Source organism: Schistocerca serialis, chromosome 2 (genome assembly GCF_023864345.2).
Source record: "Schistocerca serialis cubense isolate TAMUIC-IGC-003099 chromosome 2, iqSchSeri2.2, whole genome shotgun sequence".
NCBI classification, from domain to species: Eukaryota; Metazoa; Arthropoda; class Insecta; order Orthoptera; family Acrididae; genus Schistocerca; species Schistocerca serialis.
In genome coordinates this window covers 171270259-171383894 of record NC_064639.1, presented here as the reverse complement: position 1 = coordinate 171383894, position 113636 = coordinate 171270259, and the positions used below count along the sequence as shown (strand labels likewise).

The 113636-nt window shown below is 41.1% G+C and overlaps 1 protein-coding gene across 1 annotated transcript; it reads left to right on the top strand.

The window, feature by feature from the left end:
- Nucleotides 1-37003: 37003 nt before the first annotated feature.
- On the top strand, nt 37004-104941 carry LOC126455829 (cilia- and flagella-associated protein 251-like). The gene is made up of 2 exons (XM_050091590.1): nt 37004-37443; nt 104494-104941. Exons 1-2 carry the CDS (start codon nt 37004-37006, stop codon nt 104939-104941), a joined length of 888 nt encoding a protein of 295 aa, XP_049947547.1.
- Nucleotides 104942-113636: the final 8695 nt, after the last annotated feature.

The window sequence follows — 113636 nt, the reverse complement described above, 5'->3', positions numbered from 1 at the left end:
CGATAGCCAGTTATCACAGTTATGTTAGCAGAGTATCATTCTGAGGAAGAACTTTAGGAGAATTGAATCGGTGGTTGGAAGAAGGGAATAGCAACTATAGAATACAAGAAAGGAACGAAAACCAAGCCACCAAGCCCTGAAAACCAGGTCTGAATATTCCGGAAGTTGGAAGAAGGAAACAAAGACTGTATTTATTTCTGTCTTCTAACTACTGCCACGTATGGCCAAGACATGGCAGCACGGCACGGAACAAGTTCGCTCTTGCTCCATCTGCTGGATATCTTTTTAACTAGTTAGTTTGCAAACAGTGGGTTAAGTGGTTACGTGTTCGTGTAAAGATTTTACTAATCAATAATTTCTTCGTACTACAACATACTTATATAATGTCACCGATTTCCGAGAGTGATTCTGAAGTGGCTTAATCGTTCAGAAACAAGCGGAGAAATGGAGTTCGCAATGTTCACTGCTATAAACGTGAAGTACAGAAGAGGCAGCGTCTTCTTGGTCAACAATATGTGAGTACCTCCACAGGTAATACTATTCTTGCAAAATCCAACACCACAACATTTCGTTTTCTTGCAAGTTGAAATGTACAGACTACTTCCCTCCTGAAGAGAAGAAATATTTTCTAGACAATTTATATGATGGACGAAACAAAAATTAAAAAGATACATTCCTAATGGGTGTGATAATGCGACGTGATCCAAAACGCCGCCGTTCAAAGAACGAAAACCCTAAGAAACGAGACAACGTTTTCGATTTCTTCGTTCTGAACAATGCCAACAAAAGAATTCAAGTTTGTAGAAGTGCATTTTCCGTTTTATATGCCATCAAAAATAAAGGGCTTTTCCGTTTGACTACTTCAATTGTTTCTGGAAAATCTGCAATTGATATGCCCGGTAAACATATGAACCGGGGTAATATGTTACCTCCACAAATACTAGGTGCCATTGATGATCATGTAAATGAGTTCCCAATACACCATCTCATTACTGCAATAAGGAAATCAAATATCAAGTGCTGAGCTGGACATAAAATCTTTGCACCGCCTGTTTTGTGAGAAATATCCGCATTATGCATTTAGTGTCAAATACGATTTTTATCGGAAATATTATAATGAGAACCACGGATATAGATTTTGGAGGCTCCAAATTGACGTCTGTAGCACATGTGAGGATTTGGAAACGTAAGATCAAATCACCAGTTCCCAACGACACCGCAAAACGTGTCCCAGTCGCTGAAAAGATGGTCTATTTACGTCGTGCCAAGAAATTTTACTCTAAACAAAAAGAAGTGTTGCATCCATGCAATGAAAAAGAAGAATGTAGGGTGCCTCGTCTTTGACTACATGCAAAACCTTCCACTGCCGAAAATTGTGGTGAAGGGACGTTCTATCTAAGAAAGCTTTGGTTGTACGTTTTCTGTATCCATGGTGTGAAAACAGGATCAGCAAATTTCTACACATATCCAGAAGGTGTGGCTAAAGGAGGTATGTAGCCTACTTTGGCTGAAGATTCAGGTCATGGGTCCAACTGTAAAAGAACTTCACATTTTTTGCGACGCTTGCGGTGGACAAAACCGAAATATTACTGTCGTCAGGTTTCTACTTGCCTTGGTATCACTCTGCCGTTTTGCTACAATTCACCAATATTTTCCTATTCGTGGACATTCGTTCCTGCAGTGTGATAGGATCTTTGGTACCACCAAGCGCAAGATTAGGAAAATGGACAGAATATACACTCCGGACGAGTACTGTGAGTTGATACAAACATCGAGAGAATCTGGATATTCTGTGAGAAAGGTGACTTTGGAACAAATCGTGAACTATAAGAATTGGTGGCCAAAGTCCTTCAAGAAATGAGAAAAAAAGAAATCAACGGAGAGTACTGACAAACATTCAAACTTTTGTATTTCTAAACACAGACACTTTCAATATTCAACTGATATAAGAGCGCCGGCACACTCCGAGTCGTGGGCGGCGGAATTCCGGTCACAGGGCGGCGGTAAGAGGCTGCAGCTGCGACGCTCTTTCCCATAAGGTCGACTCGAGGAAGGCAGGTGCGTGGCATGGACACAGCGCCGGGACGAGCGAGGTATGCGTGGCCCTAGCCCCCTTGTCAACTCTGTAACAAGCTCCCCGCGCGCGTCTGTAAAAACGGGTTACGTGTGTCGAAGGGTTCTGTAATAGCCTCCGAATTCACTGATGGCATCGTTCAGACAAGATTTATCCTTCAAAAACCAAAGCTATTGGATGAAATATGCTTCCTACAGACTCTGCATACACAGGAAAAATGCCCATAAATGAGAAAAAAATGCAAGCCGTAGAGAAGATATACTTACAGAAAAGAAAGACTTCTACGAGAAATTAATGACCTGACCTACCACCTCAGATCCAGCTGATCATGATGATGAGTGATTTTTGAGTCCAAGTTTTTTTCTCCAAAACTTCCTGCGCCTTCTTGGGGTCAAACAATTGATGCCCTTTTCAACTATATACATTTTTCCAATAGCCTACAGTGTTATGTTTTTACAATTTTGAACAAAATTTGAAAGACATTATTGACTTACTTCTTTATTTTTAGTCACATTTTCAATCAGTTGGAAGAAGGAAACAAATCCACCAACTTTTTTTAATTTTACGAGTCAAAGTACATCATCTGGAAATTGTCCGAACACTGCAAACGGATGGAAATGTTGTTCTGTATGTGAAAAAAAACCCTCGTTCAATAAAAAATGCGTAAGTTATGCGTTTTTTTTTTTTTAATTTCCCAACAAACGTGTTTATTGAGTTATTTCCTTCTTCCAACTGCCGATTCAAATATGATGAGGGCTTTTCTGTTTTGCAATACAATACGTAAAAGTGTTCTCATTGGTGACAATGATGTAGATCCGACCATTGAAAGTCAGTTTTCTAGACTTTCTTTCTGTACCTACTGGGGGAAATTTTTATGTGCAAGTTTAATCTCTGTACCGTAGCCTTGTGTGAAAATTCACTTTCTACCACGAGCCTAGAATTTTTCGGAATGTAAAATACAATTCTCGAACAGTTCCTTTACACATACAATTTAAAAAAAAAACGCACAAAAGAATATGATTTTCTGCGTTATTTACTATAACAAAATCATTAAGGGGTATGAAAAGAACACCTCAATAATTGTCAAAATAAATGTTATGTAAATTAAATTTTTTTTACAGAATTTGCGTCTTAAATCTAGTTACAGAAACGTTACCTTCTGAGCTAAGGATTAACAACCTTGTGTGTTGCTTGTCGAAGTAACTTAAGACGAGGCCAACTTAAAGTCTCTGAGCCGATGAATGGTGGGAGTGCAGACATGTCTGTGGAGGGGGGGTGCTAATATCATATGTGCCCCTCATACGTCGATTTGGGAGCCATCTGCTGTCGCTGCAAGGGACTTGTCGGTCCAATTCGACCGAACAGCTAGGTAGCTAGGTACTGAGTGACTACCACTTGACTACCAAATGGTGTCAAGCGCTGTCATTCTATTCCCGAAAAAAGCGACAACATTATAGGGCGACAATGTCTTGCCAACGTTGCTGGCTTTGCGTACTGTAGGGGTGCAGAGTGCATGTATCAAATCATTCGTCGGAAGCCACCATCTCACATGCCGGTGTTCCACAGGGAGGTAGGGGTGCAGAGTGCATGTATCAAATCATTCGTCGGAAGCCACCATCTCACATGCCGGTGTTCCACAGGGAGGCATCTGGTCCCCCCCCTCCCCCCTCCTGCATACACTATATATAGCTGACGTACCTACGGTAACAACTGAGAACGAAACGATAGGAATATATGCAGACGACACGGCCTACTGGGTGACGGAGCTACGAACAACAACCATTCAACGCAAGACACAGTCGTACCTCCAACGACTAGAAACGTGGATGGAGAAATGGAGGATACGACCAAACCCGAAAAAAACGCAGACAGCCCTTTTCGAACAGACACCTCACCAAAAAACGCCAACAAAATAAAGACGACATCAGGCTCTCACGATGGGGCACACCCTTAGGGCTCAACGATACAGCCAGATATCTGGGGGTATAACTGGACAAACACCTAAACTGGAAGACCCACCTAACTTACCTACCGAACAAAACCAGACAAAGACAGAACCTCATCCGACAGGTAGAAGGCCGCATCCATGGCTGCAGCACAAAAACTGCAGTCCGCACCTACAAAACCTTCGTCAGACCGGTACTGGAGTATGCACCGGCCCCCCTGGGTGGAATACACGCTCAAGTAGCAAATAAGCTATAAGCACAGAGAGAAGACTCCTACGCAGTATCGGCGAAGTCCCAACCACCACCCCCAGCAACGAAGTCTACCGAACAATACAAGCTGAACCACTATAAACCAGGCTGGTCAAGCTTCGAGCGCGGCACGGCAGTCATGCGCTAAACAAGACCTGACATGGAAGACCTCATCTCCACCAACCACAAAACCCGTCGAAAACCGAAATACAAATACATTACCCCCTCCAGTACAACAGCCCTGAACACTGCAAAAACATTCCCAAACTTAGCCCCAATCCTGGAACCACCGACAGCCAACTCCACCACTCATCCCCACCTAGATGAGAGAACAGACAACTGAAACACACACACACACACACACACACACACACACACACAACACTACAAACAAGACCAAAAACCTTTCAAGGAGCTATGAAACTAATATATATATATATATATATATATATATATATATATATATATATATATATATATATATATATATATATATATATATATATATATATATAATTGTAAATATTACCCTACGTATATGTTGTACAAATATATTTCAAATTCAACCAAGAAACTCTCTAGGAGCTATTAAACTAAAATTGTAAGTAGTAAATAAGACCCTATGTATATCTCATACAAATATCACTCAAAAATTTAAACTGACCTGATGTATATCTTGTATAAATATATCTAAAAATTCAACTATTAAATTGTAGGAAATGTATTAATCAAGCAATAGTATTTTAAGAAATATCAATGTATTAAGCAAATATTTAAATCATACTATTATGTGATACAAAATCGTATTATCAATATGAAATATGCACTAAATCACATCACATAAATAAATGTAAAATAAAAATAAAATGTGAAACCCTATGGCTGAAAAGGGCATACAGCAAGCCCTCGAACAGCCCGCCATTCTCCCTCCCTCGAACAGCCCGCCCTTCTCCCTCAGAGAAGGGAATGAAAAGTGGGAAAAAAATTAAAAAAATTAAAGCCCCCATGTTAGTTTTCGGTCGGGGCAGATTCTGAGGTACCTAACTTTCGGACAGAAACGCCCAATGCATTTCTGTGCATAACTTACGTAACGCAGAATGTGGTGCAGGATTGGAAACTGACGTGGGGGGCACGACATAGAACACGTAACCAACTGCGCACATGCGACACTTAAAGGGAGTTAGAACGGAATTGTGTTTTTCACATTTTCGGATTTTTATCTCATTATAAAATTTGCAATTTTCCGAAAAAAATGATGTATATATCACTTACAAACTCACATGGGAAGTATTTTATTTTATTAAATATAATCGGCACTGGTTGAAAATGTTAAAATTTTTACATGCGTTACGTCACGATTTAATAAAATCGCAGATTTTTTTTATATAGAAGGCTGTTGACTGCTGTGTTATAAAAGTCATGTCCAGAAGAGAATGGGCACCAGGTTGAGGAAGTTGAAACAAAGTTTGAGAGACAAGAAACTTTCTGATGGTAAAACCGTAAGAGGCAGGCTGACAGACAAAATGATTGATGAACTACGGCAGTATTATGGGATGGCCATTGGAAATAATACTGAGGATTTGTTGAAAATGGAGCTGGCAGTATGTGCTACCTTCTACCACAGACTGTCAAATGATGAAAAACCAGTAAACCACCTTTGCCCTCCTGGACTTGATTCATGGTGCAATTATCACAATGCCCAGTTCACAGAGCCATAAACATTCCATCCCAGCAGCAGTCATGGGTATCATAAAAGCTATTTACAGAGATCTGGCAAACCCTGATTTTCTGAAGAAGTGTCTGCATGGTCAGATTCAAAATCCAAATGAATCATTCAGTAATCTTATATGGGCACGCTTACCAAAAAATGTTTCTGTTGGAATGAAGACACTAAACTGGGGGGGGGGGGGGGGGGGGGGCTGTGTCAGTGATGCTGTTATTTGCTTTCAACGATGGCAACATTGGTAGGGTGAAAGTGCTTCAGCATATGGGAATTAATCCTGGAGCAAACTGCATCAGAGAACTTGAACGGATGGACAAGGTTTGCATTGATAAAGCAGACTATGCTGCGCAGTTGGCCACTAAAGAGTCCAGAAAGTCCAGAGGGGAAAAAAAACTTGGAAAAAGATCAAGAGGATGATATATAGTATGGTGCAGGGTGCTTCTGAGTGACTAAAAATAAAAAATAAGCATATATTAGGTGAGTTACAGTCTTTTGAAACTTTACAAGTCGTTCCTGAAAATTTAAATTTTCTGTTGCATTTTCCCCTAAATCTCAGAAACCACTTCGAGTAGAGCATCCAAATTTTCAGGGAGTAATAACATACATATCGTGAGTCTACTGAACTAAAAGAAGTACATAATGTTATGTATAATTACAATTATTTACGATAACCTACAAAAAATACACAAAATTTTAACCATGTAATTAAAAAATTGTATTTCCGAAAGCGGTAGTTGAAATGCAATTATTGTACAAGTTGTACAACTATCCTTCAGCCGTTTTTCCCCCAACATTTGAGGCTATAATGAAACAAATTGGTTACACATGTATCATTCAAAGTATTTTCCATCGCTGGCCGCTACTTTCTCCCATCTGTCGGGCAGTGTGCGAATCCCGCGTCGAAAAAATTGTTCATCTTTTGAAGCGATCCAAGAATCAATCCAATCCGTGACTACTTCATGAGATCGGAGGCGTTTGCTCAGCCAGGCCATGTGCCATTGATCTAAACAGGTGATAGCCAGAGGGAGCAATGTCTGTAGAATACGGCGGGTCGGGTAGGACTTCCCATTCTAACGTTTCAAAGTACATTTTGACCTCTTTTGCAACGTGGGGTCGAGCGTTGTCGTGCTGCGAAATCACTTTATCGTGCCTCTCGCTATATTGCAGCCGTTTGTCTTTTAATGCTCTGCTCAAATGCATTACTTGCGTTCGATAACGAGCACCTGTGATTGTTTCACTTGGTTTTAACACCTCATAGTACACGACGCCGAGCTGGTCCCACCAAATGCAGAGCATTATCTTGGAGTCGTGAATATTCGGTTTGGCCGTCGACGTGGAAGCATGGCTGGGATATCCCCAAGATTTTTTGCGTTCAGGGTTATCGTAATGAACCCATTTTTCGTCCCCAGTCACACATAGGATGCAGAAATCCCTTCCGTGTTTGCCTCTGAAGCAACTGTTCACAAACACACAAACGCTGTTCAATGTCTCTTGGTTTCAGCTCACACAGGACCCAAGTTCCTTCTTTCTGAACCCTACCCACAGCCTTGAGACGTTTTGAAATGGCTTGCTGTGCCACTCCCACTAATCGTGCCAATTCCTCTTGAGCTTGACGAGTCTTCACTCAGCAATGTCTCCAATTCTGCATCTTCGAAAACATTCTCTCTTCCACCACTATGCCGGTCTACGGCGTTAAAATCACCGTTCTTGAAGCGTTGAAACCACTCAGGACACGTTCTTTCACTAACAGCGTCCTTACCATACGTACTTGAGAGCATTCGATTAGACTTAGCCGCTGTTTTCTTCATACTGAAATAAAACAGTAACTCCTCCCGCAAATGACGAGAGTTAGGCTCGTAAACTGACATTTTCAATCAAGAACAACTTTATGATGCAGACACAAATCGACTAATGTTTGAATGAGGTTATGTTGACCGAGGTCTAAGCTAACTGCCTGACGTCTGCGATCTGTTTCTTTCGACCGCTCCTTACCGTTGTCGCCACCTATAGGCAAACGGCGGAAGCAACGTTGTACACCTTGTAGTTCAGTAGACTCAGAACATACAGTTTAATGTCCCGCAAAAGTTTAATGTCCATGACTACAGTGGTTCCTGGAATACAGGGAAGCCAAGTCACTACATGTAACATTGTAGGGAGAGGGCGTTCCAACTCCACTTAACCAGTAGGGTTGAACACAACTCGAACTGTTCGAACAGTTTACGCCACAATTCGGGAAATCTCGCGTACTGTTCGATCTTTTCATTGGCTTGCGATCTATTGATCTTCGTTGGTACTATCGCAACGACCCGTCTTGGCCTTTTTGAAATACATTATGGATTCTAATAATAAAATAAATTGTGAAACAAGGGCTGCATATCTTCTAGGGCACAGGTTATATGTAACAACGGCAACTAATAAATAAATAAATAAATAAATAAATAAATAAATAAAAGATTGCAATCATGATTCTGTCCAAATCTCGAGTGTACGCTTCTGCCTCGATCTAGTAACGTCTGATGGTACTATCTCCAAGATGGATCTTACAACTGTCATTTCTTCTCGCGATAAAAATTAGTCACTTGAAAGGATATGTTCCGTCAGTTCAGCACTTAATTCGCGATTAACTGTCTTGATTGTTTCATCTGAATGTTGTCAATTTGTTTTCAGAATGATTAAAATATGGTAATGTTCCTTTACTATGTGAACAGGGATTGGATCGCTCATTTGCAACCTAGCTGCTAATCATTATTACCGCCTCTCATAAACAAATAAAATATTGTTCCTGGTTCGTTCAAGTAACACTTTCTGGAGGGCAACAGTTTCTTCTTTGTCTGTCGTTATTACTTAAAAAGCAGCATTGTTTATATAGCCATACACACCACTACTGTATGAGGATTAGTATTATCAATTTGATCAAACACCACAGGAGCCTGTGCATTGGTAGGATCACAATCTACATCTACATAGATACTCCGCAAGCCACCGTGCGTGGCGGAGGGTACGCTGTACCACTACTAATCATTTTCCCTTCATGTTCCACTAGCAAATACAGCAAAGGAAAAACGACTGTGTGTATGATTCCGCACGAGCCCTAATTTGTCGCGTCTTATCTTCGTGGTCCTTACGCGGAATGTATGTTGGCGGCAGTAGAATCATTTGGCAGTCAGGCTTCACATGCTGGTTCTCTAAATTTTCTCAATAGTATTTCTCTAACAGAACGTCGCCTTCCCTCCAGGGATTCCCAGTTGTGTTCCCGAAGCATCTCCGCAACACGTGTTATTCAAATCTACCGGTAACAAATCTAGCAGCCCGCCTCTGAATTGCTTTGATGTCTTCCTTCAATTCTACCTGGTACGGATCCCAAACACTTAAGCAGTACTCAAGAGTAGGTAACACCAGCGTACTACATGCGGTCTCCTTCACAGGTGAACCACTCTTTCCTAAAATTCTCCCAATAAACCCAAATCGACCATTCGCCTTCCCTATCACAATTCCCACATCCTCGTTCCACTTCATATCGCTTTTCAACGTATGCCCAGATATCTAGACGACTTGACTATGTCAAGCAGGACACTAGTAATACAGGTTTGATCTTCCTACTCATCCGCATTGACTTACATTTTTCCACATTTAGGGCTAGCTGCCATCCATCACAGCAGCTAGAATTTTTGTCTAAGTCATCTTATATCTTCCTACAGTCACTCAACTTCGACACGTTACCATACACCAGGGCATCAGCAGCGAACGATCGCACACTACTGCCCACTCTGTCAGCCAAATCATTTATGTATAAGGAGAATAGCGGTCCTATCACACTTCCCTGGGGCACTCCTGACGACACCCTTCTCTCTGATGAACGTTCGCCGTCGAGGACAACACACTGGGTTCTATTTTTTAAGAAGTCTTCGAGCCACTCACATATTTGTGAACTTATTCCATACACTCTTACCTTCGTTAACAACCTGCAATGGGGCACCGTGTCAACTGCTTTCCGGAAATCTAGAATATGGAATCTGCCTGGTGCCCTTCATCCATGGTTCTCAGTATAGCATGTGAGAAAAGGGCAAGCTGAGTTTCGCACGAGGGATGCTTTCTAAAACAATGCTGATTCGTGGACCTAAGGTTCTCAGTCTCAAGGATGTTTATTATACTCAATTGAAAATATGTTCAACGATTCTGTAGCAAACAGGATTTAGGGGTATTGGTCTGTAATTTTGCGGGTCCGTTCTTTTACTTTTCTACTATAGTGGAGTCACCTGCGCTTTTTTCCAGTCGCTTGGGACTTTGCGCTGGGGAGAGATTCACGATAAATGCAAGCTAGATACAGGCCAATGCCGCACAGTACTCTTTGTAAAATCGAACTGGGATTCCATCCAGATCTGCTGATTTAGTTACTTTCAGATCTTTCAGTTGTTTCTCTAAGCCAGGTATGCTTATTATTGGGTCGTCCATACGGGAGTGTTGTCCGATGGTCAAATGACGGTATGTTTGTACGATGCTCCTGTGTGACCGTTTTCTTGAACTTGAAATTTAAAACACTTCAGCTTTCGTTTTTCCTCAAGTTCCAAGCCAAACTGCTCAACGAAGGACTGAATGGAAGCCTTAGACCCGATTTAACATTAACTTAATTTTCTCGGTTTCTCTGCCAGATTTTTTGCTACCGTTGTGACGGTGGTAGTCATTGTATGGTTCGAGCATAGATCTTTTCACAGACGCACGAATATCCACTAACCTTCGCTTGTCGTCATTTATGCGTTCCTTTTTGAACTGAGAGTGCAACGCCTCTGCTTCCTAAGTATCCTCCGAATTTCATTATTAAACCATCGTGAGTCTTTTCCATCCTTTATCCACTTACTAGGCACGTAACTCTCCAGACCACTATTTACAATCTGCTTGCACTTTGCCCAAACTGTCCTCTACATCCATCTTACTAGAACTAAGTGATGCTAATTCACTGTCTATGTGAGCTGTTAATAACTGCTTATCTGCTCTATCCAGCAGAAACGCTCTCCTAGCCTTCTTGACTCGTTTATTAACTTTATTAACCATAGTTGCTATGATGGCATCATGATCGCTAATCCCTGTTTCTACACTGACATTGTCGATAAGGCCCGGCCTATTTGTAGCTACAAGGTCGAAGATATTTCAATTGCGTATGGGCTGTCGCGCTAGCTGCTCCAGACAATTTTGAGAAAACGTGTTCAAAAGTATTTCGCATGACTGTTTGTCTGTGCCCCCCGCAATGAATCATGAGACATCCCAGTCTATACTCGGCAGGTTAAAAGTCTATGCTCCTACCAGTATTGCATGATCTGGGTGTTTATGCACTATTGACCGTAGATTTTCTTTGAATGATTCTATAACTGTCAGGGGCAGAACCGGGTGGCCGGTAAAAACATCCAACAATTAACCTAATTTCACCTACACCTGCTATACGCGACCACATGACTTCACTATCACACTCAACTTTGACCTCAGCACAGACTACTTTTGTCAACTGCAATTAACACTTCCCCACCTACGGCCACTAATCTGTCTTTCCGATATACGCTCCATGACTCGCTAAATATCTCAGAGCTTTCCACTTCGAGTTTCAGCCAGTTCTGGGTCCCAATAATAATTTGAGCGCGAGAACAGTAAATTCGGGAACTTTATTACAAATACTTCGACAGTTTACTGATAAAATCGTGACTGTTAAAGAGTCTCTGTTCTGAACGCCTTTTAGTCTCTTGCTGAATATCGACTGGCGAGTGTTCATCAAAGCACCTCAAATTACTGCCTACTAGCCCAAAAAACGTTCATGTGCACTCCACAATTACTCTGCTAATCGAGTAGCAGCTTCCTTTGTGTAGTGCACCCCTGAACTATCAAGAGGTTCAAAAATGGCTCTGAGCACTATGGGACTTAACAGCTGTGGTCATCAGTCCCCTAGAACTTAGAACTACTTAAACCTAACTAACCTAAGGACATCACACACATCCATGCCCGAGGCAGGATTCGAACCTGCGACCGTAGCGGTCGCGCCGTTCCAGACTGAAGCGCCTAGAACCGCTCGACCACACCGGCCGGCCGGCCACACGCAAATCAACCAGTACCACTTCATCCTGAAAAGGTCACTGTGCGGTGCGCGTTTACAGTATCATTTATCACAGGGCCATTTTGTTCCCCCCGAAGAGACAGGTGCTTCTGGTCCTGTTACCTGCACCGCCACTGGTAAGCGCTATGAGTGTATTTTGCGTAACCACGTCATTCCAGGTCTGCAACAGCGTGGATGGGATCATATTTATGCAAATGGCGCACCTCCGCAGCCGCCATTTCCGTACTGCCTGGTCGTCCCGATCACCCGATCTTAAACCGTGTGACTTCTGGTTGTGGGGCTATCTGAAAGATGTTGTGTTCAGTGTTCCAATTGAAAACTGCTTTGAAGGCACGCATTGCTTGAAGGCATGCATTGCGCAACTCATTCTGAACGTGACCCCGGAAACACTTCGATCAGTTGTGGAACATGCTGTTTCTCGCTCGAACAGTCCACGGGTGTACTGCCGGTCCATGGTGTCCAATGGGCACAATATTTCGGCGATCAGACATGTCACCATCATCAGGTGCGCTGACGAACTGAGCTCCTGAGGGCGGGAGGCCGTCCCATCCCTGTCCCCCGCGAGGCGGAAAACTAACGAGCGACCAGGGCGGACGATGCAGTTACACCGACGCCACCACAGACGCCGACGCCGGCCTTTCAGAGACTTTCGGCGCGTGGCCGCGGGCGCGGACCACGGAGATAACGTCTCGCGGGAGAAGGGGATTTAGGACGGCCGCCCGCCCTCAGGAACTCAGTTCGTCAGCGCAGCTGACGATGGCGACATGTCTGATCGCCGAAATATTGTGCCCGTTGGACACTATGGACCGGCAGTACACCCGTGGACTGTTCGAGCAAGAAATACGCCGTGAGAAGTTGAAGAATCACATGCTGTTTCTCGATTTCAACTTGTAACAGAAAACGATGGACAGCATATTGAACATCTTTTGTGCCAGTCACACGGAAATTAATAATGGGATTTGATTCTGATTGATGCTTTTAATGCGTTTTTTGGCCTCAGGACAATTAAAAACCGATGTGATTGATGCTTTTTATGCGGTACTGGCAGAAGTAAAGCTATGTGGACGGGGCGTGAGTCGTGCTTGGGTAGCTCAGTTGGTAGAGCACTTGCCCGCGAAAGGCAAAGGTCTCGAGTTCGAGTCTCGGCCCGGCACACAGTTTTAATCTGCCAGGAAGTTTCATATCAGCGCACACTCCGCTGTGGAGTGAAAATTTCATTCTAGAAACATCCCCCAGGCTGTGGCCAAGCCCTGTCTCCGCAATATCCTTTCTTTCAGGAGTGCTAGTTCTGCAAGGTTCGCAGGAGAGCTTCTGTAAAGTTTGGAAGGTAGGAGACGAGGTACTGGCAGAAGTAGAGCTGTGTGGACGGGGCGTGAGTCGTGCTTGGGTAGCTCAGTTGGTAGAGCACTTGCAAAGGTCCCGAGTTCGAGTCTCGGTCCGGCACACAGTTTTAATCTGCCAGGAAGCTTCATATCAGCGCACACTCCGCTGTAGAGTGAAAATTTCGTTCTCGGGTGCATAATTTTTGGCAGTCGGGACTGCATTCGCGCAGACCCAGTCTAATTTTAAATAAAACGAAGTGCTAAAGATATCAAAGAGTTAATGCACACAAAATACAGATACCAGCCACTGTTTCACACGTATTCTACTAATAGAAAATATATCACAAGTTTCGAGTGTACTAGTTGTCTTGAGATGTCGGTTTAAATTTATGTTGTCATTTACGAAGCGCTGATCATATGATTTCTTCTGCTTCCAACTGCAGTGAAAGTTGCACAGATTGAGAAACCTTTCACCGAGCATCAAAGCCAGTACCGGAATCACGAGCAGTAATATTTAAATTAAGTGTATTACAGCATAATGACGTACTTTTTTTTTTTACTCCGATAACGGGCCTGGTTCAAATAAAATAAGTAAAAGAAATGTTAAGTGTAATACCTAACTAATCCAATACATATAGTCAAATAGATGAGTTTACCCGATACCATAGTAGTTGCAGACCAACCATTTGGATGTGCTCTGTTCAGCGTCCGTAATTCACTCCAGTATGCGGAACAAAAGCGGGTGGATTTGCAGGGGAGTGGAGAATACACATTATGCGGTGACTAGGAACTGTCACCGTCTGTATGGGCGTGACATTAGGCTTCAATAACAGATGTCAATAATTTAGTTGTCGAGCCTTTCTTCTCCTTTCACTACTGTTTCTGCGGGAGTTATATTTGCTGTCAAAAGGCTTCATTACTGCACAGACAAAAAGCTACAACAGTCACTTCGACGTTTTGAAGGCTCGCTGTAGAGCACACAAGCGGGTCGTTAAAGGCAGAGATGACGATTTCCAAAGCAAAACAGTCCTAAAGAACGCATATGCAGTGTTGCCAACTCTGCCACACGTATCTCGGCTAAACAACTTTCAAAATCTTCTAGAATTCGACCAGAAAAATATTTGTGATGAACATGCTTACTTTTTGGCATATACAATAACAAATAATTTAATAATAGCGACAAACTGCAGTGGCTGATTCCTGACTGGAAATGGAGGACAAAAAAAAAAAAATCCTATGACCATGTGCCTGGAAATATTTCGTTGGCACAGTAGAGGGAGTTGTTGAATGAAGTTCCTCTGACCATGTGCCCTGTCTGTAACCCAACAGAAGACGAGTACGCGGTTTGATGATGTCAGTTGTGGTTAAGGTTGCTTCAGTGGTAAAGAGGACACAGAATCCCATAATTAAGATGGTCTGATGCAAGAACCATTGACAAAATCCTTCCGCTATAGGGAAATCTGCTGCTGGTGATCCTTGCACTCGTCGCAGGTAACAAGGGTAGTAGTGGTTGTCATGTATGTTACACATAATCTTACACTGGCTTAAATCATGATGGTGGGGCTTATACTAGGGTTCGTCTCACTATCCTCTAGGTTTGGTCCACCAAATCTAGTGTACAAACAGTCCGCTGCGCCCTGCATGTTTGTCTGTCTGAAAGGACTTATGATCACACAAACAAATGAAATGTTCTGCGATATGATTGGTGTCTGTGAAGGTACTTGTTTTGGTACAGCCATGTTGCCTCTCGACCACTTCCATCGGCTTGGCCGTATACAAACACCGTCTTGGCTTGATTCTGACATGAATACCGGACCATTCTGCTGCTTACAGTATGCTGTGTCAATCACACTGCCTGCAATACACAAGGTACATGTCCAGACAAACTTTCATACATTAGCGCCATCTACTGTGGCAATGATGCATTTCTGGACAAATGTTCATATGACCTTTTTTCCACCGTTTCCAGTCAGGAATCCATCTCCACAGTTTGTCGGTGTTTATTAACGTTCACCCTGTGTAGATAAAGGGCGGACCATCAAAAACTTGCACCGCAAATATTACGGAAACAGGGAGTGCTATTGATGTGTGGTTTTCACAGAATGGGTTGGTAGTAAGGGGCTCGTATTGTCAGCAAATCAACAGATCGCAATAATAAAGTGTATATTTGTGCAAACTTACGCTATTTGAAATGGAAAACTGTCTGCTGATATTAGCAAACTAAAAGTAGGGTAAACTAGAATGTCAGTGGTGTTTTGTTGCAAGATTCTAACGCGAGTCGTTTACGAAATATTGTTTTTTGATAAGTTCCCACACCGAATTTGTACACACCTGTGGTAGCACAAACTAAAGAACAACACAAGTGCATATATTAGTTATGTTGATTCTGACCAGTAACGCGACAAATGACCATCACAGTGTATGTTCCAGATGACCATGGGTAGTGGCAAATACACACTTCAATACACACTTCCGGTTTAGTATGGCACAGCTGGTGCACAAGTGCTAGCATTTCAGCGGAGATGTCTGAACAGGCTGCAGTAATACGTCATTGCATGTCGTCTGGTGTAGTTGGTATGTCCTTGTCGACAGCATCTTTCAGCTTTCCCCACAGAAAAAAAGGTCTAAAGGCATCAAATCTGTGGAACGGGCCAGCCAAGGTACAGATCCTCTGCATCCAAACCAACCATTTTGATACAATTTGTGAATACATGTTGTAGTAGCTCATGCACTATGGGCTGGACAGCCATCATGTTGGCACCCCAGGTTGCTCCTAGTTTGTAGAGGAACATCTTCTAGCATCCGTGAAAGATGGTCTGTTAGGAGGTTGATACTTTTGTGTGTCCAGTGTTCTGTCTATGAAAAACAGGCCTATGAGCTGAATGTTCAATATCCTACACCACACATTTACACTCCATGGGCACCGACATTCCACGTAATGAAGCCAAAGAGGACTGTCAACAGACCAATCGCGCCTGTTTCGGTGGTTTACGTGGTAACTGCCATTTCATCACTTAACAAGATACATCACTATCACATGCTTATTGGATTTAGAATGATATCTCAGTACTAAATACTTCATCCTGAGAAAGCATAGACAAAAACATCACACTGTTGTATCTGTTGGCACCTACTTAATCTTCCTCTTTTTACCACTCTCAAGTGTCATGTGCATGGAGGTTTCTTCGACATTTTTTAACAAAATGTTCACACATTTAAGAAAACTGTCTTCTTACTCGAACTGGAAAAAAAGAGTTAAATAAATGCAATCGAAACAATTAGAGACTGTTACCAGTGTACTGTGGATAATAGGAATGGCTGTTGTAGCACTCCACACTGTATTGCAGCCAAGTGAGATTGTTTATTCAAGCAACCCACTTCGGTCTGCTGCAGTCCCAAGTCCATCAAAATCAACTCAATGGAATTTCCTGTTTGAATGTCAACATTTTAATAACAATGTGAATTACATTGATGAAATTATTTGTGTTTATGTTATTGAAATACATCAATACGAGAAATCTGCCAGACTTTTGGCTGAGAAGAATATTTTCTGGCTGCAATCTACCAGAAGCAGCCAGAAGTCAGATGAGTTGGCCACACAGTGTATATGTCAGTTGGTGTGATTTGGAATTCAGACAGAACCATCACAACAAGATGTTGGTAAAATATAAATCATTTAGTAACTGTTAGCTTTCATGAGCTCTGTACAGGCACGACACGACTGCAATATTATTTCATGAAACTATGGAAAACCCTTTATATGAAATTTCTCTCACTTCTATATGAACACTATTATAGGCATACTGTTGTGAAGTATCTTCAAATTATACAGTGATATAGTTTATGGATGGAAATGGAAGAAGTAGTAGATGAAATGGAAAATATGGGACAGAGAGAATAATTTGACAATAGTGAAACACCCAAGTGAAAACAAGGGACATGTATTAAATTACTTCTTTGAGAATTATTAAGACCTTTTGGAGAACCGATCATGACAAAACAATTCTCCATAATATGCAAGATACATGAGACAGGTGAAATACCAACAGACTTCAAGAAGAATGTGTAATTACAGTTACAAAGAAGACAGGTGCTGATAAGTGTCAATATTACTGAAGCATCAGTTTAATTAGTAATTTTTGCAAGATAATTACACGAATCATTTACAGAAAAATAAAAAAAAAATTGCCAGAATACAATGTTGTGAAAGATCAGTTTGGGTTCTGGAAAAATGTAGTAACGTGTGAGGCAATACTGACAATACAACCTATCTTAAGTGTTAGACCTATTTAAAGGTAGGTTGAAGAAATGAAAAAGTCCATTTAGTACATTAGTAGATTTATAGAAAGCTGTTGACAATATTGCCTGGAATACACGTTGGAAGTCTGAAGACTGAGGTTTGCTGATTACATTGTACCAGTATTTCCATCAGAGGCAGCAAAAGACTTGCAAGAGTAGTTGAAGAGACTGGATAACATCTTAATAAGAGGTTAAGATGAACACCAGCAAAGTAAAACAAGGGCGATGGGATGTAGTTAAATTAAATCACACGATGCTGAGGGAATTCAATTAGGAAATCAGACAGTAAAAATAGTACAAGAGTTTCGTTATTTGGGCAGCAGAACAGCTGATAATGGCCAAAGAAGAGAGGATATAAAATGCAAGTTGTAAATAAAAAAGAGTTTGTGAAAAAGATAAAATCTTTTAACATAACTTAAAATTTAAGAATGAGGATGCCTTTTCTGATGATACTTATAATAGGAGAAAGATAAGCTAACCTCATACTGGGGTGCATTGCGCCGTGTGCATACTTTCAATGGCCGAGCGTGTGGCAGTGTTATGTCAACTGCAGAGGGTACCTCAGACTTTAGTGTGTGTGTGTGTGTGTGTGTGTGTGTGTGTGTGTGAGAGTGTGTGTGTGTGTGAGAGTGTGTGAGAGAGAGAGAGAGAGAGAGAGAGAGAGAGAGAGAGAGAGAGAGAGAGGCGCACATGCAGGTGTGTGAACTGTCAGAGCCTGCCCGGGGCACCAGTCTAGCTAAGCTAGCTACGCTCAGCTCCCATTCTCTATGTATATTGCTACAGGTCTTGTGTACCTAATTGGTTCCTGCTCAATGTTACTTTAATACTGTGTTCAAGTTGTTAATGCTTTGTTGGAATAAAGCCATATTCAGTCTATTGGTCATGTTGTACTTATGCCTAATTTCAACATGGGGGAACATAGCATGTGAGGTACCATAAGACTCAATACTGGGTCATCTCTTGTTCATGTGAGGTACCATAAGACTCAATACTGGGTCATCTCTTGTTCATAACTTATGTAAGTGATCCTCCAATGACTTTAAACAGATGTTCAAAAACTAATGTTGTTGGTGACACAATGAAACAATTCATGGATGCACACTCAAGCTTACCAGACACAGCTCAGATGATAGCTGGACAGGCCTACACCTGATTTGCAGCAGATTAGCAGAAGCAGTTCAGCAGTGCAGTTGACCAACTGAAATACCTAGGTAGCTTGCAGTAAACCCGAGAAATTGAACTGCTGGCCATGTAACTTAACTGCATGGCTGAATCTCTCTGCTAAGTGCTGTGTTCTCATGTGAGCCAGTTTCGAAATCAATACTGATGAGGAGCTTCCGTTTTTTGCTGTGTTACTGGAAGCAGAAACAGTCACTGATTAGAAGTGCCGGATTCTTGCAATGCTAACAATTTGTGTAAAATAGAGACTTTTCTTTCACATTTTCATTGGGATTAAGGTAAAACTTATCAATTTAGGCAACTGGTTTAGAATGCCTGTCTCATATTTTGGTGAGTTATGTGCTGCACTGTGGCCATTTCTAACAAAGGAAAATACACAAGTGAGTATTAGTATATTAATAGAGGAAAGACTCAAGACTATTTTGAGGTTATTAAATGTAAGGTAATATCCTATTTATACACAGGAAAGTTATACATTGAAAGGCATTTTGCCATAGAAAATAATAAACTTAATCTATAAAAATAAATAAATAAATAAAAAAACCATGTGTGATCAACAATCAAACTACAAAAGAACACACAAAGAGTAATGTGGAAAGGGAACAGCTGCTGTTGTAGCTAGGTGGTGAATAGCTGAGTGTGCAAGGTTATAAGTGGCTGAACTGCTATGACCAACCATGATTAAGTGCAATGGCGCAGCTGATCACGCAGCCAAATCACTTGTTTGTAACCATGATAGGTTTCTAGTTCTCTCTTGCCAACAGAAACAATCAAAAAATCTATTTTTTCAAAGACAGTAATTTTGTTATTAGTATTGAAATCCAATGTGTTTTCCGTTTAAAGACTGGTTTAACTCATCGATTTTTTCCAAATATATCTGACAGGAAAGCTAGTTGTAACAACCAAGTCACACTGCGCAAATAGCCTTAATTAAAATGGAAAAAAAGGTCACTCATAAAAGCTTGTAATTCAGCTCATAGTTCAAATTATCTAGTTAAGGTCATACCCAAGACAACTGTCTAACCTTGGTGTGGAGCATTTTGGTTTTATGTCTGCACCTTCCCACAATTTTGAAGATAATTGGCACTGAGAAGGGCATGATTTCACATAATTTATTATTTTCACCATTTCTGCAAGAACCAATTTTAGATTTGGTTAAATCATCTTAAGCAGGAATGCTCGTTTATGCAGCATACAATGATTGTAACTAGAGTTTGGTGCTTCACTTTACAGTAGCGATACTGCTCCTGCTGTTTTACCAGTCACTGCCTTGGCCCATCTGCACAAATACTGAGACAATCATTCCAAACAATATTTTTTTTTTAAAATCTAAATCATCTTAAATATTTTTTTCCCATTAGTGTTCGTTGGCAGTGGTGTGCACATAAGCAACTCGTCTTTAAGTGAATGTTTATATGAATATTGTGCAATTATCAGCAAGACAGCCAGTCCAGCAACATCAGTTGACTTATCCATTTTCAAGACAAATTTGTTATGTTGACGCAACCAACTGGTTCTTGTTTAATACAACCTGCGAGATTGTTAATTGGACACAAAACAGTGTCATTCAAAAGCGGTGCTGTAGAAAGATGCTTTGCAGATTTTTCATCGAAAATCCATGGTACTGTGTCTGATACACATCATTTTATTAAATTCTGGTGATAGGTGTGCTCTGCCTGCTTATGATAACCGAGCAAATACAATGCACCTGTCTCTTTTTCATAGTTTTTTTGTCTTCTTCATACACACACACCAAAAAAAGTTTTGCTTCACGTCGGTTCCGAAGCCCGTACAGAAAATTGGAATAGGGAGCAACGGAAACATCACTTCCACCCTTTTTATTGCTCATGAAAACCACACACTGAATGTTGTACCACCATACAGCGAGACCTTTAGAGGTGGTGGTCCAGATTGCTGTACACATCGGTACCTCTAATACTAGTAGCACATCCTCTAGCATTGATGCGTGCCTTTGTTCGTTGTGGCATTATACCCGCAAGTTCATCAAGGCACTGTTAGTCCAGATTGTCCCACTCCTCAATGGCGATTCAGTGTAGATCCCTCAGAGTGGTTTGTGGGTCATGTCTTCCATAAACAGCCCTTTTCAATCTATCCCAGGCATGTTCAATAGGGTTCATGTCTGGAGAACATGCTGACCACTCTAGTCAAGTGATGTTGTTGTCCTGAAGGAAGTCACTCACAAGATGTGCACGATGGGAGTGCGAATTGTCATCCATGAAGACAAATGCTCACCAATATGCTGCCAATATGGATGCACTATCGGTCGAAGGCACTCACGTATAGTACAGCCCTTACGACGCCTTCCGTGACCACTAGTGGCGTATGTCAGTTCCACATAATGCCACCCCAAAACAGCAGGGAACCTCCACCTTGCTGCAATCGCTGGACAGCGTGTCTAAGACGTTCAGCCTAACCAGGTTGCCTCCAAACACGTCTCCAACGATTGTCTGGTTTAAGGCATATGCGACTATCATCATTGGAGAGAACGTGAGGCCAATCCTGAGTTATCGATTCGGCATGTTGTTGGGCCCACCAGTACTGTGCTGCTTGGTGTTGTGGTTGCAAAGATGGACCTCGCCATGGATGTTGGGAGTGAAGTTGCACATCATGCAGCCGATTGCGCACAGTTTGAGTCATAACACGACGTCCTGTGGCTGTACGAAAAGCATTATTCAACATGGCGGCGTTGCTGTCAGGGTTCCTACGAGCCATAATCCATAGGTAGCAGTCATCATCCAATGCAGTAGTAGCCCTTGGGCAGCCTGAGCGAGGTATGTGATCGACAGTTACTGTCTCTCTGTATCTCCTCCATGTCTGAACAACATCGCTTTGTTCACTCTAAGATGCCTGGACACTTTCTTTGTTGAGAGCCCTTCCTGGCACAAAGTAATAATGTGGATGTGATCGAACCACAGTATTGACCATCTAGGCATGATTGAATTATATCAACACGAGCTATGTACCTCCTTCCTGGTGGAATGATGGAAATGATCGGCTGTCGGATCCCCTCCGTTTAATTGGCGCTGCTCAAGCATGGTTGTTTACATCTTTGGGCGGGTTTAGTGACATCTCTGAACAGTCAAAGGGACTGTGTCTGTTATACATATCCACAGTCAATTTCTATCTTCAGGAGTTCTGGGAGCCGGGGTGACGCAAAACTTTTTTTGATGTGTGTAATTACTCTTCCTAACACACAAAAAATTCTTCATTCTTCTCTTTAAAGTTGGGGTGTATAATATCTAAATGTCAGCACATTTTAGCAGGTATTGTGTAACTATTCAGAATTATCTTGCTATAAAACATGCAGAGAGGTGATTCGTTAGAATCAATACATTGAAGTGTTGTCAGATTTGATATAGCTTTTCTTTTTCTACCTTTAGAGGGTCATTAGATAATTTACTGCTTGAAACCATGGAACCTGAAGTTGTTAATCACTTTATTGAATCTTACAATCTTGACTGGCAAGTCTGAGGTTCATGCCTCATCCTGCAGCCGGACCAACTTTGAACTTTGACATAAGACTTTGTTGCAACACCTTAAAGCCAATGCTCCATTCTGTCTCTTACAATCAACAGTTTGATTATACAATATGACAAACAGAGTAACGTCACCACAAGATAATGAATGTTACCATTGTAGTCAATAACAAACACAAATTGGATATACAGTGGTCCGAGAGCGGTGTACAGATTCCCCGTGATGAGATGGACTGTGTGTTGCAATTGCAAACTCGAGAAGGAACTGTGCTCTGTGCTGTGTAGCGTGGCTTCATATAGCCCTGGGCAGTGAAGCATAGGTAGCAAACTGACAAAAACCTTCGAGGTGTTTTTGTGGATGAGAGAGAGATGTAGAGAGAATAATGGAATGTTTGCAATATGTTTAGATAAGACAGTGCGCAGTGAGAGAGACAAGAGGGTGGGAGGTTGGGGGAGGGAGGGAGAAAGCAACAGCTTGGCCATTGTATGCAAGTGTAGAGCGATTATAGAGTGACCGCACACTTTCTCATACAAGATAATTTCTTTAGTGTGTAGTCTTTGATCTTAACATTATTGCAGATTTATTAAGCTTCTTGTTACCTCATTTTCAGCTAATACATACTGACAGAAAAAATAACTTTTATAAAACCATGATATTTATAAGAGTTATTTTTCTAAAGTGTGTGAAAAGACTTAACATGCATTGTACCTTAGGTTGACGTTATTTTGGTGGAGCCCTTGCAGAAGCATTGCAGAGCCTCTACTGGTATAACAAATTAAAATGGAGTCAACACATAGGTGAATTAACGAAGAAGGTCAGCTCAGAATGTTTTGACCTTACAAGTACAGCATCTCTCACTGTGATGAACTAAAAACAACAGTGTTGGCATATTTTGGATATGTTAACTCTCTGTTCTCTTGCAGAATTATCCTCTGGGCCAGTGCACCTGAATACATAAAAACTCTTTATTCAGCAGAAGGAGGCTGTAAGATTATTACCAAAGACATTTGAATTCTTACACTCACTTTCCAGTATGTTCACTTGTTAATGCTTTTTGATACCGATGGTAAAAATCAGTTTGAAATGAATGATTATTTGCACAATCACAATACACAGCATAAAAATTAATTTTCATATAGACTTTGGCTTTTTTTTAATGTATAACTTGATCCATTTCACATGCCTGAAGGTTCTGATTCCTGATAGAAACTATGGAACATCCTGACAGAATGAATGAATAAACGAACAGCTACTTTGACCAGAGCTATTGCTCCTCCTCTTACTCCATGCAACTGCTGTTTTTATCTGATGCTTCAAACACAGCATTTATGTAACTTTAGGCAGGGTGCTATCTGCTGTGTACTGGCAAAGTGACTCGTTAGTAAGAACATTAAGGATCTAATGGGAAGTGAGTTTAAGAATTCCAAGATCCTTAGAAAGACATCTTCAATACAGGCAGTTATCTACTACACATAATATCTTAATACTCACTTCTGCTGAATACATATTTAACTTGCTTACAAATGTGGAGAGGCAAACTATAAGAGCCAGTGACTATTTCGTTATAGATCCTACTATATTCTATGACTTTGATGTAAAAACAATACTTGGCATTAATGGTCAAATATTAATGATACAACATTCAGGCATCTCTGAAAGAACAGACACCATAATTAAGGCGAGATGGCCAATGATCTCTTATGGTCAACGCACACTACATTAGTAGTGTGTGGATAAGTTGAGAATCTGGGTCTAATGGGAGGTGTGCTAGAGTGTGCAGCTGCAATGACTGCTGTGTCCAGATGGCTTACTAGTAAGCAAGAGATCCAGCTTTGAATCCCGGTTCAGCACAAATTTTCAACTTTCCCCATCAATTTCAACCAATGCCTGCTCACAGCCTATGTCTATAATTCCTTTGTGTCTTAATATGTATAGTTATTCAACAAAATAGAAGTAAAAAAGTGAGGTAAATAAAAGAGTTACCAAACAATGGCCACAACAAAAATCATTACATATTGGAACAACTGGCTGCCAAATGCAATGATTAAATCCTAGTCTTGGCAGGGCACATGGTACTTAATAATGGACAATAAAATGTCGATTTATCTATGCTTTATCCACCACCAAAAGAACAAATTACAAAAAAATGTAACTGTTAAGGGAAAAATTAAAATAATGTTAGGGAGCTAAATCAATACACAGATAAAAGTTATCAAGAAAGTCAGTTCAGGATGTGTTGCACTCAGAAGTGAATCAATGTACATGTCTTTTCCCACCTTCCTGTGGGTCCTGATCCCAACTTTGATCGTGAAGAATTGCTTTGCTTCCACCTTGATACCGAAACGCGTGCCGCAATCGAGGTTTCACAATTACAAGCTCGCTCATAGCAGCTGCCATTGCCACTGACAAAGATCTCTGCCAGGCAGTTTGGTTTGTTCCTCAACAGGGATGGCCAGATAAACAGCTGGGTCAGGTTTTGGCCCCCTTCGGCACTATTTTTCCTTATGGTATCGGCTCTCTGTTTTTTGTAGTGTATGGCTGTTGCCCATGGAAGACCACTCTCGCAGAGGAGTCATTTTCGCTGTGTTATGGCGCGAGGTTCTATGCCTTTTCCAGTAGTGCCATTGGGGAGTTTCACACACTAAACTGTTAGCTGGGAGACATGATTTTTGGCCGGGGATGGCTTACAAAATTGTCTGTTTCATTGTGGCTTGTGAACAGTGTGCCTGAAAATATGCACCTCTCACGACATTACTGTCCCCCTGACCTGCTGCACGCCAGCCATGTGAATGCATGCATGTAGACTTTGTGGGTCCCTTCTTGAATTCCTATTGGCTCTTGATTGTGGATGCATTTTCTCAGTTTCTTGAGTTTGCCGACACCATCTGAGGTCGAATTTGTATGCTTTCAAAGGTTTTACCTATTGAGGGACTGTCTTGTACCTTAGTTTCCGATAATGGGCCACAGTTCGTTTCTCACACCTTTCAACTGTTTTGTTCCCATCGCAGCATTTGTCATGTAATGGATCTGCCATTCCACCATCAATCAAATGAAGAGGGAGGATGACCATGTATGTTCAAGTCCCAAATCAAAAAGTTTGTTGTGGATTCTTGGCGGATGACTTTCTCCATTTTCTGAGCACCTATCCCTTCACACCTAAGGGGGGAAGGGATTCTGGGTGATTTGCTTCACAGCTGGCAGCCACGCACACTCCTCCACCTTCTGCAGCCTGTGCCACATCTGCTGTTGTCACATTTGTCTGGACGCTTCGTGCCAGGATCACTGGTGTGAGCGTGAAGGTTTGGTTGCCAGCCCAAGTGGAAACTGGCCACCATTGTCTGGTGCCAGGGACAGCGTCTTTCTGATATCTGTACATCCGATGAGATGGTGGCATGCCTCTTTGATCAGTTGTGCCCCTGCCCATTGCTGGAAGCTACTGGTTCGCAGGTGCAGCCCCTGTAACTGCAGCCTGTCCCACTGCCCTCTATCTCAAGCCTGTCATCACCTACTATACGTGCGACCCCCCTCCCATTGGCTGCCTTCTCTGCATACAGCGCCCTTGGATTCCAGCTTCCTATTCCGGTCAGGCCACGTCCACAGACCTCTCACCATCATCACCTCACCCATCACCACTGGTGGGTCCAGTCTTGTCTACTCCACACTGCGACCTGCCTGCTGCTGATGATGCACAGGTGGTGATGGCACCCTCCTCCTCGGTTCTGTTGTCGGGCGCCACGCGGGCCCACTGGCCTAGGACGTGCCCGCGTCTCCGCATGCTCTGGTTCTATGCTCCGGTGCATGCCTGGCACATCGGCCCATTACCGCCATTGGAACCGCCTGCCACCACTTCAGATCTGATGGTTGTGCCTCTAATCAGGCTGCTGGCACCTCCTGGGTGCCCTATTTGCATGAGGGAGAGGTGTGCTGTATCTTGCTACTAGTGCATGTAAGTTTGAGTGTAGAGTGTGCTGAGCACAGTGTCGCTGCTTGTGTGTACTTACATCAACCAGGAACTGTACCAGTGTAGGCCACCTGTTGGAAATGCACACATGGCACAGTCTCCGCTGGGGGTTTGTGGGGATTGAAGGGACCAGACTACAAAGACCATCGGTCATGTCTACCTGTGACTCGTGCCCATATATGCTTGGAGCAGTACTCACTCATTCTCATTAAGCATTTTAGTTTGTACCACTCATATCATTTGTTCTGTGTATCACTATTGTTGCACCTTCTGTATGATTCTTTTGTCTTTTTACCTGTGGAGTCACAAGAGGCTTATTTACATTATTGTTTAGAGGTTTATGAATAAAACCAAATTAGTGTTACTTGAATTGATTTCATGTATTACTTGGTTACTAGTACTTATACCCAACATTGAGGTATTTGATAACAGCTTAAAGCCAAAATCATGACAGTAATACGAAACAAAGAAGTTTGTGTAGTTAACTGCTGTCTACAAAGACCTGGCAGCTGTGTTGGCAACTGTCAGCCAGCTGCATGTGGCTGCTGCAAACTTTACCAGTGGTGGAGTGGCAGCATTTACTAAATGTACAAATATTACAAAGGTAACTTTGTCTTGCTTTGACACATCTTCTAATATAATTGTTGGTTCAGCTGTGCTTGACATGTTTCTAAATTGCTCCTGAATCCAAAATGATATTCTCTCAAGTTAGTTTCTGCCAATTGTTCCATTATTACGTGATAATTTGTGTTGGCATATTGCAACCATATCTTATAAAACTAATGGTTTTTAGTACTCACTCATGTCAGCATCTCCTTTCTTTGGTATTGAGATTAATACATTGTCCTTGAAGATTGAAACTATTTTACTTGATTTACATATCCTGCATATCAGGAGGAACAGTTGTTATGGTTCATATTTTCAAGGATCTTAATATTTCTGACATAATGTTGTCCATTCCAAGTTCATTTATAGACTGTGTAGAAACAAATATAATATGGTAGTTTAGTAATAGTTTTACTCCTCCTCCTCTTTATCAAATTTCTTGATTTGTTGTACATATTTAAGGAATGTGGCGAGTGAATAAATGATTGCCGGGCCATCAGGCTTACCAGACAAATCATCATTACTCCAGCATGCATATTTGACCTGAGGCTATACCAACTGCCTGCCTTGCGAGTTAATGTTCCATGCTTTACATAATATGATTGTTTTATGGAAACATATAGCATTCATATATTCATAATGTTCCATATATCTCATCATGAAGATGAATGTTCAATGATGTGGAACAATAGCTGATGTTTTTCTCCTATAGTTGCTTAGTTAGTCTCTAGTTCAATGGGTCATTTTCACAAAAATTTGTAAGGATGTGGAACAAGTCATTTTACATTCAAATAAATAACTATAAAAGGCAGTCAAATGAAAACGAGATAGATGGGAAAAAATGTGAGTAAATTATTTATTATTTCAAAAGTAATCACCATAACTGTTAATACATTTATCTCACTATGAGAGAACATAGTCAATCCCTTCATGGAAAAATGTTTGCAGATGCCTATGGAACCGTGAATGTACTCGGGCACCAATCTATTCATTTGAATCAAATCAACAGCCACAAATGTCTTTCTTCAGGGCTCTGCAAATATGTAAATCACACTGGGTGATATTGGGACTGTATGGAGGTTGTTTCATCTATGTGGAAGAAGTTCCAATGGGAAGCCCTTACACATCCTCCATATAGTCTCGATTTCTCCCCATGCGACTTCCATAATTTTGGAGCCCGGAAGAAAGACTTTTGTGGCTGTTGATTTGCTTTGGATGAAAGGTGCACATCTTTGTACAATCATGGTTCTGTAGGCAACTTGGGACATTTGGCAGTGATCATCTTGCATGGGATAAATGTTATGGTGATTACTTTCAATATAATAAATGTTTTACTTACTTTTTTCCAGCTGTCTTGTTTTGAGTACCATAGTCACATATGACCTTTCTTTTATATACAGGTGCCGTATTAATCCCTATCTATCACATACGACTCACTACAATAAAAGAAATTATTCTATGGAATAGGAGGAGGTGTCAAGGAGAAACTTTTTCAGTTTGTTTTCAAATTTTACTTTGCTGTCTGTCAGACATTCTGTATCACTGGGCAGGGGATAAAAATTTTGGTCACAGCATTGTGCACCTGTTTTCATGCTAAAGACAGCCTTCCTGTGGAGTAATCAATGTCAGTTTTTCTTCTGGTATTGTAATTATGTACATCATTGTTACTTTTGATCTGCAGTGGATTTTTTATAACAAACTTCATGAGCGAGTAAATATACTGGGAAGCAATAGTCAAAACACCAAACACCTTAATCAGATGTCTACAAGACGATTGTGATGAGCATCACATATTATTCTTAAAGCATGTTTTTGAGCAATGAAGACTTTCTTTCTTAAAGATGAGTCACCACAGAACATTATTCCATATCACATTACTGAATGAAAATATCTAAACTTACAAATTTGTCTCTCCCCAAAATCTGCATTGATTCTATGTGCAAATGTGCCAGAACTTCGTTGTTTTAGGAGTTCAAAAATGTTTTCTCCAGTTCAAACTGTCACCAATCTGGAAAATTTAAAAGTTTGTAGGTTCCACACCATGTGTTACTTGTATCATCATTGATGTAGTATCTCTAGATATACAGAAATGAAAATGTGAATTTTTGGGATTGACAGTGAGAGCATTCACTAAAAAAAAACATTGCTTACCATTTCTTCTGTTGCTGTATATATGCTTGGATTGATTGCAGTACTAGCGTCATTTCTATAACAAACTATTTATGATTGTTGTAGACTACTAGCCATTAAAATTGCTACACCAAGAAGAAATGCAGATGATAAACGAGTGTTCATTGGACAAATATATTATAGTAGAGCTGACATGTGATCACATTTTCAACAACCACCTCTGGCTGTAATAACGGCCTTGATACGCCTGGGCATTGAGTCAAACAGAGCTTGGATGGCATGTACAGGTACAGCTGCCCATGCAGCTTCAACACGGTACCACAGTTCATCAAGAGTAGTGACTGGCATATTGTGATGAGCCAGTTGCTTGGCCACCATTGACCAGAAGTTTTCAATTGGTGAGAGACCTGGAGAATGTACTGGCCAGGGCAGCAGTCGAACATTTTCTGTTTCCAGAAAGGCTCATACAGGACCTGCAACATGCGGTCGTGCATTATCCTGCTGAAATGTAGGGTTTCGCAGGCGTCGAATGAAGGGTAGAGCCACGAGTTGTAACACATCTGAAATGTAACGTCCACTGTTCAAATTGCCGTCAATTCGAACAAGAGGTGACTGAGACGTGTAACCAATGGCACCCCATACCATCACGCTGGGTGATAAGCCAGTATGGCGATGACAAATACACACTTCCAATGTGCGTTCACCGTGATGTTGCCAAACACGGATGTGACCATCATGATGCTGTAAACAGAACCTGGATTCATCCGAAAAAATGACGTTTTACCATTCGTGCACCCAGGTTCGTCGTTGAGAACACCATCACAGGTGCTCCTGTCTGTGATGCAGCATCAAGGGTAACCGCAGCCATGGTCTCCAAGCTGATAGTCCATGCTGCTGCAAACGTCGTCGAACTGTTCATGCAGATGCTATTTGTCTTAAAGTCCCCATCTGTTGACTCGGGGATCGAGACGTGGCTGCGCGATCCGTTACAGCCATGTGGTTAAGATGCCTGTCATCTCGACTGCTAGTGATAGGAGGCCGTTGGGATCCAGCACGGCGTTCCGTATTACCCTCCTGAATCCACCGATTCCATATTCTGACCAACGCGAGCAGCAATGTCACGATACGATAAACCGCAATCGCGATAGGCTACAATCAGACCTTTATCGAAGTCGGAAATGTGATGGTACGCATTTCTCCTCCTTACACGAGGCATTACAACACATGTCACCAGGCAACACCGGTCAACTGCTGTTTGTGTATGAGAAATCGGTTGGAAACTTTCCTCATGCCAGCATGTTGTAGGTGTCACCACCAGCACCAGCCTTGTGTGAATGCTCTTTAAATATAATCACTTGCATATCACAGCATCTTCTTCCTGTCGGTTAAATTTCGCGTCTGTAGCATGTCGTCTTGGTGGTGTAGCAATTTTAATGGCCAGTAGTGTATATTAGAAGGAAGATCATTTACACACATGGTGAGTTGTGTGTGTATTTCTAGTCTATTTCCAATTAAGGCCTTTTTGGCTGAAAACTTACTTAATGACAGTATTTTTTTTATTGTGCCTCTCTGCAACTGAACATTTCCACTACATGGCAAGTAGATACCATAACTAGAATTTTCTGCATTCTTTTACTTCGATATGACATTATCTGTTAGTTGCCTGTAAAATCAGTTGCATAAAACCTCAATTTATCTACAAGATTACTGTAATTCACAGAGGTAAACGCCACAGATAAGTCACAGAAAATATCAACCGGTGTTATCTGGTTATTTGATGTTTGTAAAATACAGTGAGTGAATGTGTGACTGACATTCTCAGTAATGCAAATCTTCTGAAATTCAAAGTGAGATTTACTGAAATATTATTGTTGCTCAGGTGGGGTATTATTCAAGAAAACATCACCTCCTGAAATTTTGAAAAATTCAATAGTGAAACATGTTGGTGCCATAGTAATTGACATCTCTCCTATCACCTTTGTTATAGAGAAGTTTAACAATGGCATATTTCAATCTCTGTGAAAAAAAGTGCCTTGAGCTGGTTTTGCATTATATATTTCAGAGAAGATAGGGATTATTATATGGGAGCAAATCTTTAGTACTCTGTTTAAAACACCATCAGTTGCAGATGAGTTTTTATTTTTGAGAAAATACTTAATTTCACAGAGAGATGTCTGTGACTTCTTGCATTTGATGCAGTTATCTACAAGAGAGTAATGTCTGAAAGAAGCTGCATAAATTTTCAGTCAGATCTTGATACGATTTCAACGTGGTGGAAAGATTGGTAACTTGCTTTAAATGTTCAGAAGTGTAAAACTGTGCACTTAACAAAACGAAAAACATGGTATCCTACGACTGTAATATCAATGAGTCACAGCTGGAATCTTCCAAACTCGTACACATGCCTGAGTGTAATACTTTGTAGGGATATGAAATGAAATAATCATGTAGACTCAATCACGGTAAATCAGGTGGTACACTTTGGTTTATTGGTAGAATAGTGAGTAAATGCAATCAGTGTACAAAGGAGATTACTTACAAATCACTCAGACGACCCATTGCAGAGTATTGCTAAAGTGTGTAAGACTCATACCAAACAGGACTACATCTACATCTATATCTGTACTCTGCTGCAAACCACTGTGAGGTGCATGGCAGGGGGTACATCCTGTAGTACTTGGTATTAGGGGTTCTTCCCATTCCACTTACGTATGGAGCATGCTAAGGATGATCGAATACTTCTGTGCATGCAGCAATTATTCTAATATTATCTTGATGACCCCTATGTGAGCAATATGTAGGGGCTTGTAATACATTCCTAGAGTCATCATACAAAACAGGTTCTTGAAACTTTGTTAATAGACTTTCTTCAGATAGTTTACGTATTTCTTCAAGAGTCTTCCTATTCAGTTCCTTCAATATCTCTTGATCCTCTCCCAAGGATCAAACCTGTGATCATTCATGCTGCCCTTCTTGGTGTACTTCAGTACCTCCCATTAGTCCTATTTGGTATGAGCAAGATTCTAGAACTGGTCACGTGACAGATTTTCAAGTGTTCTCCTTTGTAGACTGATTGCACTTCCCCAGTATTCTACCAATAAACCGAAGTCCATCACCTGCTTCACCCATGAATAATACTATGTGATCATTCCATTTCATATCCCTACAAAGTGTTACACCCAGGTATTTGTATAAGTTGGCTGCTTCCAGCAGTGATTTATTAATATTGTAAACATAGTTTCCTATGTTTTTTCATTCTGTTAAGTGCACAGTTTTGCACTTCTGAACATTTAAAACAAATTGCCAGTCTTTGCACCGTTTTGAAATCTTATCAAGATCTGAATGAATGTTTATGCAGTTTCTTTCAGGCAGTACTTCACTACAGATACAGTAACTGCATAATCTGCAAAAAGTATGAAGTTACTATTGTATTAATACAGTCTGCAAGGTAATTAATATACAACGTGAACAGTGAGGGTCCCAACACATTTCCCTGGGGCACACCTGAAGTTATTTCTACACCGAATGATGGCTCTCCATCTAAGATAACATGCTGTGTTCTCCCTACAAAAAGTCCTCATACGATCGTACCTTTGAAATAAGCAGAGGTGTGGCACTGAGTCTAATGCTTTTTGAAAATAAAGAAAACTGCATCTACCTAACAGGGGATATTAAATGTATACAGAGAAGAGCAGCAAGAATGGTCACAGGTTTGTTTGACCTGTGGGAGAGTGTCAGAGATTCTGAAGAAACTGAACTAGCAGACTCTTGAAGACAGATGTAACTGTCCTGAGAAAGTCTACTTTAATATTTCAAGGAAAGGCTTTAAATGATGACTCTGGGAATATGCTAAAACATCCTATGTATTGCTCGCATAGGTATCATGAGGATAAAATTAGATAAATTAAAGCACACACAGAGGCATTTAAATCACCATTCTTGATTGACGGATTGATCGATTGGGTGGGATTATGGGACTACACGGTGAGGTCATCAGTCCCACGATTCCAAAATCAGACATGGAAGAGAGACAGTCTGCTGAAAGTGGACAGATCCAATTAGACGAGTCAAACCACAAAATGAGGAAGTTAAAACACACACAGCAGAAGGCATAAAGGGGTAACCCAAATCTAAAAACTGGGAAAACGGAGGGATAAAAAAGTGGTCTTTGTAATAGGGAGTGGTTATGGGTCCCATACTGAGAAAACATGAAGAGAGGTCCCAACCACAACCACCCTGTGCTGCTCCAGGAGTAAAGCAAAACTTTATATCTGAAAATAAAAACCACTTTAAGGAAGGAAACTGAGGACTAGTTCCACCATCCATGAATCGTCTGCTAATATTAAAATTAAGGAATCTGGAAGACTATACTTAGTACAAAGGGCCAAAAGAAGGGGAAATTCCATCAATAAATAGGATACCATCAGTCTGTCTCCACAACCACATTATGGGGGTAGTTAGTTACACGAGAGGAAACTATGAATGAGCCTCGTATGACCAATGCATAGACAGTATAAGACAGTGGACTCCTTCTGAGAGGAGCAGAAGGAAGAGCACCAAACCACAGTAGACTCATTGATCGTGCAGAGTTGATTACTGAGAGTAGTAGTGCACCAAATGTCATTCCACTTTTGGGCAAAGAGAGATTTGACCTAGATCTGAATATCCGTAGCTAGAATCATGAAAGGGAAAGGAGGGTAAGTATCTGCTTCACTAGCCAAACGGTCAGCCAGTTCATTCCCCGGGATGACCACATGACTTGGGACCCAGAGAAAGACAACTGAGCAGGCGGCATGGCAAAGGGTAGGGAGAAAGTCATGGATAGCAGAGACCCAAGGGTGACAAGAGTAGCATTGGTCGATAGGCTGCAGGCTGTTCGTTGAGTCAGTACATATTAAAACATGGTGGAGGAAGGCCTGAGTAACAAAAAGGAGGGCCCTGTAAACGGCTAGCAGCTCTGCTTTGAACACACATGTACCCGGCAATAAATGGTGTTATAAGCCAGTAGGAGATGTGAAAGCATATCCCACCCTGTCTATCGTCTTAGAACCATCTGTGTAGAAGTTGGTGGCACCCTTAAAATCTGCAAGGATGGAATATTCAAGATTCTGGAAGACCATGGGAGCTACAGAGGCCTTAGGACCCTGGAACAGGTCGGTCCTAATCTGAGGTCTAGACAACATCCAAAGGGGGGTGTGGGAGGAAATACATCGGGCGCATTTCAGTGAGTGGAGATGGAGATCCTGACAGGGGGGAGCGAGATGCATGTCAACCAGCAATCCCATCAGTGGGAGGGAGTCAGGAGGAGACATCCCTCATTTGGAAATAGGACAAGGTACACGGGATGGTCAGGGAAAAGGCGAATGGCGATTGCATAAGAAACCAGCATTTGGCTCTGTCATATTTGTAGAGGGGACTCCTGCGTCTGTGAGGAGACTGTCAATGGGACTAGTGCGAAAGGCACCAACAGCCAGACGCATCCCACAATGGTGAACAGGGTCAAGCAATTGCGAAACGGAAGGAGCTGCTGAGCCATAAACCTGACTACCATAATCTAGCCTGGGCAAGACCAGAACATGGTAAAGATGGAAAAGAGAGGTACGGTCTGCACCTCAAGATCTGTGAGCCAGGAGGCAGAGAGCATTAAGCTTCCGCATGCATTTAGTCTTTAGGTGGAGAATAAGGGGAAGCCAAAGCAGCTTTTAATCAAAAATCAGGCCAAAGAAACGAGACTGTGCTACAACAATGATGAGCTGTTGGCCTAAATAATGTTCTGGATCAGGGTGTACTGTGTTCGATGACAAACATGCATAACCCACTTTTTGGAGGGAGAAAACTGGAAGCCATGGGAGGTGGCCCACACAGAGGTTCATTGGATGGCTCCTTGGAGCCGGTGCTCAACAGTTGGTACCGAGTGGGAGCTGCACCAGATGCAAATATCGTTGATGTACAACACCAGTGTAACCAGAGGCCCAACACAGGTTACAAGCCCGTTGATGGCTATGGGGAAGAGTGTGACACTTAGCACAGAACCCTGTGGGATACTGTTCTCCTGAATCTGTGGGGCCCTGAGTGAAGTGCCAACTTGAACCTAGAAGAGCCGCTGAGATGAAAACTCGCAGATGAAAATCAGAAGGGGACCACAGAAGCCCCAGTCATGGAGGCTACCTAAAATGTGATGGTGCCAAGCCGTGTCATATGCCTTATGTAGGTCAAAGAAGACTGCAAGATCTGGAACTGAAAGAGAGCTGGCAACCTTGGGGTGCACAGATGGTGCGTCTTGTGGTAGTAGGCTTCCAGCCTGAGAGACGTGGGGAGAGGGGACCCCGGGGGGGGGGGGGGGGGAGGAGGAGGAGGAGGAGGAGGAGGAGGCTTGGGGACCCCGGGGGGGAGGGGGGGGGGTAGCCCCAGTAGTTGCTAAAGAAGGGGGCACTTCTTTGGCAGCTCTTGGAGGGGAGGACATGGGTACTGCAGGGGAGGGGGAGGGGAACAGGGCTGGGGTAGGGAGGAGGAAGGAAAGAAATAACAGAGGCAAGAGTTGAAAAAAGTGACACAGGGTGAAATCTCTCATATTTTTGGGAGCCTCAGCATAAGACAAGTGATCCAAAGACTTTTACCTTTGGATCTTTTTTTCTCTCTTGTAAGCTGGGCAATCTGGTGACTGAGGAGAGTGGCAAACATGACAAATGACGTACACAGGTGGCAGAACACAGGGGCTTCCCTAACAGAGTGGGTGTCCACAGCCACTGCCACGCGGGATTAGCCAAGCGGTCTAAGGCGCTGCAGACATGGACTGTGTGGCTGGTCCCGGCGGAGGTTCGAATCCTCCCTCGGACATGAGTGTGTGTGTTTGTCCTTAGGATAATTTAGGTTAAGTAGTGTGTAAGCTTAGGAACTGATGACCTTAGCAGTGAAGACCCATAAGATTTCACACACATTTGAACATTTTGAACACAGTCACCGCACAGAGGGTCCACTGTGCAGTGGGAAGACATATAGACATATGCATAAAACGCGTGCACTGAAAGCACCTAATGGGAGATGCAATGTATAGTTTCACGTCACATTTGAAGTACATAACCTTGACCTTCTCTGGGAGGGTATTGCCCTCAAAAGCCAGAATGGAGGAGCTGGTATCGGTGTGGTTGTCTTTATGACCCTTCTGCACACAGCGGACAAAATGAACGCCACATCGCTCCAGACTACCCTGGAGTTCTTCATCAGTTTGCAGGATGAGGTCCCTATGACAAATCACTCCATGGGCCATATTCAGAGATTGGTGAGGAGTAACAGACACTGGGACAGTACCAAGTTGATCACAAGCACAAAGAGCTGCAGATTGGATGGCAGAAGAAGCTTTGATCAACAGGGAGCCTGATCGCATTTTACTGAGAGACTTCACTTCCGAACTTGTCCTACATATTCTCCACAAAAGACAATGGCTTTGTGGTGGTGAATGTGTCCCCATCCATTCTATAACAGATGAGGTAGCAGGAAAAATGTTTCATCCCAAGACGGCGAGCCTGGCCATCCTCCCATGGTGTAGCCAAGGAAGGGAAGGCTGCCAGCTCATACGAAGCAGCATTCAACGATCCTTCACTATTCCAAGAAACGGCCATTTGAGAATGGCCAGATTTTTGCAGCTTGACATGCTTCACGCATCAAGCATCTGCCCTGATACCACCCACCCCAATCAGGTGCTCTTCCCATGGGTGCCACTCAGCATGGGCCACCTGGTACAGCAGCCATTGCTGGGAGTTCCAATGCTCCAGGAAGACAAGCAACCACTCATTGGCATTCATGGGGAGAGAACAGCTCAGGTATCAGTAGTGTGATCCCTATGTTATCAGGGGGCCCAGCCAGAGGGTATATTACAGCCCCACACATGGACTGGCTACACGTGCTGGTGACCTGAAAGGATGGAGGGAGGCTGTGGTGGAGAAGGAAGAGAGGAAGGAAGAGAGGAAGAAAGAGAGGAAGAAAGAGAGGAAGAAAGAGAGGAAGAAAGAGAGGAAGAAAGAGAGGAAGAAAGAGAGGAAGAAAGAGAGGAAGAAAGAGAGGAAGAAAGAGAGGAAGAAAGAGAGGAAGAAAGAGAGGAAGAAAGAGAGGAAGAAAGAGAGGAAGAAAGAGAGGAAGAAAGAGAGGAAGAAAGAGAGGAAGAAAGAGGCAGAGGAATCCATGCCCAAATGGCTCACATTAAAAACAGAAAATTTAGAAGTGGAGCTCAAACCTTAAGTGGAGACCTAACTGACAAAAAGGATGAAAGAGAAAAGACAGGAGAAAAAACATTGCACGCAATACAGGAAAACAATGAGAGAAGAGAAGGAAGGAAGGAGCAGTGGGGAAGGAGTGTGGATAGGTAGAGAAGGGCAAGGCGAAGGAAATGTAGCCAGAGAAAAACAATCTTTCTTCGCACCCTCCAATACAGGAAAGGAATGTGAAGAAACACTAATAATTGGTACACTGGGATGTACCAGTGGCATTCAGTGCACAGTGGTTTGCAGAATGTAGATGTAGACACATTCATATGATTGATTTTTATGAGAGTTGTTTTTTCAACATACTGCTGTGATTTTTTTCTTGAACTGTTCATCCCTATAGTTTCTACTACATTTAGGAAAGATTATTTAACATGTCTGCTACCTGTGACTGATTATTTATATCCCTTCCATTTAATTCAATAGTGATGTTTTTCAAAGAAAATATTACTTACATCTGTAAATACTGAGTCCTGTTCTCAGTACATTCTGACTTGTCATGTAGCTTTCAATTAACATGGCTACTTGCCATGTAAATAACTTGAATCTAGATATGAAGATAATTTGTAGAAAGACTAGCTAATAAGATACAATGTCCTTGATAAGAGAATCAGCTTAGTCTGCTCGCACAAATATTCAAAATAGCATTTCCTACTTAATCCATGTAGGTTAGCAGCAGTCTGCATAAGACAGACTGAGGCTTTTTCTCATTGACAAAATTCTAACCTGGCTGTTTGCTAAAAAATGTTCTCGCAATGAAAAAAATATTCTAGGCAATTCAAGTTCCAATAGATTTCTTAGTGGCTCTAACAAAATTATATTAGAAAATGACACACCAAAAGTAGCAGATGAGTTTTGGTGTTTAGGCAACAAATGGACAAAGTAGAGGCAAAGATTTCGGGTTTGAGTTCCAGTTTGGCACATAGTTTTAATCTCACAGGAAGTTTCAAATTACTAATAATTCTGCTGCAGAGTGAAATTCACTCTGGGAACTGATTTATTTTACAGAAATTTCCCTCTGTCATTGCCTTCTTTCATGTGGTAGGTAAATAAACGATAAATTCTAGGGTGACCTGAGTTAATATTCTGTTGGTTTATCTGCAGTCATCTTGCATGTAGCACTTCTTTGTTTCTATGGCTGTTATTCAATGTTCATTACTGTTTACTACACTGTAGTTCATGTTTTGATTACAGCAATAACTTTCATACTTGTCTCACAGGAGAAACTATTCTGATTTAAAATGTTACAGAACGTTTTGTTCCTTACATCTAGATTTATCCTTATTTTATTTAAGAAATATGTTGTATAAGGTGTTTTAGAGAGTCAATTTGAGGGAAAAAAGATACTTACGGGACAAAGTTATTCATATAGCTCTTTTTGGGTGTGTGCAGTATTTCTTGATTTCTGCAAAACATTTGACTCAGTATCATCTGTACATTTATAGTCAAAAGTACAATCATTTGGGGTATCAAGTGACATTTGTGATTGGATTGAGGACTTTTTGGTAGGAGGATGCAGCACTTTATCTTGGATGGAGAGTCATCATCAGACTTAAAAGATTACTTTGGGTGTGCCCCACGGAAGTTTATTGGGATCCTTGCTGTTCATGTTTATATTAATGACCTTGCAGAGCATATTAACAGTAAAATCAGGATTCTAGTATATGATGCAGTTATCTATAATGAAGTACTGTCTGAAAGAAGCTGCATAAATATTCATTCAGATTTTAAAGTGGTTTAAAGGTTGGCAACTTGCTTTAAATGGTCAGAAACGTAAAATTGTGCACGTTACAAAACCAAAAATGTAATATCCTATGACAATAATATCAATGAGTCACTGCTGGCATCGGCCAACTCGTACAAATAACTGGGTGTAACACTTTGTAGGGATATGAAATGAAATGATCCCATAGGCTAGGCTCAGTCATGGGTAAAGCAGGTGGCAGACCGGTTTATTTGTAGAATACTGGGGAAGTGTCATCAGTCTAGAAAGGAGATTGCTTAAAAATCACTCCTGCGACCAGTTCTACAATACTATTCCCATGTGTGGCGCCCGAACCAAACAGGACTAACAAGGGATATTTAATGTGTACAGGGAAGGGCAGCATCAATGACCACAAGTTTGTTTAACCCATGGGAGAGTGTCAGACATACTGAAGGCACTGAACTGAAAATCTCTTGAAGATAGATGTAAACTAACCCGAGGTATTTACCTAACCAAGTTTCAAGAACTGGTTTTAAATTATGACTGTGGGAATATACTACAATTTCCTGTGTGTCACTCACATAGGGATTGTGAGGATAAAATCAGAACAATTAACTGCATGCACAGAAGCATTCAAGCAATCATTCTTCCTGCGCCCCATATGTGAATGGAATGGGAAGAGACCCTAGTAACTGGTACAATGGGACGTATCCTCTGCCATGCACCTCACAGTGGTTTGCAGAGTATAGGTATAGATGTAAATGTAGCAAGATGCATTTAAGTGTCTAGCCCAAGTTCACATTTCCATATAATTTCAAAAGAATGGGGTGAAGTACAGGAGAGCAAAATAAATCATCCAAAAAAGGTAACATCTTGTTTACAGGAAAGGAAACATGTGCTACAGTATGTTTTATTTAGTGATGTTTTTGTTTTGATTATATGAATCTTGCCATTTGAAACTATTTTGAAGAGAAATATCTTAAAGATAAAATTTCCAGTCTGTAATTCCGCCCATCTTATTGTTGCACACCTCTTGCTAACGTCACTATGTAAGTAGGTTTTTTTAAATGCTATTAACTTATTTACCTCAAACCAGTCCTTCAGTGTTTTTGTTGCAGATTTGTTTACAGTACTGGATAGGACTGATATGGCATTACAAATACCCTACACAGTTAGTTATGTGCATGTTCCGTGGATCATAATTGCGACACAAAAACAACTACTTATCCCTCAGAACAGTACCGCACAAATGCTGAAAATGTCATTTAAAAAACTGTCATCAGCTGGTGGGTGAATGACTTTAATATTATGCATTTCAGGTCACCACCATAAGATATCAGATATTTCAAGTTGTACAGAAGAACTGAAATTATATGTTACATACATAACTGTCAGACCCCCATGCTTAATGAACAAGAAAAATAACAGGAGGCTGAAGGTCTGTAACCAACTATAATGGAAGTTAGTGTGGTACAATAACAGAGCAAACACCACTTCTTGAAGAACTCACGAACAAGAACAATATTTGCAGACTGAAACTGTCACAGTAAATTTGAGTGTGGAACTCTCCCATCACGAAGCACACCACTATCAAAGCCTGTGTGATATGTGCACAAGTTAATATCCCAACAGGATGACCAAATGTTAAGGTCCCAAATGGACACACAAAAGTTGAAGCATGGCATAGTGCCAATCAACAATAAGAGAAATAAACTGCTGGAAAAAAAAGAAAAAAGAAAAATAGTACAACTGGAAAGTTGACGTCTATTTTAATCCCATGATGGTATGAGCCACCTGGGAGATAGTAAACAGTTTCAATGCCATCTGCCTACAGACAGCAGAGTGGCATGGCTACCTGTGTGCCGTCTATGTTAACTCTTGAACAGGGAATGCTCACAGCCAAAAGGCTTAGTGTGGTGCAAATGTGTGAAGCAAGAATGCAACATGGCATGGAGATGCACTTGTGCTTCTACAGCTAACTGAGCGAGTTTAAAAGGGATCAAATTGTGGCCTTCTGAGTTGCAGGATGGTCCTTTCAGAGAATTGCCACACAAGTTGGACACACTGTGTCAGTTGTGCAATGATGCACGTGATCAGTGGTCACGTGAACATTCTCAAACCTGTAGAGCAGGTTCTGGAGGTCCACACAGCACAGACACCCGCCATGATCATCATATTATAAGGGCACCACTGGCAGATCGTACAGCTAAGATAAGACAGCTTGCGAGTCCAGATATGTCAGCATGAACTGTTGTGGACAAGTTATTAGCAGTGAGACTATGGGCACACACACCTCTAGCCTGTCTTCCGCTCACATTACAGCATCGACTTGCACTATTTGACTGGTGCCGTCACAAGATCAGTTGTAAGATGGAATGGCACACCGCGTTCTTCAGCGTCTTACAGGGTGCATTTGTTCACGACAATGGCCCCACCACAGGCATTATGGTCTGGGGTGCGATAAGCTGCAACTCTCATTCACCTTTTGTTTTTCTGGAGGGAACGCTAACCAGTGCTCGATACATGCAGAATGCTGTTAGACTGTTCTTATGCCATTCTCGCAACAGGAAGGTTATGTGCAGTTCCAACAGGAAAATACTCGGCCCCACACTGCCTGTGAAACTCAGCGTGCTCTACAATATGTGCAGCAACTTACCTGGCCACCATGATCTCCAGACTTTCCTCCAATCTTGCACTTGTGGAATATGATGGGATGAGAAGTGACTCGTCAACCAACAACTCTTACAGAACTACATGAAGAGGTCAAGCAGGCGCAGCTAGATGCATCCCACGACAGTATTCGCTATCTGTACCATCAACTGGAAGCCAGAGTCAGTGCCTGAATTGTCGCCCGTGAAGACTACACAATGAACTAATATGGATGTTTCTGCAAGGGTCGATACCTTGCACTTCAAAACTGTTTGTGCTACTTATTTGTAAATCTCATCACTTCATGTACTCCATATGCACTGTTGCAACAGTAAATCTTGACTGAACTGGAAACCTCTTAAGTGGTGTACAATTTTTTTCCAGCAGTGTATTAGAGTGTCCAGTTACTGGTCAAGGCATCGGGGGCCGTGTCTCTATGGTGTAGAGGCCAAGCTGGTAGCTGCTGGACGAGAAGGTAGACACGAATGGCGATGTCATCGTGGTGGTGGCTCCAGAGTGAGACCCTGATTGTGGGTATGCTTTCACAATCGGCACCTGGCCCACGAAGCTCACTCGGATCGAACTGGCTCATTGTGGCCTGAGCGTTGATCTGAACACTGCCTGTGCTCCACGATAATGCTGGTACTATTTCCAGTCACGTGGTCTGTGGAAGAGAAAAGCTCTGTGGGGCCAGTGACCTAAGGTAGTGCTCGGGTTGCTGCCTGGTGACAAGGCAGAGCACATCCCTTTTGTGTGTATCATCTGCAGAGAGGTTTGTTACTCACAATTTGAAACTTCTACCTTCAAGTGACAGTAATGCCAACATTTTTTGAAACTTTACAAATGATACATCCCTAAAACCCATATCAAATATGGTGTTTTCTAATATTTGGAAGAATATCTGCACAGAAATAGTTGTCATGAAGCCCAAATCGGATCTCTGTGCATTGTGCAAGAGGCATTTTACATCTGGAATGGCAATGGCTTTAGTGCCTGTAAAAACTATAATGGAAACTATTGAAAAAAACGGGATTTCATCTACAACGTGCTGCAAAAGAAAGGGAGTCTTTACAAGGGAACTATCAACCAAGACTAAAGAAAATTCTGAAGCCGGTAATAAAGCCTGAGTACACCATGGTTTCAATGTGGCCCAACAGGTTCACATGCCTGGGCCTATTTATATCCTGGTCCCATTCATAACTGGAATATTCAGGGCTATGTGTGAGACTAAACAAACAAGCACTATATACTCCCAGAAAGTCTGGGAACAACAAAAGGATCTAACATGGTCAGTAGTCTTTCTCCACATTTATTTGGTAAACTGTAATCATGGAGAAGATGCAATGTTTGTTGATGCTCACTGCTGACACTTGTGCAGGACATAACAATAACAATATTGTATCATGATATTCCATATTGAGAATCTGTAGTAAACAAGAAAACTGTTCACGCTAGTAGGCCATATGAAATGTGCGCACAACTGGGCACTTGGAATTTATAGAAAAGAATTCACTGAATGCATTGAGAAATCTACAACTACAATCTTGTCAACTGTGCTATTGTTGCTGGAAATAAAAAAGGTGGAGTTGCTGTTAATGCTTATGAGTGGTTAAATTTCTTATAGCAATGTTAACAAAGTATAATTTAAACACTTTGAATTGAACATTAGTTACCAACGTATTGTATGTTGCAAAATGACATTGACGGGATTGAATTTGTGCAATTCCATCTTTCCTGAAGACAATGGGACCCACTGACTTCTCTGATGCAGTAATTCTAGCAGGAAAAACAAGACAATGAAAAGGTTATCTTTTTTTAAACAAAAATCAGGACCTACTGTTAAGAAGAATACAAAGACATGCTATGTCTGAAGTAGAACCAGAACCTAAACCAGAATCCCCGGTCAGTGGCAATGAAGATCCTGACAAAAAACCTGAGCAACAAGATACTCCAGAACCAACAAAGAAGATGATTTTGAATTCCTTCAGACACAAGTTTTTTTAAAATCAAATCTTTCGGCTACTACAAAAAAATTGGGATCTCTGTAATTAATTTTTGGGGGTTTGTGAATTCAAAATGATTTGTGGTTCTCGATTCATTAATGCCCCCAAAAATCAAAATTTGGACTAAAAGATGGCAACATACAGTAAATATACAAATATTTTGGGGAAAACAAGAAAAAGCACCACATGGTTCGCAAATTGTTCTCAATTTGGTGCTAATTTATTTGGTTTTACTGTAATGTGCTGTAGGTCTGCTATACCAAGAACAAGTGCAATTTATGGAACATAGTACTTTACAGATACAATGAAGTACAGGTTGCGTGTAGCACTGAACACATTGACTGCACAAAAATACCAGTTATAGAATAGGCTGAGCACACGTTTGCGATCGCCTAAATAATATTGTTTCTTTGGAGGCCACCAGAGCGTGCCAGAGGGCCGATGCAGGTGGCCTCTATAAGCGGGCCTGTGAACTGTTTTTTAAATATGTCCAATGGTAACAAGGTGAAACTTTAAAACACATCAACTGATCCTTCTTTTACAGAAGTTGTGCCACAAACATCTTTCTTCCCCCATTCAATTCAGCACCTCACCATTAGTTATTCGATCTACCCTTCTAATCTTCAGCATTTTTTGTAGCACAATATTTCAAAATCTTCAATTTTCTTCCTGTCTCAGCTGCTTATAATTCATGTCTCACATCTATCTGTACAAGGCTAAATTCCATAAAAATACTTTCATATGAAAATGAAATGAAATGTTGTGTGTTTATGACCTCCCATCGGGTAGACTGATCGCCTGGTGCAATCCTTTTAATTTGAAGCCACTTTGGCGACTTGTGTAATGATGAGGATGATATGACGATGAAGACAACACAACACCCAGTCCCCAAGCAGAGAAAAATCTCTGACCCAGCCAGGAACTGAACCCAGGCCCCTCAGATGGCATTCTGCCATGCTGACCACACAGCTATGGAAACAGACACTTCCAGACAAGATTTCCTAATATTTAAATTTATACAAATCGAATTTCATTTGTATAAGTACCTACACTTTGGTTTCAGGCTGAATCTCCCATTTACATTTGATGATAAGGTATTAATCCAGAACATGCAGAGCCTCAGCAATTCTGTTTGTGTGTAAGGGAGAATTTAAAGTAGACTGGGGAAGCAGTGAGAATTTAGATTGAGGAGGGAGTGTGCCAGGGTAATCTGTGCAGTTGTGCTAACCACTGTGTCAAAGTGGCTTAGGGACAAACGCACCTGCCTAGTAAGCACGAGACATGGGTTTGTCTTGGTACAAATTTTCACTTGATGTTTCATTCTATCTATATAAAATCATTTTATATGAGACCAGTAAAGTATCTGAAACTGTGTCATTTCATTTGTGTAAGTACCTGTACCTGTGTTTCAGGCTGAATACCATATTTACATTTGATGCTGAGGTGCTATTCCAGAACATGGACAGCCTTGGCAATTCTGTTCATGTGTAAGAGTGAATTTAAAGTAGGCTGGGGTGGCACTGAAACTGCTGTACCAAGGTGGCTTAGTGGATAATGCACCTGAGTAGTAAGCTGGAGACCCAGGTTCGATTCCTGGCTTCAGTACAAATTTTCACTCCGTTTCTTGTCTATATACATAAAATTTTAATTTATATTTGACTTTTACAAATTTCACTTTCTCAGAATTGCAGTCTGCATTTTATACCATCTCTACTTCTATAATCATCAATTTCTTTGCTGAGCAAACAGCAAAACTCATCTACTACATTCAGTTCTTCATTTTCTACTCTAATTGCCTCAGCATCACCTGATTTAATCTGACTGCATTCCATTACCATTATTTTATTTTTATTGACGTTCATCTTATAATCTCTTTTTAATATAGTATCCATCATGCTCTTCAAACTCCTTCATCATGTCTGGCAGAATTATAGTGTCATAAGAAAACCCTACCACTACCTCTACAGTTTCCTTTTCATGTCCTTGTTTAACTGCAGTCTGGTTTCTGAAAACGCAATGTCTAACTCTACAAATGCTATAAGTGTAAGTTTGCCTTTCTTCAGTGTGTCGTCAAATAAAAGCCGTGGAGTCAGTAATGTCTCAGATGACCCTACATTTCTCAGGAATCCAAACTGATCTCGCCTGAGATTCCATCTGCTGGTCTTTCCAGCTTATCGCCTGGTGTTTTGCTTGCATGGAGAATGGTCTGTACAGATCTTTTTTGTATTCTTTAATCAAATTTTTACGTTGTTCACAAATTGAAACACCTTCTAAACTTTTCATGCTAATTAAGGCCATAGAAACATGGTCCTTTCTGAATGTACTTTTGACCAAAACGCTATTCTGGTAGCTAGAATCCAAGGTTTCTGTTAATCATTGTTTCTGCGTTCTTGTCGTGATATTTCCATAGAAGTTTTCTGAGGATATTGCCACAGAAATTTTGTAGCCCAACACATATTTCTTTTATTTAACCGAGACGTGAAACATCAGTTTTCATACATTTAACTCTTAAGTTTTTTTAACATAACAAAATATTTTCTGAAAAATTATCATCCCCTATTTCACCCATGTACAGATAATGAAATAACTCATAAAACTTTTCATACCCCGTATCACTCCCTTAGGTGTTGAATTTCCAAAATCACTGAACACGTATCTCTTATTTCTAACCAAGAAGTCTAATACCAATTTTCATAGGTGTAGCCTTAGAAATGATTTAGTAGTTCTTTAAGAATGATTTACTTACAAAACTTTCACCCACCGTTTTACATCTTAGTGGCTTAATTTCCAAAAATGCTGAAACAGGTATTTTTTATTTCTGACTGAGAAACCAGATACCAATTTTCATAATTCTAATTTCAAAATTGCCTTAATGATGACATATTTTCAAATAGCCATTCGTACCTTATTTCACCCCTTCAGGGATGGAATCCTTTCGTGAAAGGCACCTACAGTATAAGATCCACACCCTCCCTAATTTCAAGTTTCTGTCCTTAGCAGTTTGGGCAGGGCAATGATGAGTCAGTTAATCAGTCTGGTCCTATTTCACCCCGTTAGGGGTTGAATTTCCAAAAACAGTGTAATGCGTATTCTTTTATTTCTAATAGAGCAGCTTAAGAAATGTTTGCATAATGAAATATTTCCATAAAAAATTTCAACCCCTTTTTCACCTCGGGGAAAGAATTTCCAAAAACAGTATTTCTTTTATTTCTGACAGAGAAACCAAATTCCAAATTTCATAGGTCTAATTTCAAAATTGCCTTGATGGCGACATAATATCCCCCCCCCCCCCAATGAACCATTTATCTAGCTGTTGGTGGGAAGGCTTGCGTGCCTCATCAATACACATAGTCATACTGTTGGTGCAATCATAACAGAGGGGTATCTGTTGAGAGGCCAGACAAACGCGTGATTCCTGAAGAGGGGCAGCAGCCTTTTCAGTAGTTGCAGGGGCAGCAGTCTGGACGATTGACTGATCTAGTCTTGTAACATCTACCAGAACAGCCAATTGTGCTGGTATTGTGAACAGCTGAAAGCCAGGGGAAACTACAGCCGTAATTTTTCACAAGGGCAGGCAGCTCTACTGTATGGTTAAATGATGATGGCATCCTCTTGGGTAAAATATTCCGGAGCAAAATAGTCCTCCACTTGGATCTCTGGTGGTGACCACTAAGGAGGACGTCGTTATTAGGAGAAACAAAACTGGCATTCTACAGATTGAAGCGTGGAATGTCTGATCCCTTAATCGGGAACATAGTTTAGAAAATTTAAAAAGGGAAATCATAGGTTAAAGTTAGATATAGTGGGAATTAGTGAAGTTCGGTGGCAGGAGCAAAAGGACTTCTGGTCAGGTGAATACAGGGTTATAAATACAAAATCAAATAGGGGTAATGCAGGAGTAGGTTTAATAATGAGTAAAAAAAATAAGAACACGCATAAGCAACTACGAACAGCATAGGGAACGCATTATTGTAGCCAACGTAGGCATGAAGCCTACACCCACCACCACAGTACAAGTTTATATGCCAACTAGCTCTGCAGATGAGGAGGAAATTGAGAAAATGTATGACGAGATAAAAGAAATGATTCAGATAATTAAGGGAGGCAAAAATTTAATAGTCATGGAGGACTTTAATTCGATAGTAGCAAAAGGAAGAGAAGGAAAAGTAGTCAGTGAATATGGACTGGGGAAAGAAATGGAAGACGAAGCCACCTGGCAGAATTTTGCACAGAACATAATTTAATTAATTGGTTTAAGAATCATGAAAGAAAGTTGTGTAAGTGGAAGAGACCTGGAGACACCGGAAGGTTTCAGATTGATTATATAATGGTTAGAACAGATTTAGGAACCAGGTTTTAAATTGTAAGACTTTTCCAGTGGCAGATATGGACTCTTGACCACAATTTAGTCGTTATGAACTACAGATCAAAGGTGATGAAACTGCAAAAAGGCAGGAGTTTAAGGAAATGGGATCTCGGTAAACTGAGAGAAACAGGGCCTGTCAAGCATCTCAGATGGAGCATTAGGGAATGACTGACAAGAACAGTGGAAAGGAATGCAGTTGAAGAAGAATAGGTAGCTGTGAGAGAGGAAATAGCGAAGGTAGCAGTGGACTAAGTATGTAAAAAGATAAGAGCTAGTAGAAATTCTTCACAATAAAGGATGGCAGCCAAAAACAGTTGCAGGATAGAATTTTTTTTATTAAAATTCTTGACCAAGGTTTCGGTACATATAAATATTCCTTCATCAGAAGTAAAACTTCTAAAATTACATCATGCACTGGAGAACAATAAAACAATTATGCCAAAAGGCGTCGTCAGTAATTAAAATATCATCTCCATTTGTACAACATGTGTAATGGGCACAGGATCAAAGCGAACAGTTTAACAATGTTACTTCGCCTATGAACTGTTGAGACACGAGTGTTTTAATTACTGACGACACCTTTTGGCATAATTGTATTATTATTCTCCAGTGCATGATGTAATTTTAGAAGTTTTACTTCTGATGAAGGAATATTTATATGTACCGAAACCTTGGTCAAGAATTTTAATAAAAAAATTCTATCCTGCAACTGTTTTTGGCTGCCATCCTTTATTGTGAAGAATTTTAACAGTTGCTGCTGCAGCCATGTTTAAAATCTTGAAAGCTAGTAGAAATCCTTGGGTACCACGAAAGATACTGAATTTACTCAATGAAAGGAAAAAATAAAAATACACAACAAATGAAGCAAACAAAGGGAATACATATGTCTAAAAAATGAGACTGACACAGGAAGTGCAAAATGAATAAGCAGGAATGGAGAGGAGAAACGTAAGGACGTGGAAGCATACATCATTAGGGGTAAGATAGATCTTGCCTAGAGGAAAACTAGAGCTAGACCTTTGGAGAAAAAGAGAACCACCTGTGTGAATATCAAGGGCTCAGATGGAAAGAAGGGAAAGCAGAAAGGTGGAAGGAGTACGCAGAGGGTCTACACAAGGAAGATTACTTGAGGGCAATATTATGGAACTGGAAGAGAACGTAGAGGAAGATGAGAAGGGAGATATGACACTGCTTGAAGATTTGACAAAGCACTGAAAGACTTAAGTGAAAACAAGTCCCTGTGGGTACACACCATTCTGTTAGACTGGCTACATAGCCTTCTGAGAGCTAGCCATGACAAAACTCTTCTATCTGGTGGTCAAGATTTATGACTAAGGCAAAATACCTTCAGAGTTCAAGAAGAATGTAATAATCCCGTTTCCAAAGAAAGCAGGTTGCTGACAGGTGTGAAAATTACCGAACTATCAGTTTAATAAGTCACAGCTGCAAAATACTAACACGAATCCTTTACAGATGAATGGAATAACTGTTAGAACTCGGAGAAGATCTGTTTGGATTCCGGAGATATGTAGGAACATGCGAGGCAATACTGACCCTACGACTTTTCACAGAATATAGGTTAAGGAAGGAAAACCTACGTTTACAGTATTTGTAGACTTAGAGAAAGCTTTTGACAATGTTGATTGGAACATTCTCTTTCAAATTCTAAAGGTGGCAGGGATAAAATATAGGGAGCAAAGGTCATTTACAATTTGTACAGAAACCAGATGGCAGTTATAAGGATCGAGGAACAGGAAAGAGAAGCAATGGTTGAGAAGGGAGTGAGAGAGGGTTGTAGCCTAAGATCGAGGAACAGGAAAGAGAAGCAATGGTTGAGAAGGGAGTGAGAGAGGGTTGTAGCCTATGAGCAAGCAGTAAAGGAAAGAAAAGAAAAATTTCGAGTAGGAATTGAAGCCCAGGGAGAAGAAATAAAAACTTTCGAGGTTTTTCAATGACACTGCAATTCTGTCAGAGACAGCAAAGAACCTGGAAGAGCAGTTGAACAGAATGGACAGTGTCTTGAGAGGAGCAAATAAGATGAACATCAGCAAAAGCAAAATAAGGGTACTGGAATGATGTTGAATTAAATTATGTGATGCTGAGGGAATTAGAATAGGAAATGAGATACTTGAAGTATTAAATGAGTTTTGCTATTTGGGAAGCAAAATAACAGACGATGGTTGACGTACAGAGGATACAAAATGTAGACTGGCAATGGGAAGAAAAGCGTTTCTGTAGAAGAGAAATTTGCTAACATCGAGTACAGATTTAAGTGTGAGGAAGTCCTTTCTGAAAGTACTTGTATGGATTGTAGCCATGTATGGAAGTGAAACACAGACGATAAACAGTTTAGGCAAGAAGATAATAGAAGCTTTTGAAATGCGTTGCTACAGAAGCATGCTGAAGATTAGATGGGTAGATCACATAACTAATGAAGAGATACTGAATAGAACTGTGGAGAAGAGAAATTTGTGGTACAAATTGTTTAGAAGAAGGGATCAGTTGGTAGGACACATTCTGAGGCATCAAGGTATCTCCAATTTAGTACTGGAGACAAGTGTGGGGGGGGGGGGGGGGGGGTAAAAATCTTAGAGAGAGAGACCAGGAGATGAATAAAGTAAGCAGATTCAGAAGGATGTAGGTTGGAGTAGTTACTCAGAGATGAAGAGGCTTCAACAGGATAGAGTAGCATGGAGAACTGCATCAAACCAGTCTTTGGACTGAAGTCCACAACAACAAGAGCAACATATTTTCAAAAAGCCTTTCATCCCCTATTTCACCCCCTTAGGGGGAGAATTTTGAAAAATCCTGTCTTAGACAATCCTACAGTATAAGATCAACACTCTTTTGCAAATTTCAAGTTTCTATCCTTAGTGGTCTGTGGGGTATGATGAGGTGTCAGCGAGTCAGTCAGTTGGAACATTGCCTTTTATATATAGAGATATTTATAAATAATTTGTGTCAGTATTTTTCAACCACAACTTATTGAACGTATTCAAACTAGCCAGCACTTTCTTTATCTAGAATTGAAATAATCACTTTCTCCTTGTATTCTGAAGGTACTGGGTCTGTCAAAAGTATCTTGCAGATCAGATGTACTTTTTGTTCCAATACATCCAAAGTGAGGAGATCCTCTATGATGCAGAACATGTCAGAAAAAGAAGATAGTCAATAAATACTCACAAAGAAAAACAATTATGCTAATGTACCTTCCACAGATTCCAACTGAAATAGTCCTCATGGATGTGGAATGTGTTAAAAACACTTAAAACATATTTCCATTTAAAAGGTAATAAATAACTTGTCAGGCTTTTGTAGCCATTCATCTTCAAATAGAAAAACTGTTCCGCAATATTTATTTACAATGATCACAGTACAACAATGAATTTGTGGAGGATTCAGACTACTAATACAAGCATTAATTGTTATTATTAGCAACATATACACATCAGTTAGTTGACCTGCCTCCATGGCCGATGTCACTAATGCACACTTGAGAGGTGGTGCTCGAGCTGGGGATATATGTGTTCGAATCTTCGTGGTGGAAAAAAGTTTCACTGCCAGTATTTGGCAGGCAAGGGCAGATTTTGTGCCAGCGTCCTGGTTTAAATATCAAACATCACCACAGTGCCTCATGAAGTGAGGGCATGTGTCACTGAGCGTGAGCCATCCATCAGATGTGGACATTTAAGCTTGGCAGCTCCCTTGGTGCTATTGGTGAGTAGTAGGCTATGTGCCAGCACCGTGTTTCTTCCTCTCCCTTCTCCCAACATCATTATACAACACAAAGTTACACTACACACCCCACAAACATGTAATACATACATGTATCATTACAAACATTGTATCGGAACGTGGCGCATATATATAACCAAAACATAAACATCAGTTATTACACTATGAAATTCATCAATGGAGTGGGAGGAGTTGGCCACCAACTAACCCTTTAGCTCCTCTTAAACTGAACTTTATTACTGTAGTAGTTAAACTATTATGGCTGCAGGCAAGTTATTGAAAATGAATGTTTCTGAGTAATGGACACCTTTCTGGACCAAGTACGTGACTTTAAATCTTTGTGAGGATTATTTTTATTTCTAGTATTGATTCCATGAACTGAGATGTTTGTTTGAAGAAGAGATATTAATGAAAGATTTCATTAAGGAATAAATATATTGGGAAGCAGTCGTTAGTACCCCTGGTTCCCTAAACAGGCATACCAGATGGAACTGTTTTGGCATGGCTGGCTGTCCCAAAGACCTTAGAAGTTCTGAGGTAATGTCGTCTATGGCAGGGGCTTTGTTTCAACTTAGGACTTTTAGTGCTGTGTCCAGCTCTTCGTACACTATTACATCTCCCATTTTATCTACATCTACTTCCTCTTTTCTTTGCAGTGTATTGTCTTTTGAGTTGTTTTGCTTACAAAGACCCTCTACAAATTCTTTCCATTCCTTGGCCTTCCTTTCTTTACTTATACAGGCTTGCCATCTGAGTTCTTAATATTCATACAGCTGCTTCTCTTTTATCCATAAGTCTCTTGATTTTTCCTATTGTGGGATCTATGTTGCCCATAGTAATGCATGCTTCTACACCCTTTTATTTCTCATCTAGCCTTTCCTCACTTGCTATTTTACATTCCCTGTCAATCTCATTTTTTAAACATCTGTATTCCCTTTTGCTTGGTCCCTTTTCTACTTTTGTCAGTTTCCGTGTGTTCTCAAAGGATCTTTGGTGGACCTCGTTCTTTTGCCTATTTGTTCCTCTGCTGCCTTCACTATTAAATGTTTGAAAGCTACTCAATTGTATTGTAATGAGTAGAATCAAATGTTTCAGTTTCTATGAAGGAAAAAGATGGTTAAGGCACTTACAGCAGAAACTCTGCATCGTACCCATCTCGGGTTTAGTGGTAAGATGGCCCAGTGGACAGTTCAAAGACTGAACACAGATGACGCATCAAAACAGGATGAAAGTGTACTGAACTATGAAAAGAAAGCAAATTAGAAACAGTTCACAGTCCTAGCTTAACAACATCATGGTTAGCTGGTCGCTGTATTTGACTGCAAAGTGGGAACAGCCGGGTTCAAACCTACCTTGAGCCATTTATTTCTGTCCTGGCATAGCTTACCCCTCTCCACAACATCTCATGTTACTCCTCTCCTCTTGAGATCTTCCTTAACCTGGTCTGTCCATCTCTTTCTAGACTGCCCAACTGGTCTTCTTCCTGGTACCTCCGTCTCCAAATACTGGCGTGGAGTTTGAGTCGGGTGCATTCGCTTCATATGACTGAACCATTGCAATCTCAAAGCACTCATCCTCTCCTCTGTAGTCAATGTCACCTGCAGATCTCTCCTTACATAATCATTCCTGACTCTGTCTCATCATGACACAGACACAAATTTGACTACAGCAAACAGTGGAAGAAAAAAAAACAATGTATTGGTACCAAAGAGCTTTGAACTTGAGTTGCCTGCTTTGCAGTCCAACACCATGAACACAAAGCCACAACTTCATGGCTGTTCCACATTACTCTGTTACACTCCTTATACTTGCTTTTGCTTGTTTCACAGTTCAGTACACTTTCTTCCTGTTTTAATGCTTGTAAGTGTTCAGGTTTTGACAGGCTGTCCTCTGGGCTCTCTTACCACTAAATTTGGGGGGGATGCAATGGGGAGTTTGCCTTGTTAGGTGTCACTGTAGTGGAGCCGAGTTCAAATCATCAAGTGAGCATAGCCTGCAGATTTATTTTGTAGGTCATTTTCCTAAGTCAAATAAGTTGAATGCTGATGTGGGTTCTCCAAAAAGGACACTGCTACTACCCTTCCTTGACTCTGTCCAATACTATCCTTCGCAATCTCTTTCTGCTACTATTCTTCCCCATCTTTATACAAGTTGAGTTCGGGCTCTGGCTCTAATGATTTTGTCACCAGTGAGATATTCAACTATATTCTCCATATCTTCCCTCAAGTTGACAGCATTTATGTTATTGAGTCACAATTGTTCCCCTCTGTTGGTTTCAAAGAAATCAGTGTTCATGTTACTACTCAGCTCTGTAGACTTCTTGGCTAAGATAAAGAATATTTAGTAGAGTCTCAAGGTGAATGAGAAATGAATCATAGTTCCATCTTTGGAGAAATATATGCAGACAACAATTGCATTTAAAATAAGGAAGGAAGATTGCTATTTAATGTCCCATCGAAGAGACAGTCTTTAAAGACCAAGAATAACTTTGGAGTGGGGAATTAAATTGGCCACGCTCCTTCAAAGCAAAAATGCTGGCATTTGCCTTATATAATTTAGGGAAATCACAGAAAACCTAAATCTAAATGGTTGAATGGGGATTGGAACTGCCCCCCCCCCCCCCCCCGCCAAATGTGAGTCAAGTGCTGCCACCTCTCTTGGTAATAATTTATCTGCACCACAAATTTTGATGTATGTTCTGAAAGTCCCCTTCTGTTTTAATTAATTAATTCATACATACATACATCATGTTCTGTGCATCCCATCATGAAGGAGAGATTGCAAGATGCACAATGAGTCAAGTTATACACCAACAGACAAAACCATAGAAGCAACCACATTTGGCCAAGTCTGTAGAGTATACTAACAACAATTATGGCAAGTACTAATCTACTGAAACTGATATATGAAGAACTCTTCTGTAAACAATGCTAAGAGACAAGTTACTGTTTTGAGAAATTATATAGTAAAGTTTCAATAAAATCTCATAAACAAAACATTCCAAATACACCCTCTGAGATCTTTTAATTAAGACTATCTTAGTGCCTACTGATTCACTCACGTAGACTGTATTATCTGCACAGACTTTTTTTCCTTCCTTAATCAACTTGCAACGCTTTCTAAATTCCACACTAATTAAGGCTACAGAAGCATGATCTTTTCTGAATGCATTTCTAACAAAAAAAGATATTCTGGTAGCTGGAGTCCTATGCTTTTCTTAATCATTTCTTGTATGTACTTGTGGTCATATTTCCATAGAAACTTTCAACCCCTAACACATATTTCTTTATTTCTAACTGAATTGTGAAATAACAATTTTCATAGATTTAGCTGTAAAATTTCTTTAATGTAACGAAATATTTTCTTGAAGTTTTTCAACCCCCTAAGGGTTGAATTTCCAAAAATAATGGAAACACATACATTTTTTGTTATCTCCAACGGTGAAGGCGAAGACAATTATCATAGATTTAGCTTTGAAAATGCTTTCATAATGAATAACGATATTTTTTATTTCTAATCGAGAGGACAAATACCAAGTTCCAGAAATGTAGCTTTAAAAACACTTTAGTTGTTCTTTAATAATGATTTATTTACAAAAAAACCTTTTACCCACTATTTTACCCTCTTAATGGCTGAATCTCCACAAATTTTGAAATATTTTTTTGTTTCTGACTGAGAAACCAAATATCAATTTTTGCAGCTCTAGCTTTAAAACTGCCTTCGTAACAACATGTTTTCAAAAAGCCTTTCATCCCCAATTTCACCCCCTTAGAAGTGGCACTTCAAACAATTCCTTCTTAAATGATGCCTACAGTATGAGATCCACATACTCTCCAAATTTCAAGTTCCTGTGAATCAAATTGGTGCTATTTCACTCCCTCAGGGGTTGAATTTCCAAAAACAGCAAAACACATTTTTTTAAATTTTAGAAAGCATTCCGTAATTGGAGCAAAGCAGCGACCTTTATAAAATGCAGAAAAGCAAATAAAAACAGTCTCAATCGCATTTTCAGATTTTTATTCATTTGGAACCAGTTTCAACTCTTTCCTCAGACAATCGTCAGGGTTTTCTCTGCTGCAATACAGTAATAATGTAAAGGAATGAAAATATGGCTAAACAATATCTAAAATATAAGCTATAATAATTGAAAATTGAAATGGCTGCTGGTGACGGCAGATGGAATGAGATCTGTAGCAGTAAGGATGTCATTGCTGAAAAAGGCAGCGTAAGTCAAGATTATATACTGTAAGCTCCGCCAATCGCACACAGCATGACATCACTGACAACCAATAATGCTTAAGATACGCTACACTGATTGGTTTAATTGAATTTATAAGAAAAATAGGTACAGAAATAAATACAACAATTACATAAATAAAACTCTCTTGAATTACGCGTCTAATCTTATCATAATTAATTTAAGTAAAAGAAAGGAAATAACAGGCATTCTGTAATCACTATTGTGTGCAAACTGGCCCCTTTGGGCATTTGTATATACTCGCTGCAGCAAAGACAGCTATATTTGGTTGCTACAGCAATGGCTTGCCAGTGTCGATAGTTCACAGCAGTGAGGCCCACCACACATAGCAAGACAAAGGATGGAGCGCTGAGGAGGAAGCGAATTTCTGGTAACTTGGAAGTCAACATTCATGCTTCAGTTTTGCTCGACGGTAGTACCGAAGACTGGCTGCCATAGTATGGCCTCTAATGGCCAGAATAATCAGCTTAAGCGATTATTTGTAGGGACTGCACATTACTGCCAAAGATCATGGCTATAAACTTGTACAATACTATCTTCAATATCTCTATGTATTACTTAGTATTAATGAAATATTCCTATAATAAAACAGTATATTGGTCTTATAAATAAATCTGTGTAAAATGACATGAATGTGAAGTTCTGTAAAAATATAAAATAAAAATTGTCATCACAGTTATTGGTGATGGAAACCATGTAAATGAAAGAAGCACATTCAGTATCTGTAAATTATGTGTCAATTACACCAGTAAAATAGTAAATAACTGCTATAAAAAACAGTTCGTCAAAATCTGCAGTGTGTATAAAAATTATTAAAATGCTAATATTTCATTAGTTTTGATATATACGAAGATTTTGACAGTATATAATTTTGATTAAAGGTGCCCTATTCAGCAGTGACATGCTTACTTCTATGGATCTCGCTCCATCTGCCGCCACCAGTAGCCAGAATGGGTGTAACATCGTACTTTTTTTAATTATTTTAGCTTATATTTTTAAGACATTGTTTAGCTGTATTTTCATCCCTCTATACTGAATATGTATTGTTACTGTATTGCAGTGGGGAAAAGCCTGAACATAGCCTGAGGAAAGGGCTGAAACCAACCGCTAACAAATAAAAGTCTGAAAATGTGATCGAGATGGTTTTTATTTTATTTTTAACTTTTTTTTTTTTTTTTTAAATTTCTAACCAAGAAATCAAATACCAAGTTTCATACATGTAGCTTTAAAAATGCTTCAGTTGTTCTTTAATAATGATTTATTTAAAAAATACCTTCACTCACTATGTTACCCCCACCCCCTCAGTGGTTAAGATTATCGAAAGGTTTGAAACACATATTTTTTTATTTCTGACCACAGAACCAAATACCAATTTTCGTAGTTCTCACTTCAAAATAGCCTTAATACTGAAATATTTTCAAAAATCCTTCCATCTCCTATTTTACCCCCTTAGGAGTGGAATTTCAAACAATCCCTTCTTAAAGAATGTCTACAGAATAAGATTCACACACACTCAAAATTTCAAATTTCTGTGCTTTCAAGGGAAACTCCCCATCACCCCCCCCCCCCCCCCAACCCCTCAGATTTTGTGGTAAAATGGCTCAGTGGATAGCCTGTCAAAAACTGAACACATATCAAACATTAAAACAGGAAGAAGGTGTAATGAACTGTGAAAAAAGAAGCAAAATTGAAATAGTAAACTGTCCAGGCTCAAAATATGCAATATAGAGAGAGAATGGCAAGAACAACAGTGTCATGCTTGTGTGGTCATGGTGTTGGACAGTGAAGTGGGAGAACCATGTTCAAATCTCCCTTGTGACACCCCCCCCCCCCTTTTTCCCACAAAATTATGAACTTTCTGTCCAGTCACTGATGTGGCTGTTCTCCTTCTGTAATACTATACATTGGTTATAGAATATGAGACTTGTGGTAAGACTATATTACCGTTGTTGTTGTTGTTGTTGTTGTTGTTGTTGTTGTTGTGGTCTTCAGTCCTGAGACTGGTTTGATGCAGCTCTCCATGCTACTCTATCCTGTGCAAGCTTTTTCATCTCCCAGTACCTACTGCACCCTACATCCTTCTGAATCTGCTTAGTGTATTCATCTCTTGGTCTCCCTCTACGATTTTTACCCTCCACGCTGCCCTCCAATACTAAATTGGTGATCCCTTGATGCCTCAGAACATGTCCTACCAACCGATCCCTTCTTTTGGTCAAGTTGCGCCACAAACTTCTCTTCTCCCCAATCCTATTCAATACTTCCTCATTAGTTATGTGATCTACCCATCTAATCTTCAGCATTCTTCTGTAGCACCACATTTCGAAAGCTTCTATTCTCTTCTTGTCCAAACTAATTATCGTCCATGTTTCACTACCATACATGGCTACACTCCATACAAATACTTTCAGAAATGACTTCCTGACACTTAAATCTATACTCGATGTTAGCAAATTTCTCTTATTCAGAAACGCTTTCCTTGCCATTGCCAGTCTACATTTTATATCCTCTCTACTTCGACCATCATCAGTTATTTTGCTCCCCAAATAGCAAAACTCCTTTACTACTTTAAGTGTCTCATTTCCTAATCTAATTCCCTCAGCATCACCCGACTTAATTAGACTACATTCCATTATCCTTGTTTTGCTTTTGTTGATGTTCATCTTATACCCTCCTTTCAAGACACTGTCCATTCCATTCAACTGCTCTTCCAAGTCCTTTGCTGTCTCTGACAGAATTACAATGTCATCGGCGAACCTCAAAGTTTTTATTTCTTCTCCATGAATTTTAATACCTACTCGAATTTTTCTTTTGTTTCCTTTACTGCTTGCTCAATATACAGATTGAACAACATCGGGGAGAGGCTACAACCCTGTCTTACTCCCTTCCCAACCACTGCTTCCCTTTCATGTCCCTCGACTCTTATAACTGCCATCTGGTTTCTGTACAAATTGTAAATAGCCTTTCGCTCCCTGTATTTTACCCCTGCCACCTTTAGAATTTGAAAGAGAGTATTCCTGTCAACATTGTCAAAAGCTTTCTCTAAGTCTACAAATGTAGGTTTGCCTTTCCTTAATCTTTCTTCTAAGATAAGTCGTAAGGTCAGTATTGCCTCACGTGTTCCAGTGTTTCTACGGAATCCAAACTGATCTTCCCCAAGGTTGGCTTCTACTAGTTTTTCCATTCGTCTGTAAAGAATTCGTGTTAGTATTTTGCAGCTGTGAGCTGTGACTTATTAAACTGATAGTTCGGTAATTTTCACATCTGTCAACACCTGCTTTCTTTGGGATTGGAATTATTATATTCTTCTTGAAGGCTGAGGGTATTTCACCTGTTTCATATATCTTGCTCACCAGATGGTAGAGTTTTGTCAGGACTGGCTCTCCCAAGGCCATCAGTAGTTCCAATGGAATGTTGTCTACTCCGGGGGCCTTGTTTCGACTCAGGTCTTTCAGTGCACTGTCAAACTCTTCACGCAGTATCATATCTCCCATTTCATCTTCATCTACATCCTCTTCCGTTTCCATAATATTGTCCTCAAGTACATCGCCCTTGTATAGATCCTCTATATACTCCTTCCACCTTTCTGCTTTCCCTTCTTTGCTTAGAACTGGGTTTCCATCTGAGCTCTTGATATTCATACAAGTCGTTCTCTTATCTCCAAAGGTCTCTTTAATTTTCCTGTAGGCAGTATCTATCTTACCCCTAGTGAGATAGGCCTCTACATCCTTACATTTGTCCTCTAGCCATCCCTGCTTAGCCATTTTGCACTTCCTGTCGATCTAATTTTTGAGACACAGAATGAGATTTTCACTCTGCAGCGGAGTGTGCGCTGATATGAAACTTCCTGGCAGATTAAAACTGTGTGCCCGACCGAGACTCGAACTCGGGACCTTTGCCTTTCGCGGGCAAGTGCTCTACCAACTGAGCTACCGAAGCACGACTCACGCCCGGTACTCACAGCTTTACTTCTGCCAGTACCTCGTCTCCTACCTTCCAAACTTTACAGAAGCTCTCCTGCGAACCTTGCAGAACTAGCACTCCTGAAAGAAAGGATATTGCGGAGACATGGCTTAGCCACAGCCTGGGGGATGTTTCCAGAATGAGATTTTCACTCTGCAGCGGAGTGTGCGCTGATATGAAACTTCCTGGCAGATTAAAACTGTGTGCCCGACCGAGACTCGAACTCGGGACCTTTGCCTTTCGCGGGCAAGTGCTCTACCAACTGAGCTACCGAAGCACGACTCACGCCCGGTACTCACAGCTTTACTTCTGCCAGTACCTCGTCTCCTACCTTCCAAACTTTACAGAAGCTCTCCTGCGAACCTTGCAGAACTAGCACTCCTGAAAGAAAGGATATTGCGGAGACATGGCTTAGCCACAGCCTGGGGGATGTTTCCAGAATGAGATTTTCACTCTGCAGCGGAGTGTGCGCTGATATGAAACTTCCTGGCAGATTAAAACTGTGTGCCCGCTGCAGAGTGAAAATCTCATTCTGGAAACATCCCCCAGGCTGTGGCTAAGCCATGTCTCCGCAATATCCTTTCTTTCAGGAGTGCTAGTTCTGCAAGGTTCGCAGGAGAGCTTCTGTAAAGTTTGGAAGGTAGGAGACGAGGTAATGGCAGAAGTAAAGCTGTGAGTACCGGGCGTGAGTCGTGCTTCGGTAGCTCAGTTGGTAGAGCACTTGCCCGCGAAAGGCAAAGGTCCCGAGTTCGAGTCTCGGTCGGGCACACAGTTTTAATCTGCCAGGAAGTTTCATATCAGCGCACACTCCGCTGCAGAGTGAAAATCTCATTCTGGAAACATCCCCCAGGCTGTGGCTAAGCCATGTCTCCGCAATATCCTTTCTTTCAGGAGTGCTAGTTCTGCAAGGTTCGCAGGAGAGCTTCTGTAAAGTTTGGAAGGTAGGAGACGAGGTACTGGCAGAAGTAAAGCTGTGAGTACCGGGCGTGAGTCGTGCTTCGGTAGCTCAGTTGGTAGAGCACTTGCCCGCGAAAGGCAAAGGTCCCGAGTTCGAGTCTCGGTCGGGCACACAGTTTTAATCTGCCAGGAAGTTTCTTAATTTTTGAGACGTTTGTATTCCTTTTTGCCTGCTTCATTTACTGCATTTTTATATTTTCTCCTTTTATCAATTAAATTCAATATTTCTTCTGTTACCCAAGGATTTCTACTAGCCCTCGTCTTTTTACCTACTTGATCCTCTGCTGCCTTCGCTACTTCATCCCTCAAAGCTACCCATTCTTCTTCTACTGTATTTCTTTCCTCCTTTCCTCCATTAAGGGATCTGACATTCCACGCTCCAATCCGTAGAACGCCAGTTTTCTTTCTCCTGGTAACGACATCATCTTGAGTAGTCCCCGCCCGGAGATCCGAATTGGGGACTATTTTACCTCCGGAATATTTTACCCAAGAGGACGCCATCATCATTTAATCATACAGTAAACCTGCATGCCCTCGGGAAAAATTACGGCTGTAGTTTCTCCTTGCTTTCAGCCGGTACTATATCACCATCACAAGTAAATGTGATGCATAATAAGAGAAGGCAAGATGCCACATAGACTTCTCACAAAAATGAAAACAACAAATAAACATGTGAGAACTAGGTTACAACATAGGAATTCAAGAGACAAAACTTCCAAAATGGAACGAAGGAGTTATTTTTGTAGAACAAATGTAGGAGGTACACACATCTAGAGATCCCTTCCTTACACCTCGCTGTTGCAAACGGATGTTACACCAAATCACAGACACAAATATGAATTCAGGGAACAGACATCAATGATGGGACAGTTCATAATACTGTGGTAAAAAAGGGGTGCGGGGGCACAAGGGAGATTTTAACAGGGATCTTCCCCTTCACAGTCCAACACCGTGTCCACACAACCATGGCTGCCTGGCTGTTGAGAATCTCTCAATGTCGCACAACTTGAACTCTGACCGTTCACTGTTTCTACTTTGCTTCTTATTTCACAGTTCACATCATCATCTTCCTGCTTTCATGCTTGATCTGTGTTCAGTTTTTGATGGGCTATCCACTAGGTCATCTTACCACTAAATCGGAGGGGGTGCGATGGGGACTCTCCCTTGTTGGCAGTTTGGCCTGAGTAACAATGAGTCAGTGAATCAATCTGGTCCTGTTTCACTCCCTAGGTGTTGATTTCCCAAGAACAGTAAAATGTGTGTTCTTTAATTAGTAACAGGGGCACCAAATACCAATTTTCATAGGTTTAGCTTACAGAATGCTTTCATAATGAAATATTTTCATAAAACATTTCACCCCCTATTTCAACTTCTTAGGGATTGATTTTCCAAAACCAGTGAAATGTATGTTCTTTTATTTGTAACACGGAAGCCAAATACAAATTTTCATAGGTTTAGCTTAAAAAATGCTTGCTTTCATAATTAAATATGTCCACAAAAATTTTCATCCCGTTTCACATGCACAGGGGTTGAATTTCCAAAAACACTGAAACATATATTTTTTTTATTTCCTACCGAGAAACTAAGTTCAAATTATCATAGATGTTTTAGCTTTAATAATGCTTTCATAATGACATATTTTCGTAAAAACTTTTATCTGCTAATTCACCCCCCCCCCCCTCCCCCCCCCAGAAGTTGAATTTGCAAATACACTGAAAAACACATATAATTTTTATATTTCTAACCAAAGAATCAAACAAATTTTCATGCATGTAGCTTTAAAATATTTTAGTAGTTCCTTTATTATAATTTATTTTAAAAAAATTCACCCACTATTTCACTCCCACAGCGGTCCACTTTCGAAAAATGCTGAAATACCTATTTCTTTATTACTGATCAAGGAACCAAAGTGGCCGAGCGGTTCTAGGCGCTACAGTCTGGAGCCGCGTGACCGCTATGGTCGCAGGTTCGAATCCTGCCTCGGGCATGGATGTGTGTGATGTCCTGAGGTTAGTTAGGTTTAAGTAGTTCTAAGTTCTAGGGGACTTATGACCTCAGAAGTTAAGTCCCATAGTGCTCAGAGCCATTCGAACCATTTGAAACCAAATACCAATGTTCATAGGTCTAGCTTCAAAATTGCCTTAAGAAAAATGTATTTTCAAAAAACCTTCCATCTCTTCTTAAACTACCCTACAGTTTAAGATCACCACCTTCTCCAACTTTAAGTAGCCTTCTTCACGGTTTGGGGTCGCTGTTGATCAGTCAGTCAGCCTAGACATAGCCTTCTAAAATATACATAGATATATCCTTGTTTTCAAATACTGCTAGAATATCAACATATTTTTATTCTTAAAAATACATCACTGGGGGCTTGATATTGTTTCCTTGCAAACTGAGTACACTTAACGTGAGTTACCATTGATGTACCACTGTTTACATGCTGGAAGAGTTAACAAAACATTACAATGAAACCTCTGAAAAATTTAAGAAGTCCGAATTGTTTCACTTTACGATACTAAGATTTGGATTCCCAATTTTTTAAATAATGAAGTGCTACATCCTCAAAAAATAATCTGATTCAGCACAATATAAAATTAATTTTACTGTTATCTTACTACGGCATGTAAACAGTGTTAATGATATGCCTTAACATTTCTGCCAGGTTGCTTAAAGAATTATTCACACTTACCCGATTCATCAATTTTTGAAGTGCATTTTCCTTCAGGATGTTCATCCCAACCTACATCTTCCTCCGATTTGTACAACATGTCTCTTAAAGGCATTTTCCTGACACGAACAACATACACCTTACAACTAACTGTAGCCACTATTTGGCACTTGCCACTGTTTACATGCACATGTCCTGACAAAGAGGCCACTGAGAGAACCTGAAAATAGAAATACAACATCTATTGCTTGGTTTATCATGGAACTATCAACTAACATGAATGAAGTACATCACTTACCATGTTTCACAAGCAATAATTCTGTATCTCATCCACTATACCTTATCGTTGTTTACAGTCGAGGCCTTAAATTGTGATTACCTCCAGATTATTTCATAATGTATGTTAAGAGAAAAATAGCTGCTCTGACAAAAACCACTTTTCTTCCTCCTATACAACTCAACTGCCATTTTTAACTAATACTTCAACAAAGGAAGGACAGAAAGGAGTGGGGAATATAAGTGAAGTAAACTAGCAAGTCAACACAGTGAAAGATATTTCTGAATACAAAGCAAACAGAACTAAGCTTTTCGGTTAACTTAGCTATATGCTGGTGCCACCTCAGTTTACTAGATATCTAGATACCCAAGAACTTCACACACGGAATCTTGGAACATATTCTAAGTTCAAACATGACGAGATATCTCAAACAGGATGGCATCCTTCATGCCAATTACGATGGATTCCAAAAAACAACTTCACGTGAAGCTCAATTCGCACTTTTCACACATATACTGAAGACTTTGAATCAAAGCAGTAAAGTAGATGCAGGGTTTGTTGATTTTCAAACAGCATTTGACTCAGTGCCACACTTATGCTTATCGTCAAAGGTTCGATCATATGTGGTATCAGGCGAAATTTGTGAATGGATTGAAGACTGTTTGGTAGGTAGGATGCAGCATATTATCTTGGATGGAGAGTTATTGTCAGATGTACAAGTAATTTTAGATGTGACTCAGAGACACTTGCTGTTCATGTTGTATATTAATGACCTCATGAACAATATTAATAGTAACCTCAGACTTTGCAGATGCTGCTGTTATCTAAAGTCTGTCTGAAAGAAGCTACACAAATATTCAGTCAGATCTTGATAAGATTTTGAAGTGGTGCAAAGATTGGCAACTTGCTTCAAATGTTCAAAAATGTAAAATTGTGCACTTCACAAAACAGAAAAACGTAGTATCCTATGACCAGCACATCACAGTCGGGATTGTCAAACTCGTACAAATATCTTGGTGTAGTTGTGGGTAAAGCACATGGTAGACTTCAGTTTACCAATAAAATATTGAGAAAGTGCGATCAGTGTACAAAGGAGACTGCTTATAAATCACTTTTTTTTTTTTTTTTTTTGTGGTTTTAGGGCGCAAAACTTCTATGGTCATTAGCGCCCAGCCCGTGACTTAGGAAACAGGAAAAAACCGAAATTTAAAACCAGCAGCAATGGGAACAAAGTCATAAAATTTGAGAAACTAATAGCAGAAGAAATGCTTAAAAATCCACTACAGAAAGGGGTTGGTTGTCCCCAAAAAAAAGCTTCAAATGACTGACGTCATTTCACTGTCACTAATAAACTGGAGAACGCGGTCGGCAGAGCGCGTGTCATCTGCTAAAATCGACGATAGATCAGGCGATAGCTGTAGACGGGAGCGTAACAGATTAAAATAGGGGCATTCAATTAAAAGGTGTCTTGACCGTCCACAGCTGAGAGCAGTGGGGACAGAGTGGGGGAGGATCGCCGCTTAAAAGATGTCGATGGCTAAAAAGACAGTGCCCTATCCGGAGTCTAGCTAAAATTACCTCCTCCCGACGACGCGTTCGGAGGAAGACGTCCAAGCGCAAGGAAGGGCTTTCACTTCCCGCAATTTATTAGGGGGAAGTGTTGACCAATGCGCATGCCATAAATGAGCAACTTGGCAACATAAACCGCTCCGTAGATCGGTGAAGGGAAGCGACTGAATAGCTGGCCGAGGAAGAGAGACTGCAGCCTTGGCTGCTATATCGGCCGCCTCATTCCCACAGATACCAGCGTGTCCCGGGAGCCAGAGGAACGCCACCGAGACGCCCCCCAGGTGGAGCAAGCGCAGACAGTCCTGAATCCGGTGGACCAGAGGGTGCACAGGGTAAAGAGCTTGGAGACTGAGGAGAGAGCTGAGAGAATCTGAGCAGATTACGTACTGTATCCGCTGATGGCGGTGGATGTAGTGGACAGCCTGGAGAACAGCGTAAAGCTCCGCAGTATAAACCGAACATTGGTCGGGAAGCCGAAAGTGATTTGGGGTGTCGCCAACAATATAGGCACTCCCTACACCTAACGATGTTTTCGAGCTATCGGTGTAAATAAATTTGGCGTCCATCATTTGTGCACATAGAGCAGCAAATGCCCGACGGTAAACAAGTGTAGGGGTACCATCCTTGGGAAATTGACATAGGTCACGGAGCAAGTAGATCCGGGTACGGAGCCAAGGCGGTGCTGTACCCCAAGTTGTCAAGAAGGTTTTAGGAAAGCGGAAGGAAAGAGAATGGAGCAGTTGACGGAAGCGGACTCCCGGGGGTAGTAGGGAGGAGGAGCGGCCTGCATACCCTACATCAAAGGAGGTGTCGAAAAAAAGGTCATGGGCCGGATTAGCAGGCATGGAAGACAGATGGCTAGCATAACGACTCAGAAGGACTGCCCGCCGATTGGACAGCGGAGGTTCAGCAGTCTCAGCATAAAGGCTTTCCACAGGGCTGGTGTAAAAAGCTCCAGACACTAAACGTAATCCACGGTGGTGGATAGAGTCGAGACACCGAAGAATAGACGGCCGAGCAGAGGAGTAGACTATACTTCCATAATCAAATTTCGAGCGCACTAAGGCGCGATAGAGACGGAGAAGGACCACTCGGTCTGCTCCCCAGGAGGTACCATTCAGGACACGGAGGGTGTTAACGGAACGCAGACAGCGAGCCGAAAGATAGGAAACGTGGGAGGACCAGCACAGTTTTCTGTCAAACATAAGACCCAAGAATTTAGCGACGTCGGAAAACAGAAGGTTGACAGGACCTAGATGTAAGGAGGGCGGAAGAAACTCCTTACGTCACCAAAAATTAACACAAACGGTCTTACTGGGTGAGAAACGGAAGCCGGTTTCGATGCTCCACGAGTGGAGGCGATCGAGACATCCTTGAAGACGTCTTTCAAGAAGGCTGGTCCGTTGAGAGCTGTAGTAGATCGCAAAATCTTCCACAAAGAGGGAGCCCGAGACATCAGGAAGGAGACAATCCATATTTGGATTTATGGCGATGGCAAACAGTACGACACTCAGCACGGAGCCCTGGGGTACCCCGTTTTCTTGGGAGAAAGTACGGGAAAAAGTAGTATTCACCCGCACCCTAAATGTGCGCTCTGCCATAAATTCGCGAAGAAAATGGGGCAGCCGGCCTCGAAAGCCCCAAGAGAACAGTGTGCGGAGGATGCCTGTCCTCCAACAGGTATCGTATGCTCTCTCCAGATCAAAAAATTTTGCTACCGTTTGGCGTTTCCGGAGAAAATTGTTCATGATATAAGTGGAGAGAGCAACAAGATGGTCAACTGCAGAACGATGCTTTCGGAATCCGCATTGGGCTGGTGTTAAAAGACTGCGGGATTCCAGCCACCAAGCTAAACGGTAATTCACCATACGCTCCAAAACCTTACAGACACTACCCGTGAGAGAAATGGGGCGATAGCTAGAGGGGAGATGTTTGTCCTTTCCAGGTTTCGGAACGGGAACGGCAATAGCTTCCCGCCATCGTCTGGGAAAGGTACTGTCGGTCCAAATTCGATTATAAAGGCGAAGGAGGTAACGCAGACGATGGGTTGATATATGCAGCAACATTTGGACATGGATACCATCCAGTCCTGGGGCGGAGGAGCGAGAAGAAGGGAGGGCATGTTGGAATTCCCGCATGGAGAAAACAGTATTGTAGCTTTCGTGATTTTGAGAGGAGAAAGCAAGATGTCGCACTTCCGCTGCACATTTCTTCGGGAGAAACGCTGGCGGGTAATTTGAAGAGCTCGAAATCTCAGCAAAGTGCTGACCCAATGAGTTAGAAATTGCGACGGGGTCCACTAAGGTATCACGCGCGACAGTGAGCCCAGAGACCGGGGAGAAACTAGGCGCGCCTGAGAACCGTCGAAGCCGACTCCAAACTTCCGAGGAGGGAGTGAAGGCGTTAAATGAGCTAATAAAGAATTTCCAGCTTGCCTTCTTGCTATCGCGGATGACGCGACGGCATCGCGCACGGAGCTGCTTATATCGGATACAGTTGGCCAAAGTTGGATGGTGACGGAAAATGCGAAGGGCACGTCGCCGCTCACGTATTGCGTCACGGCATGCCTCGTTCCACCAAGGAACTGGGGGGCGCCGGGGCAATTCGGAGGTGCGTGGTATTGAACGTTCCGCAGCTGTAAGAATAACGTCGGTAATATGGGTGACCTCATCGTCGACGCTGGGAAAGCCTCATCGTCGACGCTGGGAAAGCGACGGTCATCGAATGTCGCTAGAGACGAAAAAGTGTCCAATCGGCTTGGGCAAACTTCCAGCGTCGCGAGCGCATATATGGCAGTTGAGGCTGCAATCTAAGAACACATGGAAAGTGGTCACTCGAGTGTGTATCATCAAGGGCGAACCATTCGAAGCGCCGAGCTAGCGGAACAGTACCGACCGCAAGGTCCAAATGAGATAAATTTGTCGTGGAGGCAGACAAAAATGTGGGGACCCCAGTGAGAAGCGGGTGGTGGGCATTTAAGTCCCCAACCAGCAAATAGGGGGGTGGAAGCTGACCAAGAAGATGAAGGAGATCAGCTCGTGCCATTGGTGTGGACAATGGAATGTATACCGTACAAAGAGAGAACGAGTATCCAGAAAGGGAAAGACGGACGGCGACAGCTTGGAAGGAACTGTTTAAGGGGATTGGGTGATAATGGAGAGTATCATGGAGAAGAATCATGAGTCCTCCATGGGCTGAAGTGCCTTCAACAGTGGGGAGGTCATATCGGACGGACTGAAAATGAGGGAGAACAAAGCGGTCATGGGGACGCAGCTTTGTTTCCTGAAGACAGAAGATGACCGGCGAGTAGGATCGTAAGAGGATCGACAATTCATCCCGATTGGCTCGAATGCCGCGGATATTCCAGTGGATAATGGGCATAGGGTGAACAGAAAATGGAGGAATGTGACCAAGGGTGCTGTCAACTCAACGACTGCTCAGAGCTTGCGACCGACAGCATGGAATGGTATTCAGTCGATGGCAGAAGATCCTGATCCATAGGTTGGTCAGGAGCAGCTCCTGCCACTGGCGATAGGCCGGTTGACCGGCCACCAGCAGTGCGCCTCGGCGACACAGAAGACAGCCGAGGGTGAATTCCGCCAGGTGGTGCTGTAGATGGGACATGCCTTGGCGGAGAAGGAGAGGAACTGTGTTTCTTCGTAGCCTTCTTGGAAGTATGATGTTTAGATGAAGGAGGAACCGATGGTTGTGAAGTTGCGGTACGTAAAAACTCTTCACGAGTATGCTCTTTTTTCGAAGACTTGGCGTCTGACTTTTGTGCTCGAGATTTAGCAGAACCCGACGAAGGGTGAGCCATAGATGGGCAGGCGAAAGTGGTGAGGTTGAACGGGTGATCTTTGCGCTGGCCGATCTGACGACCATGGTACTAAAGGTGAGGTCGCAAGTCTGCGTGGCCGCCTCCTTTGTTGGCCGAGGAGAAGCAAGGACAGTGATGTATTTTTCTGTCTGAGGCACGGTGGGCTGTCGACTGGCGAATAATTTTCGAGCAGCAAAGGTTGACACCTTTTCCTTCACTCTTATTTCCTGGATGAGCTTTTCGTCCTTAAAAATGGGGCAATCTCGAGAGGAAGCAGCGTGGTCACCCATACAGTGGATGCAGCGAGGGGATGGAGGTGGACAAGCACCCTCATGGGCATCCTAGCCACACGTAACACATTTGGCCGGATTGGAACAGGACTGGCTGGTGTGATTGAACCGCTGACACCGATAGCAACGCGTAGGGTTTGGGGCGTAAGGGCGAATGGAAATTATCTCATAGCCTGCTTTGATTTTCGATGGGAGTTGAACTTTGTCAAATGTCAAGAAGACAGTGCGGGTTGGAATGATGTTCGTGTCAACCCTTTTCATAACCCTACGAACAGCCGTTACGCCCTGGTCAGGCAGGTAGTGCTGAATTTCTTCGTCAGACAATCCATCGTGGGAGCGTGTATAAACGACTCCACGCGAGGAATTTAAGGTACGGTGCGGTTCCACCCGGACAGGGAAGGTGTGGAGCAGAGAAGTACGCAGCCTGGAGGGCACTGTGTGTTTCTAACAACAGGGTGCCATTCCGTTATCTGGAACAAGACTTTACAGGACTTGCAATTGCGTCGACACCTTTCTGAATAATGAAAGGGTTGACCGTGGAGAAGTCGTGACCTTCGTCAGACCGAGAAACAACCAGGAACTGTGGCAACGATGGAAGAACTGTCTGTGGCTGAGACTCAGTGAACTTACGTTTGTGAGCAGACATAGTGGAAGGTGAGGAAACCATTGCGGAAGAATCCCCCATGATTACCGGCGCCTCCGATGGTGCGCTCCTCCATTGTGGGGGCCCTCACCAAGGGCACACCCGCCTTAGGTGATTGTTCACACCTCAGGTCACACCTCCCGACAAACGGACGGGGGGACCAATCGGCACTTTCGGAAGGTATCAGCTCGGGTAATCACCCCTCCCTGGGCCTGGCCGTTACCAGGGGGTACGTACGTGTCCTACCTGTCTACCCGGGGCGGGGAATTACGCGTTACCCCGTCACCGGCTACGCATGGAAGTGCGTGGGTCGGCCTTCAGACACGCACAGGGAGGAAAAAAGAGAAAGGGAAAGGAAAGAAGAGGGGGTCTCAAACGCCGCAGCGGAGAAAAGGGCCAGGAGAAGAGTGAAGGAAAAGAGAAGGACAGAGGAAGAACGAGGACTTGCAAGTGTAGAAAGCAAGGAATTTGGAACAGTTTCGAGCGTCCGTCTCCGGACGTAGGCACAAACCATACTCCCAGAGGGGGAGAAAGGGAAGGAAAGAGCCAGAGGTGAGGGGGGGGGCGGGGATGGGGGGGGGGGGGGGGGAAGGATGCGGAAAGGGAAGGGAAGGTATGCAGCCCGGAAAGGAAGGAGGCCCACATTAGCTCGGGGTCCCGTGCTCGCTACGCACGTGTCCACAAAAGAGTTGTGGACCCCCTGGGGGGATAAATCACTTGTGTGAACCATTCTAGAATACTGCTGAACTATGTGGGAGCCATACCAAACAGGACTGCCAGAGGAAACTGAATGTATACAGAGAAGGGCAGCATGAATGGTATTTGGGAAAATGCAACAGAGATGCCTAAGAAACTGAACTGGCAGGCTCTTTAAGATAGATGTAAACTGTCCTAAGAAAGTCTACTAACGAATTTACAAGAACTGTCTTTAAATGATGATTCTATGAATATAGTATAATGCTCACATAGGAATTGTAAGGACAAAATTAGAATGGTTGAACTGTGTAAGCATTCACTTGAGCACAAACAACTGCTACAATTCCGCACTGCATTGATAATGACCAGACACAGGTTGAAATCTGATCTGTGTTGTGACTATAAATGTCATATTAAAGCAACTTAATTCTACGACTGATTGCTGCTCTATCTAACCCAAAATTACAATAATCACAGCATGCACAGAGGCATTCAAGCAATCATTCTTCCCACACTCCATACGTGAATGGAATGGGAATAAACCCTAATAACTGGTACAATGGGAGATACCCTCTGCCACGCAGTTCACAGTGTTTTGCAGAGTATAGCTATAAATATAGAAGTAGATGGAGCCTAATCTTGTGTGCGCCCACTGCTATCTACTTTGGTACCTGTAACAGTAACATGGGTTGCTACCCACCACGAAGAGGAGGTGTTGAGTTGCAGACAGACACAATGCCAAAGATTGCTAATATGTTAAGATTTTGGATAAAGTCATTCTTCAAAAATAGAAAACACACACAGTCATGCAAGCACATGGATAATGTCTTCATGTGCTAGAACTGAGTTGGGCTCCAGTGCCCAGAGTTGTGCCTGTGTAAATATGTGTTAGTTTTCTGTTCTGACAGAAAGACTCTGTCCATAAGCTTAATTTTTTAGCTGTCTCTTTTATTGTGCCATCTGCAAGTCAATGCATTCTCTATTTGGTGAGTAGCAATCTATCCTTTCCAATTGTTGTTATTCCAGCCTGGCCTGCCATTGTTTCATGCCTGTAAATCATTTTTATTTTTCTGAAATTGCACAACTTAAAAATCTTAGCAATAATCCATGGAATTTCAAGTGTAAACTGAAGAATCTCCTCATGGATCACTCCTATTTTGTTCCTGATATTCTGGAAAAAAATTAAGAAAATCCCTGTGCTATATTCTTGGCAATGCTAGTCTACACTCACTCAGTAGCTTGTCATCTACATAGGATTTCTGTAAATTTCATTTTATCTGTTATTAACTTTTATTATGTTAATTTCAAGTATTGACTTGTTCCATGACCATGGAGATCTGCTTCTCAGCTTGCTCCTACGAAACTTGATGTGTAAAATAAAAATAATGTTACTTTTTTTGCATGATTAATGATTACAGTGTAAGCTGTGAACTAGTTGTAAGCATATTCCACTGTTCTCCTGGCTGTCTCTCGTGTGGATGTCTTTGGAACTTTTATCAATGCACTTGTGTTACCAGCAAACTTTGAAGTTTTTAAAGGGTCCTGCAAAGTCATCAGTAAGTATTATTGGAATAACAACGATCTCAATGAAAAATTGTCAAGTTAAAACTTAAAACATTCTTGATTACATAAAGCATTAATTACCAAGGTGACCTGCTTCAGTCTATTTGCAGTCCATCTTCAGACCATCCTCCAATGGTGGCAGGTGGAAATGATGAAAGGAGCAAGTACCATCTGTTGAAAGACTTTTTTATGTTAAAATCATTCATGTAGACCAAGTAAGGAGCAGGCAGGCACTGAACCCAGTGTTATACAACATTTAATGCTTCCCCAACTCAGAAATTTTAATCTTATTCCTGTTGTCTTTCCCTAGGAGAGCTCTCTTTTTTATAGTTGAGATATGACTCCATCCCCGTAAGGGGGAAGACTTTTAACGCTGTACCACTTTAGTTTCCCAAGCAGTATTTTACGATCTACACAACCAAAAGCTCGAGCAGGATCACACAAAATGCTAAAAGGATTCACAGAAAATGCTAAAAGGGCAATTGTTCTTGTTTAGTTGTACTATAATTGAATTCACGAGACTCTGTATTGCATTCTCAGTAGAGAAGGCCTTATGGAACCCAAACTGTTATGTTTTAAAAAGCTTTTCCTCAGAAAGTTGGCTTAAAATTCTGCTGTAAGTTACCTTCTCAATTTTTTTTGAGAATACAAGAAGGATAGAGACATCAGTCTATAATTGGATGCCACTTGCTTATCTCCATTTTTATATATTGTTGTCACTATTGCGTACTTCAGTCTTTCAGGACATACACCTTGACTAATGAACTGATTACACAGGTAACTCAAAGGTGATGTGCCTAAGGTCGGCATAAGATTTTAGGGGTCGACAGAAGCGTCCGATCCAACGCGTCGGCTTTGACCCGTGACGTAAGGGTGTTGTCGCGTGTGACGTCATGACAGTGCGGAGTTTGGTTTGAGTGTGGCTGTCTCCAGTTCCGTTTTATCTTATTTTATTTACTTTTCTGACCTGTTCGTTCTATCTCATGAGGTTTTTTTTTTTTAATTTAAAAACACTTATTACTTATTTTAATTATCTGTTTCCTCGAATTTCTGTTTTAGTTTATTATATTTATCTTTCTGATCTGTTCGTTCTATCCCGTGAGATTTTTTTTTTTTAAAGACAAAAAACACTAATCAGCTACTGAAGCATCTTTATCTCCTATGGGTTGCAGGGTTTACGACCCCTGGGGAGGTGGGTGGGTATTCATGCATGGCTGTCTTCACTTACACGTTGTAGCTACGCAAGGCGTCTAAATTTGTTTACATTTAGTTTGCCCCCCACCCAAAACACCCCATTTCCCGCGCTTGTCCCGTTAGTGTCATTAGGCTTCTTGTGGAAAGTGTGTGTGTTTGTTTTTGTTTCCGCCATATTTGTGACGTCATGGATCAAAGCAGACGGGTGGGATCGGACGCTTCCGTATTTCCGATTTTAGTACTTTGGATGTGGAAACACAGTAGCCATAAAAGTTACCGCATTTTACTGACCTAGTAATTTTAGTGATCTCTCTAACAGATGAGTTGAAAAAACTGATAGCTGGTAGTGGAGTATGCATTGTCTATGTGAATTTATGGGCTTTGCATTTGATGGACTACTTTTTGTCTCAATTTTTTCAGCTACCATTTCTTAATGAATTTAGTAGCCAATGACTTCAGTTTCATATAACCATTCTTGCAGTTATTGTCATCTGAGAGATCCAATATCACTTGCCTTACTGAGTTCATTTGTTTAGTGCCTAAATGCTCCAAATTGCCATTGTTTTCCTCCTGAAATTTTAAATTTTTGTGTACAGCACTTGGATTTTTATCTTTTTTGATGACACACTGCTGAATTTTTAGATTAACTGGATCACCTCATACCACATCCAAACAAAATTGACCTGCTGCCTTTCAGCCCAACTTAGGCCTTGGGCTATGCTACATATCATTATGTTACCAAATCAAAGAATTCATATTCACATTCACTGTCTTCACCAACTCACAACCAATCTGTCATCTTTCAGACTAACCTATACCTCAAACTAGGCTACAGATTAGTCTGTCACCACAACATACATTCCAACAAATTATTTATTTATTTGTTATTTTCTTTTATTTTGTTATTTAGATACATGAACAGACCAAAAGTTGCACACAAATGGCATGGATATAGCACATCATATTTTACAACAATGTAATGAAAAGGATAGTTTGGCTCAGCTGCCAGAGACTGTGGTCATATGGGTGTGTGAGTTGTGTTTGCGTGATGGTGTGTACGTTGTCCGATTTTGTTAAAGGCCTTGTTGGCCAAAAGCTAATTGTGTGACAGTCATTTTTTTTTCTTTTTATGTAGATTTTTTCCCCTTATACACCTAAAGCTTAGTTATACTAACACATTTGAAATTATGTTGAAATATAATGTATTATATTCCTACCAATTCATCTGAAACATGAGGTCTTTTCTTGTGTCTAGATAAGAAACTAAAAGAAAATAATAAACAAATAACTCTAATAAATAATAAAGACATAAAAACAATTACAGTGAGCAGTCATTTTCACATGTATGACAACATACGCCACATCATTGTCTTGGGACAAAGCCAACATCCAATGCTGACAGGTTCAGATGAGCTGAAATTTTCGATACTGATGGAAGGGGATTTTGAAGTTTTTGATTAGGGGTAGCCCTTTGCATTAAATGATCCTAGTACAAGATATTTTGATCCCATCCTTTTTCTCTACTAACATTGCAAAATCACCTGCCCCATTGTGAAGAAAAACTGGATTAATACTATTGGAAGAACATTTTTTGGAAATAATTAAACTTCACATCTACAGTGTGTTCTTGGTAAAGTCCTTTACATTTTTCATCCAGTAAAGTCTCTCTAGACAGTGTAACTGGGTTATCATCTACAATTTTACGACAGTTTACTTTTCCATTCTTAGTTAAGTTACCTGACTGCTGCCGAGATCATCAATCCCATCAGATTAGGAGAGGATGGGAAAGGAACACAGGTGTGCCCTTTCAAAGGAACCATCCTATGAAAGGATGGGGATGGCATTTGCCTGAAGCAATTTATGGAAATCACGGGAAACCTAAATCAGGACAGCCGGATGCAGACTTTAACCACCATCCTCTCAAATGCGAGTCCTGTGCGCTAACCACTGCACCACCTCGCTCAGTTTTGTTATGGAACTTGTATTTACTTCATGAAACACAGTAAAATGAAGGTAGAAATAAATTATCGGTTGCTGATGCACTATTTTCTTCCACTCTTGTTGGGATGGGAATATTACTATGGGGATCAAACCAACCCTCAACATCAATAATTATGCACACCCTTGATCAGAACTATCTGACATAAAATCTATATTAAAATCTCCACACAGACTTACCTCCTAATTACTTCTGCTATGTCTTATTAGTTTCTCCTTTTACACCTTGCCTGTTGGTGGTCTATGGACTGTCAGAACTGTTATCTTATATGTAAACAATTCTATTACTGAAATACAGCACTCACATAACACCTCCTGGAAATTAGTGGTGCAAGTAACTTCTTACCAGAAACTTTAAGATGTAGATGCTAAATGTGGTATGACTGTATGAGAGGTGATCCATCAATCGTATCCTTGTGTGATCAGCTAACCATGGTGAGCAACTTCTGAAGCTCTACATTTACATTTTCAATAGAACACTTCATCTAAGGTGTGACACAGTCTTCATATTTGGTGGAGGAATCTTCTCAGGAATGTACCTAAGGCATCCTCAAGTGTTTGGTTGGAGTTACTGTCCAGACTGTTCCTGGTACTCCCAGTAACCACTAAATGATCTTTACCAAAATCTTGCCCCATTGAGCCTAAATCACAGGTTACACTGCAGAGTCCTGCATTCTGCTTACAACTAGTACTCATCAATATTCCCTCCTTAAGGAGTTCTGCACTACTTAGATATTCCCCTTCAATAATTACCTCTGAGAACAACGGCCTCACTGGTAGTTTCAACCCTACAGTAACAACTAATAATTTTACCCTGCAATTTTTTCTCTGTCTTGTTGGCGTATTCCCGAAATGCTTGTGTGTTCTCTACACTTTACTCCACATTCTTCAAAACGGCGATCCTGTTGGATCTAGACAGAAGCTGGAAGACTTGCAGCAGCTCTTGAACCTCTTGTCTGATCTGGAAGATTTGAGTCCTAGCTTTACCGTTGCTAACTGCAGTTCGCAAGTGTTCTAAGTGTGTTTCTCAAACTATTTTATGTTCTGGGCATCTACAGCTGTTGAAAAGTATGAAGACTTCGGAAATACGGAAGCGTCCGATCCCGCCCGTCTGCTTTGACCCATGACGTCACAAATATGGCGGAAACAAAAACAAACACACACACTTTCCACAAGAAGCCTAATGACACAAACGGGACAAGCGCGGGAAATCGGGTGTTTTGAGTGGGGGGGCAAACTAAATATAAACAAATTTAGACCCCTTGCGTAGCTACAACGTGTAAGTGAAGACAGCCATGCATGAATACCCACCCACCTCCCCAGGGGTCGTAACCCCTGCAACCCATAGAAGATAAAGATGCTTCAGTAGCTGACTAGTGTTTTTTGTCTTTAAAAAAAAAAAAAAAAAATCTCACGGGATAGAACGAACAGCTCGGAAAGATAAATATAATAAACTAAAACAGAAATTGGAGGAAACAGATAATTAAAATAAGTAATATGTGTTTTTAAATTTAAAAAAAATCTCACGAGATAGAACGAACAGGTCAGAAAAGTAAATAAAATAAGATAAAACAGAACTGGAGACAGCCACACTCAAACCAAACTCCGCGCCGTCATGACGTCACACATCACAACACCCTTACGTCACGGGTCAAAGCCGACGCGTGGGATCGGACGCTACTGTCGACCCAAGACTTCCGCTAACAGCTGGTAAAATTGTTGTTTATCGAAAAACACATGGTTTGGCAGCCGAAAGCCACACCATAAGGTGCAATCTACATGGTAAAGAGAAAGTACAGCGTCACCATTTTGAGAATATTAAAATTAATAAAGGAATTTCTAAAATATACTCACAATACTAAAAGGTCGTAGGCATACCCATCGCTCCCGATTTAGGGCAAATTGCTGATAGGTAAACCTGCAGTTACAAAACCATGTTTTAAAACAAGTTGTTTTTCCTGAAACACTGCCGTTGTCCCAGGGACGGAGGAGATCACGTTGCGTTCGTCACACGAATATAAAGTGAACAAACATTGCCGAAAATATAGTACCGCTTTTTGATATTTTTATTCTCTAACTTCATAAGAAGTTCATGACTGCTTTCCACAAAATACCGCTTTGAAAATAGTACTGACTATTGTTCCAACAATAATACGAAACTCACCTTTGTTGTCCTACAAACTCCAACAACTGTATTATCACTATTTGTCACTTCATTAAAGTAAACACATATATGCCAACACTTCCTCAGCTGCACGTACGGTAAAACTGAACTTCTAATCACCTAGTACCACTTGAACAGCAGCTTTTTAGTGACAAACGATATCAAAATTCAACACCTCCCACAGTTCTTCACAAAGTTTACAGCGCCAGTGTCGCCAACGCAATACGTGATCGAAACTTATTAATAGTTTTCTGTTTCAGTCGATGTTTGATTAGAACGTTCCACATATCGCCTAATGCGTCTCACGTTCCTATAATTATTAAATCCCTATTACACACGCACAAAACCTATCTATTTGCGTGTTTCATACGAGGTATGAGTAAACTTCGCGACGCAGCCTCTGTGTGTAAGTGCAATAGTTTTCCACGACAAGTCGACAAGTGCCTGTCAAAAGAAACATTGCAGATCACCAAAAGTCAAAAAGTGCCTTTAGTTGCAATTTTGTTTTGTGTTAAATTACCGTTAATTGGCGCAGTGAGACGACTCTGTCTGTTTTACCCAGTTTTGCTAGATCATTTCTCCGTTTTGCTTTGCACTCCCCCCGACCGTGAAAAAGAGAAATTGCAAATTCACGGGGACTTGTGAAGCGAATTCCGTTTTTTCCAAAAGTGTTTAACACTTTGTGAAGTACGGTGCAAGATATGTAATGGGAATTTTTCTGTTTCACGGTGGCAAACATGATACACTACGCCATTTAACATCTGACAAGAACAAAAGGACCGCTGGCCGCCGCAGGTAGCCTACATCTTATCACTGCCAACTTGATCCTGTAAAGAAAATTATGGCGTTAAATCAGCGGAACTTGCGAAAGCCTAAGGTTTGTAGGTTTTCCATACGATAAATTGCAATAAAACTTTTCAGTCTTTCTGCGAGACTATTTTAAAGAATTTCATTGTGCCGTATTCCTCATAAAACCTTGTTAGATCAAAAAGCTGTGGTACGAACTTCGACAATTAGGCGAACGGAGTATTTGTGTAGTAAATATTTAAAATTCGGTCGTCAGCATACCGGGCCAAAATCTGTGTGTAACAAGTAGTCCGTAGATCGCAGAAAAATACATACGGTACGTATTTTTGAAGAATTTTCTTGGCATTCGCCGTGTCACACACTCGGAGACCAGAATTACTACTGACAAATCGCCACTGCCACAATACAAGTGAAACTTGCATCCCAATCACGTGAAATCGATTTTTATTTTCCTTACTCAGTAAATATACACCAAGTTAACCGTGCTTTCTTTCGATCACCAAGTGTGTGCAAATTGGTCGGGTTTGCAATCAGCTGCTTACATCAACAACAGAACTCTCTCGTAATTATTTTCCTTCAGTTGAAAGCTATAATTAACTTCTTTAAAAAAAGGGAGCAGGCTGCAATCTGGAAATGAAAACCCTAGAAATGTCTGTTTACTAACACATTAATGTCTTCTTATTCTTTACGTTAGGGTCTGGTTAGAAACACGGGGCTCTTTTTGACTGTACACGAGACTTCTGCTGCTACTTAAACCAGAAGGCTCTAATCTTCTGTCTGTTAGCAAGCTTCCTCCCCTCTGTCCACTTCGGTCTGCTGGATCAAATGGTTCAAATGGTTTTGAGCTTTATGGGACTTAACTTCTGAGGTCATCAGTCCCCTAGAACTTAGAACTACTTAAACCTAACTAACCTAAGGACATCACACACCCATGCCCGAGGCAGGATTCGAACCTGCGACCGTAACGGTCGCGCGGTTCCAGACTGTAGCGCCTAGAACCGCTCGGTCACCCCGGCCGGCGTCTGCTGGTTGCTGTGCCCTTTTTGCTGATAAGGGACATTGAGAATACCCTTTTTACAGCGATCCTTCGGAATCTGGACTGGTCCTACATTGTTTCTAATTGAATTTCAAGTTGCTCCAGGTCTGATTTCACTGTTCTGATCAATTTATTCTTGGAGGCATCCCCTCTTCCTGCCGTTATGAATATCCTGATGATGAGTCTGTGGAGGTTCATGTAGATCAAATGTTTGCAAAAGATCAGCCGTCTCTTTCATCATAGACACAAATCCCCTAGCCGGCCGATGTGGCCGTGCGGTTAAAGGCGCTTCAGTCTGGAACCGCATGACCGCTACGGTCGCAGGTTCGAATCCTGCCTCGGGCATGGATGTGTGTGATGTTCTTAGGTTAGTTAGGTTTAAGTAGTTCTAAGTTCTAGGGGACTGATGACCACAGATGTTAAGTCCCATAGCGCTCAGAGCCATTTGAACGATTTGAACAAATCCCCTACTGATACTTCTTGGTACGGCTCCATCTGCCTCAACCCCGTGTTTAGTAAAGGCCTTTGAATCCATTCTCTCCTGTTGCATCAATAAACACCTGAACCAACACCATGTAACTCATCCAAATAAATTACAGAAAAAAAAGAAAACCAGAATTAAACCTGAGAAAATTTTACTGATGATTCTTCTTCTGAATCGTGATTATTCAGAAGTAGGGATGATCATAGTGATCACCTCAGGGATGAAAGATATAAATCAGATGCATTATAATTTCTACTACGAATATTCCATTTTATCGATTCGTTCGCTGCATGTGCTGGTAATCAAGTGTCGAACCGTTGTTGTAATGGCACGTGGTTGGTGCTCAACTCGACACGTCACCGAACTGATCTCCCTCCAATTTCAATTACATTAAATCGTTAATGACAAAGGTTAGCACAGTGCTCTGAAAGTGAAACATAGACAAAGTTATAAACTACAATTATTATTATTCTACTCCTTAAATGCTATTAGAAGTGTAGTCACATGCTAAGCTGATGTTAGGAAGTAGGACAGTGAAGATGAAGTGATGCCAAAAGACACGAGGCGAATCGTGTCTATCTTATTTATAAAAGATTGTAGTAATTTTCATCAATGATTGCTGTACAAATATATAGCAATATTTGTATTTGACATTGAAATAGTTACTTACGCTGCCCCCCTTAAATGGATGGTGACATTATTGGCGTCGGTATGGAAGCTCCGATTCAACAATAATCTCTTGCGGGTTTACTTTCATGTAAAATGGTAATCATCAGTAGTATTAGTTGTTGCCCTGTAATATTTAATTCAGTAGAGAGTTTACTGTCTCTTATGTTTCTTGCATTAACATGAAACGTCTAAAATAATCTCCATTCTGGTAACGAAATCCTAAAATATTTAAGTTGTCGGAGGTGGAAGCTAACTTACACGGTGTTGACATACGGCGGTAGTATGCGCCTTTTGGACTATGATTTCTGAATCACATGGAGCCCTGTTGCTGTGACTCCCTGTTCCACGACGCTGGGTAGTTTTGACAGCTCGTTGCGGGATTGTGTCTGTTCTAGAGTGAGTATTCCCCTACTTCGAGATGTGGCCAGCCAACGTAGTTTTGATAGTTCGTTGCAGAGTTGTGTTTGTTCTGTTGTGAGTGTTTCATTACTATAACCTGTGACCAGTCAACGTAGTTCTGAAAGCTCGTTGCGGAATTGTGTCTGCTCTTTTGTGAGTGTTCCGATACTATGAGTTGTGACCGGACAGCGTTGAGTAGTGTTGATAGCTCGTTGCTGAATTGTGTCCTGCTCTGTTGTGAGCGTTCCCTCCTACGAGATGTGACCAGTCAACGTAATTTTGATTGGCAAAATTTTGACCGCTCTGCTGTGAGTGCTACGTTACTTCGAATTGTGACCACGAAACGTAGTTTTGATAGCTCGTTACAGAACAGTGCCTGCCCTATTGTGGGTATTCCATTATTAAGAGTTGCAACCAGTCAACATTGTTTTCGTAGCTCGTTACGGAATTGTCTTCCTGTTGTTAGTGGTCCATTACGAGTTGTGACCAGTCAAATGGTTCAGATGGCTCTGAGCACTATGGGACTTAACTTCTGAGATCATCAGTCCCCTAGAACTTAGAACTACTTAAACCTAACTAACCTAAGGACATCACGCACATCCATGCCCGAGGCAGGATTCGAACCTGCGACCGTAGCAGCAGCGCGGTTCCGGACTGAAGCGCCTAGAACCGCTCAGTCATAGCAGCCGGCTGATTTGTGATGGTGAAGAGCGTGGGCTTACTGGAAGCACTGGCCACTGGTTTTCGGGTGATGCGAGTTATAGCCTGGAGCACGTACGACTTGAGGTTATGTAGTATGTAGATGTCGTTGCCGCAGCCTTTCGACCGCGCTGATGTTTGTAGCAGACTGCTGTGGTATACCACAAGGATACCTTCCCTATAGGTAGATGTGCTTAGTTTGTTGTCTCAAAACGTTTGATGGCAATCGTTCAGACTTTGCATAGTTTGTTGTGTTAGTAGTGTACGCTCCTGTGCAGTTGACGACACGCATGAGAAACTGAATTCTGTTCCTGTCTGAGTGTTCCCATATTAACGCATTGTTGCTAGTTGGGAGACACTTGTTTGTGGTTTTGTGAAACTATGGTGCAATCCACGCGTTATTGCTGTTAGTTTAATATTCTATTGTTGGTAATGCTTAATTGCCGCGGGAATGGCATTGGCTTCCTTGAAAGAGGAGGACACTTTCCGGCCAATCAGTCAAGCGGCGATGAGTGATGTTAGTTAGTTACCGAAAGGACAGAATACATAAGCCTGCTTCCTTTTATTATTTTATGTGGATGGTTCAACACTGTTCCGAAAGGTTGGCAATTGACTCCCGTGCGCCACGCAAGATTAAGTTGTTATGGCGTGAAACTCTCTTCGTTGTATTTGTAAGTAGGCTGTTTAGGTTTTCTTATTGGTAACGCCACGTAGCGCTCTGTATGAAAAATCACTGGCTATGCTGTGTGCAGTCTGTGTCTAGTTTGCATTGTTGTCTGCCATTGTAGTGTTGGGCAGCGGCAGCTGGATGTGAACAGCGCGTAGCGTTGCGCAGTTGGAGGTGAGCCGCCAGCAGTGGTGGATGTGGGGAGAGAGATGGCGGAGTTTTGTAATTTGTCATGAACTGCTATATATATTATGACTATTAAGGTAAATACATTGTTTGTTCTCTATTAAAATCTTTCATTTGCTAACTATGCCTATCAGTAGTTAGTGCCTTCCGTAGTTTGAATCTTTTATTTAGCTGACAGTAATGGCGCTCGCTTTATTGCAGTAGTTCGAGTAACCAAGATTTTTGTGAGGTAAGTGATTTCTGAAAGGTATAGTTTAATGTTAGTCAGGGCCATTCTTTTGTAGGGATTGTTGAAAGTCAGATTGCGTTGCGCTAAAAAATATTGTGTGTCACTTTAAGCACAGTCTTGTATAATTTTTCAAAGGGGACGTTTCATATGACGACCCTTAGCCGAGGATACCTCACTGGAATCTTCTGATTTTTTCTTGTAGTTTGTGTAATTAGTGTAGACTTTGTTTATTGCTAGCGCGTAATTGTAGAGAGAATCTCCTTTGTAGTTGCAGTCTTTCATTGTTGTTGTGGGATGCATGGAAATTTGCACCAAGTATTTCGCAGCTGCAATTAAGTAGATATTATTTTCAGTGTTATGTTAATGTGTTCTCTTATTTTTGCTCTTCAAATTGTGCTTTTCTGTGTTATCGTGTGAAATATTGTGACAATAATGGCGTGTGAAAAACGTAACACTAGGCTGCAAAGTAAACTGAGAAACAATAGTGACGACGAGCGTAGCTTGCCAGCACCGCTGTATAAAGAATTAACAGACATTCAAAGTAGTAATTTGGTAATTGTGCATAGGGAAATGGAGCGGGCGGCAAACAATGGCGTAGGCAGTGAAACAGGTAGTGAACAGGGAAGCATTATCGATCGATCGGTCGGCAACAGCTCGCCTCAGGAATACGAAATGACAGGACACAATCTTGCAAATACTGCAGATTCAGGTTTTGGGTCCTCACCGTTTTCTCAAATGAGTCAATACACATTTTCTGCTTGTCAAAATGTGAATGTTGCCGGTGCAAATGCACTGCCGAAAAGCGTAGAGGAACAGATTCCAGACACTAATGCATTGTTATTACAATTAATGCAACAAATGGGACAAAATCTTCAAAAGTTGGACACAATGGAACAGAATCTTCAAAAGTTAGACACAATGGAACAGAATATTCAAAAGTTAGACACAATGGAACAAAATCTTCGGAAGTTAGACACCACACTTGAACAAACACGTGAAGATTTAACTACTGAGTTACATAACATTGAATCGAAATGTCAAGAAGCCTGTAATGACGTAAAAACCCAAATTTGTGAGCATTTTCAACCTATTTTTTCGCGGCATGAAAATGCATTACAGAATCACGAAGCAGCCATAATAGAACTGCAAACTATTGTTCATGAAAATCATGAGACCTTGCAAGCTAAATTTGACTCAGTTGCATCTACCGATTCGGGTACGCAACTTGCAAAAACTCAGGAAAACTTAAAGGACACAGTAGATACTCTGAAACTTGGTTCAGAAAAACACACTGAGGAAATAAGTACACTATCGGAGAAAGTAGCCGAACTTTCGGATCAGTTCATTAATTTATCTACGAAGGTAGATGATAATCTGAATGACACAAAACCGATAGTCTTCACTGACACAGAAGAGTATGAACAAATTAGAAAATTCAAACAAAATCAAAATCAAATCAATACACAGTACAAAAGAGAAATCCGGGAAGTACAAGATCAGTTGATGCAGGTAATACAAGAATTACATATTTCAGAGGACACTCGCGCTCCAATATGGGAAGGGGGACGTTGAAATACGGAACAGCCACAAAATAATAACACAGCGCATTTCGGAAATTATGAAAGAAATTGGCAATGTGCACCGAATTTTGAGATTGAACCGCCGACACGACGTAACAATGACCGACATGCGACTCGCCGACATTATGATTTTGACTATAAGCTGTTCATTACTACACGTAAATTCAAAACATTTAAGAATTCTGACAACGACATTCATCCACAAGCATGGCTTCATCAATTTTCTCATTGTTTTCCTTCCAACTGGTCATTGGAGCACAGGTTAGAATTTATGTGTGGCTACTTGGAGAATGAACCAGCTGTAAGAATGCGATCGGTCATTCACGATTGTCACAGTGAAGGAGAATTTTATCATGCCTTCCTCTCAGCGTATTGGTCTCAAGCTACACAAGACCGAGTAAAACATAGCATCATAATGATGAAACGTTTCGAACAATCTGAATTTTCCAGTCTTATGAAATATTTTGAAGACATGATGCATAAGAATCAATATCTTTCAAACCCATGCAGCCCTTCAGAACTCATCCGCATTTGCTTAATCAAATTACCTGAACATTTACGACATATTATTTTGGCAGGACGTTGCAAAGACGACATTGAAGCTTTTCAGGGACTCTTACAAGAATTAGAAATTGACACAGACAGTTGCGGGATGCGAAAACAGGAAAACAATCACTACAGGTCACATCTGTCACAATTCCGTGACGACAGAAACAATAACTGGACACGACAGGTCTATTCTTACAACGCAAATCGTGACCAAAATAGACACCACCCGTACGACAACCGTTGGCAGAGTAGTAATAATTACAGGGAAAGATCACCTCTCCGCGGTAATGACTATCACAGAGACAATCAGAGAAACAAACAATTTGGGAACCAAAATAATTATTATCAAGGGAGACAGAATAACTTCAGATGCAACGGTCCAGCGCGCAGTTACGATTCAGGGAGAAATTCTCCACCACTTAACCGACAAGAAAGAAACTACAGGAACTACCGACATGACGAGAGACGATGTGATCGTAACGACAGACCTAAATTGCATCAGAACTGGCGGGATTTAAACAGGGCAGGGCCCTCTCGTCACGGTGAATTTGTAGAAGTTAGGTCTCCAAATCCCAATAACGACGCGCGCCAACAAAGAGACAATAGGCAATGACTCATACCGCTGGCAGCCACAAAACGTACTTATGAAACTGACGACGCAGCTGCCGTAGCTAGTAATTACGTAAAAATGGAAGACATTAGGGACATCTTACTCCAGGAACACGACGTAAAGCATAACAACATTGCATATCCTGTGATTCACATTACTGTAAATGACGTAAAATTTACGGCAGTACTTGACTCTGGCAGTCCCATTTCAGTAATTAGTGAAACAGCCTTTAGCAAATGCAACAAATCGAACGATTGCCCCACACTTCCGTTACGTAAGATTAAATTACAAGGTGCAATCTTTGGAAAAAGTGTAGATGTACGCCAACAAACCAATTTAGAATTCCTTTGCCAAAGGCACAGCTTCTCTATGAACTTTCTTATTGTTCCATTATTGTCGACGGAAATTATATTGGGAGTAGACTTTTTGAATGAATACAAAGCAATCTTAAACTTTCACGATGGTGAAATAAGTTTAGAGAAGGAAGGTAAGTCAATAGCTTTGAAATTTGGAGATTGGCTCTCAAACCATGACGAAGAAATTAATCGGCTTTACCTTCTGTTGGACAACAGATCGGAATTTTCTACGGAACTAGTGAAAGGTGGCTACACTGTGCCACTGCGCCAGAGATTGCGCCAAAGAGTACTATTAAGCCGCCTTCACAGTGCGTGTTAAGAGCTCATAGCAGTCAGTGTGTGTTGAGAACTCATAGAGAGTGTTTGTCGAGAGCTCGTAGCAGTGTGTGCGTGGGCAGAGCTCGTGGTTGTCGTGAAGTTGGAGCGAGATGTTGTAGTAAGGAGTGTTTGTTCAATGTTTTATCCAGTTATTTGAGGGGAGAGTTAGCAGATGTTATTGTAATGAGTGCATTTCGTCAATATATATGAAGGTAAAATCCACAATGTTCTTTTATTATTTGTGTATCTGAAATAATGCGTCACTACAGGTTCAGTCAACAAAGCATCTGGCTTGTGTTCTTGTATTAGAGTGAATTCTGGTTTTCTTGCGTAATTATAGTTTTTCTAAATTTCTTTTGTCACGTCAGCATAGTTGGTATTTAAAAATTCTTGTCTTGTTGGAAAAGAACCGTGCCAGATGTGGACGTTGAGTTACACTCCCACATACAGAACAGTTACTTTTGTGCTTATTGGTTTTGTAGATTTTATAGTTGCTGGGGACTTAATTAATTAACTGTGTTTACGAAAATTTTCTTACATTGTTTGTTGCAGTCAGATAGCGTAAATATACTAGTCAGGGCCAACCGATTACGAGATTGCGTAATCGGACATACTAAAATTAAAAAAAAATATTTTCAATCATAATATTTAATTAAGCCCCCATGCACGTGGCGACCGCTGCTTCGGATCGTCCCTTGGATTCTTCTGATTGTAAAAATAGTAGATGGTAGTATTGTTGTAGTAATTTGTAGTATAGTAATTGTAGTCTATTTTGCATGTGTAGATTTGGTAATTGGCATTCTTCTAATGGTATTTTTCAAAATTTAATTTTTATTGCCTTGTATACGCGTTTGACAATCTTGTGCAATTATTTCAATTGTTCGATTGATCGTGTTTGAGGGAGACATTGCATGTGAATGGTATTGTTGGAGATAAGGAGGCATTGTGTAATTTTCGTACAGTGACGAATCTTTCGTATATTTTGTAAATGATTACGCGGTCAATGAAACAGGCAAAAATGATGAATAGTCAGAATAACGAAATTGTTAACATGGCGAACTCGCCAACAGAGGAAAACAGTGTCATGAGTAATGTAGTGGAAAACAATTTAATAAGCAAGGAAAATAGTCCGGTAACAGTTCAAAATGTTTCTCAATCAGAAAATTCACAGATTACGAGATTAACGACAGAAGAGATAAAGCAGTTGATGGGTGCTATACTAAATTTGGAATCTGAATTAAAAACAGTGGGATCTGAATTAAAAACAATTAGAACTGAGATGCAAGCAATGACAACACGGTTATGCTCAAAAATAGGAACAATTGAAACAGAAATAGGAACAACTAAAACCGAGATGAAAGCAGTGGGATCACAGTTACGATCTGAATTAGAAACTGATAGGGGAACAATGGAAACTCAGTTAGGCTCACGAACGGGGACATATTTCAAAAACATGAAAGACGAATTAAAGAGGGAAGTTAGAGAAGAAGTACAACCGATTTTGAAGGCTCACAATAATAGCTTAATTTCAACAGAAATCAGACAAGAGGAAGAGGACCGAGAACAGGAAGAAAAAGATCGCGTGATAGTACAGAAATTTTCAGAGTTAAATTTACAACGTGCACAAGATAAGGAAGAAATAATTGAAGGAACCGAGGGATCCGTACCAAATGACTTAACGCAACAGTGTGAACACTTAACTACTAAAGGTGACAATACTGAAACCCGAGTCGCGACATTTACAGAAGACGTAAATAAACAGAAAGAACAATTAAGTGACTCATCGGAAAGAGTTGAGGAGATCTCAGATAAATTGACAAGTGTTAGTTTAGCAGAAGGGTATGAAGAAAATAATTTGTTTCATTTACGGGATGCAACAAGAGAGCGCCAGGCGCGCGAACTTGACAATAATCGACATTCAAACTGGGACAGACGCGGTAGGTCTTTGTCGCCACGAGGCGAAAACTTTGACTATAAACACTTCTTAACTGTTCGGACATTTAAGATCATTCGTAATTCTAAGGATGACATACATCCGTGTTCATGGCTAGATCAATTTACGTACGCACTTCCGCCAAAGTTGCCATTAAGTTACAAACTTGAAATTATGTGCAGCTATTAATGTCCTCAGGGGATTCACTACACTAAGTGAATATGTGCCGTAGCGAGCATAGGGCCCCGAGCTGTAGTGGTGCTATTTCTCTTTTAGTTTTCTGTACCGCTGCCTACTCTTTTACTATTCTTTGCATCTGTCAAACCAGCTCTTCGACTATCAATCTATCTAGTGAGTAAGTGAACAATAACCGGATATGACTGTTTTACCCAAAAGTGACTTTGGAAATTACCGTTTGGACTTACAGTATCTTCAGCAGCATTCATTCGTAGCTTAAATGAAATTTTACCTGTTTGTCTTCGTGACAATATTACTTCTTATGTTGACGACATTCTTATTGCTAAACATTCTTGGAGTGAGCACAACAAAATTTTGGATTCATTATTACGTATTTTTGCACGAGTTGGCATGACAGTGAACTTAGAAAAATCTGAATTTGGTCGTTCTCAGGTGAAATTTCTCGGTCACATTATTTCTACAGAAGGTATTCTTCCTGATCCAGAGAAATTAGACGCTATTCGTAATTATGCTGTACCTACTACAAAACGTGATGTTCGTAGTTTCCTTGGTGTCTGTAATTTTCTTAGACGCTTTGTTAAATTGGACGATTTGGCCACACCTCGTTTTTGCGATCTATCTGGAAAGTTCTTTTTAAACGAAAATCGGTCGACAACTCTGTTTGGTTAGTTTGTATTCCTGATGAGTGGGTTAATAAGCTGATTTGGTATACGCATCTCAGTTATGCACACTTTGGTCCCAGAAAATGCTTTCATAAATTACGAGAAAATTGTTACTTCAGTAATATGGAAAAACGTATTCGATCTGTTCTTGCCAAATGCAAATTATGTCAAATGGCTAAGCCTCCAACGATTTCTCACAGAGCACCGTTGTTTCCCATCATTCCAGCGAAATTAAAGGAGATGGCTGCAGTCGATTTGTTTGGTCCAGTGGTTCGTTCTACTAATGGTTTTGCGTACATTTTCGTAGCAGTGGAACTGACGTCAAAATATGTGTGTTTTACACCTTTACGCAAAGTAACAGCTCGTTCAGTATCCAACGCTTTTATCAAACATTTTCTTAAAGAAGTTGGTCATGTTGATAAGGTTATATCAGATAATGGATCACAGTTTCGTTCTAAAATTTGGCTTCGTACTCTACAGCGTCGTAAAATTAAACCAATTTTCATTTCACTTTTTCACCCTCAATCTAACGCTTCAGAGAGATGGATGAAGGAAATCAATAAATTGTGCCGTCTTTATTGTCATCAGAATCACAGAACTTGGGATCAGTATCTTCATATTTTTCAAAACATTCTGAATGATCTCCCTAATGATTCAACTTCTTTACCGCCTCTATTGATATTAAAAAATAAAGCACCGACAAATCGCGTATCTGAAATCGTTCCTTTTCCGCCTTCACGGAAACTGCGGCATTCTGAAGTTGTCAACCTGGCTCTGCAAAATATTGCATCTGCGGCTGCTAGAAGAGAGAAATCAGCTAAGCGTCCTGGTCGTTCAAAAATCTTGTCAGTTGGTCAGAAGGTATTAATTAAGTCTCATCGTTTGTCTCACAAAGGAAAAGGCTTGTGTCGCAAATTTCTTCTGCTTTATAACGGTCCATATAGAATTCGCAAAATTATACATGATAACACTGTTGAAGTAGAAACTCTTAAGTCTCGACGCTCTAAAGGAATACATCATATATCAAATGTTAAAATTTTTGTGGAATAACATACTTTAGAGAAACTAACAGCTACATGTAAACATGCAGAGAGTACAAGGATACCGCGCTGTGTTTTGGCGGCGGCACATACTCAAAGCAACAGTGAAGTCTGCGCGCCGCACAAGGCAGTCGTTGACCGCAAACAATGACTTCCTACGTCACGCGCCTACAGCTGATCGAGCGCTCAGTGCGAATGTACTGACAGCCGTAAACAAATACACAGTTTAATTTCTCCGACTAAATTCAGTATAAAGCTATAGTGACTTGATGAATTATGTTATTAACATTCAGTATTTTTCAGGATACGGTTGTATAAAATATTTAAGAACTTCAGGTAAATTCTGTGTGTCTCCGACGTTAAGACGACTTGCTATCGAGAAAATTTCAGAAAGAATGTAATTTCCAAGAAGAAACTAATAAACTAAAAAAGGGTAACTATTAATTGAGTTCATTTCTCAGGTAACAAATTTCCACTTAGGTACGTACTTTAGACGTAATTTGCTGCTCGCGATTACGTGATTCATACTTTGTGCTAATTTCATGTTCTATGAATTTACTTGTGAAGCGGCGTGCTTGCGTACATTTACTGATTTTGACAATTATTGATTAATGAACAGGGTTGTTATTTGTATATATTATGCATCGCTTGGCTGCACTGCTTTTTCACTGATGTCATTTTTTTAATTATGTGCCTGCTGTGCTTATTTATTTAAATTATAATTGTAACCTGATTTATTGTGCTGATGTGTTTAGGTATGTAAGTTATACTTTGTGATTTATCTGCTTGCGCATTCATGTTTACTTGTTAAGATGACATATGAACATTTATTTGCTTATGCTGATATGTTGCTAATGACCTGTTTATTACGTAAGATATATGTTTGCTGCTTTTTGTATGGATTGCATATTTACACATTTCTGTTTTGTTGTCACAACTACTCTTTAATTTGGTGTATAGAAATGCTGATATACTGTGTATAAACATAGAGTTTAGGTCACACTACTGTATTAATTATACATTGTTCGCTTGGCAGAGCCTCGTTGTAGGAATTGTGCTGCATCCACTTGTTGACATTCTGTTCTCTACTGGTATATTTAATCGCTATTGCAAGTTTTGCTTACGCTCAGTGCCTTATAGTTTTAAGATAAGAAAATTAACTGCTATAATTCGACGAACGACATTAGTACAAGAAAGTCATAGAAGTCACATGAGCTGAGGTTTTATGGAAGCTGTATAAATTTATGCTAATAGGAAGGAAGCTAACGACATGACAGACCAAAACTAGGTTTAGACCATTAACAGTTATTACACTGCATTTTTCGTGAGCAATTGAAATAGGAAGTGACACTTGAGACAAGAAATACTCCACATGTTTGCTTCTGTTTGCCATAATTCTTGAAGTGGTGTACACACTGTGAAACATTATGATTATTCACACTCCGTAATCGTACTTAATTACTGAGAGTTATTCGAACTAAGTCTGTTAGAGGTCAGGTATGCATTTCTTTTATTTAATGATGGACAAGGAACCAAAATGTATCTTATAATTTATAATGAGTAGAAAATTTGGATCAGATGGATTACACAGAGGTTGTGTGTGGGCACTGTGTCTTCGGATTGTATGGGATACTGAATTGAAGTTGCATTAGGATTTTATCTGTACTTGTTCGAGGAGACTGACTAGAGGAAAGAGTTGTGTTGGAAGTGAGATGATATTGGCAATAAGGTTTATATTTATCGACGTATTATTGAGGTATAGAGATTATATGAAGTAGATGATTATTGGAGTTTTTGTGGACAAGAGGTAAGGTAAATGATATTGATGATAAGACGTATTGAAGAGGTATTATTGAGGTATTATTGAGATTGTGTGAAGCTGATGATTATTGGAGTTTTGGTGTATAAGAGGCAAAGTAAGTGAGGAGCATATTTTTTTGTTGGTCTTATGGAACAAGGAGGATGAAGATAGCAGACTAGAACACTAAAATAGAAGGAAGATAGTCTATACACACACTTTGTTAAATAACTAAGCAGTATATACTTTTTTTTGGAGAGAGGAAGTAATTGCATATCTTGGCTCACTGACAGTTGTTCAACAACAGTACATTTTGATCTGGCTTGGCAAACATTGGTCTTGACATGATGACTATGACGTTGACTAACTACTATTGACTATTATACATTGCTGCCACTACTACTTGATACACATGATGAACATCAGATTTTGACAGAATTACATTTACACAGTTAACACTATTCAATTACACAGTAGTACTTAATGTGGATGAAAGATGAGTGAGTGTGTTTTGTGTGTTTTCCTTTCCTAATCCTACCCACCTATCTCCTAAATATTATTTTATTTGTTTGAAGTGGCTTGCACTGACACCCATAAATATTATAGGTTTACTGGTATTTGAGTATTTGTAATAGTTAATAGGACAATTATCTGACATCATTTGTGTGTTTGTTATGATTTGTATGTTACTGTAAAAGCATTTGTATGTGTATTCAAACTATTGTTCATGCCTGAACTGTCTGATTAGTGAAGATAAATATTCTGAACTGTTACCTGCACTCAACGTTGCTGGGCGCAACTGATGGACTGTTTCTACTGAAATGGTGTCGCTTGTTGGTGTTTGCACCTACTCAACATTGCTGGGTGCAACTGATGAACTGTTTCTACTGAAATGAAGTCACTTGTTGCTGTCTGCACCTACTCAATATTGCTGGGTGCCACTGATGGACTGCTTCTACTGAAAGGATGTCCCCTGTTGCTGTGTGCACCTGATCAACATTGCTGATGCCACTAATGGACTGCTTCTACTGAAATGGTGTCACTTGTTGGTGTCTGCACCTGCACTCAACATTGCTGGGTGCAACTGATGAACTGTTTCTACTGAAATGAAGTCACTTGTTGGTGTCTGCACCTGCTCTCAACATTGCTGGGTGCAACTGATGGACTGTTTCTACTGAAATGATGGTCACTTGTTGGTGTCTGCACCTGCTCTCAACATTGCTGGGTGCAACTGATGAACTGTTTTTACTGAAATGAAGTCACTTGTTGCTGTCTGCACCTACTCAACATTGCTGGGTGCCACTGTTAGAACTGTTTCTACTGAAATGATGTTACTTCTTACTGTCTGCACCTGCTCAACATTGCTGGGTGCAACTGATGGACTGCTCCTACTGAAATGATGTCACTTGTTGGTGTCTGCACCTGCTCTCAACATTGCTGGGTGCAACTGATGGACTGCTTCTACTGAAATGATGTCACTTGTTGGTGTCTGCACATGCTCAACATTGCTGGGTGCAACTGATGAACTGTTTTACTGAAATGAAGTCACTTGTTGCTGTCTGCACCTACTCAACATTGCTGGGTGCCTCTGATGGACTGCTTCTACTGAAATGGTGTCACTTGTTGGTGTCTGCACCTACTCAACGTTGCTGGGCGCAACTGATGGACTGTTTTTACTGAAATGATGTCACTTGTTGGTGTCTGCACCTGCTCTCAACATTGCTGGGTGCAACTGATTGACTGCTTCTACTGAAATGATGTTACTTATGAACTGTTTCTACTGAAATGATGTCACTTGTTGCTGTCTGCACCTGCTCAACATTGCTGGGTGCAACTGATGAACTGTTTTTACTGAAATGAAGTCACTTGTTGCTGTCTGCACCTACTCAACATTGCTGGGTGCCACTGATGAACTGCTTCTACTGAATTAATGTGACTTGTTGCTGGGTGTACCTGCTAAACTTTACTGGGTGCAACTGATGAACTGTTTTTACTGAAATGAAGTCACTTGTTGGTGTCTGCACCTACTCAACATTGCTGGGTACCTCTGATGGACTGGTTCTACTGAACTAATGTGACTTGTTGCTGGGTGTACCTGCTAAACTTTACTGGGTGCAACTGATGGACTGCTTCTACTGAAAAGATGTCACCTGTTAGTATCTTTTTTTTGTATTAACTAATCATTGAAAGCATTTTATGTGAACATTTGTATAAACTGATTTTTTGTATATTGTGTAAACTATTATGTAAAGCCACATCCATGAAAAGAAGTTGTATTGCTTACTGTATTTCATATATTAGGTTAGTGAAAGGTCAGTGCAAAGCCAAAATTTTTAACTAATTATGTGACATTTAGGTATTAATATTATCTTTTATTTTTGTCTGTATTTTTGTGGACGAATTTGGTGGTATTTTCACTACCAATGCTGGCAAAAATACCATCAAATTCTGGCCTGTGGAGGAGGGGCATATGAAAGGTGGCTACACTGTGCCACTGCGCCAGAGATTGCGCCAAAGAGTACTATTAAGCCGCCTTCACAGTGCGTGTTAAGAGCTCATAGCAGTCAGTGTGTGTTGAGAACTCATAGAGAGTGTTTGTCGAGAGCTCGTAGCAGTGTGTGCGTGGGCAGAGCTCGTGGTTGTCGTAAAGTTGGAGCGAGATGTTGTAGTAAGGAGTGTTTGTTCAATGTTTTATCCAGTTATTTGAGGGGAGAGTTAGCAGATGTTATTGTAATGAGTGCATTTCGTCAATATATATGAAGGTAAAATCCACAATGTTCTTTTATTATTTGTGTATCTGAAATAATGCGTCACTACAGGTTCAGTCAACAAAGCATCTGGCTTGTGTTCTTGTATTAGAGTGAATTCTGGTTTTCTTGCGTAATTATAGTTTTTCTAAATTTCTTTTGTCACGTCAGCATAGTTGGTATTTAAAAATTCTTGTCTTGTTGGAAAAGAACCGTGCCAGATGTGGACGTTGAGTTACACTCCCACATACAGAACAGTTACTTTTGTGCTTATTGGTTTTGTAGATTTTATAGTTGCTGGGGACTTAATTAATTAACTGTGTTTACGAAAATTTTCTTACATTGTTTGTTGCAGTCAGATAGCGTAAATATACTAGTCAGGGCCAACCGATTACGAGATTGCGTAATCGGACATACTAAAATTAAAAAAAAATATTTTCAATCATAATATTTAATTAAGCCCCCATGCACTAGACACTAACAATCACTCTGCAAGTACTGACAGGGATGATATCGACGGCATATTTGAAACTAATGAGTTAATTCAGAATAAAATTCAAACAATTGAGAATTGTAATGACACTGATAGGCAGGACCTTTTTGAGATTTTACAAGCACATTCCACAGTTTTTACTCACAAAACAGGAACAATCAAGGGATTTAAATACCAATTTCGTGTTCGTGAGCATACTAAATTTTGTGTTAGACCATACGTAATTCCGGCGCATTATAGGGACCGTGTTAGAACAGAAATACAATCTATGTTTGACGAGGGCATTATTGAGCCTGCAGTAAGCTCATACAACAATCCGTTACATGTTGTTGAGAAGAAAAATGGATCGATCAGGCTTGTCTTAGATTCGAGACAAATCAATACTATCATTATTCCTGAAACAGACAGGCCGCAAACGTTGGAAGAACTTCTTCAAAATTTTAATGGTGTAAAAGTGTTGTCTTCTATTGATCTCAGATCCAGCTTTTATCAGATCGAACTTCACCCAGAATGTAGAAAATACACAGCTTTTCTTTGTTTCGGCGTTTGTTATCAGTTTCGGAAACTTCCTTTTGGTTTGAACATTTCTTCGGCCGCATTCATTCGCTGGCTAAATTCCATATTACCTGAGTTCTTAAAACGTCACATCACCTTATATGTGGACGATTTTCTGATAGCAGAAGCCTCATGGGAACAACACAATCGCATCCTCAACAGTTTGTTACGCATTTTTGCAGAATCTGGAATTACAGTTAACTTGGAAAAATCTGAATTCGGTAGGACAAAGGTGAAGTTTTTGGGACATATTATTTCTTCTGAAGGCATTCAACCGGATCCTGAAAAGTTAGAAGCAATAAGAGCCATTCCAGTTCCATCCACAAAAAGACAAGTCCGCAGTTTTCTAGGTCTCGTAAATTTTTACCGTCGTTTTCTGAATATGCAAATTCTTGTTACACCAAAACTTTGTTCTCTCACTGGAAAAAATACTATTTGGAACTGGGACGAACAAGCACAGTTGGAATTCAATTCTTTGAAAGAAGCGTTACTTCACACGCCAATCTTAGTTCATCCAGATCTGTCACAAGATTTCTGCCTTAGCACGGATTCTTCTAAAGTCGGTCTTGGTGCCCATTTATTTCAAGAAGCCATAGAAAATGACATTACTGTTCAGAAAACCATTGCTTTTGCTAGCCGAGTGCTAACAAAATCTGAAAAAAATTATTCCGTTACTGAATTAGAAGCTTTAGCTATCGTTTGGGCATTTAACAAATTCCGCTTCTTTCTTTCTGGTAAGCACGTAAAAGTATACAGTGATCATCGTGCATTACAATTTCTTTTGTCTTCAAAATTAAATCATGACACGTTAAAACGTTGGGCATTGTTTCTGCAAGAATTCCGCTTCACAATAGTCTACATTCCCGGCAAGGAGAACATTGTTGCGGACGCACTGTCACGCGCACAGGCTGGGCTTGAGAAAAGTAACACAGAAGGCAACCTCGAGAAAAATTTCAGTATTCTTTACATTCAGAAAGTCGGCTTTGAAAACTTCATCACCACATCTTTAAAGGACATTGCTCATGAACAAGATAAAGATCCGATTTGGAAAGACATCAAGAGCAAATGGCATGAAAAGACACACACACAGATTCGGCATTATTACCTGGTTAGAAACAACATACTCTTTAAACGCTGCACTGTTGATGACAAGCTATGGGTACTTTGCATTCCAAACGACTTTGTTAATAAGCTCATTTGGTACATTCATTTCAGCTACGCACATTTTGGCCCACGAAAATGTTATCATATTCTTCGAACGACTTGTTATTTTAACAATATGGAAAAGCGAATTCGAAGAGTCTTGTCTATTTGTAAACTTTGTCAAAAGGTGAAACCATCTACTATCTCCCATCGTGCTCCGCTGTTTCCTATCATTCCTTCTAAATTAAAAGAATTTGCTGCTGTTGATCTCTTGTGACCGCTTGTCAGAACATCTAATGGATTTTCGTACGTTCTAGTCGCTGTTGAACTTACTTCAAAATTTGTTTCTTTCACACCGTTACATAAAGCCACTGGACGGTCTGTATCCAACGCCTTTGTTAAAAATTTCTTACGTGAAGTTGGACACGTTACTAAAGTCATTTCAGATAACGGACCGCAATTCAGATCTGCTGTTTGGTCACGCATGCTTCGCAACCATAAAATCAAACCCGTTTTTATTTCATTGTACTCACCACATTGTAACCCGTCTGAACGGATTATGAAAGAAATCAATAAGCTTTGCAGACTTTATTGTCACAGAAAGCATCAGCATTGGGACAGATATTTACACTTATTTCAAAACGTGCTGAATGAAATGCCTCACGATTCCACTGCTTTACCACCTACTCTTGTACTGAAGAATGAAGAACCACCGAACAGAATCAGAGAGCTTGTACCTTTCCCGAATACACGTAAACTTAGACACAAAGACATAATTGATTTGGCTCTTAAAAATATAAAATCTGCAGCAGACAAAAGGCGAAAACTACACGGTAAAGCAAATGCAAAGAAGTTGTATATTGGTCAGAAAGTTCTCATTAAAGCTCATTCATTGTCACATAAGAAGAAACACTTGAGTCAAAAATTCTTTCTAGTTTACAATGGACCTTACAGAATCCGACGTATACCACATGATAATTGCGTTGAAGTTGAAACTCTGCATACTAGGAAGAGTAAAGGATTACACCACATTTCACATGTAAAACCGTTTATTGAAAGATAATCTGCTTTTTAACTTAGTCTTTGCCATAAAATTTTTCGCTTCACATTACTAATATGCTTTGTCAGACTTAGAATCTGTTAACATACAACAATGTTTGAAGTTAAATATCCAATCAAGAACCAAGAGAACTTATTTAAACAGAAATGACGAATGCATTGTTATAGTGAACAGACGTCACAGTGTTATTGTGTGTGTACATTCTTGCTTGTTAGTTGCACGATTATGGAACGACTATAAGGCTTACATACTTGGAACATTTACCAGTACTGCTAATGAGATTTTAATGCAACATTTTGGTTTACTTGAAAATATATTCTGGATTTAAAGTACTTTCAGTGAGATACCAGATGACACAGTGGTTAGTTTATGTGACAGCTACACGATTTTATCACGACGCTACTAATGAGTGACAATTTACAATGTTGCTTTTGCAGTGCTTCTGTTTTATATCTGCACAGTTTTCTGTTTTATTCTGGAAAGTAAAACATATTTTAGTAATAACTTTTGTGGTATAGCTACAATGAGACTGCCTTTTCCGTAGCACAACAATACGTTACAGCACAGCACTTTCTTCATCATGGCAATAAGCGTAATAACTAAGATATCTATACATAAAGCATTTCACTGTTGTGCATCATGAGGTAAGTACATTGGCTTCTGCAGAACTTAGCTTTCGGAGGACGATAACTACGACACTTCCACAGAGATTCTCTTACAGCAAGACGCACATTTAGCGCTACAGGACACGTATTTGAGTGATTAATTTCGCACTTAACACATGCATTTTTTAAGATATTTGAAGTACAATGATACAAGGGTTTTCTGTGATATATTTCATTCCATTGCTGTAATCTGTAACACCTGAGGGTATAATTACTTTAATCCTCAGGGGGGTACACGCTTACTTTGTGTACCATGTGTTTGGCAAGCACAAGGAGCCCTAGCTAATATGGTATTTGCTTATACAACTTTACACATCGGTACCATATTTCTCTAACACACAAATTACACAGCTATCTGATCATTTAACTGAGAGATAAACTTTTTTTTTACTACGTCAGTGACACATGTTATGTAATTACACAGTTGTATAACTTCACATTTATGAAATTGTATTTTGTCTGTACTTTGTGAACTGTTCATATTTTTTCGGAACCATTGTGATACTATGAGAGCTTTGAGTTATTTGGTATGGGATCATGATTTTTAAAGTGCGTTTGAGGCAGATGACACTTTTGACATGAACAGAGAATTTTTTTAGGTTTTGAAATTATTGGAGGAAGCTACGACAATTTTGAGAGTTGACTGAGATGTTATGATATTATTACGACGACGATATGTATTATGCTGTTGAGGTATGTTTATGATCAATAAGATGATGATACCGTATATGAGGAGTTTGATTATGTTACGTATTTCTTATGATGAAATACCAGAGAAGTGTCGACGAATAAGGTAAGGAATAATGAGTAGTGATTAGGGACTCTGATTTGTGGAAAAGGTTGTTGGAAACCAAGAATCGTACTTTAAGAGTTATGAAATGTGTGTATATGTGTGAATGTATCACAATGCTGGCGAAAATTTTTTGGACGCTGTTATATTTATAGGATTTTGTTTCTACAGATTTGTAACCCAAATTCTTGACCTGTGAAATAATTTTATATGAGACTGTCACTGTAGCGGAAACTGGTGTCGTAAATATTTCGGTAAGAAAGTTAAGTGACCACCTGCACGGAATGCGTCGTGGGCACCGAGCTGGGCGACAGTCGCCTGAAAAAAAAAGGGCCATTAGCGTGTGCCTTTCAGAGGTACAGGTGGAGGAAAAAAAAAAGGGAGGCCATTATCCTCGCCATTGTCATTCCTTTAGAGAAAGCATCGCAAATACGACACGCTAATTACTTGGAAACATATCGTACTTTCTGATATTTACTGAAATGCCTAATGAAATGACAAGAAATAGTTTGTCTACACACCTGATTATGACTACTGTCTTTCTAGATAGATTTTTTTACTACTTATGAAATGCCACATGGCTATTGAACGATGTTCTTATGCTTTGCTTTGTACATAGTTGCTTATTTCATTTGATATCTAGTTTCTAGCTGCACTGCAGCATTGGTAAAAATAAAATTTTATACATGTATTAATATAAATATTTTCTGTCTACAGATCGAGTAAATAATAATTTTTTTCAAAAAAATGAGGGAGCACAAAAAGACATTTACCTTCACAGGAACTGCATTCATAATTATCTTTTCAAGTACTTGGTAATTTCTTTTCTAGAATAAATTGTGATGCATCACTCTAGTGTTAAGATGTGACATAGGTATTAGACATGGCCATTTTTACTGTAATATTTTTCTGCTTGAGCTTTGTCATGTTTAGATATAATTTATTACCTTTGCTTCTGCTGTTTGCCAGGCATAGAGCTACTAAATTTAACTTTGTATTACTCTGTTAAGCTAGTTTTACTACTGATTTATTTTTCTTGTTGCTGCACATTGGCTCATATTAGTTGTAATGTTGAATTGCTTGGTAAATTAGATTTACTGTAGCTTGCTTTGCAAATTTCCATTTTTTTCATTGCTGTTTGCGTTAATTGTTTTGTGCTGCTGCATTGCCTCGTCCCTTAGTTTAGCATCTGAGCTCAGTAGATTTAAGTTAGGTTAAGAGGGGGTAGACTATAACAGAATGAGTTGCGATGAATAGGAAAAAAAGCATTGAGAAGTTATATGAAAAATATTTGGGCCAAAATGAGTATTGTACACTGAGAAATAATTATTTTGAAAGAAATATGAATAAAATACAGAAAGCAGGTATAGATAGGACTTTTTGGGAATAATGACGAATGAAGGGAGATCTCCGAGAAATAAAGAAAGTTTTGTTTGCAAAATACTGCAGTAAAAGAAACCCTGTCCTTTCCTTGTGTTATCCCACTATGTGTTTGTGTTCCCTTGTGTATTTGTGGTTTTCCTGTCTTTATGTGTTTAGCTAATAAGATTTATGTTGTAGAATTTTTCAAATACTATGTTATTTATCTTGTAAAGATGCTTAGACATTATTTATTCTGTTTTGTTTTAATGCTCATATGTGAAGTTGATGTTTCGAAAGTTATTCAGCCCTTTAATATATGTACTTATGTCATAATTCCTGTAACACTGATGTATATGTTATTTCTATTCTTTTGTAAAGACCATATTACTACAAATGTTATCTGTACTATTATGTTCTTAAATGATGTATTTTGTAACTTTGTAATTGTATTTTCATATTGTAAATTTATAATTGTATAGACACCAGTTCTTCAAATTAAGTTACATTTCACTGCACACGTTTTTGTTGGTCATAGTATATGGACAATATGTGAGAAGTAGGGACTGTTAGTGTTTGCACATGTGTTAATAATTCAGCAAGGGACTGGATAACAGCATATGCTGGTTCTAAGGACAATTCCAAAAATTTCGTGAGTGGACAAGTGGTGGTTTATGGACTTGCTATATTCTCCGCAAGACTCTTCGATGGTGATTGTGCACCTGCACAGTCGCAACAGATGGCTGCTGGCCGTCTCTATATGGACTACAGTGGGTCTGCATCTTTGATGACCCACCAGTACCATTATCTCTACAAGGACTACAGTGGGTCTACATCTTTGATGATCCACCAATACCATTATTTCTACAAGGACTGCAGTGGGTCTGCACCTCTGGTGGCCCACCAATACCATACTCTCTACCTGGACTACAGTGGGCCTACTCTGTGATGACCATCCTACCAATATTCTTCAAAACGTCGAATGACTCTGCTGTGGGTTTGCTCTGTTGTGGCCCATTACCTGTCAGCATGTCAAGAGTCAGCACTGTCTTTCCGTTGGAAGGACAACGCTACTTCTTCAAGACTGCATGGAAATCCACTACTTCCATGTGCATTTTCTTTTACTGCTCAGACTTTGAGAAAAACACTGCTATGTTACTGTGATGAACGATTAGGACTGTCTTTATGGACTGTGAGAAAGTTTAGCTTTTGACCAACATTGTATCAATAAGTGTGTGCAATTGATATCTTTGTTATTGTAATTATGAAAAATTTTTTCAAATCATTATTGGCCACTGCCCAAAGCAATTTGTAAAATTTTTTTGTGGGGAGCATGGGGGCTATGTAAGTAGGCTGTTTAGCTTTTCTTATTGGTAACGCCACGTAGTGCTCTGTATGAAAAATCACTGGCTATGCTGTGTGCAGTCTGTGTCTAGTTTGCATTGTTGTCTGCCATTGTAGTGTTGGGCAGCGGCAGCTGGATGTGAACAGCGCGTAGCGTTGCACAGTTGGAGGTGAGCCGCCAGCAGTGGTGGATGTGGGGAGAGAGATGGCGGAGTTTTGTAATTTGTCATGAACTGCTATATGTATTATGACTATTAAGGTAAATACATTGTTTGTTCTCTATTAAAATCTTTCATTTGCTAACTATGCCTATCAGTAGTTAGTGCCTTCCGTAGTTTGAATCTTTTATTTAGCTGGCAGTAATGGCGCTCGCTGTATTGCAGTAGTTCGAGTAACCAAGATTTTTGTGAGGTAAGTGATTTCTGAAAGGTATAGTTTAATGTTAGTCAGGGCCATTCTTTTGTAGGGATTATTGAAAGTCAGATTGCGTTGCGCTAAAAAATATTGTGTGTCACTTTAAGCACAGTCTTGTATAATTTTTCAAAGGGGACGTTTCATATTGACTGATGACGTGACCTGTGACGGTATAGAACCAGAGCAAGTTTTCAGAACCAATATCAACCATATTATTTGTTGCTTGATCTTGTATCACTTGACAGGTTTTGAAAGCAAACGCTGTAGGCGTGCCTAGTGATATTGTTGTATTAATATGTACTGTAGTGGCTTTGTGTTTCCGTGTGAATGACAGAGGAAAACAAGGTTTGCTTACCTCAGGTGGATTCAAGGGATAGAATGATTGTTCTGTATCCAACCATAGCTTCATGAGCGTAACGCCGCTGCTGTGTGCAGTTGTTGTATGTCTTGCTAACGCATGAAAAGTGTTCACCGACTTGACCAGTGTGTCTTAATTATGGAATGTCAAGTCAGTGATTAATTAGGCTTAATTTCCTGCCTATTGGCAAGCTATCACCTTAAGCAGGGGCTAATTTGTGTTAACTGGGCTAGTGCTTAACCTGGTGATAAGTAATGCGATCTAAGTTAAGCTACTGCTAGTGCCGGTAGAAATAAGGTGTTGTTCCCACTAATTGTAAATTATAAGAACCAATTGAATTTAATGCCTTGCCTCATGTGATGTTAACATTTATTGAGACTAAGCACTTATGAGAAAGTTTGCCGTGGGCAGTAGTCTGGGCATAAGGATATCGGTGGTCACTAGACTGGCAGTTCTAGAAATTATTGCTGGCAACGTGTGATTTGGTGGTGCATGGTCTGCGCGTAACTTACTTAAAACCTTCTGTGTGGTGTGTGCCAACGCTGTGAAAAGTGACGTCTTTACACGGTGAAATACAGTGTTTTGTGTTCACTAATTGAAAGGTGTTTTTTTAATGTGTCGCCATGTGATCGTGAATTTTGAGTGGGTTTTACAGTCATTATTAAAAGAACTTCCATTCAGTATAATAATTGTAAAACTACTTAGTTATGGCTCTTACCGAAGATTTATAATATTATGTAACTTGGGAGTTCATGAGTTTGCTCAATTTATTGTTTTATGGATTCCATTTGTAAGTTTAGTAACTTTTTGGTTTTATTGATTGTACGTTTAAAAGGGGCAGACCTGATAGCTAGATGTGGTGGTTGGGGGTTGGTGATTAGTTACTCAGGTTTCTGCTACAGAGCGAGGTTCTGTCTGGAACTGCTTCTTCCTTAGGAACTCTCACAAACGAGCTGTTCCTGCCACCGATGTCGCGTCTCCATCAGTGGGAAGCTACAGTGCCTGGTGTCTGTTCTCCTTCGACAGTACATCACTGGGTCCGAAATGCAGGACTCGGAGTTCTATGGAATTGGAATTTTGGATGCATAAATTTAAAAGGAGCGAGATTATTAAAAGAAATTTGAGTCAACACCATGCAACATCGATTTAAAACCCAGCGCTACACACCCCAGATTCCTTTGTACTATGTGTGGCACAATTTCCTGGTAGCAGAGTTTGGTTTATGATAACGAGGAGTGAGGTAGGTTGTGCAGAAAGACTTAAGCATCTATCTAAAGACTGCGTGTACATGTTTTAGCGTGTTTTAGCATGTCGGGTCGTATGTGATCCTCAGCTGCTGCGATGTCATGAGCTGCATGCAGTACGAGCTGTGTGTCAGATGGTCCCATTGTGACAGAACCATTGTTAAACAACTGTAGTGGTCGAAGCAGCTGTAGGTGGTACCGATCACAGTGCTTGACTATATAGTTAAGACGGTGAGTGATAAACTAGACCCTGTCAAGCAGCTGCCGAAGAATTACAGGATTGTAGAGAGTCATTTGATGGAGAGTCCAAAACAGTAGAACAGCAACGAAGAATAAAAGCTATAGTCATGCTTTCTCAGAAGAGATGTTCAAATTTTAGTGGGTGTTGTGCAAAACAGCGACACTCGGTACGTAGTGAACTGTTGAAGGCTCAGTTAGTGGAACTTGGAGAGTGGGTGGATGGATGTGCAATGGAAGGTACTAGTGGAGGACAGGCTGTTATACAAAAGTCAGGCATGGATCAGTCGCTGTTGGGATATGCTGTAGGCGGCAGGGTGGAAGAACCAAAAGGAGGATCCCGAAATAAACAAGTAATGCGACTCCTAGATCCACTGAGGGAGCGTATAATTGATAGATATTGGGGGCGATCAAGTGAGAGTAGTAATATGTCCACTAATATCGAGAACCCGTTATAGAAATTTGTTAGAAATGACGTGTCTTTTTGTGATGACTATATAGCCAGTACCAATATTGTTAATTTTTTGTGTGTGTTGGTTGATCTATTGGATATAGGTGAGATGTTAGGAATAAGTGATCAAGAATTGTTATCAGTAATTCCTATTAAGGTTGAAGGTGGGTTCTCGAGGTTTATTAGAGAAGACACCATCTGATTGCTAGTGAGATGCTTCTGGGGCGTGCCACGCAAGAACTGATTGATTCACATTACGGTAGAGAACAAGGGTCCAACGAACCATTGGGAGAGTGTGTTCGGAGGGTCAAGCGCAGTGTTAAGGCACTGTGCCTCGAATACATGAGCAACAAATGATTGATCATGTAATTCAGGGCTTAAGTCCCATTGATGGATAGTCTTATGCCAACGACCTACTATTTTCGGCGAACTAGATAGGTTGCTTTGGCGTATTCAGAGTATGGGATATATCGACCAGAGGCGAGAAAACGGGGCCTGCAGCATCTTTGAGAAGAAGTGTGGGTTACAGCAAAACAGACCTGGGAGATCAACGGTGAGACATTTTAGGTGTAATCGGGTTGGCCACATTAGCAGTTTAAGGCTAGGGATAAGTGGCAATTACAGAACCAAGAAGGGATTGAGCAGGCACACCAAGTAGTTGGCGTTGTGTACCACACTATGGGTCAGCTAACTATTGCATGTTGTTGTATTAATCATGAGCCCATGTGCACCCCCATAGACACTGGTGTGCCGGAATTAAAAGCACTGAAAGTTGCCGCGTATAAAGACTGAATGTGGTCAGCAATTTACGGTCAATAACTCCCAAATTCGGGCCTTGGGAACGGTGGTTGTGACATTAAAGATTGCTGGTAACATGTCGAAATACCCTATTAGAGCAGTGGAAAATCTCACTTCTGAAGTGATTATTGGGTCTGACCTGATCGGTAGGATCGGTATACTTTCTAACTGGGCCAACTGTTATTTTCAATTCAGGTTTAACCGCTTCAAACATTTATAATTTTATCAGCATCAAGGTCACGTTAGCCTGATAAGGAGCTTGAATCAGGTACCAATGCCTCTACATCCGAACGAGGACGTGGGCTTGTTGTGCACTTGCTGTGTTTACTGGAACAAGACAGGAACTATATTCAGAGGTAGTGAGAAAAGTTTCAGGACGTACTGACGGAAAAGTTGAGCTTCACCTTATCGTGAAATATAGCATCGAGCTCATGGATTCCACACCCGTGAACAGGCCCCCGTATAGGTTGACTCGTCCACGGATGGGGCAATTAAAGCAGACTGTGGAAAAAATGATTGAGCAAGGGTAATGTGCCCAGCATTCTCACTGTACTCGTCCCGATATTTACAGCCAACAGACCTCAAGTCGGCGTCTTTGACTTCCGCGAACATAACAAAAATGTTGTCTTGAAATCTGTTCCTATGCCTGATTTATACTCATATTTTGACTGGTTTAAAGAAACCGATATATTTATGACGTTAGATCTGAATCAAGTGTGCTATCAGATCCTGTTAGATGAAGCATCCAAACCACTGACTGCATTCAGCACCGATTGGAATCTATTTGAATTTGGTAGGGTGTTATTTGGTCTGTCTACCGGCAACGCGGTGTTGTCCCAACTTTTCGATAAGATCTTGAAAGGGGGCTGTCGTATTTGCCATGACGATTTTCAGGAAGTTTTGGCAATAAATGTGAATGAAGTTGCAAATTTGATAAACATACTTAACCTCTGTAATATCAATGTAATCATATTCTTTGTAAGACCGTGTTTGAGACCAGAGATTGTTTTCTCGCAATCTAATTGTCTGATGTACTGGCTAGCCCGGATTTCGCACTGTGTCACGTGAGTTCCACATATTTCCATTCAAAATAAACTTTCACATAGTTCTGTTGCCCTGCACTGAGATTTACATATTTCGATATCAAAAATAAGTTTTACACATTTCTCAGATATCAACATGACACTTACAAACACGAGTTTAAATATATATGAAATTTTCAGTCTTTGGTGGGATTAAGTTCGAGCTTGTATATCATTACCTCGATGATGTTATTGTTAGCACAGATATGGATGAACGTGTCAGGCATTTAGAGGAAGTCTCCATTAGGCTGCAAAAGGTAGGGATTACAGTTACCCGAGGAAAAGTTAAATTTGCGTGTGTTTATATGTAGTTTCTTGGTCTTATGGCGTCCGCGCAGGGCGTGATTGTTGACCCCATAGGGCCATCAACTTATCCACCTCGACCGCCTTCAAACAAGTAGCCCGTTTCGTCGGCATGTGTATTTTTTTTTTTTTCGTAAGTTCATAGCAACGTTTACCCAGAAGGCAGTCCCGCTCAACCAACTAAGGAGAGAATGGACGAACAGTCACGAAGCCTCTTTTATCAGTTTGCAGGAAGATTTCTTATCGGTGTCTGTCCTGGCTCTTCTGGATTTCGAAAAACGGTTTATGTTCAGACGAATGCGTCCCAGTCCGGAGTCGGGACGGCTATCTTACAATAGCACGCAGGGGGCCAAAATCCGATATTTTTTGCACTGCGAGCTTCGAACCAGCTAGAGCAGAAATACTCGGTTTACAAGTCAGAGGCATTAACAGTGCTATCTGCGCTAGAGAAATTCAGTGCACACATGGAGCATACCACTTTCGATCTAGAGACGTCGGTTAACCAAGCGCTGAAGTGGGTGTTGGAATGACCACGAGGAACATGGAGGATAGCCAGATGGGCAACTCGCATACTGACATTTCAGTTTCAGGTTACACATATCAAAGGGATTGACAATACCGTGGCCGAAGCCCTTAGCTGGAAGTTCGCAGAACAGGAGGAAAGTGATCCTGAGTCCGTGTCGGTACCTGAATATCAACAGACTAACCAAGTTAACATCATATTGTCGTAGTTCCGAAACTTTTTGAACAAATGTCAGAGAGAGGAAATGTCAGAGAGAGGATGTTTAAATCCAGGAGATCAAAGAGAAACTTAACCAAGCAGACACATGCTATCCGTTTTGTACTGTATTGTTTGAATAGACAAGATGGTGGTCCCCAAAAGTGTGGTTTATCTCGTGTTGGTGGGAATTTGGGAGTTTATAAAAACTAGAACCGGCGAGGTGGCCCAGTGGTTAGCACAATGCTCTCGCATTCGGGAGGACATCGGTTCAAACCCGCGTCCGGCAAACCTGATTCAGGTTTTTCGTAATTTCCCTAAATCACTTCAGGCAAATGCCGGGATGGTTCCTTTGAAAGGGCCCGTCCTATTTTCTTCCACATCCTCCCCCTACCAGATGGGACCGATGACCTCGCTGTTTGCCGACCGGAGTGGCCGTGCGGTTCTAGGCGCTAAGTCTGGAGCCGAGCGACCGCTACGGTCGCAGGTTCGAATCCTGCCTCGGTAATGGATGTGTGTGATGTCCTTAGGTTAGTTAGGTTTAATTAGTTCTAAGGTCTAGGCGACTGATGACCTCATAAGTTAAGTCGCATAGTGCTCAGAGCTATTTGAGCCATTTTGAACCTCGTTGTTTGGTCCTCTTCCCCAAGTCAACCAACCAACCAAAAAAACAAGAGGAAAGGTTAGGGAGCACTACGTCTGTCCGGGAATGGATACTGACATCAAGGAATTCGTGAGGAATGTGCTGTAAATAAACCTACCCAACATACCAAAGTTAGGTCATCTGTCTTTCAGACTGGTTGAGAAGCCGATGGATGGGATGTATGTTGAATTCAAAGGCCCTTTTTCTCATTTGAAGCCGGAAACCAGTATATTTTCGTCGTCGTTGATGCTTTTGTTTTAGACTGACATGGTTCTTCCGCAAGAGGGCAGCCACGGCTCAGGCAGCCGTGAGTTCCTTAAAGCAAATATTCGGAATGGTCTGAGCCAGGTTGTGGAGTCCGACAACGCGACTACTTTCACCTCCAGATTATTTAAGAAAATTGGCTTGGAATTGGGTTAGTCATCATAGAACTACTCCTTACTACCCCAACCCATAGTATGCCGAGAGGATGAAATGTAATTTGCGCACGGCGTTGATTTACATCCTCTGTTGCCTACCACCACCACAGTCAAACGAAATGGGATGAGACATTGAGTTGGTATCCTTCTGACACAGCTATGCGTATGCTTGTAACACTGCTATGCATGAAAGTCACTAGAGAATTCCTGTGAGCTTGACGTTTGCTTTTGCACCCAACTCTGCCCTAAGTAATATATGGGAAATTGATCACCTTTTGTCACAACTCGTAGTAACGGATCATTCAAAATAGAGAATACTCATTTCTGCACCGACCTATCAAAAACTACACTGGGTAGTCACAAGTCGTAGTAACTGAGCATTTACAACAGAGCGGGCAGAATTCCGCACCTATCTATGAAAACTACGTTGGCTAGTCACTAATAGTAACGGAACACTAGCAACAGAGCAGACAATTCCGCACGTTGCTATCAAAACTTCGTTGGCTAATTACAAGTAGTAACGGAACACTCAGAACAGAGCAGACACAATTCCCGAACGAGCTATCGAAACTACCCAACGTTGGTGAACAGTCAGAATCACAGCAACATGTGACCGTGTGACTCAGTAATCAAAGTCCACAACGCACACGCTACCGCTGTATGTCAACACAGTGGAAGTTGGCTTCTAGATCCGTCAGCTTTTATTTTAGGACTTCGTCATCAGAATAGAAACTGTCATCCCAGACTGGTGTTCAAGGTGGCGCAACAGAGGATGTAGATCGATTGAATTTTAGAATACTCGAATGTTATTTCCGTATTGCAATTTGTTATCGCTCTACGTTGTTTGTTCGACTAAAAACAAATTAAAGAAATATATGACTTCTTTTCTGAACCACTGAAGGTTCCGCACACACATTGAGTAAGATGGACATTGCAAATAGTAATGAAATCTGTCCAAGGCCGATTGGCACCACATCGAAGTGCTGATTGCGTCTTCCATGGTGGAAACGCTGAAAGATACAACTCATGATACAATGAATAATGAAATGAAACAGGTGGACCGGGGGATTTATCACAAGTAAATCATTTGAGTAACTCGAAATAAGTTACACCATTGGCCATTCAAATTGCTACACCAAGAAGAAATGCAGATGATAAACGGGTATTCATTGGACAAATATATTACACTAGAACTGACATGTGATTACATTTTCACACAATTTGGGTGCATAGATCCTGAGAAATCAGTACCCAGAACAATCACCTATGGCCGTAATAACGGCCTTGATACGCCTGGGCGTTTAATCAAACAGACATTGGATGGCGTATACAGGTACAGCTGCCCATGCAGCTTCAACACGATACCACAGTTCATCAAGAGTAGTGACTGGCGTATTGTGACGAGCCAGTTGCTCGGCCACCATTGACCAGACGTTTTCATTTGGTGAGAGACCTGGAGAATGTGCTGGCCAGGGCAGCAGTCGAACATTTTCCGTGTCCACAAAGGCCCGCACAGGACCTGCAACATGTGGTCGTGCATTATCCTGCTGAAATGGCATTAAAGAGCACCGGAGGAAGGCACTTCTACACAGAGTACGCGATAGAGCTTGCCCCCCTTCTAACAGCCGTGTACCGCAAGTCTCTAGAGGAACGGAAGGTTCCAAATGATTGGAAAAGAGCACAGGTAGTTCCAGTTTTCAAGAAGGGTCGTCGAGTAGATGTGCAAAGCTATAGGCCTATATCTCTGACATCGATCTGTTGTAGAATTTTAGAACATGTTTTTTGCTCGCGTCTCATGTCATTTCTGGAAACCCAGAATCTACTCTGTAGGAATCAACATGGATTCCGGAAACAGCGAACGTGTGAGACCCAACTCGCTTTATTTGTTCATGAGACCCAGAAAATATTAGATACAGGCTCCCAGGTAGATGCCATTTTGCTTGACTTCCGGAAGGCGTTCGATACAGTTCCGCACTGTCGCCTGATAACTCCGAGTCCTACATTTCGGACCCAGTGGTGTGCTGTCGAAGGAGACCGGACACGAGGCACTGTAGCTTCCCACTGATGGACACGCGACATCGGTGTGGCTAGATTGAAGAGTTTATAGCAAACAGAACACAGCGTGTTGTTCTCAATGGAGAGACGTCTACAGACGTTAAAGTAACCTCTGGCGTGCCACAGGGGAGTGTTATGGGACCATTGCTTTTCACAATAAAAATAAATGACCCAGTAGATAGTGTCGGAAGTTCCATGCGGCTTTTCGCGGATGATGCTGTAGTATACAGAGAAGTTGCAGCATTAGAAAATTGTAGCGAAATGCAGGAAGATCTGCAGCGGACAAACTCGTGGTGCAGGGAGTGGCAACTGACCCTTAACATAGACAAATGTAATGTATTGCGAATACATAGAAAGAAGGACCCTTTATTGTATGATTATATGATAGCGGAACAAACACTGGTAGCAGTTACTTCTGTAAAATATCTTGGAGTATGCGTACGGAACGATTTGAAGTGGAATGATCATATAAAGTTAATTGTTGGTAAGGCGGGTGCCAGGTTGAGATTCATTGGGAGAGTCCTTAGAAAATGAAGTCCATCAGCAAAGAAGGTGGCGTACAAAACACTCGTTCGACCTATACTTGAGTATTGCTCATCAGTGTGGGATCCGTACCAGGTCGGGTTGACAGAGGAGACAGAGAAGATCCAAAGAAGAGCGGCGCATTTCGTCACAGGGTTATTTGGTAAGCGTGATAGCGTTACGGAGATGTTTAGCAAACTCAAGTGGCGGACTCTGCAAGAGAGGCGCTCTGCATCGCGGTGTAGCTTGCTGTCCAGGCTTCGAGAGGGTGAGTTTCTGGATGAGGTATCGAATATATTGCTTCCCCCTACTTACACCTCCCGAGGAGATCAGGAATGTAAAATTAGAGAAATTCGAGCGCGCACGGAGGCTTTCCAGCAGTCGTTCTTCCCGCGAACCATACGCGACTGGAACAGAAAAGGGAGGTGATGACAGCGGCACGTAAAGTGCCCTCCGCCACACTCCGTTGGGTGGCTTGCGGAGTGTAAATGTAGATGTAGATGTAGAAGGGCGACGCATAATAAACGGAACGGTAAGACAGATGAAACGCAGTACCTATCAGATTGGGGATAAAGTTTTTCTTAAGAACTTCACCGCCTTGAGCAAAGCCAGTGCGAATGTGTATAAATGTTCTCGCCAAGGTTCAAGGGACACTTTGCGATACAACGCTTGTACAGAGTGAGAGCACTAGGAGAGACCAAGCTCACGTATCCCAACTGAAATCTTTCTCCAATTAAATCTACTGTGCGGGTAACCTTGGACTCACCGAAGTATCGGTAGCCCAGCATTGGAGGGGGAGATTGAGGCAGCTGTAGGTCCACCGCGGTAATTCTAACTCCCGCCCCTCCGGCTCTTGGCGGGTGTCTTGGGGATCCATCCTGCGTTGGCGACGGCGACCGAAGGCCCTTGCACCGAGGAGGGTAGAGAATGCGTGAGCGTCTTGCGGAGAGAATAGTTCTGGCTGGTGAACAGGCCCGGCGCCTATTGCAATAATCCTTTTTTAAACCTATAGTTTATGTAAAAATTAGCCTAAACATTTTCAAACCCTACAGCAGCTAGGAGAATCCTGGCTGTTCGAACTTAGCTTTCTGTTCTCAACTTCCATGATGTAAGCTTCATGAGCTGTCGTTGTAGGGATTTCAGAATATACTACACTCCTGGCCATTAAAATTGCTACACCACGAAGATGACGTGATACAGACGCGAAATTTAACCGATAGAAAGAAGATGCTGTGATATGCAAATGATCAGCTTTTCAGAGCATTCACACAAGGTTGTCGCCGGTGGCGACACCTACAACGTGCTGACATGAGGAAAGATTCCAACCGATTTCTCATACACAAACAGCAGTTGGCCGGTGTTGTCTGGTGAAACGTTGTTGTGATGCCTCGTGCAAGGAGGAGAAATGCGTACCATCACGTTTCCGACTTTGATAAAGGTCGGATTTTAGCCTGTCGCGATTGCAGTTTATCGTATCGCGACATTGCTGCTCGCATTGGTCGAGATCCAATGACTGTTAGCAGAATATGGAATCGGTGGGTTCAGGAGGGTAATACGGAACGCCGTGCTGGAACCCAACGGCCTCGTATCACTATCAGACGAGATGACAGGCATCTTATCCGCGTGACTGTAACGCATCGTGCCGCCACGTCTCGATCCCTGAGTCAACAGATGGGGACGTTTGCAAGACAACAACCATCTGCACGAACAGTTCGACGACGTTTGCAGCAGCATGGACTATCAGCTCGGAGACCATGGCTGCGGTTACCCTTGACGCTGCATCACAGACAGGAGCGCCTGCGATGGTGTACTCAACGACGAACCTGGCTGCACGAATGGCAAAACGTCATTTTCTCGGATGAATCCAGGTTCTGTTTACAGCATCATGATGGTCGCATCCGTGTTTGGCGACATCGCGGTGAACGCACATTGGAAGCGTGTATTCGTCATCGCCATACTGGCGTATCACCCGGCGTGATGGAATGGGGTGCCATTGGTTACACGTCTCGGTCACCTCTTGTTCGTATTGACGGCACTTTGAACAGTGGACGTTACATTTCATATGTGTTACGACCCGTGGCTCTACCCTTCATCCGATCCCTGCGAAACCCTACATTTCAGCAGGATAATGCACGACCACATGTTGCAGGTCCTGTGCGGGC

Excerpts from the sequence above, each read along its gene's own strand:
- LOC126455829 (XM_050091590.1), top strand. The coding sequence starts at position 37,004 with ATGGAGGGAGGCTGTGGTGGAGAAGGAAGAGAGGAAGGAAGAGAGGAA. Across the intron at positions 37,444-104,493 it reads TGGGGAAGGAGTGTGGATAG|ACCCTGTCAAGCAGCTGCCG; the intron begins GTAGAGAAGGGC and ends GTGATAAACTAG.